Consider the following 142669-nt stretch of genomic DNA (forward strand, 5'->3'; position numbering starts at 1 on the left):
GAACCGTGCCCATTGCTGTTAATTACCTTACTCTAGTGGTAAGTTGTTGCACTATTATTGGGTTCAAAACCTAATTTTCTCCTCTCTATTGCTTCATACACATCTTTTAATTCTCTCTCTATCTTTATCTTAAAAGCACAACTATATTTATTGTATGTAAAATCCAGTTGTTACAACTCTTCTTAGTGTCTTGTATGTATCTATCTTATCCTATGTAGAGAGCGGGACATCTTGTAATACCACTAGAAATTTTGAATATTCATTTAAGGAAATGATCCCCCACATGCTTTAACATCCAAAAAATCCACATAAGAATGCATTTCAATGTCTTCATGTAGGATTTCACCCCATGTCTACCATCAAACATGAAAGCATTACGCATATTCCAATTGTGTTGTAGTCCCCAATATCGTAAAAGTTGGAACAATATCTACATCTCATCAGTTCGACCATTTTGAACATACTGTGAACTAACCCATTGTTGTGGTCTCAAATAACAATGGGTTAAAACTTGTCAAATGTCCGATAAGTACTTGCCAATGCTACATGCTATAGGACATTTAACGAACCTATGTATACTGTCTTCCAACAGAATGGTGAATGTATTATGAGTGGGAGGTCAAAGGTTCGAGTCCTACTTGGACCAGAAGAGATTAAGTGGATAAATGAATGTGATGGTGGACATTTTTCTATCTGTCTCTCTCTCTCTCTCTAAGAAGAAAGGTGGGTAGATATCTCGTCTTTGAAAACATAGGAATTGCATTTTCTCCATCATATTTTAGACATTGTTAACTAGTCCATCATGTCATTTGCAGTTTGCTTCGTGTTGCTCGATCGTCACACCTACGGGGTGCAATTGTCAAGACAAAGGATTGGTTTACAAATGCAAACAGGGACAATTGAAACACAAGAGAAATTGATTTAGGAAACCAACAAGAAAGACGTGGTGAGACATACAAGAAGTCAAGCGAAAGAAAGAAACTTGGCCATGGGACAATATCGGCGTTGGCCAAGAATGCAAGAGAAAATCAATGAAGAAACCTTGCAAAGACCCGATGGTCAGGAAAAGATACGAGCAAGAGAAATTGGAGGATTGGACATGTCCGCCATGGAAAGAGGGAGAGAGAGAGAGAGAGAGAGAGAGAGAGAGAGAGAGAGAGAGTAGATTTGCCCAATGGAGACCAGTGGGTTCAACCCCTACATTCCACAATGGCATCTAGTGAAATAGAGGTATATATGAAGTATATAATAAAGAGGTGAAGAAATTGGGTTTAGAACCCAAGACACAATGTTTGTAATGTTATAGACTTACCACTAGGGTAAGCTAATTACAATAAAAAGAAAGAGAGAGAGAGTAGATTTCCATTATTATGAGATATATGTCAACAAGATAAACCATGGATATCTATGATGCAATATTTTATTGAGCATGAAGGATTGGTGCACAAGAAAACAAAGATTCAAGCATCCTGGTGGTCATTATTCAATGGAAGTATTTCTCTAAAGATTCGACATTCTGTATGTGGACAACGTTTTGTAAGATCATGGCAAGATGCATTATCTCTTTTTGAATATGGACCATTAAGTGATCAAGAATAGACTTGTAATTCATTACAAAATGAATTGCTTGTTTCTTCTCGAGTGTTGTTTTGACATGGGAAAGAGAAGTTGAGATCTCAATTCAATTGTTTATTTTGATTGGGGATTTTTTACATTTGGAAGATGTGGTTAATAATGAATCTCAAAGGTTGTCGAAATTTGAAGATGCCAAGTGATGGTTATTTATTCCCCGAATTTATGGATTTATTTGGGAGACATTACAAGATATATCATTGTTGCAAGGATCTTGGCAATTGAAAACAAATATTCCACCTTGGGTGGATTGGCAGTTACAAGATGGTACACACTTGTTACATGTCACTACAAATATATTGTATCATCATGTAATGGCATCATTAACTTGGCTATCTCCTAAAGCAGCGAAGTTGTGGAATGTATGTAAGTCATATGCAAGGTGGTGGAAAATATTACAACGTGGTTGGCATTCCCATCTACCATTTCGTGCAAAAGGTATCCATATGGAGAGTCATGATTCATGGGTTCCCATTAGGTTCCACCTTAAAGAGACGAGGACTAGGGTTTGACACTTGTTTCTTTTGCACCGTTCTATTGGGCAATAGTACACATAGGTTCATTAAATGTCCTATAACATGTACCGTTTGGAAGTACTTATTGGACATTTGGCAAGTTTTAACTCGTCGTTGTTTGAGACCTCAGCAATGGGTTTTTTCTCAATATGTTCAAAATGGTTCAAATGATGAGATGGAGATATTGTTCCAATTTTTACGTTATTGGGGATTACAACACAATTGGAATATGTGTAATGCTTGACAATAGACATGGAGTGAAAAGCCTATATAAAGAAGTTGAAAGGTGGATTTTTTGGATGTTAGAGCATGTGGGGATCATTTCCTTAAATGCATATTCAAGTTTTTTAATGGCATTACATGACGTCCCTCTCCATACATAGGCATATGATTAACAATCGGCAACGGTTCAGTTCGGTTCGAGAGGGTCAAAACTGAACCGTTTAAAATTTTAAAAACCTGAATCGAACCGAACCGAACCACGAAACCGTTAAACCGAACCATTAAAACATTTTCAATCTGTTAAGCCATCAAACCAATAAAACCACGGTTTCGGTTTTCAGCTTAGGTCAAAATTTTGAAAATTTATAATATTTCATGATTTAAAATTTCAAAATTTTAAAGATTTTCTTAAAATGTGAGAATAAGGCATGAAAATGAAAAGATTGTTTAAAAATAAAAATAATTTTTTTTTAAAATAATAAAAAAACAAAAAAAACCGCGGTTTCTAACTATTGAAACCAAATAGAAACCGAACCGAACTGTTAAAACAAATCTAAAACCGAACTTGAACCGAACTGTTTAAACCATTAAGCCACTGTTTCGCGATTCCCGTTGCCGATTGTTAGATATGATATGGTTATGATATGGTAGAGGAGACTAAGAAGTGTTGTAACCATAAATTGACATATTCGCATTCGTGGGGCCTACCCCACGAATTAATACGAATAGGAATACGAATGCATGTAAATGTATTCGTTTTCTTTTCTTTTTTTGAATTTTTTATAAAAAATAAAAAACTATTTTTTCTCTAAGAGTGAGTGAACGAACATCAAGTAGCGAGCGAGGAAGCCTCACCCTACTCCCTGTGCGTGTTGCCCTCGCTTCCCTCTGCATCTTGTTCTCAGCCAAGAAATTAGGGTTTCAGCCGAAAACCCTAATTTCTATCATAATCCTAATTTCGACAATATTTCTTTCTTTTGAGCCAGCATCTTTGACTCCCGCTCATGCTCTATTCTAATCCTCATCTTGTTCTCTGCTACAAACTCAGGCTTTCATTGAAACCCTAAGTTTAACATAAACCCTAATTAATTAATTATTAATTAAGTAACTAATATTTTTCAATTAATTAATTAAATTTTTGATGAATTAAGATATGTATTAGTAAATTAATTAATGTATAGTGAATCAATTAATGTTTAAGTGAATTAATTAATTATTATATTGGTGAGTTAATTAATTATTGATGTATGTGTGTATATACATATATGAGTGATATATGTGTGTGTATATGTATATATCATAAACTTGTAACTAAGTGGATTTTACATATAATTAATATAACGGAAAAGTACCAGGATACCCTGGAAGTTCGTCTATTTACCAGAATGCTCTTGGAAGTTCCAAATTTACCAAACTATCCCTATGTGCAAAATATTACACTTTATAAAGTAATTATACATTCAAATCTTTGGTAAATAGGGCTAGTTCGGGTCCATTTCTTCCATACCAGAATGCTCTTGGAAGTTCCAAATTTACCAAACTATCCCTATGTGCAAAATATTACACTTTATAAAGTAGTTATACACTCAAATCTTTGGTAAATAGGGCTAGTTCGGGTCCATTTCTTCCATATTTGGTCAATAGGGCTTGTAGATTTGAGTGTATAATTACTTTATAAAGTGCAATTTTTTGGATATAGGGGTAGTTTGGTAAATTTGGAACTTCCAGGGGCATTCTGGTGAATAGACGAATTTCAAGGGGTATCCTGGTACTTTTCCCTTGATATAATTGTGTGCTTTTAAAAAAAATAAAAGAGAGAGAGAGAGAGACAGAGAGAAGAGAAAGAAGCAGGCAATGATATGATTGATTAGTTAGTAGTAAGTAGTGGATTCAGTGAATGCAGGGAGACCATGGAATTGATTTCTGCATATATATATATATATATGTATGTATGTATGGGGGGTGGAGCTTTGGCCACGATGCCTCCTAACTTTCCCATCACAAGATCCTCCCATTGTAACAATTTCCATGGAGCTTTACCTCCCCTGCTTCTTCTTCTTCTTCTTCTTCTTCTGACCTCCAAGTTCTTGTGGCCATGGCTTGTAGTGAGTGTTCTCTCCTCCTTCAAGCCATGTCTGCTCCAGGGTCTCCCTGCTACACTCGCACTTCTCTTGCCCATTCCTTCAACAACAACAAAACATCCACATCCCCTCTGCTCCGTTGTCCTCCTCCTCCTCCTCGCTCTGCGGCCACTCGTCTATTGTCATCGTCGTCATCGCTGCCGTCGGCCATAGTGTCCGAAGCTTCGAGCATAACCTTGAAGCCTGAAGGAGAGAAGGTATCTCTTGGAGGTTCTGATGTGAAGGTTACTAATCTTGGCATTGGAGCTTGGTCTTGGGGTGATACTTTCTTCTGGAATGATGGCTCTTGGGATGGTATGCTTTCCCTTCTTCTTTACTACATTCCATGTCTTTGATTTTGTAGCTTGCTCTCATAATGTCTCATGCTATATGTAGCTTTTGTGAGCTCTTCTAGAATGCTAAATTTTTGAATGTGATAAACGTGATAATTGGTGAGTTTTTTTTTTTAATTCTTTTTTTTCGCAACTATGGTTTATATTATGTTTAAAGCGATATAATGAAATTTCAGCATTGATATCACATCCCTCTATAACACAGCAATTGTCCTCACTTGGAAGTAATGTATCGGGTTATGAATTACGACAACTTATGACACAGCCATATATATCAGCTTCCAAAAAAGAATGATCGTCAAAAGTTTGGAAGAAAAACGTAACCAATACAAAATCCATAGTCATTCTCATAAGGAAATCACAATCACTACAATTCAAACAAGTAGTTGATTGAGAATTGCAATACATATTGTGTCAAACCATGATGAGTGAATTTGTGATAAGAGTGTAGAGGAAATATTCTCCTCTTGGCCACCAAGCAATACAATGAAACCTCTTGCAAGATTGAAAATTTCTAAAGCTTTATTTGCAGTTGTTTGTACTAGGAGATGAATATAATTCACTTCACAACATTGCAATCAGCTCATATAGTGAAGCTTCAATCCAGAGCTTCTTATACCACAGAATGCAACGTATGTAAATATATGGCCCATATGATACAAATATCTTGTGGATCTCCCAAGATACATAGAAAAACAATGTTAATCTACTTCCTAAACTCCATACCAAACCCCCTCATTGCCCTGTTTTGATATGTGGCAATGACAACCATGTATGTATAATCTATGTCAAAACCACATGCACTCTGAAATTTACCATGTAGATTGTTTAGTCAAGAAGCGTGTACTAGGTTGTTCCATTGTCTTGTTAGTGACATGCCCACAACATGTGCTCTGGAGTTGAGAAACATACTTTACCTGAATTTACTCTAGATTCTAGGTATGATTTATATTTCTTGTCTTGTAGCATGCCTGACAAATATGCATACCATGTATCACACACCACAAACTTTGTAATTGACTATCATATGTCCAAAAGAGCAAGCTATCCATGATCAGAAGCATTAGGCACTTGTCCACATAGCAACATATTTGAACATTAAGCAAGGAACATTGACAGCATCCACAGCAATATCCTCAGGATTCATGATTCAACTTTGCAGTTAACCATCATACCTCCAAAAGAGCAACCCATCCATGATCAAAAGCATTACCTGCTTGTTGCATAGCCACATATTTGAACACCAAGTAAGGATCATTTCAGCATTCTTGGAAATATTCTCATGTTCCATGGGTTGCGGCAAAATCAGCCCTTAACAAATATTATCTCCAGGGAGAAGAGCATGTAACAACCGCTCAATCTTTCTCATAATGTATATGTCAATGCACCTAATATAGGTCTAAACATAACTTTTTCTTTTTTTCCTAAATGGTTACCTTGTCTTTAAGGCTTCATTAAAATCTATAGTTGAGAATGTTGCGGTATGCTATATTGTCTAGACAATATAAGCAAGGTCGTGATGCAAAATTTTCATATTCTTCCAAGTCCTTAGTAGTAAAAATGTCACTATTGAAATGATAACTTGCAGAATGTTGCTGTAGATTCATTTCATCGAGGAACTAGTCTAGAAAGAGTGGGATTTAGGGTTCATTGAGCGTCAATGAGAGTGAACTTCAATATTCTTTAGGCTATCAGATAAGATTGGAAAAAAGGAAATTCAAAATTAATGTCTCTGCGAAACCTAAAAATGGCAAATAAGGGAATTTACGTTTCGGCGCGTAACAAAATTTATGCACTTAGCTGCATTTTGTTTTCTGCCAAAATGCAACAGAAGATGGCTTTGTTTGGAGATGGAGCTGTCTATTAAAGAAAGGGCCATGATTAAATCCCAATTTATCTTCATATGTATTTTTATGTCAATATTCATCACCCAAGCCAAAAGATGTTCATGTAATCTGCACTCTTCTTCCTTGATATTTCATGGTGATTTCATTCCCTATGTGAATGTTTTTTATTTAGGGCCCCTAGTTTTCTGACTCAAGTTAGTTTCTCTTTTTGGATGAAGATAGGAAATTGGAAGATGCTAGGGCTGCCTTCAACGCAAGTGTAGATGCAGGCATAACATTTTTTGATACTGCTGGTAAAATTTACATTTTGGTTTATTTACTTCCTGTTCCTTAATGCTGTAATATCTTTTCTTATGTATATGATTGTTTTTTTTTTCTTTTCCTTTTTCCGGTACAGAGGTCTATGGGTCAAAGGTAATTTCTTATCGTGAACTCTTTGTTTTCTTTGTTTATAATATTAAGTTCCGAAGGAAAACATAGCTTCAAATTTCATTCCTACTATGTTGTGATTGTTAGAATCTTTTTGTAGTAGGTATGTTGAAACTTTTTATATACCATTGCTTGAGTTAGTATGCAAGAGCTCGATATCATAAGGAGAGGACTAAGAAAATAAAAGTGCAATATCCTAAGCCTAAAGATGGATGGATTGTAAACCTCAAAATCCATGCTCCAACTAGAAGCAAAATCAAACAAGTGATATATGCACATATGTATATTGATAAATGGCCATACATATACAGGCAACTAACAACACACAGCTATCGACATTATATATATGTAATATATATAGCTTTTACATGTTGCACTGTCAATATATATTAAAGAAGAAGTCTTTACCTAAAGGATGGAAAAGTTTGAGTACCTGATGTCCATTTCTTCATTGACATTGAAGAAAATCTATTTGATTTTATTGGTCACTTCTGTTAAATCCATGGTTGATCACTTGTAAAATTCCTTTGTATAAAACTGTGATGTGATTACTCACCATCTAAACTCATAATCATATTTAGCAAAACTGCACAATGTTTCCCATTTTTTTATTGTTTTTTCCCTTCAGGGGTTTTGTTTACTTAATCATTCATGCTAAGATGACAGGCAGAAATTCCTAGTTTGAGCTTAGAATAAAGGTATCTATGTATGTTTGATATTATTTATCAAGCTTCAAATGAAGGTCTCTGTGTACATTTTATATAATTTGTCAAGCTTCTTGTATTTCAGGTGGCCTGAGCTTATAGATTGAACCCTTAGGGAAGCTCTAGGAAATTCCCCACAACTAAGACTCCCGTTTGAGTTTTATTTTTTAGTTCAAATGATATAAGATGACAATTTGTCTGAAATTAATTTGTAAAACTAATTTCTCTGTACTATTTTGTTTATTTCAAGAAAATGATGGTATTAATTATGGCATTTGGGTTTCCTAGGCATTTGGTGGTGGAGAAGATTCTGAAAGCTTATTGGGCAGGTGCTTAATGGATATCATGGCAGATGTTTCTATGTTTTGAATGGTCACCATGGTTTCTGTTGCCATCATGGAAGTATATACTTCTGGCCATGATTTAGTAAATAATAAGTGACTTTGGCCATGCTACTGAAATCCATTCATAAATATCGCCAGAAAAGGAAAGTCTAACTTAACTACCATCTTAATGGATTGTCAAAAGATATATACATTATATAATCAACTTTAGGAACTCTGTAGACCAGAGAAAAATGATCAAAGTAGACAAATTAAATGATATCATGTGTCGAAAAGTATGTATTGTGAAACACAGTTTTATCATATTATTGGTAACCGTTTTCCTTAAACTTAACACAGGTTCATTAAAGAGAGAAGAAAGGTTGACGACAAGGAAATCATTGTAGCCACCAAATTTGCTGCTCTGCCATGGCGGTTTGGCAGTCAGAGTGTTATATGTACCTTAAAGGACTCATTGAGACGACTTGGTCTTTCTTCTGTGGATCTATACCAACTTCATTGGTCTAATTTCGTAACCTATTCTTCTGCAGTTTCATTTTTGTATATTTTCAATATCTGATTTAGTGTTTATTTTTGCAGGCCTGGGCTTTGGGGAAATGAAGGTGTGTTACCAGGATCTTTTAACGAAAATTTAAGTTAATTTAATGTTCTATTTATTCTTGGATTTAAATGAGAAGAATAATATGATATAAATGGAAAGCCTTGAACAACATGGAAGGAAATATGTGAAATACAGTAAGAAAATGGTGATGTTGGCCCTATCTCAGAGATCCTGTGTGCACATACTGCTAGGATGGCAATCCACATGTGTAGTACGCTTCGTCTGTCTCATCATGGGGTGTGCAATCAGTACACATTGAGGTGTAAAAACTCAGGAAAATAAATTAGTCTGTATCAGACAGTTTTTTCAGAACGTGACCACCTGTCATGATATTTTATTGTGAAATCACGAGCCATAGAAAGTGTCCCTAAGAATTATCATTGTGAATAGCATGTACCCTTGCATGTAACATTTTGTTTGCTAGAGTTGACAGAATTGTTCTATTGTAAGAATTTGAATGTTTTCTGCAGATTATATAGATGGATTGGCTGATGCTGTTCAACAAGGCCTTGTTAAAGCAGTTGGCGTGTCAAATTATAGTGGTGTGTCTCGCTTTCTTTATTATTTAAATTTCTAATTACATCCATAGAATAGAATCCATAAGAATGAAGGTTATGTCTTGATGGTGGTTAATTGGTGTTGGGGTGTTCTCTAAGCTTGTATCACTTATCATGATACAAGGAGAAGCTTGAGGAGAAGCTTGAAACAAGAAGTGAACCAGGGGATTTGTACAGTAAACAAGCAAGAGTAGCCTTCCAATTCCTCATGAGGAAGAAGACGATATTATATTTAGCTAAAATTGAAACAGAGGGCAAGAAAGTAAAGAAGTGCGGAAAATGTTTAATAAGAGACAATCAAGCACTCAATTGACCTCATCTCGTGCTTGCATGAATATGCAAAAGTACTCTTGCATTTCTGGGCAGCCCCCCTCCCCCACTCATATGGCTCATCCCACTTGAATCCACCTTTGTTTTACTCTACAAGAGGAGAGAAATGTCATTGTAGGTTACAATTTGGAAGGGCTCAAGATAATGCTGGATTGGTGGGCGAGAATTTTATATATGCCCATGACACCTTGCTCTCACTTCTTGCCAACATCTTTAATAGTGCTATGTGTGAAGGCTTCTCTAGTATTTGGGAAGAACATAGGATTGTACCAATACCTAGCAATTATAGAACTAACATGATTGGGCATAGAGAAATGACTGCTGTTCAGCTGGACAGGCAGGTTTCAGAAAGGGGTTTATTTACAACTTTCAATCACATTTAGATCATTCAAACATGGGGAGAAACCATAAAAGGAGACTATTGTTGCTTTGTGGATTTCCAGAAAGCTTTGTGTGTGGATCATGCAGTGAATAGAAGTCCTGGGAGTCCCAGAGAATATGCAATGGAGCATTTATGCACTATCTGAATCAGTGTCAGGAAAAGTGCACTCATACTGGATTGTCGGAGGTTGTGCCTTTCATGATTGGAGTAACGAGGATGCCCCCTCTCACCTACTATCACCCAATCTCTTTAGTCTCTGTAGAATATGATACCTAATTACGTAAAAAGCTTGGGTGGTTCAGGAGCGTGTTTAGCCATACCAATATTACTGTATGCCAATGACATTGTGTTAATATCTGAATCTCCAGAGGGCTTATAAAGACATCGAAATGCTTTAAAGCATTTTGTATAGAGAAAGATTTGATGGTCAATCTTGATCAAACTGAAGAGATGGTGTTTTAACACCACTCAAGCATGAGTAAGAAGATCAGAGGCCAGAATTCTTCTTCAGAGAAGAAAAGGTGGCATGACACACGATCCTACACATATCTAGGAGTAACATCATAGGGGTTCAGTTATTGTTTAAGTACTTGCCGTACACTCACATTCCACAATTTGCATGATGTTGAAATTGCATTGGTTCCAGAGACACAAGTTGCCTTTTTGCAGTTCTTCTTCACTTGAACACCTAATCTAGAGCTCTTCCATTAGGCTCTCTCTCTCTCTCTCTCTCTCTCTCTCCTTATATGGACATACATCTATCCTATGCGCTGCGTAGTGTGATAGGGCAGCTGCAAACTTCATCACATCAGCTACAGATTGAGGTAGGCAGATATACACGACTACCTCTAGAAGAGAGAATTTGCCAATTGTGTCATCAAGAAGTGGAATCTGAAGAACACTATGTTTGTCATTGTTGTGTCTTTTATGAAATCAGAGGGAGATACCATTGCCTCTTTAAACAAGGCGTTGGTCCACTACGCAAGGTAATGGAATATGAGGACCAACGATGCCTAGGACTTTTCTCGCTAGAGCTCAAGAGACATTGGGAAAAGTTGTTGAAGAATACAACCACACAAGCTCATCGACAAAGAACAATCACAACTTTCTTTAGCCCCATCACTCCTACAAGTCAATCACAAGATACACAAATGGGCTCCAAACGAGGACATAACAAAGAGGTTACAATTGATCGGGCAATAGCAATTTGCCATGCACGTAGGCCCCGGCCCCATGGACCATGCCCTCGACACCCTTGCCCTCGACAGATAAAAGACATTATCTCCCGCCATCGTAAGTGCTTCCCTCGCTTCGGAGACATTTCCATTTTGGATCGACCTATGGTAGAGATCTTTCGAAGATAAAAGCTACAATATACCTAACTTGAGAATCTCACATGTGCCAAAAACCAGATTACCTCGTTTCTTTTCTTTTCATCTTATTTACTTTTATATTTACTGTGTAATATTTATTTCATTTTGATTTGTTCTCAAAGATGAGACAAACTTAAGATGCAATCTCTTATTTGGTCTTATAGGCCATATTGGCCTCTTAAAAGACGTTAATATATCTTTCTTTCTTTCTCCCAATGGAATTGAGTACTCAAATACTTAAGTTTTCCATCTTAATTAATGATACTTATTCAAGGAAGCAAGTCGATTTCTTAATGTGAGTTTATTATTTTAACTTAGTCGAAGTGTCCATAATGTCATGTGTTAATTTCTTATTGTGAATTCGTTTTAATTAATTAATCTAAAGTGTTTCTTAATAGTTTTAAGTCACATTCATGTAATTAAATGTGAGTGGACAGTTTAATGAGGAGTTCACCAAAGTGGTTAAAACTTCACTAGTAGCGAAGGAATTGTTGACACCCATCCCTTCCAGCATTGCAGATAATAAAGTAGATATTGACTGAACCCCCCCTAATGCGATGATCCCAGTATAGGAGCTCGAACTCTACTAAGAGATAAGTGTGATAGGAACAATCCTATGCACATCAGCATCTTTGTTATAGACATTTGGCACCTGCCTCAGAAACTTACAAAAAGCTCTAAGGCTTCAAGCACCGACCAAAAGTTCCTGGCAGCACTGCCAACATGTGTAGGATTGCTCCTAACACACTTCTCTCGTAGTAGAGTCTTGCTCTCACACCTAGAGCATTGAATTAGGGGGGTCCATGTTGGCATCTACCCTGCCAGTGGTGATGTAGGAAGCAACAGTGTGAACTGTTCCTTAGCCACTAGCGAAGTGTTAAACACTTTGGCGAACTCCTCATTAAACTCTCCATTCTCATACCTAATTAAATGAATGTGGCTTAACCTATTAGATTTAAATACACTTTAACTAATTAATTAAGAAATCAGCGTGTGATCTGACCTATTAGACTTGACAAGCACTTTGACTAATTTAATTAAAATAATGAAATCACAATAAGAAATCAATCTGTTTACTTTAATAAGTATCATTAAGCAAGAAGCCAAGCGATTGGTATCCAACAAATTTGGGAGCTCCTAGGGGAAAGGTACTCAAGACACTTAGGTCATCAAACCAGTTGGCTGAAAATGGAGACAACCATTGTTGGTATGATGAAATGCAAGAATGGTTCTAGTCACATGGAATAAGTATTCCCTACGCCTATTCTAATATAGCTTGAATGCACACAGGAACATGATTTTAGTGGAAAAGGAAAGAGTGACCCAAACCGATATCATTAAATTGGATCATGAAAGAACATGGATTAGCCCCACAATATCTCTTGGTAGGAAGATGGTTCACTACAAGGTGCTCTTTATACACGTATCTTAGGATGGATTGGTTGTCAAGGCTTCTTATATTGATACACATATAGCTCATGCACGCTGTGATGTGATAGTTGAGGACCTCTTCACATCAGTTAGAAATTGAGATGGGCAAATATGCGTGCAAATCTATGGAAACCAGATTTGCCTACTGTGCCATCAGGGAGGTGGAATCGGAAGAATACTATGTTTGCCATTGCCTTTTCAGACAAGTCTTTCACCCATTGTGCAAGATCTTGGGATATGAAGACCAACAGTGCTTGTGACTGTTCTTAGCCACAACAAGCACAACAGCTCATTAATAGAGAACACACATTTTCTCTAGCCACAAAACTCTTTCTCATGCCACAAGTCAATCAAGGATGACACAAATGGAGTCTTGACCAAGACACTCAAAAGGGGTTTCAATAGATCAGGCCATGAACATTTGGACCATGGCCTTGTCACCTTTGTCACTGACCAATAATGGCCATTATCAACTGGCATTGAAGGTACTTCCTTTGCTTCAGAGATCTCTCCATCTTGGAGCAGCCCATGTTGGAGATTTTTCATATACAAAAGTTTTAGGCTATCTAAGTTTAGTATCTAAAGCTCTAAGATATCTAGATTCTTTAGTACCCTATGTTTAGTTATATTTATTTTCATTTGTTGTTCCCAAGGACAAGAGAACATTGTAAAATGTAATTGCTTTGTTGATCGTTTAGGACATTTTGGCCACTTAAAGATTGTTTAGCTTCTTCAATGGTTCTTCCAGTTTCTGTTGTTGTATTAGAGAGATGGGCTTGTTTCTTATTTCTTTGATCATTTCAGCTTGTTTGGTGTTTAGACCATCATTAAACAGTCAATGGCAGTGAATTCCTGAATGTATTCTTGTTTTTCTCTTCTTTGTTTGCTCAACTGCACTCACTAGTGATATTAAGGCGGCATTTTATTTCAAAATGGAACCAATATTGAGGAAATGCAGAACTTAGCCATGTACAGCTATTTGTGGTTATTTATTTTAGATTTCAAGGTTTCAGTACTGTTCTCACGAAACCTCAGGAATGGACAATCTGAAAAAGATAACTTTGCACAAAGAATGGTTGCACTATTTTTTTTGTTAACACTTTATTTCTACCACATGCATACTAAAGCTTTCAATATAGCTACATGCTTAACTGCATTACCCATTTGTGTTAATCAGTATATATCATCATAACCTGCAACATCTTGAAGATCCAAAAAATTTTAACAGAGAAAAGGCTTCGGAATGCACATGCTCAATTAAAGAAAAGAGGCATCCCGCTGGCATCAAATCAAGTGAATTACAGTCTAATCTACAGGGTTCCAGAGAATAATGGTGTCAAGAAAGCTTGTGAAGAATTAGGTGTAACTCTCATAGCATATTCACCAATTGCACAAGGTATGCAATTCCCTTCAATGCATTAAAGTATAGCAATCAATGGTAGGGTTGCAAGTTTCTTGACTAAGCAGAGTAGATTTTCAAACTAAAGCAGATGCAGAACATCCTCAGTTATTAGTGATCCACCGGAAATTAGTTGATTTGCTTTTGTTCTTCATAAAAAACTATAGGTATTCTTTCTGGAAAGTACAGCCCTGACAAGATACCGTCAGGACCGCGAGGCCAGATTTATAACAAAGAATATCTGAGAAAGGTTTGAAACAAGCTAATTCAAAAACATTCTTCTGTAATATAGATATAACCTAATAGGGTTGGTGAGGCAATTGATCTGCCATTACATTATGCTGTTTCCTTTTCTCAATCAGGCTGCTCCTTTATTGCAAGCACTAGGTGAAATCGGTGAACGTTATGGGAAGACTGCTACTCAAGTAAATCAATTTTCTGATTAAGCCCTATATTCCTGGATGCTTTTAAATTCTTTACTTTGGTTCCTGACCTTTGCTGTGGTTTGCATTAGGTCTCACTAAACTGGTTGCTGGCGCAAGGAGACGTAATTCCTATTCCCGGAGCTAAGACAGCAGCTCAGGTAAGATTCAATGTCATGGGTAATAGTGTAGTTAGCAATTAAACACTGAATGATCAATACTAATATGTAGTAAACGCCCATTGTACTATCTATACCAAAGTAGCAACCACTATTGAACTATATATACAAATGTGTAGCAATAATCCAAATAGACTATCACTAATGTCTTGCAACTACCTGCGACTGTATCTATATACCAGTGTTGCGACCACCATTGAACTATCTATACCTATGTATCAACTACCATTATCAAACCATATATATCACTGTAGCAACTACCCACTGAACAATTTGTTCCAATGTGTAGCAACCACCCACTGCAATATCTATACTGATGTTTAGCAACTACCACTGAGTTATATATGATAATGTGCAGCAATACCCACTGAACTATCTTTACTTAACTATCCACTATAAATCTATAGGGATGTGTAGAGTATCTGTACTAAAAACGTGGAAAAACTAGCTAGTGAGCTAGCTTTACGCTTTTGTAGCAACTGATTTCTCTTGCATAGAAACTCCCTAATTAACTAGCTTAGACTCCTGTGAACTACCTAGTACCAACTACCTAGTGAACTAGCTATTCTGTTGTATTGTATACCAACTACTAATGAACTAGCTATGCCCTGTGTAGCAACTACATACTGAACAATCTATGCGAATGTGTTGCATTATGTGGTCCATACTTATGGGTAGCAAATGCATATTAACTTCTTCTACATTGACTTCTGTAGGCTCAAGAATTTGCGGGAGCACTAGGTTGGACTTTGACACCTGATGAAGTTGAGGAGTTGCGAAAACTAGCCTCAAAAATAGATTCTATTAGAGGATTTCCTCTCGAATCTTTGTAAAATCATCATGAATCATGAATTAAGTCTGTATTTCATGTACATTGTATAGTAAAATATTGTTTTATTCTAATATGAAAATGTTATGAAAAGTGTTGTGAGTGTTCAAAATGACAGATTCGTCAAGTTACATTGAAACGTTTGAGGTGAAAAGGAAGATCTATATGAATTAGAAACTTTGCATTACAACACATTCAATAGAAGATATAAACAACAGTTTTGGGACCAGAAACGACACTTCACTATCATAACATGGAACCACTAAGAATAATGTTTCATCCATTTTTCATTCCTTATGAGTATTGGGAAAAGAAGAACTGCTAAAAATTGAAAAGTCAGGTGGTTAAAACATCAGCAATGATTTCTAGTTAGAGGTATTTGTTTGTGGGAAATTTAGATGTGGTGGATTGTCAAATCTACATGTCATCTAGGTAATTGGGGGATTTTACTAAGTTATGGTTACAGCTATGCTTGTGTCTTTGGTGGCTTTGTGGTTGATCAAATGAAGTTGACTTAGTGCACCTCATTATTAATGAGTGATTGAATTGTGTCACTTAATTGAGCTTGAGCCCCATGATCACGAATGATCTAGATTACATCAATTAGCATGATTGAGGTTGGGGATACTCGATAAGTCTTCAAAATGAAATAATAATAAATTTGTGTTGCAAAGATGTTGTAGTACCAGTTCTTTTTGCGAGGTCAAGATGACATTCTTTCTTTGGTACCTTTTATGTAAAATTTTCAATCATTTCATCGAAAGTTGTGTATCAACAATTTAGGCTTGCTTTTGGGTGGAGTTTGATGAAGCTCAAGGAATATGAAGCTCGAATTTGAGTGAGCGAGAACTTGTTTGTGAGCAAGTGCAACTCAAAGTTGGCGGCCTCAACAAGTCATGCGATCTTAATACCATGATTGTAACTACTATGCTTGAAGAGTCTAATTATAGACAAAGTTAGGCCTAAATAAATAGCAAGCGGAAAATCTTCATCGACATATAATATGGATGGCTAGGATTTCAATATTACAAAGTTGATGTCTCATATGTGTTGTTTCTTCCTCTTCTCTTCTCTAGTGGTCCTAAGGAGTAAGCTAATCTCATTGACGGTGACAAATAAATCGTACCACCCAAATAGACGAAGGCATATAGGTGTGTAGGAGGATAGTTCTTCATTTGGTGTGATGAATCCAGAGATATGGTTGTATGAGAAGCGCATGTTCGGCATTTGTTTTTATGCAGGACATGGAAGGGACACGAACAAGAGCGTTTTTGTTTTTATGCCGGACATGGAAGGGATACAGACAAAGCGTCCAACATTTCTTCATGCTGGACATGGAAGGGACTCAAACAAAGCATCTAACAAATTTTTTTATGTGAAGCATGGAAGGGACACGGACAAAGCGCTTGCGTGTAACAATCGGCAATGGTTCTATGTTTGAACCGAACCAACCAAACCGCGAAACTGCGACTTAACGGTTCGGTTTCACCTGTTAGAAACCACGGTTTAAATGGTTTAACAGTTTTTTATTTTTTATTATTTTTTAAATTTAAAAAAAAAATTGAAATAAAATGTTTTTAAACAATCTTTTCATTTTCATGCCTTATTCTCACATTTTAGGAAAATCTTTAAATTTTTGAAAATTTAAATAATGAAATATTTTAAAATTTTAAAATTTGACCTAAGTTGAAAACCGAAACCAAACCATGAAACTGCGGTTTTACTGGTTTAATGGCTTAATGGTTAGAAAAATTTGTAATGGTTCAATTCAGGTTTCTAATATTTTAAAGGGTTTGGTTTTGACCCTCTCGAACCGAACCGAACCTTTGCTGATTGTTATCTGAGTGGCATTTCTTTGTGCCGGACATGGAAGGGACTCGGACAGAGTGTTCGGGCGGTTGGTTGTCCGCCCCTTGTGGACACGTGTGTGGCACCTATACGCCGAGAAACCAGTTGTGCCTGCCACGTGGGCGCCTACTTGGCAGCCGGCTTCTGCCCACGTGGCAAGGCTTGTCTGGGAAGCAACACAAGCTCCGTGACGTCGGACGGCACGTCAGCTGCTCACGTGGCACTTTCTCCTCCTGAGAGAGAGAGAGAGAGAACAGACAGAGAGACAATATATGTACTGTATACGGAGAGAGAAAGACATGGAGCTTTGATCCGCCATCGCCATGAACTACACAGACGGAATAGCAAGACTTCCCTGAGAGAGACAGACGGGCACAGGCGGAAAAAAGCAAAGACACCTGTGATTGATTCATCGAATATACAGCCCGTTCTGGAGCTTTTGATCCGCCATCGCCATGGACGACACGGATGAAAAAGCAAGCCTCCTCTGAGACAGAGACAGACGTACAGACATGTGATCGATCGGTAATATATATACGCATAGATAGACAGCGATAGAGTGAAAAAAACGTAGACGGAACTTTGATCCGCCATCTCCATGGAAGAAACAGACGAAGAATCAAGACTTCTTTCCATCCTTGGCGTCACTGCTGCCAATCCTGAAGACATTGAGCGTGATGTTATTGCTGCGGTTAGTTTTTTTGTCCTTCCTCACAGACTTTCCTTCTTCAATCTCGTCTGGTAGAAGGAAAGTTTCGTATTTCCTTCTCAACCATTGACTTGTTTCCTGTGTAGGCGGAAGAAGGAAGGAAGAGAAAAGAACACGACAGAAGAAAGAAAGAAGAACAAACCAAGAGAAGGAAGAAAGGCCTTCCAAAGGAAACACTACAGGAAGACGAGGAGGAGGAGATCCATGGGGATGGTGATGAAGGTGAAGGTGAAGATCATAGTCAAAGAGCTTTGCTTCGGAATCGTCTCACTGCACTTGATCAGGAAATACAGGCTGTAGAGTCTGGCTTGCTATACCTTCAAGAAGAAGATGAAGAAGAAGATGAAGATGAAGATGAAGAAGAAGAAGAAGAAAAGAAAGATGAAGGAAAAGAAGGTAGCGATGAACAAGTGGAAGAAAAGAAACCGCAGATAATGAAGGAAACTACCAATGGAGTTGACGGTCTTAATCTGCAACGAGCACTTGGTGAAGAACGATTAGAAAGCTTGAAAAGAAAGAGAGAAAAGCTGTGGCAGAGGTTAGGTACATTGGAAGCCGATCTTCTTTCTCACAGAGATGATGATAAATCTAAAAACCTTGCAGATCAACATACAGAAAGTGTAAACAAGATTGGAATGCATGTGAAATTTTCCAATCACGAAAAAGAAAGTGCTTTTCCTTTGGAAAACGAGGACGAGTTTGACATTGCTATAGATTCCTCATCTGGTTTTGTTGAAACTGTAAGGAACATTCCTTTTCATGAAGATCTTGAAGGATTTCTTTAATAATTTTTGTTTATAAGACTGCAAAGAGTGTCTCTGCTGTTGTAGAGTGTTGCATATTTATGAGTTGAAGCTTAATGAAGAGCATGGTTGTAAGTGAAATGTGTAAGCTCTACAATTCCTTTTCATGGTAGTCTGAGCTGAGGCTTAATGAACATCAATGTAGGAATTGTGATGAGTTTCCCTTTCAGTAGTTTGTATTTTATGAGTTTAGACTTAATGAAGATCACTCTGCAGAAGTGTAATGTGTGCCCCCATGCAGATTTTATTGTGTTCCTCATTATCTTGTACTTATAAGCTGAGGCTTAATGAAGATCACTGGAAGAAGTGTAGCAAGTGTCTCGTTTCGTGTAAATTTCAATGGCCCAGAATGAACCATAGATCTGAATAGTTTTTGTTGCCTTTGTTGAAATGGTTTTTCTGTTCTTTCATATAGGTTTGAAAGTTTTCTTCAGTATTGTGTGTTTGAGTTGAGGCTTAATGATGGTCATTGCAGGAACGTGATTTTCTGATACGCACTGGTGTGGTCACCCCATTTGATTGTTTGAAAGGATTTGAACGCCGAGTGGAGATGTCAACAATCAATGGTAGCTTGCAAGAAAGCTCTATTGCTAATGCTACTGCATCAATGGCTGCTATTGCGAAGGCTAGGCCAGCTACAAAGTTAGTAGATTCGTCTGAGCTTCCTAAGCTTGCTCCTCTGACTCGAGAATTTCGCCGAATTAAGAAAGTACAACATTATAGTGGCCCTGAAGAGAAGCTGGCCAAATCGATTAAAGGGCAGAGAGAAAAAAGAAAGAGGCCGTTGCCAGATTTGAAATGGAGAAAGAGAATGCAAACAGAAAGTGATGTTCAAGTAAACGCGGAAGATGACCAAAGGGAAGGTAGAAATAATCATTAATTAATTTTCCTTAAATCACCTTGAGTGTGCCATCTGTCTTTGCTAATACTTTGTGGATAACTTGGATGTGTTTAAACAGAAGTTGAAGCCACAGAAATGGAACTATCTGAAGGATCCAAGTTTCCAGACCAGGAGGAAACAGAGATGGAAGATGACGTATTACTTGAAGGTGGCCTACGGATACCCTCTCTGATATATGAAAAACTATTTGACTATCAGAAAACAGGAGTCAAATGGTTGTGGGAGCTCCATTGTCAAAAATCTGGTGGAATTATTGCAGATGAAATGGGACTTGGGAAGACTATTCAGGTTGCTGCATTTCTTGCGTCTTTGCACCACAGTGGCCTTTACAAGCCAAGTATTGTAATGTGCCCTGTTACCCTCCTAAGGCAGTGGAAGCGAGAATTACGGAAGTGGTATGATAAATTTGAAGTTGAGATTCTACATGACTCTGCAATGTCTGGCTTGACAAATTCCAAGGGGAAAGCAAAAGATAAGGTATCATCTGATGATGAAGGAGAAGACTCGAGTGATGATTCAGAATATACACCAAAAAAGCATACACCTCTGAAACATAAAGATAGATGGGATAGTCTAATCAAGAGAATTGTGAATCATAAGTCGGGACTTTTAATAACTACATATGAACAGCTTCGGATTTTGAGAGAGAAACTGTTGGATCATGAGTGGGGTTATGCTGTGCTGGATGAAGGGCATAGAATTAGAAACCCAGATGCTGAAGTTACCCTTGTATGCAAGCAACTACAAACAGTTCATCGTATTATCATGACTGGTGCTCCAATTCAGAATAAGCTTACTGAACTATGGTCCCTCTTTGATTTTGTGTTTCCTGGGAAGCTGGGTGTTTTACCTGTATTTCAAGCACAGTTTGCATTACCCATTGGCATAGGTGGCTATGCAAATGCTACACCTTTGCAAGTTTCAACTGCTTATAGATGTGCTGTTGTGCTAAGGGATCTAATCATGCCCTATTTGCTTAGAAGGTTAAAGTCTGATGTGAATGCACACCTCACCAAAAAGACTGAGCACGTTCTTTTCTGCAGCCTAACAGAGGAGCAACGATCTGCTTATCGAGCATTCCTGGCTAGCTCAGAAGTTGAACAAATCTTTGATGGAAACAGAAATTCTTTGTATGGGATTGATGTCCTCAGGAAACTTTGTAATCATGCTGACCTTTTAGAGAGAGAACATAGTGGTAACCATCCAGATTATGGAAACCCTGAAAGAAGCGGAAAATTGAAGGTATTAGCACAGGTGCTGGATGTATGGAAGACTCAAGGACATCGTGTTCTCATCTTCACACAAACCCAGCAGATGTTGGACATTATTGAGAAGTACGTTATCAATAAAGGATTAACCTATCGGAGAATGGATGGGTCTACACCAATTCGGCAACGAATGGCATTGATTGATGAATTCAACGAATCATCTCATGTCTTTGTTTTCATCCTTACCACCAAAGTTGGTGGATTAGGAACGAACCTTATTGGTGCAAACAAAGTCATAATTTTTGATCCAGATTGGAATCCATCAACTGATATGCAGGTAATAAATCCACTGTTCTAGATGTGCTCCATGCATGGTTTTTGCCACTGTGTACCTTCCTTTCCTATGGTTACAGCATTTGATAACATTTCGCAGCACTTAGAGATTTAAAATTTTCAGCTTTGAGTAAAGGATCTCATCAAGATATTGGTTGTACGAATATGGTATGTGTGTTAAAAATTAACGCTAGATTTCTGATCATTCACAGGCAAGAGAGCGGGCGTGGAGAATTGGACAAACTCGGGATGTAACAGTGTATCGTTTGATAACACGAGGAACCATTGAAGAAAAGGTTTACCATCGGCAAATTTACAAACACTTCTTAACAAATAAAATTTTGAGGGACCCCAAGCAAAGGCGTATTTTCAAGGCCAGAGATATGCGGGATCTTTTCACATTAAACGAAGAGACACAGGAGTCAAGAACTGAGACGTCCACATTATTTTCTGAACTCGATAATGTGGAACTGATTACTGAAAAGCAAAAGATGTCTAAATTAACTCATAATTTAAAGCCAGAGAAAGGCAACACTTCTGTAGAGGGTGATGGCCCACATGAAGATGAATCAAAAATTTTAAGGTGTCTTTTTGAGGCAAATGGGATTCATGTAAGTATCTTGGTATATTCCTCATATCACCACATCACACTTTTTGTCAGAATCTCCTTTTAAAGGGTAACACTTTCCTTTGGACTTCATGCATTATGGGAAAAATTTTGATTTCAATGTTGTTAAGCCATTTATAGGAGCCAGTCGCTAGTATGCATGTTCCCAAACTAGATTTTATTAACAATTCCTGAAATGAGAACAACATGAAAAGCATTGCGCTAGACTTAGCGCACTACCTCAATATTGCAAAGCACAAGCTTTATTGTTATACTATCATATTTATATATTTGAACTTCAAAAATAATTTTGATAAGGTGACCCTGTGAACCTGCATACAACAATTTGTGGGAATTTCTAAAGCCTCTTGCATGATGTATAAAGTTAACGTGGGCACGTTGTACTTTAGCCCATAATTTCTTGTTGAAAAGGTCTGGACTCAACTTTATAGGCAATGCGGGCACTTTTACTTTATGGGCTAAAGTATCTGGACTAAACTCTAGAATGTAATGTCTTGTTGAAGGTCTGGGCTAAAGTTTACTTTCCCCTTGCAGTCAGCGCTTAATCATGATGCTATAGAGTCGATGAATGAATTGGAAAAGGTGACAGTGGAGAATGAATCTTCTAGGGTTGCTCAGAGAGCAGCACAAGCAGTGTTGCAGTCTCGTATGCAAAGAAGTGGGGACAGCGTAGCTGTGCCCACTTGGACTGGCAGGTCAGGAGCTGCAGGAGCCCCTGTAGCACTGCGTAGAAGGTTTGGGTCAACTTCGAATTCTAGAATTCTACCATCATCAACTGCAGAAGGAAGCAATTCTAATCAAATTTCCTCTGGGTCTGGGTCTGGCTCTGGTGGCTTAGGCCGAACCGGGGCAGGTATAGCTGGGAGGTCAACTGGGTTAATGAGCTCGAGAGAGGTTCTTGCTCGCCTTAGAGATCGAGCCAGTGTAGATATGGGAATAGAAGTTGCACAAAGGTATGAGAGACCTCAACAAAGAGATATAGAACCTGCTAACCTTGTTAGGCAGCTGCAGATGTTTATTGAGCAGAATGGAGGCAGTGTTTCTTCAACCCATATTGTTTCGAATTTCAAAGATATGATTCCAACAAGTAGGCTTCCATTGTTTCGGCAGCTTTTGAAAGAGATAGCGGTTTTAAAGAAGGAAGGGGTAGAAGCAAAATGGGTACTGAAAGATGCTTATCAACCAACAAATGTTGAGGACGTAGCTTAACTATCCCATTGTTTGTACCAAGAGTGTCAATCAGCCCAGTGGTAAAGAGAACACTGTCCATGTTGAGTGTAATGGAAATTTTGAGATTGACTACCCAAGTATGTGTATGTCTGTCTATGTTTTAGCCAAGGTTTTCCTGTCAACAGTCAAACGACTGAAGGAAGACATGTACCATATTATTAAGCTCCGACCTTGGTAACCATACTTTTTGTTATTTCATACAAGGAGGATTGTCTCCTAAGTTTTGTAAAGTTGTCACAATTTTTTTGCCAGTAATCAAAGATTATTTGCCCTCTAAACAATAAACCTGAATGATCAATTAATAAGTATGAATGTGCGTGTCTCTTTATGTATGCATATCTAATGAGGTGGGTAGGATGGTTAAAACTTAATACCTTGCTGCATTTGGGTTAACCATTGGGTGTCTCCAACAAGTTCTTCACAGGTGATGTAATTTTCAACAATAAAATTACATCAGATGCATATCTAATGAGGTGGGTAAGATGGTTAGTACCTTGCTGCATTTGGGTTAACCATTGGGTGTCTTCAACAAGATCTTCACAGATGATGTAATTTTCATTGGTTATGGTCTTTGATTGGAAGGAGAAAGAAAGAAGGATATATTAACCTCTTTTAAGAGGCCAAAATGGCCTGTCAGACCAAATAAGAGATTACATCTTAAGTGTTGGCTTGTCTTTGAGAACAACAAATCAAAATAAAATGAATGTTCCTATAAAAAAATTTGAGAAACAAAAGGATGAGATTGTGAAGTGGAAATTGGACACACTAATCAACATTTAACAAAATTATTTCCCTTGGAAACATCTTTCGAATTATGGATTTAGTGCCCAACATATTCAAGGTGCCTCTTTATCTTAATCTAGGTTCTTAAACTTTAAAAAACTCCAAACAACTATTCTCATTATGGATTCCTTGAAGTTTGGGAATTGTTGGTCATCCTAATAGGTAAGGAACAATGGTTGCATGGTATTGGGAATTCGATTTCTCAAAGTTTGTATGGGATTTTTGGAGTGTTTTAACAATGGGGAACATTATGGAATGTAAAACCTAGTGCAGTCAAAGAATGAATTATTCTTTTGTACACCAAACAAGCTAGTGAGGCGTTACACTTATCATCTGCCTACAAGCTAGATAGCTCGCTAGAGGCTACATTGTAGAATAAATGGTGCTACCTTTGTATAAGAATTTTCATGCTTTGGCAAATTATTGCTAGTAGCTTGATGTACTCGTTTATTTTTGGGCCACTCCTTTGATTAATAGAATCATCAAAGATGAGGACAAACCTTCCACCTAGTAACCAAAGAATCCATTACTCAAACTTTCTTAGTGTCTTAGCTAGGAAACTACTTTGTGGTTCTCAATGTAATCAATTAGACTCTTCCTAATGTCTTATCTAAACTAGGACCCCAAAATGCATTCCTCAAAACTATTTTGCCAAGACAATACCCTACTAATTTGTACATTCTTTTGAATAGCAAAAAATGGCACAATATTTTTTATTTTATAATCATGCAATTCATTGTGTATCTATTCTTACATGACCAAGAGTTGCAAAGAGAGTATGTTTAGACGATTCACTTGAATGTGTTGGGTAAGTGATGTTAATGATGAGCAAACATTTTAATACATATATTTTTATAAAAGTGTGAGTAGTTTGCTTTGTGTGAGTTTTGATTCAAAGAAAGATACACAAGTAATTGCACAATATTTTGATGTTACTATCCGGATGCCATTACTTCTCAACAATGCCCTTTATTAATTGAATGCGTATAAACCATTGGTTGGGTTTTCTTGATGATTGTTGTTGACTTTACTTTTTATGCTCTTGGGGATGTACCATACGTATCAAAATATCTCTATGTAGGTCAACAAAAAAGTAAAGTTGAATAATTAGTCCCGACATATCATCGTCTTGTAATGTTAAAACGTTTGAGATACGCAAAAATCGTTGGCCTAAAAGTAGATTACAGTATATACGTTTTTGGGCAAGATATATATTGGCATAGTTTGAAAGTAGATGACATAACCATTTTGAACGAAAGGCCCATGGTATGAAGAGACGCAAGTAAAACATCCTATTTGAGCCAACTTTATGAATGAGAAAAAAGAAATATAATGACACCAACAAGATACAAGAAATCACATAACTCAATGAATTCAATCTCTACTTATTTGGAAGTTGTAGTATTATGCATATCACACAAGTTTGCGCGATGATTTTCAGTTTCAAATTCAAGAGAAATTAAATGCTCTTGATTGGCAAAAAGATGCATGTCATGGAGATGTTCTTCTTCTGCTCTTTCCTTCACAAGACTAGACTCGTTTAATGTCAACTAAAAGTTGGTTTGAAATTTTATTATAATCTCAACGAAATGTGTGAAGTAGATCGTCGAATAACATAAACAAAGCGATCAAAAGTCTATCCCACATAAACACCAACCTCTCATTGGATGTCGATCTCACCTCCAAACTTTGGAAATGTGTGGCATTCAGAGTCTACATAGATGTAAATATGACATTTGAGTTCAAGAAATAAATAAAGATATGGTGAATGATCATGACGAATGGATATCATTCCTTCAAATTTTTGCCCGACATAAAAACCCCTTTGACACATGGGGTGGCATTAGGTACAAATGGCCTTGGCAAGCTATATTCATACGCCTACTCTGGTCCTACAAATATATGCTGGTTTATTCAACTTCTGAACCAACACATGCACACACAAAAAGACAGAGGCTCTTTTGGCACCAGCCCAAGGCAATGGAAAGCCCAATGCTGCTCTAGATGCATATAGGAATCAATGATGGCAAATGTAATCTAGGAGCCTACAAAGGCAACAGACCGACCATATGGACAAGGCAATTACCCGATCGAACGGACCATATGGGCACGTGGTGGCTAGATCAAGCCAACCATATGGACATGTGGTTATTAGATCAAGCCAACCATATGGATAGGCGGTTACTCGATCGAGTTGGCCATATGGGCACGTGGTTACTAGATCAAGCCAACCATATGGATGTGCGTTTAACCGATCAAGCCGACCATGTGGGCGGGTGGTTACCCGATCGGGTCAAGCATGTGGACAGGGTTGGTATCGGATCGGGCTACAGTGCAGAAAGGGTTTTGGGTGTGGCGAGAGGCCGATGGATTGACTTGATAAGACCCTTCTCTATTATGTGAATTGAGGAGGAGGCTATTTCTACAATTTCCTTAAACTATAAGGCCAGAAATGATAACAGCTCTTCTGATCAAGATCAATATGAGAGACAGAGACAAACTCCAGAGAGAGAGAGAGAGAGAGGTAGACAGAGAGACAGAGACAGAGACAGACTCCAGAGAGAGAGAGAGAGAGAGAGGTAGACAGACAGACAGACAGAGAGAGAGAGAGTGTGTGTGTGTGTTTATGTTGGGAGAGAGAGAGAGAGAGGTAGACAGAGAGACAGAGACAGAGACAGACTCCAGAGAGAGAGAGAGAGAGAGGTAGACAGACAGACAGAGAAAGAGAGAGAGAGAGTGTGTGTGTGTGTTTATGTTGGGAGAGAGAGAGACAGAGGTAGACAGAGAGACAGAGACAGAGACAGACTCCAGAGAGAGAGAGAGAGAGAGGTAGAGAGGTAGACAGACAGACAGAGAGAGAGAGAGAGAGTGTGTGTGTGTGTTTATGTTGGATCTTAATCATCCCCCCCCCCCCCCCCCCCCCCCCAACAAGTTTGATCAAAATCTTCACAATTTCCCTTCAAATCTCTGGAGATCCTTTCCACGGCCATGTCTGCAGCAATCAGGGCGTCGCGGTGAACCTCACGAGTCTCAGTTGAACCCCTGATGCTTCTGATGACTCAGGGTTAGAGTTATAGCACGAAACAAAAAAGGAAAAAGAGAAAGAACCTCAGCTGTAGATATCTGATAGTTTTCAAGAATTGGTTTGCAGTGCAATGAAGACGAAATCCTGATGAGTATGAAGAATGAGGGTTATAGTAAGAAGCAAACAAGGACCGCAGTTGTCGTCTGGTGAATTAAGGTTAGGGTAAGATTTGATGAAGTAGGGTTAGTAAAAAATGCTAATTTTAGTGGAACCAGAGTAAAAACTGACACTACTGATGCACAGAGATGGAAGGCACAGATCTGTGAATTAAAACAATAAAAAGGCACATATTCCCCCATAGCCATAGTTTCTATGCAGGTAAGCTATATCTGCATATATATAAATACTTATACGTACATATACATACACCATCTCTACACATTTCCATTCTTTTGCGGAGATCATCACCTTAATCCAATCCAACTCAATTATTGGGCTGCGTATGTGTTGTATATGTATACATATTTATAAACTTCCTTCAAATCTTGGAAAATATAGATTTTTTATTTTTGCCGATACAAACATATTTTTGTCCTCACAGATTTCATCTTCGATGAGGGTATCGTCAGGATCAAGCACAATGAGAGGGCGGTCCAACAATGTGGCGCACAATGGATTTATATCTTTTCTCATGCTCATGATCTCATTCATTGCCTGTTTCTACATTGCTGGAAGGTAAATCTTTTCAATCCATCTAATTAAACTGTAGAGGTTAGAGAGGTAATATAAAATATTTTCTGTTCTATTGATTGATTTCTTGTTGGGACCATATGGGGAAAGCTCTGAAATACCCACCTGAGCTTTTCTTTATACCTCTCCCCCCCTCCCACCCAAAGAAAACAAAATACAGACATTCAACTGGGGTAGGGGGGGAGCAAGAGTAGAGATAGGCAATGGAATGGTTGGGCAGCCTTATGGCCACTGATAGCCTTGTTAGCTATAGTGTAGAGACGAACATTGTGACCACCTGCATGTAGCCTTAATAGCTATAGTATATGCAAACATTCTATACAACTCTAGCATTTTTTGTGTTTTTCTTTTGTTTCTCGAGAGGCAGAAGTTACGAGCAAAAGCATGAAAAGACATCTAGTATGTGATTAGGGGTGGAGTCAACCAAGAGTTGAGGTAAGCCGATCAGAAAACTGAAGCATTATGGCCAACTTCATTGTCAGTAGGAAAGTTGTCCATGCAACATATGCATTTTTCTATTATTGAATATGATTTCTTGCTATGAACACACATGTCACATACTAGAAATTTAGTATGCGATTAGGATCCAAATCAAGGTCCACCTTGAGCCTCAATATCTTTGTCTAGACGTGCACATTCTCCCTCCAACATAAACATTGTATGTGCTTTTGAATGATTCATGTTACAAGCATATGCAGAAATGTATCATTAATATGCCAAATTAAGGATAGGGATAGGTCCATTAACATGAATCTGGACACAGCAGTGTCTATCCAGAGTTCCGAGTGTCTAGGGTTATAAAGGGCCAGATCTCTGTGTAAGTCTTTTTCTTCCATTCACTATATCTCTTCCCATATTTCTTAGTGCACTATTCTTCATATGATGCCAGGGACCTCTACCCGTAGATGTGATGACCTCAGTGGAGGGCATTGATTGGGTAGGATGATAATCCTTTAGTCTTTATCTTCTTTAATTTCCTTAATTATGTATTAATGCATGTTAGCTACATGAGTAGGAGGTGTACATGAGATGGTTGTTAAGACTCTCCCTTAATTATTATTTAAACAGATTATGGCAGGATGCTGAGAAGCGGGTCACAATTTAGTCTTTATCTTCTTTAATTTCCTATGAATTAATGCATGTTAGCTACATGAGTAGGAGGTGTACATGAGATGGTTGGTTGTTAAGACTCTCCCTTAATTATTATTTAAGCAGATTATGGCAGGATGCTGAGAAGCGGGTCACAATGATGAATATGTTGGATAAAAGCAAGGGAATGGTAATGAATTTCCATTGTTTCTACAACTGCTCACAATTAGAACTTGCTTCTTTTCAACAGAAATAAGGGTTGTTGTTTCAAATTTTGCCCATTATTTAGATCTGTCTTCTTTTTCAGGGAAATAAGCCTGTTACGGTAGAGGATAAGCTTCAAATCCTGGGATGCAAGTGTGTTGTTGCAGCATGTATTATGTCAATATGATTGTGGATGCGGATAAGAGTATACTTGAATCTTAGCTAGTGTTTGTGCCTGGCCAGAGATGCAGAAAGAAGATTGGCTGAATTGGAGGTAGAATTAGCTTCTGCTAAAAGTCAGGGATTCATGAGGAAATGGATAAGCTTAAGCAACGGCAATAATACATCAAGAAGCCCACTTCTGGCTGTTATTGGCATCAATACAGAGTTTGCAAACCGCCGAAAGAGAGATGTGATTCGGAACAAATGGCTGCCAACAGGTTTAACTCTTTAACTCATTGCACCTCCTTAAAAAAGTCTCTTTCATATGCACGTGCGTAAGCTCAAATTTGAAATTATGGGATGTCATATTTTCCATTGACTATGTAAAACGAACGGAATGTAATTTAAATTCTGGTGGAGCTTGAATTCCTGTAGATAATGGCATCTACAAGAGTCAATCAGTCAGATATCAGTGAAACAGTTTCTTATCTGATCCAGTACATGTGAGTACGAAAAGATTCCCAGACACTGGCTAAGTAATGTCCACCTCATGTTCACGATAAATATAACCTGAGCTAGAGTCTTATATGATTCCACCTTGTATGAGCCATTGGTGAGATTGACACCTCATTGGCCATCCTTTCATCCCTTCATATATTTTCTTACCCCTGATGCATGCCTGTAAGATCCTCTAGCACATTGAATATTCAGCATCCTTGGACAATGTAATGTTATCCCATAGAGAACTTTGACATCTGGATGTGTGGTTGTAGATTTGCTTGGTATAGAGAAGAAGCACTGTTTAAGAAAGATGCCACACCTACATAGGGTATATCTATCGATTATGTAAGATTTAGAGGTTACTCCTGTTTATAGGGGAAATATTATACTCCCTGGGCCTATGTGTATATAGAGTTGCTAGGGTAACCAAGATTTGTCAATGAGCCCTTTTGATATTTTTAGCATTTCGAGACAGTCAAATATTACCACTTCATCAATGATATTTCTATACCTTAAGGGGTAATCATGAATTGCTAGAAAGAAGAAAAGAGGTGATGCTATGGAGACACCATGGTGATCTCTTGGAATGCTTCCATCACACCATGAGACTGGCCTCATGGAACACTAGAGGCCCAAATGGAGCCCATTCTAGGTGAGGTAGACGTATCATTGTATGGGAGCTACAGGGTCAAAGAAGAATGCCAAGAGGTTTGTTTTGGTACCATGTGTGTGATGGTGGATTTTGAGGAGTAACAGGACCCAAAAAATGTTTGTGATGCAGTGAAAACAGAGAAGGAGATGGAAAAGATACACAAAGGTTTTTGGAGCCCCAAAAAGAATATGTTTTAGGGGCAATTGTATATATTTTTAATAGCATATGATTTTAGGCCATTTGAGCCAGTTCACACTTAACTGACCCGAATATGTAGTAGAATCTCATAGTTGAGCAATACTGTGAAAGGGCCTTTGTAAATGTACAAATGCAGAGGTCTTGAACTTTTATACCCAACACAGGGAAGCTCTAGCAAATCTCCAGAGGAACAACACTGGAGGCCTAAATGGTGCCCACTCTAGGAAAATGAGGGGCATTATCATATAGGAGCAATGAAAGTAAAGAGGTGATGCAATGAATACACCATAGTGATCAATTAGAATACTTCCATAACACAATTAGACTTGTGCATGGAACAGAAGAGGCCTAAATGGAGCAAACTTTAGGTGAGGTAGAGCTATCATTGTATAGGAGCTGAGGGAAGCTCTATCAAATCTCCTCATGAACAACATTTATCATAAAAGTCTTGCAGTCCCCAAGTACAGGAAACTGCTGCAAGGATAGTCAGACATTCTGGATTCCTACTATAGATGTTGGGGAGGAATAGTTTGGTGTATATAACATTATTTGTTGCAATTTCAATATCTTCATTATATATGTGGAGAATCTCATAGACTGCAGAATTATTTTGTCTCCAATGTGGGGGCCTATTGGGTTAGCATACACTTAGTTTATGCTCTGAAAAATCCTACTCATAGAGGTACCATTTAGATTGATCTCTTTGATATATGAATCACTAGATTCTGCTATGAGACTTGCACATGTTTTAACTTCACGCCTCATGAGACTGAACAGGCAATTGGATCACAACCACGAAAAACAACAGCAGAAAACTATGGACTATAAAAACTTAGTTTTTATACATGGACAAGACTCTTGGCAAACCCCAAAGTTAGGGAAGTCTCATGGGGATAAGCCACACCAAATATTTGATTAGACTATACTTTTTAGCATATCCTGTGTCTTTTATATTGTAACTGAACCTATGGATTTCCATCAATGTGAACGTATATAAGATCTCTCATTGTAAAGCGCACAAAAAATCTCTTAATGCACGTTTAGCTTTCCAGATTTTTTCTCTTGTATTTCCATATCCTCTCATAGAGTCATGAAGGGCTCAAACACAAATCTTCCATAATTAGCAGCCTTCAGGGTCCCCCAGACTTCAGGTCTCTTAGATTTTCTAGGAGAGATCTATATATTGACTTGAGGGCCTTCTATAGGGTTGTCACATTTTCTAAATGGGAGGATTGACATGGATCATGTGAAGGAGTATTTTCTTTGATCTACTTGCAAGTTGGATTATAGGTATATTTTTGTCTTTTGTACTAAAAAGACGTAACAGGATAACAATGTTTTATGGGTATCATGATATTTGGTATTCTGGGCTTGATGTAAGTTTTGACTTGTGATGTTGTTCTATGAACACTGTATATTGCAGGTGAATCGTTAAAGAAACTTGAGAAAGAGAACGGAATTGTGGTTCGATTTGTGGTGGGAAGGAGGTTAGCTATATGATACTACTAGAACAGCATGAAATAATATATGATATGATTCAGTAATGCAAAAAATTTTAATTTGTAAATTTCTGACTTGTAGTGCAAATAAAGGGGATAGTTCTGATCGGCGAATAGACTCGGAGAATCAGGAAACTAAGGATTTCCTTGTACTTGTAAGTTGTGTCGAATAAATCATTCAAACATCAGTAAGAAAGATTATGTGTTAGTTCAGATTAACTATGCAGCTCATCAAAAATATAATATGAATGCCATTCGATATATCCAACACATAATTTTACATACTACATACATGGAGAGAAACGTATCATGAACTCCAATCCATCAATGACCTCAAGATTTAACAATAAAGTCATGAACTTCAAAGGATTCGAGAAATTGGTCTTTCATGTTGCGTCCTTCATACCCACATATCAATTACATTTACAACACTCTCCACCTCTTTCAAACTTGCCGACTTGTGGCATATTTCAACAGTGATTCATCATGATATTTTCGTCTAAATAAATAAGAGAAGTTAAAGCTAAGAAGTGTGGAAAAAGAAAAACTTTATCCATAGTAATTTGATGTTGTACTGCATGTAGGCGGAAAACACGATGTCTATATTCCCATAAGAAAATGAATAATGTATGTTTGCATATTTTTTAACGTTTATTTATAGGAAGAACATGTTGAGGTACCTGAGGAATTAGCAACCAAAGCAAAAAACTTTTTCAGTGTAGCTGTAGAGACATGGGATGCTGATTTTTACATGAAGGTTGATGATGATGTACTTGTAAATATTGGTATGTCTCAGTCAATCATTTACTTATGATTCAATATCTCACTGCTTGAAATAGAGAAACTAGATTTGAGCTTTCTAGCTTGCTGGCATTGCAGATGAACTTAAGAAGTTACTTACAAGTTATGTGGACAGGCCAAGAATATATGCCGGATGTATGAAGTCAGGAGATGTTATAATAGAGGCGTATGTGGTGTTTTCCTACTTTTGCATTTTTTCTATCCATGGAACTTAATATGATCTTGCAATGGATCAATTTTTATGATGGATAATGCATAATCCTCTGCACATCCTAATGTGACTTCTCTTTTTCCAGAGGCCAGCGGTGGTATGAAAAAGAATGGTGGAAGTTTGGTGATGGCAAATCGTAAGCTATATTTGATTTAGAAACATAAATATATGGTTCAGTTTCTTTTCTCAATGACAAAGTGATTCAAATATGCTTCTTTGTCTCTGCTCCTCTTTTACATATAGATACTTCCGGCATACGAGTGGCCATCTATATATTCTTTCAAGGGCACTTGCTCAGTACATTTACATTAACCGGTAGGCCCTGGCCTAGCAATTTGTATTTCTAGTTTTGACATTTCAAGGCTGCCATCTTTTTCTTATATGTTTTGCTTACTTGTTGATAGAGATTTTCTGCATACCTATGCACATGAAGATGTGTCAGTAGGGTCATGGATGCTTGGATTAGATGTAGAGCATGTTGATGAACGACGAGCATGCTGTACCAGCTCTCCCCAAGGTCTTTTTCGCTCCCTTGTTCCTTGACATATACATTTTATACATAATGTCCTTTTTTCTTTTGTATAACTACATCATGCTGCTTTGTAGTGTTTTCATCAGGTACGATATGCTCCAAATTTTAGCACAACGTAACATCGGTTTTGCAAGTGTTGTTAGAAGAGCAAACTGAGAATATTAAGAACTTCATCCGGGAATTGTAGTTCTTAGTGGCTAATGCTAAAGAAAAAAAACAGTTTGAAAGCAACCAGAGCCCTTGATTGAAAGAGCCTTGTTATAGAACAGCTATAAGCCCCTACAATCTATCATTTTAGAGTTGGTAACAAATTTGTTTGAATGATTAACCACACTATTTGGAAATGAAGTAGCACGCATGATGTCTTGATGTGAGAGTGCTTCAAGTATAATAATAAGAAAGAATCTATTTAATCAGTTAAGTCAATTGAAATGTGACATCTAAAACAATGGTGAGGGCAAAAGAGAAATGATTCGGGAAACATGGACTGGCCAAGAGAAAATGCTGAACCAAACTTATTTATTAGGTTCGTCGAATGTGTCAGACAAAACAAAAATTATTTAAAAGGTATGATAACAAAAAAAAAACAATCCGATAAAACAAAATGTATTGGTGTTGTAATGCCTCAAAAGAAAACTAAGTAGAGGTATACAAATTGTGAGAGCATGGCACGAGAAAGCTGAAGTCGATAATATAGAATGAGATTGAGAAATATCAATATGAGCAAACCATTTGTCAATGTAACAAATGTGGTACAGGTTATCCACCATCATTATGATAATGGAAGCCTTCAATCTTGAATATATCATTATTATCCATGACCTTGCTTGTATTATCATCCATTGATCACTCAACAATTGCTCCACATTCAAAGGTGCCATAATTATTAGCACATTATTTTGAGCAAATTATCTTCATTTTAAATGGAACCATTAATTCTAGGTTACTACAGTGATTGCTAATCAATATTAGAAGCTAATACATAAGGTATAACTTTGGTATTGAGATTTTCTCTCTTATTCACAACATTTCTAAAACAAAGGGATTATTAATCAAAAGCTAATGCATGGTTTAGGGGATTTATGATTTGATGGTGGAGTGATTTAGTTGCATGGTATAGATTAAAAATGGTGCATAGTTGTCAAGTATGGTAGTGTATTAATTAGTACTTCCCTAGCTAAACTTACTTTAACTATGTTTTTGTATTTGTTAAATACTTCGGTCTATTTACTAAAACAAAATTGATGCGTAAATAATTGCAATACAATTGAGTTAACAATGCAAATAATAGGTCACATTATACTCGTCAAAGTTCATTTAAGCTATTTATGCTTCACTTCAACAATGGTATTTAAGACTTGTGATCAAATATCATTTTCTCACAAAAACTAATACCAAATATGGCCTGCCTAATAATAACAAGATCCTCTAATCTCTACAATAATGTCATCAAGTAGCTTCACTTTGGCTCTATAATATAAGTCAATTTGCAACCAACACATTTAGGAATTAAAGAGCAAAGCATTAGCTCCATAACATTTGTAGCTAATACAAACCGTTGAAAGTAAGGCAATGCATCAAATTCTTCAACTCTAACATCAATCAAGAATGCAACAAAGTTGTCAACCAGAAATTTTACATGTTCAACTTCAACTTTAAGTTCAATATTCAACTCCTACTTCTCAAAGCTTAAAACCTATAGGCTATAGCTATAACGTGGAAATCGAATCCAATTGTAAGGACATAAAGAAAGAAAGAAATATTTGTTTACGACGATTTTGTAATCATTTTGAAGTTTACGTATACATGTTGGGCCCTTTTTTAATGTGTATGATATTAATGTTTGGAGTTTTCTTTGCGATGATTATGTACTACACGTATATTTTTGTTGTAATGTGCTAAGTGCGATTACATAGGGAAAAAATGTATAGTACCTAAACATTACATACGTATATGTAAACAACCTTCAATGATGATGTTGAGACACATATAAATGATGGTTCAATTGCACAATAGACAATCGTATGCAAGGAGATCATGCAACTTGTCTTGTTTATAAGATCCGTTAGATGTAGAATCTCTCTCTCTCTCTCTCATAGACTTAACTTGTTGGGATACTATGACAAGATGCACCCAAAAATATATTATTGCTCAATGTCATTTAACACTAGAAAACTACCTAGAGCAAACCATACTTGCACATTGTGCCCTAATGAGGAGATCAAGGATGTGGAGCAATAGTCAGAGTAATTTCAACAATGCTTTACACGATCAATTACGATACAAATTTTGCACGCCATACACACCAACAAAGGAGATTCTCTTATGATGCTATTTTGGCTCCCACAAGTCATGTTTCTAGCCTTTAGAGGACTTAGAAACGTCCTTCTCACCATATATGTGGCTCTCTCTCATTAAATTTTCTAGTCCTAGTTTGACTCTTATAAAAAACAAAATCTAGTATTAGGACATTTGTATTGAGATGTGATAGAAACTAAATCGCAACTTTTAGGGTCACTGTGTGATTAGCAATGCAAATCAAGGCATGAAGACTAATTTAAGGAAACAAGGCATTGCATGCAGAGCACAATTTTTTGCTTCTTATTTCCAAATAAATGAATGAATTGTGAACTAAAATATTGAAGTGCATGGTATATGTATATACATATAAATATACTAGGAAACCTTGGGCTCCTCTTTGATCAATGCTAAGGATTGATTCAGACCCCACCCCACCCCATCAACTTCAAGGGTCCCGTGTATCTTCTCATATAGATGGCACCATTTGTAACAATATGATGAACTTTGGCACCTTGAGAGTTTCATACCTTATATGCCCTATATTCGCGCATGGTGGAAATAAATAATAATAAGATTTCAGAACCAAACAAGTTGAATTTTTTTCTCTCAAAAGTAACCCTAAATTATTTAAAATCAAAAGATAATGCCTAGCCCTTCAATAACTTACCACACCAATGAGAGAGTATCCTTCTAGAGGTTCCATTGGTTCCATTCTTACATGATTTTCCAAATTTTGGTATTCGTTATTTAAATTGGTAAAAATTTCATACTCATTTCGATATCAACCTATGAAATTTATATAGATAGAACCTATCCATGTTCAAGAATGTTGACACTACGATGGTTATAGACTCCTCGCATTCATTGAGCAAGGGTCGCAAAACGAGAAAGTTTCTAAACCGAACAAATCTCATGTTAGCGAAGTTTTGTTTAACACGTCTTAGCATAGTTTCATCAAACGTTAGATGAATTGTTTTCTTTTGCAGGTAAAAGATTTGAGGGACATGGCTATGAACTAGCAACTCGCAATCGGCAACAATTCAGTTCGGTTCGAAAGTATCAAACTCAAACCATTTAAAACCGAACCGTTTAAAAAAACTGAAACTTAAATGGAACCAAACCATTACAAAAAATCCAAGCTCGAACCAAATGGTTTTAGAGACTTTCAAACCTTAAAACTATTAAACCATTAAAACCGCAGTTTTGCGATTCGGTTTTGGTTTTTAAGTTAGGTCAAAATTCAAATTTTCACATTTTAATTTTAAAAATATTGTTTTTTCAAATTTTAAAGATTTTTCTTAAAATATTAAAATTAGGCTTAAAATGCTCAAAAAAATATTTAAGAAAATGATCAAGTGTCAATCATAAACCCTCAAACCATTCAAACCGTTAATAAAGCAAATACTGTTAAACCGATAAAGGCTCAAACCGATCTAGTAAACCTCCAAATTGAACAGAACCGTTTACAAAAACCTGAACTGGAACCAAACTGCATAGAACCGTTTTAATCATTAAGTCATGGGTTCGTAGTTCAGTTTGGTTCAAAACGAACCGTTGCCGATTGTTACCAGTCGCTAGGTTATGTTAAGGGCCTGGTCGTTTTGACAGATCGGCCTAACCGATTTACGATAATAGAGCAAGGAATTTGCAAAATCAATATTTGACCAACGGGTTCAAGATAGTGAACCAGTTTGGAAGGATGGGTAAGCCCAATTATGAAAGGGTTCTTCTATATTTAGTTAGAACATGTTTGTTTGTGTTCTAAGTGGGGGGGGGGGGGCGAGGGCCAATTGTATAAATTCAAGTAATTGTGAGGCCAGTTTTGGAAGTAGGCCAAATATAGAAGAGCTAGAGAATCTCTCTCTCTCTCTCTCTCTCTCTCTCTCTCTATGTCTCTCTCTTTGTCTCCTTCGTCCTCTGCATTTACTTCCTCTTCGATTCATTCTCCTGTCTTCCGCTCTGTGTTTTGCGACACAAACCCACATCAGAAATCAGAAACCCACATCGGGTATACCATCAGAAAGCGAAGAATTTCTTCTTGATTCTCTCTTCCCATCGATCTTTTGCCCTTTCCTGAGATGCCTCCTCCCAAGAATACCAGTCACAGCAAGTCCATGAAACCTTCAGAACATCGCTATCTTGGTAGCAGCAGGAAAGACCCACCAGCTGGCGCAGGTCCAGGAATGGCGGCAGGAAACAACACTCTCGGCCCCACAGGTGCTGCTGCTCAAGGTGTTTCGCATAGCAATGGTCCGGGTGGGACTGCCCCTCTCCCCCCACGTGGTTCCTCCTCCTCCTCCTCCCCGAGATCTCTCCATCCTCGGCTGAATCCTCCTCAGAAAGGATCCGAAAAACTGTCGTCGGATCGATCCAAACTATGGCAATCTCCATCATCATCTCTGAGAGAGAATCAATATAATTCTGCTTTACTTAAAAAACCCTCCCCTGTTCAGAAGGAGACTACCCAACATCAACAAAAAGAGACCCAACAACAAAGAAAAGGCTTTTGGAATTGGAGACCATTCAGGGCTTCCTCACCAGTTCCCACTCCGATGACACCACCACCACCACCACCACCACCACCCAATACTACCCAAAGAATGTGTTTTCATGTGCTTTTTTCTCTCCATGTGAAAGCCATCCATGGTCTCCCTAACTCTATGAATGGCCTTCGCCTTACCATTCATTGGAAGAGAAAAGAAGAAGGCCTCCAGACCATGCCTTCTCGTATTATTCGAGGCTCTGTGGAGTTCGATGAAACGCTTCGTCAAAGATGCATCGTTTTTGGGACACGAGATACGATGCCTGAGTGTGCAAACAGGCTTGACCATGCTGCCATCAAGTATGAATCCAAGCTTTTCACTATCTCAGTCATCGCCCTTGATGTGGATGGGTTAGAGCTAGGTCAACATCATGTTGATTTGAGTAGACTTCTTCCTGAAGAGGATATTGATGATCCGAATGTCCGGCATGGTAGTGGTTGGAGTACAAGCTTTCAGCTCTCAGGTAAAGCGAAGTCTAGCTATTTGGATGTCACTTTTAACTATGATTTGCTCCATTATGAATCCTCGGAGGCCAATGAGGATAATTATGGTGATGGTGATGGTCTTACCAACGATGGTGTTCTTGGCAATGATAGTGTTCTCACTAAGAATTCTGTTCTTATCAATGATGGCTTTCTCACCAATGCCATCAATGATTCTCTTGAGTCTAAACAAAGTTTACCTCAAGATTCAATTACTTCCTTTGAATTATTGGGAGAGAAGAGTGGTAATTCAGGCCTTGAAGAAGAATGCACTCAATCTTCTTTAAAAGACAATGAATTAGATGATTTTACTCTACAAGATGATCAGACTGAAAAGATTGAAAGTGCTTTTAATGAAATCCAAAATACTTCTAGTCATGAAGTTTTAATCATGTGTGGGTATGAAGAATGGACCGAAGAATTAAAAGAGAGTCAAGTTACTGATGTGAAAGTAGTAGGGAGTGGACCAGGTGAGTTTCCTTCATCTAGAGGCCTTCCACAAGATAGTCAAACCGAACAAATTCAGGGTACATTTGCACAAATTGAGCGTACTTTTGCACAAATGGAAAGTACATTTAAGCATGAAGTGCTAGTGAATCATGGAACCGAAGAATGGAATAACGAATCAGAAGAGATTGAAGGAGTAGGAATCGGAGAAGAATGGAATAAGGAAAGAAAGCCAGAACACGAAATGGAGACAGAGTTTGATGATGAAATAGAGTTAGTGGCTGGAGAATTCTTAGACATGTTGGATATTGGGTTTGGGTCAGGTAATTCAAATTCTGAAGGTGAGCCGGACTCTCCCCGAGAAAGATTGCTGAGGCAATGCATAGACCTTTTTGCAAATGAAGATACAACTACTATAAGGCAAGAAAATGATATCATTCCATATGAAAATGAACTTCATGAGAATTGGGAATCCGATGGAGACATGCAATTGGCATCTATTATGGAAGCTGCCGAATTAGAGCTTCAAAAGGCAGCTCAAAGCATGAAGAGCAAATCTCGAGCAAAAGCCTTAGAGGATGAAGAAACACAAGCTTTGATGAGAGAGTGGGGTTTAAGTGAGAAAGCTTTTCAAAACTCTCCTCCAAAGCCAAATAGAAGCAGTTCAATGTTGGGTCCACACTTGCCCATTCCACCTCCCCTTGGAAATGGTCTCGGTCCGGTGTTGAACTTGAAAGATGGTGGATCGTTAAGATCTATGAGCCCTTCTCTTTTTTCTAAGAATAAAACCAGTGGTGGTGGCTCATTGGTAATGCAAGCTTCCAAACCGGTTGTTGTGCCTTCTACAATGGGCACCACTACTGTAGAAATTTTGAGGCATTTGGCTTCATTTGGTATGGAAACCCTTGGAAAACAAGCTATGGCTGCCATGCCTCTACAGGATATAACTGGTATGTTAACAAATGAAACTATTGCAATGAACATCCTTGAGGATCACGTGGATCAAAGTCGTCTTCAACATGGAAATAGGTGAAGAAAAAAGTATTCGTTTTCATTAATTCCTAAATGCCTTTCCATATATAGTTCTTTGAGAAGACAAAGAAATATAAATGGAACAGACAATTTCTTTTTGAACAGTCATCGAGGCAGTATACTAATAGCAGTTTGGATCTGAATGATTTTTTTGTCACAGGAATCAGAATTCATCCTTTATGGGGATCCAAAGTGAAATGGGAGTTGATAGGGCTGGATCAAGAAAAACTCCCTCAAACAATCAGTCAAAGGACAAGTTAGTTGGAGGTTATGATGACTATGTGTCGCTTGAAGATCTAGCACCGCTTGCGATGGAAAATATTGAATCGCTTGCTATTGATGGATTAAAAATACAAGCTGATATGCCCGAAGAGGATGCACCTTCCTATTTAGATGCAGCTGCTTGGGGCATTCTCGATGACACAAAGAGAAGAGAAGACAAAGATAGCATCAGTTTGTCCGATGGTGTGGCTGGCTTGCATTTCAAAAGCTTGCAAAGAGGGGATGATTTATCTTTGGAAACAAAGAATAGTGGTCCACTTTCTATGGCAATAACTTTAGACGAATGGGCAAAGCTAGATAAAGGAGTATTGGAAGGTGATAACGACACAAAAGAAAAGAGTTTGGCCATTTTAGCTGCTCATAATGCATTTCAACGAGACTGGGATGGGAACGATGGTAAAAGAGCTTATGCGAAGAAGGGAGGTATAATGGGGAACACTCTTATGATTGCCATGCTTGTTCAACTGAGAGATCCTCTTCGTAACTTTGAACCTGTGGGAGCACCCATGATGGCACTTATTCAAGCCGAAAGAGTTATGGTACCCCCTAAACCGCGAATTGGAAGAAGAGTATCAGTGAAGGGTAATAATGAACAAGAAGATGGTGATGGTGGTGATGGTGATGGTGATGGTGATGATGAAGTGAAAGGGAAAGCAAAAGGTTCGTTTATGAAAGAAGATATGCCACAATTTAAACTCATGGGCGTTCACATGTCTGGGTTGAAATCAATAGAAGGTGATGATAATGAGGTGAAGGCTGGGAAAGGAAGTGAGATTCAAAAGAAAAGCTGGGGTAGTCAAAAGCAAATTCAATCGGGATCTCGTTGGTTGCTTGCACAAGGGATGACAAAATCATCTTCAAAACAACATTCACTTCTAAAGTCTAAAGGTGGTACTGCGCCAGCACAAACTAAAGTAAAACCTGGTGAGACACTTTGGAGTATATCAGCACGAGTGAATGGATCTGGGCAAAAGTGGCGGGATCTGGCAGCTTTGAACCCTCATATAAGGAATCCAGATGTCATCTTTAGCAATGAAACAATAAGAACGAGGTAGAGCACGTTCATTCGTTCATTATTGTGTTTCCTAAAGAGCAAGTGTATAAGGAAAGGCCACTCCGAAAAAGCAATTTCACGTTAATTCGGGTTCTTTATGGGCTTTGCACCTTCACTTTTTACCTATATATTACAATATTACTGTGGGCCTCCTGATTGGTTGTCATCATCATTTGTACACACCTTAATAGTCTGCTTTTGGTATTCAGACCAAAAATATATAATGATTTTTCGAGGCCGGTATGATAAACAAAAGAAATCGTATGTAAAAAAGAAGTTAGAACTGGTTTGATTTTTACGACTCCACTATTTTGGGCATACAATTTCTAATAAAAAGGGTGACAAAGTGTTCTGATGGTTTGGGGCTTCTTGTCACTTCTCCCATTTAAGTTCCATATTAACATATCCTGTCTGAGTTTTTAAACTCATATTGCTGATATTTTTAGTGGATTTTGTTCTGGAGAAAACATGGAGCAAAGATTCAATATTGTCTATGTATTCGGAATCATTAGGCAACCAATAAGATAGATTAAGCTTCCCATAAAGATAAGGACATGTATATTTTCCATTAGAAACTCAGCAAGTGGCTTGTGGCATAAAATCAGCAAAAATGGCCACATCACATATTTAGCTTGTAAGATATGCGTATTCCTTTTGAAGCAAACAACTTAAGCTTAGTGGGATTCATATGTAATGAGAAAAACCACCAAATCACAAATGAACTTTGTTAGCTTGGAGGAAGTGTCAAAATGAAGAATCAATTGGTTTCCTATTGTGATGAGTAATGCATATGGAATCCATTACTTCACTATAATGATATTAATGACCAATAAGATTGTGCTCATCTATCTTGGAATGTAGATGTAGTTTCTTCAACCTACAACTAGTTTGATTGTAATGACCAAATTCGGAGCAACGTTTATGAATATGCTATAAAGAGTGTTTTCAAGTAGTCATACAATGATTAAAACAGAGCGCGTACAATGCGCTCTTTATTCTCTCTTATTTTGTAGAGAGATTGTACATATCGATTTTCTTCCTTGTATAGAATATCATTTGGTACATATGCATTTGCAAATTTATGTGACGTACAATATCCTAGAAATGTTTGCGTTATTGTGTCATGGCTACTTTCAAGGTTCTTTTATTCAAAATTCATATGTTCTTGAATGCAAACTAACATTAAATGTGATGATGTAATTTCAAAGTAATGTACATTCGTTGGGTTTTCACATTCCTTGTATGTTGAGCATGCATGTCTTATTTGAGCATACGTAAAGAATATAAAGTGTGGAGTGAACTCATCAATGGCACTTCCAAAAGGGTAACAATGACAAGTTTTTGAAATTGTCGCTTTGCTATTCAATTAATACGTTCGTTGACCATTCAATTTGCACCAATACACCTTTTCCCTTTGTTTATGTTGTATGTGCATGTGCCCTTTAGCCACCCATGTTTTCATATTTGTATTCCATGCATAGTCACTTGTCAACCATGATTCTATGTTATTGTAGTTCCCATGTTCGTGTGCTCTTTGGGCACCAACAAATACCTCATTGACAATAGTCCTATTGGAAATTTGTATCTCTGGAAAATGAGCTATTTCTTTGCCTCTCGAGAACCATGTGAAAATTACCTCTTTATGTAAGAGTCTTGAGCATGCTTGTATTTTACCCATGGCCATGAAAACATAAACTATAGTTGACATGGAGTTAAAAGCATATCTATGAAAGTGGATGGGAGTATTAATGTTGTGTTTTTGTTTATTGGAACAAGTCGAAATTCTTTCCTCAGTAAAGTGTTCATCTTGCCTACTAAGGGTTCAAAATGTCCTGTTACCCATGTGGCGACCACACCACTTAGTTGTGGTTCCAATATTGTAGCGTTTTTACACACATTTATTTATTACTATATGGTGTGATTTCACATGCACGCACACACACACACATGTCTATCATAAATTGAGCGAATTTAGAGTTTGGTAATTGGTGAAGGTATTGAATGTAGGACACATTACCCAAAGTATGAGAGGGCACTATGTAATGAAGGACCCATATGACGATCTCATCTTCCTTTGGTGGGTAATGCCGGTGGCTTTAACACATTTCGAATGATACATTTTTTTACATATAATGATAGAGGAGGATACCCAATTGCAAAAGCCATTTGGTTTAGTTGTCAAGACAACTTTGGCCCATCATATTTATGTGGGAAAATATTGTTATCCTTTTTTTTTCACTGGTTTTTTTTTTGGTTCAAGGAGCCAAAGGTTTAAACTTTATCCTCCCCATAATAAGCTAAGGTTGTCTTTTTTACTATACCTTAAGTATGAGAGAAATGGGCTCACCCTAGTGGGTTCTATTCCCAATTTTCTCATCTCTCTCTCTCTCTCTTTGGTGAAAACACACAATTATATTAATAAATGTGGGTAAAAAACACTACTTACAATGGGTGTGACCATAATAAAGTATGGTCACCCACTAACTACACTACACTACATGGGTAATGGAACATGTTGAATTGCCAATAGACAAGACGAACATTCCACTGAGGAAAGGATTTCCACTTGCTCCAATAAAGAAAATTGTCATATTAGTACTCCCTTCAACTTTCGTAGATATGTTTTCACTCCATGCCTATGATTGAATACAAAAGCGTTGCGCATATTATTCCAATTATAACGCAATCCCCAATATCTCAAAAATAAAATAAAATCTCCATCTCTAACTTTGGCAAATTGTACAAACACCCTGATAAAACTTACCAAATTTGAGAAATGTAACTCGAGAGAAGCAATAGGGTATTGTACAAATCTGTTCTCTCTCTCTCTGCATTTTCTTGTTCTTCAATCCTTATACTTAAATTAAATCTTCACCTCTCTGCCATCGGCCATGGCGACGCTCAGCTCCTACCTCGCAGATCTCTCCCACCGTTGCCCGCTTCTTGCCTCACCTTCATGGTCCGCTGTAAGTCTTCATCTCTCTCTCTCTCTGTCTTTTAATTCTTGAATTTCAGTGTTCTTCTCTCTCTCTCTCTCTCTCTGTTTGTCTTTTGATTCACGACCTCAATGTCCTCTCTGTCTGTCTGTCTTTTGATTCATGACTTTCAATGTGCTCTCTCTCTATGTTTTTTTATTCTTGAATTTCCATGTTTTCTCTCTCTCTCTCTCTCTCTCTCTCTCTCTCTCTCTCTTGATTCACTGGTTTCAATCTGGTCTCTCTATGTCTTTTGATTCATGACTTTAAATGTTCTCTGTCACTCTCCGTCTTTTGATTCATTACTTTTAATGTTCTCCCCCCCCCCCCCCGTTTCTGCACAATACCAGGCTTTTATTCTTCTCTGCTACTTTTTTGTCCTTGCGCTTCTGGATCGTCTTCTTCCTGGACAAATCATTCCAGGATCTATTCTTGTAGATAAGAGCAGAAAATATTACAAGTGCAATGGTTAGTGCTTCTTTTTCTTTCCTTTTTTCTTCATACATTTTTCTTTTCCATGGTGTAAGTGTGAAAATCATCGGATTATCTATCTATTAACATCAAAGATAACGGAAATGGAAGGTACATTGTGATGTTTTACGCAGAAACATGGAGGATAGTGTATTTTTTAGGTTGATTAACCAGAATTCTTTAATAAATCAGAATTCCCTATCTATGTTTCTATGCATAAAACCAGATGTTTTTCTAGATACTAAAAACTAGAATTAAAAATAATTAAATTATATACACCAGGTCACATCCAAAAAATTACTCCCAAAGATCTTGACTAGTAGGTATTTGATTAGTTGCAACATAATGTTTTTCATAAACCTGTTTTTATAACGTTTTTCAAAGCCTTCTTCATGCTGATTTCATTTGAATCCTTTAGTACATATTAATGATCGGTACACTTGGTATTACCTCAATATTTCAAGTCATTACACGTATAGTAATATTTAAGTTAAATTCAGATACCTATACAAGTCAGTGTTTTCCTTCCTGTTCCTTGTATATTTGATAATTGACAGGCTTATCATCGCTCTTGCTGCTGCTGCTCGCATTTATATTAGGTGCAAACATGCAATATTTCAACCCAGCGGTAAGAGGCATGAGCGAGATAGACGAACAAAACTTTTTGTGGACTTTCTCGATTTTTTCCTGCTTGGCATTTCTAATTTGTAAATTTGGATGCCGCTGCTTTTGAAAGACCAAAGCTTATTCGTTAAGGAATCTAAGATTAAATGGAAGTATGCCACTATTTTCAGAAATGCTGATTGAAAACACCATCCCATTGCATAGGTGCATTAGTGAAGGTCTGAAGACAGCTTTTTGTTTAGAAGAAAGGATATTTAATTAGTGCACAAATCAAATAATGAAGGGAAAACTGTGATCACAATCATTTGGCCCAATTTGGAAAATTTTAAATTAAACTAAAGTTATGTTTTTAAAAGCATATTCTCATAGCTTTTCATGTACTAATTCAGGTCTTCACTACAGGTTATAGCAGATAAAGGTGGAGAGCTTTTATCCACTATACTCACCCTTTCTTTCTTGGTAAGCATATCACCTGTAAGCGTGAGTCCACCTATTTTGCATTCATGCATTTGCATCCTTGCCTGAAGGTTATTCCTCCTTGTTCTGCATAAATTTGTTATTACAATATTCTGCACATTGTACTTGATTCCTTAGTATGTGGTTGTATCATCTTGTCTGCTGCTGTAGTTCTGTCTTGCCAATGTTTGGAATTCTTTTTGTCACTTGGATGATCGCATTTATTGAAGAGAACCACTGGACAACACTGAGCAGTCAAGCTATTGGTTTGGTATCATTGCAGCTCTGCGATGAGTAGATTGTTTCATTACATCCTGGTGAATATTTGCTACTAGGTAGACTTTGAGAAGAGCACCTAGGCATGAAGGATTTGCTGGTCGGTGGTGATAAAGTTGCTCACTTGTATTATTTGTGTACAATAAGTGTCAGACTTCTGAGAAGAAAAGATGAAGTTATTGATTGTAGTCACTGATAGTATAGGATATTGAAAATCAAGAGCACTGAGCATACATGATTTGTTAGTCATCCAATGCAATGCTAGACGTTCAAGCCTCTAGGAAGATAGTGGTAATTCTGGTAACATGTTTTTGCGACAAACCATGATGCTTCATGGACGGTGGCCACAAAATGTTGCCAACAGCCTTTCAACTCCTGTTCATAAAGTAGCATAAAACAAAAAATATGTTGAAGAATATGCACTGGTGATTAGATAGATAGAGATTATGTTGTCTATTAATGTTGAGCTCTCTATACTGCATGACAGAACTGGAACTTTTGCAAACATAGCAACAACTCAGAAGTTGGCGCTTGTCCAAACCCAATAATCTACTGTCTGTGTTGATGTGAGCTGGGTCTGAGTATTACTGTGGTTGGCAACTTTCCTTTATAATACAATAATAACTAAGAGAAGTATTAATGTGTCTTGAGATGAGCTGTGCTGTGAAAATTCTTGTAGTAGCCGTTACCATTGAGGCAATGAAGATGCTTGAGAAGTTTGAATTGGATACTACTGTATCTAGTTATCCTAAATGCAACTGTTGATAACTGATCTTAATATTTATTACCATGATATCTGGAACTTTTTTTCATTTCAGGCATCTTTGCTGATATTCATTGCCGGTAGTGTATCCCGAAGCAAAAGTGCATCATTAAGACCTCATTTGACTGGAAACGTCATTCATGACTGGTGAGCATGCTTTTATTTGTGAATTAGAATTAATATTTAATGGATTTAATCTATGTAAGCATCTCTTTTAAGAAGAAAGATGGTAACATGTACCCCACGAAGACACCATGTTCTCCTTTTTTTGAATTACAGAGAAAAGTTCATATAATCTTAGGGTAGTATTTAGGATAATAGTTATATTTCATATAATCTTACCCATTAGATAAGTTTTTCAAGTGGGATTATGCTTTGATTTGTCTTTACAGACAAAACTACAAATCAGCATTAAAATGCATACCATTTAGGATAGTAATATGTTTACTAAAATCTGATGCATTTGACAATAGAAATTAGAACTACTGTCAATGGCGAAGTCTGATATCTGCCTCAATTGTTGTCGGATCAGAGGGTGGGAAAATTCAAATAAGAGATGGATAAGAGAGGCAGAATCTGGGTTTGTGTCAGTGCTGTTCTAAAATCTAGAGATGCATTGTAATTGAGGAGTCAATTATATACACGATGTTGTGTACATTGGATAGATTTTCAAATGTTCTTGTACATTTCAGCATTCTTTTAAATATTTCTTCAAACTAGTCCTTGCCTCCAAAACGTACTCTTATTGTTTTGCAGGTGGTTCGGCGTGCAGTTGAACCCAACCTTTTTGACCATTGACTTGAAGTTAGTTCAAACATTCCATTCTGTATTAATGTCTTTTATTTACGTGACATGCTTCAAAAGAAATAATATCAATTGTCAAAAGTTTTTTAATGTGATGTGTTTATCTGTCTTATTATCCACAAAATGTTGAATCAATTTTATTAGTAAGGACACAGAGATCATGCTCAATGATGCCCTGTCACTTTGCTCGACATGTTAAACGCACAAAACTTGGCCAAAGCCACGAGCACGAGAGCGTGGAAGTTATTTTAAAATTTCTAATGCATTTTATCTAGATAACAAACTTTTCTAGAAATAATAGCTGTTGCTAAAAGTTTTTGTTTGAAAAGAATGTATCTTTGATGTGTGTTTACCTTACCTGTCTTACTATCCATAAAATGTAAAATGATTTATTGAAGATATAGATCGTGCTCAAGTTTGCCCTGTCATCTTGATATTGCTAGACATTTTGAACAAAAAAAACACCTTGGTCAAAGCCATGACCATGAGACCAGGTGATCTTGGTCGAGAGTCATTTGGGGATAATTATAAATCAGATTGAGAAGTTTGGGTAACCATATCCATTCAGAAGATTGTTAGATAATGGGAAAGTAAAGGATAGTGAGGGAGCTGAGGCTTATATATTGGACTGATGGCTATTGATGATTGATGGTGAATCTGGATGAAAAACTAGCTTACCTACATGAATGAATTCACATTTCTATTCTTATTGGAATGTCAGGAACTCTTTTGATAGCTTCCATGGCTACTATGAACTAGTCATATTTGTAAGTTTTTTTCAGGATTTCAAAGATCTCCACAATCATGAAATATCTTGGATGTCATGCTGAATGTAGAAATATTTTTGGAGGCTAGTTAGGTGCTATCAGCTACACTCTACAGTCTATAGCCCAATCTATATAGTTGTATCTTAAATGCAGATCATCCCTGTGCATAATAATGGTGGTTTTAAGTTTTTTCTGGCAGGAAAAGGTTCCCAACCAAGCAAATGATATTGCTTATAAACAAGATCTTTCAGGGTCTTTACTCCATGTTGGTCAATCGTTGATGGTCTTTTTTTGGTTTTTATCAATTTCAGATGTTTATAATCAGGAGCTTGAAATATTTCCTCAGCTTGTTTCTGCCATTATTCTTGAGTTGAAGATTATGCACATGATATGTGTTATTACTTGGAATATAATGAGCCCCCTTAACATCATAGGAAATATTTTGCCTCAGACTCCTTAATTTCCATTTTTTTTTGGGATAACTGGTAGCAGTTCCATTGATTGTGTCATCTAATCTTTACAGTGACCTTGTCATTCACTTCTTGCTAATGTGTCTGTGGAGTAAGCTGTGACAGAGATGACATAAATTTCATAGATGCTTGAGGACAGTTATCTGTTTCTTATTTATTCAAGTATTTAAAGTAGGTCTGGTGCCGATAATGACGTGTGAAACACAGCCTTAAATAGGGATTACATGAATGACATTTATAGATCATCTATTATTTGTGAATGCAGATCCATCTGCCTCTGGAAGTATATATACTTCAATGTTATACTATAATGTCATATATATGTTGTGGGGATACCAAAACTGATCAAGTTACAAATCTGAAAAGTTTAGAGAACTTTGCATCCTAAAGGGTTTACTGCTTTTAAGAGTACAGGAAACCCATCTTTAAGAATAAGTAAACTTTTTGAGAAACCTATAGTTAACAGAACGGTTTTCCCAACTGGAAAATGAAACAAAGATCCTACAGTTATGGAAACTCATGTTAATGATGATTTACCCTATAATTATGGATGCTCATGCCAATGATGATTTTCGCAGGTTTTTTGCCATTAAGTCAGGTATGATGGGGTGGTTTTTCTTAAATCTATCAGTTGCAGCAAAACAACATCAAATTGAAGGAACACTTAGTCTACCAATGATACTTTACCAGTGTTTCTCGATGGTATTTACAAGTACAAATTTGATATTTATGTCAAAGATCTTTATTATTGCAATGCTTAACTTTTCTTTCTTTGGCAGATCTATCTGCTGGACTATTTCTGGTTTGAAGAGTTCATGACATCCACGTATGTAACAGAACAAAACATTACCTTCAAATTGTGTACGCTCTGAGTCAACTTGTGAACTGTTAGATCGTTCCTACAGGGAATGACATGTGAAATTTTGGAGATGGTTTATGTGGTTGACTGATGGTAGATTGCTTTGATAGTACCCTGGCTCATACTTCGTTCGCTCTTGCTTATCATTGGTAGAAAGCCTTATAGGGGTATACCTGCATGATGGATTTTATTTCCCGTTATGCCTTGATGAATCTTGTTTCCTCCATAATATGATCTTCTGGAGATTATTCTCCTTAGCAACTGTAATTGAAATTGGTTAATTTACATTTTGTTTTATTGCAGTTTTCTCCCTTGTTATTCTTTATTCATAACTTTGTTTCGATGCAGCTGGGATATCATTGCAGAAAACTTTGGGTTCATGTTGATATTTGGAGATTTAGTCTGGATACCGTTCACTTTTAGTATCCAGGTTTGTCATGATTATGGTAAAATAAGTTTAACATTAAATTTATTGTATTGAAACTAAAATATTAGCTACCAATGAAGGGCTGGTGGCTATTGCGACACAAGCCGGAATTGACTGCTATTGCAGCTGCACTGAATGTTGTAATTTTTATATTGGGGTATGTGGTCTTTCACACATTCGAACAGTATTATAGCTAATTTTGACATATCATTCAGATGTCTAACTGTTTTGTCTTTACATAGGTTTGCAATCTTCCGGGGAGCAAATATGCAGAAACATATTTTTAAAAAGGATTCAAATGCCTTAATATGGGGCCAACCACCAAAAACTATTGGGGGAAAGCTCCTTGTTTCGGGCTTTTGGTAGAGCACATGCCTTCATTCAATGTGATATTTCGTATAAATGAAAATATATAAAACGCTTTGAAAATATATTAACTATAAAGTAAAATATTTTGAATTCCTAGATTTATGTAGATGATTATTACATAGCCCAGATCTAAGCTGCTAAGACAATTGCATGAGCACTTAGAAAATTTAAATTCAAATGAGAAGAAAACAGGAAGCACTCCCCATCATATCTTTTCATCCGATATGGGATACTCCTACTTAGTGATAGAAGCTGTTTATCTATAGCTTTAGGTAATGAAATCAAACAAATGTGAACTTGAATGAGGTCACAATGTTCCTAGAATCTAAACCCGCATCAATTGATGCATTGCAAAATGTGAAAATACATTGACATTATTGTAGCAAAATTGCAAAAGCCTAAAACATGTTTTGTCTATAACCGTACATTAAAACTTCAAGCTCAAAATCTTGTTTTGGTATGCTACATGTGATGTTATCCTGAACTTGGATTTAATTCCGGCACATTCTTTTTCCATTATTTACAGAGAGGTCAAAAAATTAAAATAACTGTAATAGTGTGGCAGACAAAGTCAGGTTAGGGGCTTTACCCCTTGAAATTCTTCTAAGAAATGTCATTGCCGATGTTTGAAAATACCATGTGTTGTTCAGACACCGGCCAGGTTGGACGTAGGACCAATTGAAGGTAAACCAGAAGAACACAGTCATCGGCTCCAAACCTCTAATGCTATCATCTGCATTAAAGTGTTTCTAATATATAAACTAGAACAATGTTGGTGAAGACAATATGAGGACATCCACATTAAAGTGTTTCTAATATATAAACTAAAACAATGTTTGTGAAGACAATATGAGGACAAAAATTCAGTCTTGTTTGACAGTATTATGGCTAACTAAACAGCTTGAATCTGCAGGGGGATTTCAAGGCACTGCAACTATCTTGGAGACATTGTTATTGCCTTTTCCTTTAGTCTACCTTGTGGGGCAAGGTAAATACATGATGGTTCAAAATAATCTGAAAAGTTCTGGCTTTCTTTTAGATAATGATTATCTGTTGAATATTTGCAGATCCATTATCCCCTACTTCTATCCAATTTATCTCTTTACTTTGCTTATTTGGAGAGAACGGAGAGATGAAGCTAGATGCAATGAAAAATACCAGGACTTGTGGAAGCAGTATTGCAAAGTTGTGCCTTGGAGAATTTTCCCTTATTTATATTAGTGCTACATTGGCTATGCATAAATAAATGTAAGATTCTCAAGGATATAGGAGGTGCATTTGAACTGTTGTGTTATCTTTTTGGACACCTAATTGAATGCATCATTTTTATTCTTTATTCAGTTATTATTTTTCTTACATAATTCCAGTTTTTGTTGAATCTTCATTGCTGATACAATTTGTTTTAAAAGTTCCTACCTCATGTATGATTCCTGTAACTTGTAATTGATACAATATTGCATATGGAACTAAATGCTTGATTGGGCCAAATTTTTAATGATCAAAGTAACATTAGACTTTAAATGGATCAATGGAAATCAATATGGGTTTATCCATCATATTAGATGAAACGTCGAAAAAGTATTATTCTCTCATTTTTATCATAGTTTGCCCTAGTGGTAAGTTGTTACACTACTAGCACAATGTCTTGGGTTCAAAACCTAGTTTACTCAATTCTCTATTACCTTGTACATCTCTTAATTACTAGATGCCATTGTGGAATGTAGAGTTGAGCCCATGACCTTTTGATCTCCATCTACTCTCTCTCTTTCTCTAGTGAACACATAAATATACTCACCATTGCATGGATAATGGAACATGTTGAATTTCTAGTAGGCAATAAAATCTCTCTTGGTGAATGGACATTGGAATCTAATCATAGGGCTTTATATATTGACCTCAAATGTATGCATAGGTTTGATTGTGAGAAGGCCATTAAAGATTATAAACAATTGCACTTGACCATGAACCTTAAGCGAACACCCATGTATTCCAAGATGGTTGAGGATATATTACAAATGACAAAGATATAACATGATGCAACACTAGAATGCAAATGGGAAGCTTTTAAGAAAATCAATCTCTCATGTACAAACAAATGTTTTTCGACCAACCACACATCTTGGAAATGCACCAAGAAATGTAGTTCAAAGAAAAAATGGTGTGATAAAGAATGTCGTGAAGCTCGAGAGTGCCTTATGGTTTTGGATGTAGTTAAGGATAAAGAAAATCACCAAAAGCATTTGCATGAGTATAAAAGGCTTATTCAAAGAAAAAGAAGAACATGGGAAGTTACTCAACAATTTTTCCAAACGCAAGAGAAAGCACATGCATGTGCTAAATTTTGGGGAAATCTAAAGGGAAACATGTTGAGAGTTATAGTGACTTAACTCTTCACGAATTGTCTATGCATTGTAAGAATTTATATGAGCTATCTCTTGCTGGAAAGATGATTTGTTATGGTTCTCTTTCACATATGTCTCCCTTCTTTACAATTGAAGATATATGCATAGGACTTAAAAAATTGGCCTCTCGAAAAGCAAACGATCTTTAATGTATAAAGGCTAAAATGCTCAAATGGACGGGAAAGGAAGCACATGTATGGATAAACAATATGTTTAATGATGCATTGCAACATGGTCTGCCGTACGATTGGACAACAAATTGGATCAAACCTTTACATTAAGGTGGAGATATAAATAATGTAAACAATTATCAAACCATCATGGTTGGTCGTTAATGGCAAAACTATTTGAATGTACTATGGATAAGCTGGTTTTCAAAAACACCATAACATCATTGATCACCTTGTCACCCTTCAAGTATTAATGGAGGAAAGTCGCCTTAGAGGTCATGGTTTATATTGTTGCTTTGTAGACTTCAAGAAAGCTTTTGATATGGTACCTCGTCGGCATCTTTGAAGGCGAATGGAAGAACTCGTGGTGCCAATTGAATATATACTTGCAATTTCCCAAATATATGAGAAGGTTATACGTTGTGTGTGTATGAGAGTTGACTTTCAGATTTTTTCAATAGCACTATTGGTGTTAAGCAAGGACACCCACTCTGACAAACACTATTTGGTCTATGGAAGAAATGGTTGCCAAGTTTGTAAAGGAAGAACATGTTGAAGAAGTTGTGATTGGGAATGTTGTCATTATGTTTTTGCTATATGCGGATGATATAGTGTTTTTTGCAAATACTTTAGGAGATACACAAAAGCTTATGGAGGCATTGGAAAAAATTTGCATGCATACTAAATTAAGTGTCAATAGATCTAAAACAAAGATTATGCTTGTGAAGAGCCAAAAAAGAGATAAACCATTCATTATGTACAATAATAAGTACATCACAAGCATTGAAATTATCTTTTGACAAGCATTACATCCATGCATACAAGTGGTGGAATAGAATGTTGAGGCCATCAAAGACATGTATATCTTACTTGAGTTCTCATAAACTCGTATCTTATTTATGTAACCTCAAACCTTTATAGGCTAGTGGCTTTGATCCTCCATGTTAGCTCGGGAGAGCGCAATTAGGCGACGGTAGAGTACACATGTTACCTTGATGATATCCTTAATGGTGTCTAGGTTAACTTGGAGTTCGGTTGTAAAGTTTGTTGGTGGGCTTTGGGGTGTTGTGGTCCCACTTAACTTTAGTTGGGGGAGTGACTCGGTCATGGTAGCAACTCAAGTGCGAGACTCCATGATGTGGTATCTTTCTAGGCCTCCTTTTTAACTCTTCCTCCAACGAGTCGTATGTGTCTTCACGTATTTGGGCCTTGGGTGTTAGAGTGATTTTAAGTTATGGAACCGAATGAGGTGCTAGTGTGCCTTGTGTGCCTTTGGGTTGTCCTTGTGTCAAGCTTAAGTTGTCATCCTCTAGGAGTACTAGTTCGCGTGGTGTATGTCATGTTGTGGTGTCCGTCGACAAGGTGTGGTGTTCCCATTCTTGTGCGAGGAGCAGTTGCGTTGGGGTTGTTCCCATGGGCTAGCACCTTTGTTGTTATGCTCATAGGGAGCACTCTGATGCGTAGTTTATAGAAGCAGGGGGGATGCAACGGGACATGGCTTGTTGGCAAGGCCTTGTTAGTTGTTCATCATTCCCCGTTGGCCTCCATGGACTTGTTGAACGAGTTCTTTTTCAAGAATTCACAACACTAGCATTTTGCCATCGTCAAGTTTCACCCATAGTGCATGTGTACTCTCTTGGCTGGTGCAGTGTCACTGATTTGTGAGATGGCTTGACATGTATAGTGCATGTTCTTGGGAACCTCCATGAGGCCCCAATCATCGTTGCCTTGTATTTGCTCAATTGGGCCGTGATTATTTTTAGCGTGACTTCACAGGTCTTCATCATCAAATATGAACATTGTAACCTCCCCAATCCTTGGGTCATAACCCCCTTAACCATAACCATTACAGACTCACCCTACTTCTTCCACCTTCACCACATACAAGGTTGAGAAGGTCATCCAGAATCTTCGACATGTACCTTCATTCGCAACTACAAGGCAGTAAACCCAATGTAGCAGATCACCCATTAAACACAAGATCATGTGTTGAATTGTGAGCACCACCTTATAATGATGGTATTTATTATGCAGATGCATCCAAGGCATTTTTATGCTATAAAAAAATTTGAACAGTGCTATAGAATGTCTGAGTGAAATTAAACTTCAGACTGATTGGAAGGGTATACATTTGAAATTACCCTTCAGGCTCTTAGACCAGGTTGTTTGCTAACGTTATTGAACTTCCAAGTTTATCATTGCATGTAGTTATAATTCATTTACCGTTGTTGATCAGTTGGAACAACCGATATAATGTGCCACTGTAAAAAACACTAGAACTAACGTGATTAGACTAAGGAAGCATGTACAAGTTGTCTGGACATATATTATCTTATCATTATCCAAACAGAGCTATTGATATATGAGGAGATTGTACATAGAGGCATGAATAATCTTCAGTGTGCAAATAGAGGTATGGATATATCCAGCTTTTTTTATAAATTAAACTTCTTCATCAGCCATTAAAGCCGGTCGCATAACAAGGTAGAGAGCTGGACCTACAACTGGGATAAAAGCAAGGAATGTTGCCCAACTTCCCTCCTTTGACCTGCAAAAATGTGACACAGGAAACATATTTAATCCAAAATTTCACATTTGCCTTGCACAAATGCTTTGTTTCACTTCCAATGATATCATGTCAGGTATGGTATATGTCCCTTCTTTCTCTTTTGAACTAATAATATTTGTGAAGGTCTAATAGGGAAAGCCCTCCATGTATGTAGCTTCTGCATTAGATCATAACTAGTTTATTATATTGTTGCCACATACCACTTTCGAACGTCAATGTCATTGAAGACCCAAAATGGTATCAATGAGTTTAATGCCAGAAAGTCCAGAGACATAACGTGGATCTGGAAATAAAGAACACCAAAAGAACTTAACATTAATAGTCCTTGTCAATTTGTGGTGCAAACTAATAGTAGGATTTCTTAGTGTATTTATCCTTGAGATGTTCCAAACAATTCAAGTTCATTCCTTTGGATGCAGCATTATTCTCAAATAATGCATCCATGAAAACTAAGATTTTTAAGGAAATTTCCTTACAAATCTGCTTGATCGGAAATACTTCAGAAACTCTGCCCACGATTCTTGGCCGGCAAAAGCTGCTGTACCTACTAAAAATGCTCCCACCAAAGCCACAGCCTGAAACAGATTCTATACATTATATTTATATTATAAAACCCAAGAACCCATGCACTGAAGATTTTTTAGTTCAAAAAACATAGTTCATATGTAGCAGATTCTACACATTACATTTGTATTATACAATCCCAAGCATGTAATGTGACGTTTTTTGGTTGAAAAAACAGCATATATAAAATAATCGATACAGAATATTTATTTTATACAGTCCTTATGATCCATGCAATGTAGACTTTTGAGACGAATTTTTTGTAATGCATACAGATAATTATCGATGGGCACAGGAACTATCTCAAAAAAAAAGTATACATACACCAGCAAGTATCTTCGAGTCCAATATCTTCAATGGCCACCCTTCTATTTCTTCTTTTGAAACTTTGGGTGGTGGTGGTTCCCATAATCCAAAGTAAGGCAAAAGTGCAAAAGCACCAAAAAAAACTGAGAGGCTTGTAAATGGCCAGATAGGTAACTTACTTCTTGCACTGTAGAAAAACAAGGAATCACCTATGTTAATGATAATTTTGACACAAAATGCTTGTTTGAGTATATCATATTGCAAATGTTGAAACATTTTATATGAAGCTGGAAATTGGCAATTAGTGTGCAGCTCAATTCATACACAAGGAGAACAAGTGTCTTATATTCATAGTTCCTAATATCGCATATGTCCCATCTGGTAGACATATACGAACGTTTGTATATATTCGCATATAATACGCGATATTCGTTTTCTTTTTTAGTTTTAGGAATGAGTTACGACTCTTGACCATTGTCTATAAAAATGTTGTTTATTTTTTATTTTTCATATTTAAAAAAAATAGAATAATAAAAACAATAATAAATATAAATATAGACGAATAAATTTCAATCATACTTGGAGCCATTTCATGTATGAGTATGGCACGAATGGGAAGTATGGCTAGAATTATGATTATATTGGGCACAAATATTCAAGACTGAAACTGCCTGTGAAAATGAGCATAGTATTGCATCACAACATGGCAAAAACTGTTGGCAAAAGTGTACACATTTTATATAATTACCAGTATAATATGAAAAAATAGGAAATTTTCCTATATCTTTTCTCAAAAAATTATCTCAGTAGATCCCCTACCCATCTTCTCCTGTTATGGATTTGTCAGCGAATCAAAATCAATGTGGTAAATCTCTAAAGATTGATTGGGCACTCTCTATTGTTACTGTAATACCACTAGATTCGTGGTATGGCTGATCTACTTCCGTCGAAACATTATGTATGCTTAACCAAACCAAAACAAATTTATAAGATTATATAATACAATAGTGAAGAATTTCAAAATCTTCAGCAAAATTCAAATGAATTTTAACCATACCTTCTTCCAGTGGGGATGAGCAACATACAATAGATGGCAGGCATAACTCCCATCAAATTCCATAAGCTGACTAAGACTTGATTCAGTTCAAAACCATCATTACCCTTCAAGTAGAGGAGTTTCTCCAAGTAATACCTATCTGTCATCTTTCATACATATCATTCAACCGTAGAGAAAACAAAAAAAATTAATCCTTGTTCTCAGCAAATGGTTTTTTTAAATTCCTGAAAATGCCTCTCAGAAAATATGACAAATGCTTAGTCATCCTTGAAATTTCTTCAAAAAAGTGCTAAAACAGACTTTGGAATTTCATAAAAATAATTTGGAAAAAATCTTAAAATCTTAAAAACTCAGTAAATTTGGAAAAAAAACTTTGAAAATTCTTGTAAATCTAGGGCAAGTTGATCACAATCCCGAAAAACAACAGTATGAAAAAATTCTATTGATAAACAAAACATATTGTTAGGGTTTAAGGTTTAGGGTTTCCAGTTTACAATAGGCATTGTTATGGCAATGTTGTATAATATATACATACTGGAGTTTGGTTTGGCGCGTAGAATGCACTGTAGCCCAAGAAAGCAGCCCAAAAACCAAAAATGAACACAGATGAGATTCGATCCATGGACCCACCGCTTCCATTACCGTCGCCATCATCATCACCATCTCCACCACCTCCTCGTCCTTTTCCATCAAAAGGGCTAATCACTTCTCTCCCTTCCACTTCTTCTTCTTCTTCTTCTTCTTCTTTCTTCTTCTCGGTCTCTTGAATCAATCTCGCACTGAAAGCAAGAAAGTTGGATCGTCCCGTAGATAATGTGGTACATGGGAAGCTTCTGAAGAGTCTGTTTCTGAACTCGACTCGGATTCTGCTTTTCCTCTGTTTTAGGGTTGAAACATGGTGGCTTGTCTTGGAGTGGGAGGAGCAGAGAGAGAGCAGTGATGACGTGGACGCCACGGTGGCCATGGGAGCTCTCCTGCGGAGGGATCGCTCATTTCCTGTGCCAGAGAAAACTAATCTCCAGAAATAGCCCAAATCTATTTCCGATTTTTACATAATTAGGCCTCTGTTTTTCCAGAATCCAAAAATGAGAGAGTGCCTCTAATATCTACATAATTAGGCCTCTACTTTTGCTTGATTAGGCCTCATTAATCTACATAATTAGGCCTCACATTCTCTTGAATTTTCTCAATTACACCGAGTGATGGCTATGAGGTGTTGTGTCTACAAACATGTCATGACCTTCACTCTTTTGACATTCCCGATATGAAAGTGGGCGAGAGTTAAAGCTATAGTTCTCTCTCTCTAACGCTAACTTTAGTGGTGTCGATCCCTAAATGCTCGTAATTGTTAATTGTGGAATCTAGTGTCTTCGGACAACTTTGATATATCAACCGGATTAATGCTTCCATTCAACTCAAGCCCAAATATCCCTTACTTTAGTGGTGTCGATCCCCAAATGCACATAAGTGTTAATTGTGGTCCGTGGAATCTAGTGTCTTCGGACAACTCTGATATATCGACCGGTTTAATGCTTCCATTCGACTCAAGCCTAGATATCCCTAACTTTAGTGGTGTCGATCCCTAAATGCACACCAAGTGTTAATTGTGGAATGTAGTGTCTTCGAACAACTCTGATGTATCATACGGTGTAATGCTTCCATTCAACTCAAGCCCAGATATTTGCAAGTCTCGCCCTATTGCCACCACTTGTAAGATACCAACCAAAGCACATCTCTCTCCTTGTATTGCATAACAATGGGACTCTTAAGACTCTCCCTTCTTCCATATAGAACACATCTACGTTTTGGCAAATGTAACTAACCGAGCAACTCAATGTCTACATCCTAAGTTTTGTCATGCCTCTGCTTGTCAAGCTATGTTTATCAAAATTTATGCACAATTCTCAACTCTCTAAAGTTGAGAAACGTTTTCATTGGAGTTCTCACTATCATCACATGCTATGAGTTCTTGAAAGGTTTCCCTTGTTCCCCATTTCATGATACACTTAAGCGTCTTCATTCGAAAACATGGAGAAAAGAACCTTCGTTAGTTGATTTCTAGACCAACATGTCTTACTATACTCGAATGTTGTTTAAACATTCTTCCACAGTTCAAGTTCTTTATTAAACACAAATTTCAATCCTCGGGAACAAACACTAGGGTTCACCAATACATCTATGACATATCAAAGATGAAACAATTAAAACACTCTTGGTTTTCCATACCACCAATTTTAGATTTCTTACCCCATTATTAAAGGCCACTTAACCATTTACAAGACATCACAATTGAAGTATTGCGAGAACCACAATGGTCATAGAGTAACCTTGAATCACATAATCTCCATCACACATTGACCTCCATTTGTGGAATTAACCAAGTTCTCAAAACACTTGTCCATAGTTCACAAATATGAGGAGATTGTTTTCTCATACAAGGGGTGAAATAAATGAACTTCTCCATTTTTCTTTTGATATTCATTCAACCATGTTCAGTGAGTTGACCGGCTAAAGGAACTCCTCATCAACATTACAAAATGAATATTCGTAACCAGTAACAGTATTTCCATACCTTTCTCATGTGGGTGCTGCAATCTTGAAAAGTTAGTGGAGAATTTAATGCAACACTTAAAAGAAAGCAATAATCATCATCATGAGATGTCAAGAGCGCTTTTTTACAAGTATACTGGTCCTGTATATTCCTTGCCAGTTGAAAATGTTACAAAATAAATATTGCCATTTGCCTTGAGAGCCCAAAACTCGTCGAAGAGCCATTTACATCGGCAATATGGATGCATTATATAAGCAAAGTTCACAACCTTATTTCACTCAAAGAGCTACAAAATCTCCACAGCCATTAGATAGCAAGGATCTCGAAGTTGGTAAAATATCGATTTGGCCTTAAAAAGGATGAATTTTCCCATCCAATGAATAAAGCTAGCAGCTTTATGTAGCAAATGTTACAATGTTAAAACAATCCATTGTAGTCTAGTTAAGCTTGTAGGAAGCTTACACATCAAAGGGGCAAAGCCTCGAATTTGACTTCAGCAATTTCGAACTTCAGAAATGCAGCTGAACCCAAAATTGATGCAAGAAGTATGTGCAAGCAAATACACGTCAAGTCACATCACAGTACCCGTAATTCAGCAAGAAATGAAGCGCAAAGATCCATAAAAAGGAACTGAGGACCTTGAATTCTTTGAAGATCTAATAAATACTTGTCCTCCTTGGTTTTGTATAACTGCAAATCACCACAAAAGCATTGGTTAGCCAAAATTAGGAGCCCATTAAAAAGGCCACACGTCAATCTTCTAGAATTTAGGCATTGCATGATTGAAAATTGGACAAAAGTTAAGAGTAAAGCATACCATCGTTAAAATTAAATGATTGGACACTTGAACCATAATGGTACGAAAGTTTAGAATAAAACATGGCCATCTTTAATGCTGTATGTTTAGAAGCTTGAACCATAATGAAACAAAAATTTGGATACAAAAACATGCCCATCTTAGAAAATGCATGATTTGAAGTGGTAAAAGTAGCAAAACATTGATTATCCAAAATTAACAGCAGCTTATTAAAAGATCACCTACCAATCTTCTAGAACCTAAATTTACATGACTGAAGATAGAATGAAAGTTTAGAATAAAACATGGACATTTTTAAAGTTGCATGACTGGAAGCTTGAAACATAATGGAACAAAAATTTGGAATAGATAATGGCTATATTCCGAAAATCTACAAGTTGCATGATTGGAAGCTTGAACTCTAATTTCAAATAGAAAGATTACTGTCTTCCAAAACTTTATTGTTGAACGATTGTGAGCTTGAACTATAATAGAATGAAAGGTTCAAATAATACACACCAATCAAACTTAATAGCTACATGTAAAAGGAAGCTTGAACAATATACCTGTATCTCAAACTTAACGGCATCACGTCCATCTGTTGTTCCATGGTCCATACCATCATTTTGAAATGATCCTTCTTGCATGGACAAACCCAAGCTTGGGGATGTGAACTGTTCCTGTTTGTCCATTGGTATCGGTGGCAGCCACCGGCACTTCATGTTATAATGCCCAATTTTCTTCCAGCATACAGTGAGCTCTTGCAAGGCTTTCAAGACTTCTCCCATAATTTCTCTTGGATGGGCACGTGACTGTCAGTAATGTGACATTGAGAAAGCGTAAAGTTCTGTTCTCGGACTGATACTCATATAGATAATCACAGTTCCCTGATACTGAAGTAGCAAAACTAAAACAATTAAGTAGCAAAATTAAAAGACTAAAAGGTGAGGCTTGACCTGAAGTCCCAAAGCCCATTTTCTCTCTGTGTAAGGCACTGTACTTGCAGGTCCTATACTGTCACTGATTCGTGAAACAGGGGTGACTTGCATTTCGGACCTGAATTGTGGCCTATCGACCTGTCAAAAAACAATGTTCACTTGAATATTAAATCAATTGGGTCAGGTCTATCATACCTATATACCTGGGGAAGGAATTTACCACATTTTCATTCAGGTCACCTCCCAAATACCCATTTGAAATGCGCCTCGAGTTGTCGAGAATCAGATAGTATGTCACTGTTGACTATATAGTTGCACATAGGACTTAAGATGAGAACCTAATAGGGCGCTGATGAAGTTCTATCAGAGATGAGGAAACGAAAACAATATACCTGATTTTGCACTCTGTTCTGCAATGATTCTATAAGCAGCGTTCTGTCAAACCCTAAATTCACAACTTCCTTTACAATATCTTCATCTACCTGCAAATGAACGACATCAAAAAGATCAGATATAAAAGCTTGTCCATGCATTGGGCATTTGACCATGTCCAAAAGAAAGTTATATAAACAATTCTAAGAGGCCAAAATGGCCTATGACATCCAACAACAATTACTTCTTCCAAATAATTGCATAACTGCATTAGAAATTCCATTGGTTAACATGAGATGGGAACCAAATATGAAATAAAAGCATTAATCACCCTTTTTGCTTGTTGTGCAGTGTCTAAAGGTGGGACAGCGAGATAGCGTTGAAGACGAGACTGAAACCATGGGTGCTGCTTTATTTCTGGAATTGTTACTCGTTTCAAAGGATCTACAAGAAGCATCCGTGGAATCAAATCCCTTGCACCTGAAGATAAATGGCTCGGCAGGGTGTATATACCCCCCTTCAGCAGAATATCCATAAAAATAAGAAACCACAATGAATGTTTGAAAACTGCAAGAAAAGAATTAGCAAAAGAAATTCAGGACTACTTTGATTTTCTTGAAAAGGTTGGGAATATTTTCATCATCAAACGGCAAGCTTCCACAGAGGAGGGCATATAAAATGACACCACAACTCCACACATCCACTTCTGGGCCAGCATATAATTTTCCAGATATGACCTGCAAGTTTTTAGAATAAATCATTAACTTCTGTATTTCAGAAACTTCAAATAATTTCCTCGGCAAATTACATATTTAGAAGAAGGAATATCACCTCAGGAGCCGCATAATTTGGACTGCCACAGCTAGTCTTTAAGAAATGGCCATCACGCATGACATTACTCAGACCAAAATCTGCAATTTTCACGTTGTATTTGGAATCTAACAAAAGGTTTTCTGGTTTCAGATCCCTGTGAACGACCATGTTCCTGTGACAATATTCTACCCCAGAGATGATCTGCAAATCAAAGACATGAAGAAGAGTTTTAGACAACATTATCATGTTTGTAAGCACACATGTTGTCTGTACGGTATCACTGAATGGATGCTCTATGGATCATTTCAGAAATTACATTTAACTTCAGATTTTTTTGTCAACGGTCAAATTCCATAAGGTTCTAAAACAAAAACACTTAATCAGTCAAGCCTTAACGTTATAAATCCTTCCTGATAGTTGAGAATCGAGATAGTGCTGCTTTCAATTTCCATATATTTCCATAGCATTAACATATAAACCCCTCGTCTACTTGGAGTCTCGACATATTTTGAATAAACGTCCAGTTCTAGGATAGAGATTATCCATTTATTTATTTTGAGGACTCAAGTCCACATTTACTAGATAGTATCACAGAAACTCCTAGTTGCAGAATGATTATAAAGCAAGGCAGATACCATCAGTAACTAAATCAACTCATTCCTTGGTGAGTAAACTTTACCTGCTGGAAAAAACGGCGAGCTTCATCTTCGCTCAAGCGACCCTTCTCAACTATGTAGTCGAATAGCTCTCCAGATTTAACATACTCCATCAAGAGGTAAATATCAGTTTGTGTCTCTATAACTTCATACAGCCGAATTATATGTGGATGCATAAACAGCCTAAGGATCTTTATCTCTCGACGCACTGTTTTAGCAAACAGCAAAGAAAGCACAAAGATTAATGATTATAATCTGGAGCTTAGCAAAGCAAGGCAAGCTATATTTCAAGAATAAAACCACTACTAAACCTTTCTCTTCCATGTCCGTCATTCTAATTTTTCTTTTGCTTAGAACTTTGATTGCCACTTTATAACCTGTGGCCATATGCTCAGCAACTCTCACTTTTCCAAAAGAGCCAATCCCAAGCACCTTCCCCATGCGGTAATTGGATAAGAATGCATCTGAACCGCCATGAGCAGGGTTTCCACCACGATTTGAGTTCTCCATTCTGCCTTCAAGTTGTGTTTTCTTACTATGTGAATTTAATTTGACGGTATAAAACCCTTGCCTATTCACAAAATAAGGAGGATATAATTGAAAGCATTGAAGATGGCCATGTGTTCATGGGAAAGGAGAGGCCTCTGGTACTGTGGCAGAAACTGACAAGACTATATTCCAGTGGCTCCTTCAGACATAGCAACCAGTGTCAGGATCATACCAAGACCCTGCAAAATAAGAGAACCATATTATAAAACATGTCACAAGGACAAACAACCATATAATAAAAACATACCGCAAGGACAAACACCACTATGATCAGGCAATTAGGAATTCATCACCATGTCTAGAATCTATGGATTAGTCATCTAAATGAAATGAATGTCCCCTCAATTGGATCCCCAATAGTCAACATACAGTTGGCACAGTTTCCAGTCAATACTGGCTGTCCAAAACTTCAACCTCCATCGACACTTCTTACATTACCAATACTCTCAAACAAACTAAAATTGACTTCCTTTCTGTAGATATGAAATAGAAGCTGTTAGTTTTTAAAGTATCAGAACTTTTATTCTAATGAAAGGCTATAAATACAATTAAAATACTTAGTATCAACCTATGCATTTGACATTTGCAAACAGAAGTCAAACATTTGTAAATAGCATATTGTTGATACTAGTCTTATTTTCTTAGCCAATATCTTAGGCTACTATGTTCATAAAGCACATTGTAGCCCAGTTGTTGGAAGTTCATAAACTTGTAGCAAAGACATCAACTCAATTAGTCATCCAACTAATGGACCCTATTTTTAATCAAGTATACAATAGATTTAGTGAAATGATCCATTCAGTAAACTGAAGTACACCACCCAGTGAGGATTTAAGTGTAACGCACAAAAGCAAAATAATACGGGCTTGCACTTGGACATTGCAATCATCATAGACCTACACACTATAATGATCGCATGACCCATTGCATTGGTTATGAAATTGAGCTCTTTTCTTGTGTATGTCTTGTTTTTCTATTAATTAGTTATATTTATTTTGGTTTGTTGTTTTCAAAGATGAGACAACATTAATCTCTAATTTGGTGTCACAGATATTTTACCTCTTAACGGATGTTAATTTATCTTTCTCTCCCTCTCTCTCTCTCTAGGTGCTCAGCCTATCACAGGATTCAATGGCATCATTACTGTATTCTTAGAGAGGGTTTTGAACCCTTATTAACAAATCCTGGATTCTTATGATTCAGGACTCTATCTACAAAAAAAGCATAAGAGTACAGATTCCTACACTGAGAGATCGAACCACCCCCAAGGTATTATCCAACTACAGATCACTGACTTTTTCAAAGGACCACCGGTGAAGACTCATGGTCAACAGTACACTTGGCGGCACCTCAATGACACCCTTTTTGCGAGATCCAAGTTGATCCAATCATCCAGCTAGATCATTTTTGACAATCTCAAATGCACGGCTCTGCACACCCTATACGGAAACTGCATCAATGGATCCGGAGCCTCATTCTGAACTATCAAGCAGGCCCATCTAGGCATCTTACTATGGAGGTTGTTGATATCATTCTAGGAAACCCATTGTGGATCTCACTAAATGAATTCCCCTCCTTGTTGTATGAGTAGTAGTATCACTGTCAGCTTCATGCTACCTTTGTTTGATATGTTATCCTATCCATTTGCATTCTTTTTACCATAGGTAGAGTTCTTTTCTCCTTTTAGTTTTCAGAGTTATCGGACATTATATCACCTGGTTGTTTGGCCATTCAAAGATATTACTATACGATTATATCCTCTCCATGTTATTGGTCTTATTCCATAGGATCATCATGGAAATTCAAAGTTTCTATCTCCCCAATCGTGTGTGTGTGTGTGTATATATATATATACTTGTGAAAACCTAAGGCTGAATTGAAAGATCTGCTTTTAACTGAGAAATCCTAAGTCTGAATTAAAAATTATTCGTCTTATTGTGAAACACTGTGAATTGGATTCTTATTCTTCCATAAATATGATCTCTTTCTTTGCTCTGCCATAAATATGAAACCTTTTTCTTCTTCATCCATGAATAGAACGTGTTTCTTCTTCGTCATTGTCCATAGATATGACATGTTTCTTCCTCTTCTACTATAAAAATACTCTTTTTCTTTGTCTTTGTCTTTGTCTCTCTGTATGAAAACCTCGTTCAGAATTAAGCACAACTACAGACAATTCTAACATATACAGTATCCAGATGTTCCATTCTCTCCAAGCCAGAGAGTAGACCGTTTCTACTTAGAATACACAACAAGAGCAACAAGAGCAAAAAAGAGCACAAACAAAACTAAATACTTACCCTAAATTCAGATCATTTCAGAGCAGAAGCCAGAGACAGATACACAACAATAAATACAAACCCAAACAACCATTTATTCGGAATTCAGATCATTTCAGAGAAGATACAGATAGAAACCAAATATATATGTACACATATGCAGACATAAAACAACAAAATCAAACAAAAGAGGGGGGGAAACAGTTACTCTAAATTCAGATCATCTCAGAGCGGATACAGAGACAAATACATAGCAACAACAACAACAAAAAAACAAAAACCCAAAGAAAGCAGACCCCTTTGTTCTGAATTCAGATCATTTCAGAGCAGAGACGGATACAGAGTGGTGGTATACCTGGGAAACAGAGAGAATATCTCTCTGATGTGGGAGGGGGGGGGGCACAGAGCAGAGTTGGGAGGAGACCAGATCAGAGAGAGACAGAGAAACAGAGACTAGGAGAGAGAGAGAAGGAGCCCTTCCTTTTCACACTACTAGCGCCCACTTGACCCACCAAAACAAACAGAATCAAACACTACTTACTGCTCATATAGATTATCACCATCATTATTAGTTCACCATTTTGTGTATCTTATAGACACACACATCCTCTCTGTATGTATCAATTCATGTCCGTAACCACGTATCATCCCGTCGGCTATTATTATGTGAGAGCCACATTAGTGATGTTACAGACTACTCTCGGCTCCGCTGATTCGAACTGATTTGTTGCGAAGGAGAGGTGGCCCCGGGAATGCTCAATAAACATTCGTTTGTTTTTGTCGTTGGCTCAGATTCCCTCGATCCCGATTTATTGTATCTGCACGTGAAACATGATGGGTATGGGCTATGAGTCAGTAATCACGTTGAACATCGTTAGAGAACTCATATAGTGGACTGTGTCTCGGTGTGAAGGCCGACTGAACAAACAATAAATATATACCACACCACAACATGGTAGTTCAAAATTTATTGCTCTTGATTATCATCTCGTCCTTTAGAGCGAGTGCCGTCGGATTTGTTCTATCTATCCCCAATTTGAAAAACAGTACATCAACTACATGTATATGGAGTCATGGATGCATAAGTGCTTCATCGAAAAATTTCTTGTAGTTTAGTACTATGGCATGTCACAATGCCAATATCATATCTCGTGTCCAATTCAAATTGTCATTTGATCCAAAATATATATATAATGTAGTGCAAAATCCCAAGAGGTTAGTTAAAATAGTTCTAATAGTGTGCCATTTAAGAAAAAGTGTTCATACAGTCAGTTCAATTTTCCATTCAAACAAAAATAACCCCATAAAGTGGATGCTTTAGTGTTTGCTTGAAAAAGTTAACGTGGTCCATTGGGCTTAATTAATTATGTGATGTTTTGTGGTATAAACTTATGTCATCAATTGATTTGTGCCCCACATCATCGATTGATGTATTTCTCTGAAATCAATGTAAGCATGGCATCAACATGTTATATAATTTGCCTGTCAAAAAATATTCGTGATAGATTAGTTCGCATGTAGTGACTAATTAGTTCATGTCATATGAATGTGGATGTGTGTTTGAGCATGCACTATAAACATAGCCTTAACTCTCTGTCAACTCTGGTTGTTGGTTATATTTTGTGTGGAGCGCACAACCCCCTGTGGACATGAAACCCATCAAGAGGCAAAAGTGTCATTCTAGTATTGTTGGTAATACAATACTTAAATTTCAATAGATGTATCTTTCTTGTCATTAAATTTGAATATAAAGGCATGTGGTTGTAGAGTAAACATGGAAACTATGAATGTTTTGAATAGAAATTATGGCCTATTGATATAGTTTATGCTTTATAACCTCTATGTTTATGCCCTATTACATCAATCACGAATGGACATTTTCACATGAATGGTTCATGATCAATCGGAAGTTTTCCCAATACAAACACTTGATCCATCTACCAAGGGCCACTAGGTGTATAGAGAGTCGAGACCGTGGAATATTTGTGTTACACAATTTGTTTCAAAAATGGCCAAGGGTAAATTCCGTAGTTGAATGAACTCCTCCAATTTGGTGGGAAATTTTCATTTGCTTTGTATGTGGTTGCATTATGGATGTGGAATGTAACAACTCTTTGCTTAGAGATATTAGTTTCAAACTTCATGCACAAGCCAAAGTTAGGTTGCAAGATAAACATCTAACTTTTATGCACCTCTAGTTGAGCAAGTAATTAGCACAAAGAGTTACAGTAAATATTTTGGCCGTACATGGTGGAATAGTCCAAAAAGGTAACAGAGACGTCCGTCTCTTTAGTGCACACCCTTTGTATATGTGTATGTATTGGGGGTGAAGAATGAACAATAAATTATATGTGTTCAATGTATATGATAATTTAAAGTATTTGTACATGCATGATGTGGGCCATATACTTATGACATGAAAGAGATATATCGATTTGGTGTCTTCTATGACGTTGGATGTAATGCATAGGTGAATCACATGTCCTAGATTCGCAATGCATACATTTCCAGAACCAATGAAAGTCTTTGACTTTGGGGGTGTATGAAGCCATGTTATCATTTCTTGTGTGTTGGACAAGTTACGAAATTTAAGAGCATGGAATAAAGAATATGTTTGTTGTCTGAATGAAGTAAATTATATGTGAATCAATATATTGATTACATATTTGAAAATGGAGATATCGATAAGTGATTTGGTGTGAATTATTACAATGTCTGATTTAATTTTGAATGTCAACGAATAATTTCATGAAGAAGAAGAATAAAAACCAAGAGGACATTCATGAGCAACAATTGATGACGAATGGTAGAATAGGTGATTGTTCTTGCATTTAAAAGTCTAAGGATGAAGCCAACCTTTTGATGCCACATTTGAATGGACAATAACAAGCTTGAAATTGGGTGTGTTACATCGCCTCTTTCATGTAACCGTCTTGTGCTATAAAATGGCCATTAGCATGGAAGTATTTGTCCATCTCTAGAAAGAAACTTTAGACAACATTACAAATGTTCAAGTTGATGTCATATCCACCAACATAAATGAATGCATGCTATAAAAAACATGTTATTACATGTTTATGGAACTAGTTTGACGATGCACACATGCAAAGTAATGTTTCTTGGCAACTAGACATTTCCATCTGTGGGTCATGTCAAGGACCATGTTAATTAATGGAGTTTCTAATCATGATAACCATCTAGGTGAAACCCGATAGTTATAAAGGGTGATGTGGTTTGAAGCACATTGTATGATTTATAGTTAAGGATACTATGCTATTATGACATGCTTGACTTGAGGTTCTAATTGGCATAATTAAATTGAAGTTATTAGACTTCCTATTTGGTGAAAGCCCAAATTCTAATTAGAAATGTAATCATCAAATTAAGCTTTTGATTCTTGATTGACACGTTTGCTTTCCACGTAAATTAAGTTTTTTTATTTGAGTAACTATGATATACCCGCTTTCAAATTACAAAGAAAATATGTACTTAAAATTTTAACACTTTTTTTTTCCATAAAAATTATGCCCGCTATGATATACCCGCTTTCAAATTACAAAGAAAATATGTACTTAAAATTTTAACACTTTTTTTTTCCATAAAAATTATGCTCCATTGGTATTAAAATTAAAAAGGCAAGAGGCACTATACAAATAGAATATAATATTTTCCATCTCTACAAGTATATATCATCAAAGAAAGGATCAAATATAAGTGATGACATTTGGCAAGATAAGGATAATTATAATCTATGAAAACAAATCTCTTGGCAATAACACCTTTGCTATATACCACATATAAGCAGATCTCCCCATAACCATACTCAACATATAAACAAATTCCCGCAGTCCAAGAGAATACATTTCTTGTTGGTAGTCATGCTCAACACACTCTGGTTGTCCACCATGTTTGTTGGTAGTCCTGCTCAACATATATACCTTGTTTGTCCACAAGATATTGCTTTTGGCAAATTTTTGTACATCAAGGCCTTCTTCATCTGTTGCAGTTGAAGACACCAAAACAGTCCATGATGCACATGCCGCTTGAGGTAAAACATGATTGGCCGCCTTGGACAGCCCCCATCTATCCTCTCCTATGTTGAACCAAACTTATTCCTAATCGTGGGTTAACACATAATTAATCTTAATATTCATGTGATTGAAAGCCTTCTCTTCGGTTGAAGAACATATAGGTAATTTAGTAAGCTAACTTTTTGTGCTTTTTTGAGGCATATAAGTATCTTTGGGTAGCTTTCCTATACACATATATAAGTACACAAGTGCAAATCCATACAAACACATATTAGAAACCAACAAACATACTCTCATTTTTTGTGAAACTCTTGCTATTATCCATTGTATTTTTGTAACCCTCCCTCCTTCATCTATGTATGTATAGGAATCCCATCAAGCTATTTCTCTTTCTGTCAATTGTAGAGAGAAGGAGAGAATATTGACAAGTTTTCTCCGTGTCTTTGTAGAGAGAGAGAGAGAGAATCTCAACATATAATCTCTCGCCCTCTCTTGAAATTCTAGATGTGTACTTTGACAAAGTTAAGAATGCTTGGGAATTTTATTGGTGGTTTACACCGTAGACGGTAGTATCAAAGTCATAAAATTGAGAGAACCCAAGTTTGATCCCTTGTCATGGGCTTGGCCCCATCATAAAGATCGCAATCAGTCTCTTGTGGACATTAAAAGGAAATTCATTCATCTCTCATAGATCACAATCAGTCATATTAAAAAAAAAATATCTCTCTTGTAAAAGTAGTGCGTGAACTAACTAATATGACCCTACCAAAAATTATTGTGGCCCCTAGTACAACATTGAGGATCTTATGGCAAGGTGAACCCTCTAACATAGTGTAAGATTAAAGAATAAAAAGGTAAATCCCTCCAAGACAAAGTGCACATAGAGTTTAGTTGCTAAAAGAAACATAGAGTTTAATCTTGCATTCACAACCATTTGACAAAGTTTCCCACAAATCAAGCATGCATGCTTCAACGTCCAACTTCTCAAAGTTAGACACGCCAACCCATACCCCCTTAATGGGTAGGAGTGAGTTAAATTCTTGATGTATACTTCCCCTCCCATGCATTTCTCATGATATCTCATTGGTTCGTGCCTAAAGGACAATTCTTGAGGTAGAGGTGAAATGGAAGAGAGACGATATCTCCATGCTTGTTATATTACTACCAACCATGTTTAATGCAAAAGGTGACTCAAGTGCTTAAGGTCTAAGATCGTCTTTAATATAAGGACTAAGGATTAATGGATAGTAGTGCCTTGAGCACCTCATGTATGTTACGCTTCACTCCCAATGCATTTCCCATTGATATCACATTGCATTGGTACCAAATGAACAAGTCTAGAGGCAAAGAAAAGGGGGCAAAGAGACAAAGACTTATTAGCTATTATAGTGTAAAAGAGCTTACTTTAATGCTCTTTTGAACTTTAGCTTTACTTTGTGGTTTTTTAGCTTTCTTATCCTCAGTTAAAATGTCAAACCCTAAGTTTCTATCCGAAGGACGTGAGCTCCACATTGTATTGAGTATGATTGTCTTGAATAGCAAATAAGAGTAGGTTGCTATATAGACTTTGTGTCATCATTAACAAATTAAGTAATTAATTAGTTTTGAAAACTTACTTAAATCTTTTACTTGTTCATGTTTAATTATCTATGCATGGGGTCAAAGGAAGTGCAAGAGGGTGGTTTGTCGAGTGATGTTAGCTCACTGTGTTGATATGCTCGAGAGTGGTTCACACAATGTTTCGTTTGTCTCACTAGCAGTAGGGTGTTACCCCACTTGACCCCGATAAGAATGAATTGACAAGTTAAAATCCCATTGTATGTGAAGCAAATTATATAAACAATAAACGTAACTGCACCTCGTGACTAAGGTAGGAATCAATTAATGTCTCAATACTATTAGTGGAAGAAGCCATTTACACATTTTGAATTTATGGTTAAGTGTGATGTTTTTGTTTAGTTTACTATTGCCCTTAACACTCTTATTTTATCTGTTAATATGTTAGTATATTTCCTTTAAGTGCTTACTTTTCTATTTTATTAGTGTTAGTGTTTTCATTAACTTTTGGGGGATCTAGAGAGATGCAATTAGACAATGGGGACAATGAGATGCAATTGGACACATTTTGTCATTTTCACCTTATATTGGGGCCAACATCAAGGGTTTAACATTCTCCCTGTAATATTCCAAATTTGACATTTTAGCATCTTGCCACTGCATCCTTCATGCCTTTAGTAATTTATTCTCAATGGTCACATACTTCATAACATCAATCCGAGAGCTCCAATGGATCTTTTACCTTCATCTCTTAAACCATTTCAAAATTTCAAGCTCCAATAGAAGAGACGACCATAGACATTTCCACAAAAATAGTTGTGAGTTCAAATGTACACATGAACCACCATAGATGTCCTTATGCCATTACGACCCACCTGATTGGTTGGGTTTAGGTTTTAATGTGTCGTCAATATTGTTGAGCTTAGGATCTGGACCAACGTATAACCTAATGGTAGCGAATCAAGCAAGGGGTGGTTGTTGACCACCCTTGAGCTAATAGCTTTATTTAACCTTAGTATTTAGTACTTACACTTACACACTTACACACAGACACACACTCTCTCTCTCACTTTATTCTCTCTTGCAATAGAAATAGACATATAGACAAAAGAAATGAATACACCGCTTCTTATTATCAAAGAGGTTTAGCACCATACAAAGAGTAGAGAGATTAGGGTTTCACATAACTAGCTCTCTTAATCCTAATCACTCTTATCTCTAATAGAAGATTAGGGAGATAGAGTGAAAGGAAAGGAGAAAACCTACAAAAGACACCAAGGGTGTTAAGTTTTGATAGCTTTTTACAAGCTTGTTGAGTTGCATTCACACTAGTTTGCCCATTGGCTACAATGCTTCCTATTTAGGTTCACTCCATCCCCTGTTTCCTTAATGGTTCCTTGAGCTCGGGGTCTCTTTTGTTGGTGCCTTGGTCTCCACAAGTGGCGTCTCGGGGCGCTAGATACTTAACACGAAAACCCAATGGAAATGTGTGTGCTATCAGGGGCACACTAGTTAAAAAGTGGATTGATGCATGGATATATACATAGATTGAGATATTCGCATTCATGGCGCCTCCCCCACGAATACCAACGAATACGTATAAGAATATTTCTTCCAATATTCGTTAACTTTTTTTTTTCCCTTTTTTTTTTGAAAAAATGCATTCGATGAGTAGCGAATAGAGAAGAGCTCTGTAGGGAATAGCAATCAACAATCAATAGGGAACAACATCAAACATCGGTTCCTCGAAATTTAGGGTTCGACTGCGTCCTTTCCTCCTCCTTCGTAAGACATACACTTGGGCAAAACGGTACAAAGCAATAAGAGATATCAATCAAACTAGGGTAAAACAAATATGATCCAAGATAGAGATCACTCAAATTAGGTTAATCAGAAGGAATCCATAAAAGATACCACTAAGCTTGGGTAGCAAAAGAAAGAAAGGAAAAACAAAAAGAAACAGAAAGAAACCCATCAAATGTAAAGAGTCAATGAGGTTCAAAGTAGAAGAGAAAGAAGAATCTCATCAAAGGTATCATTTCACATAAATATAGGTTAAGACAGGAGGAGAGAAACAAGGGGGGGGGGGGGGTAAGTTATAAAATTTTTCCATGATTTGTTTACCTTGAGATCACAGGAGGGGATGTCTTGGCAGGGGTGGGCAACAACAACAATCCACAGGTTGTTGTCAAGGATACCATGGGCAAAAGGCCAAAAGCAAAAGAAGCAACAATGGCTATAAGCTTGAGGCACTCAATGGGTTCCACTAGTGGTTTTGATTTTTGAAGACCTTCCATTTTTCGATTAATTGGTGATTTTTCCTTTTTTTTTTTTAAATAAGTGAATTGAATAATTTTTATTATGTAAATTTATTTTCCATAAACGAATGGTTTTATAATATTCTTGGAGCAATTTTATATTCTCGAATACTACGAATATTGCGGATGTCGAATACCACGCATATCACGCATGGGGTCAATCTATGGATATATATATATATAGGAAATTTGTGTGCTAGCAGATGGGCGTGCAAGGAGTTGGAGTGGCTAGCAAGGGCACACTTTTCCTATATAGGAAAAGCATGTCGGGTGCGAAGACGTGCGTGACAACGTTTCGAAGGTAAAAAGCCTAGGGGGTGGACCATCTACATGTCCTGCCTGCCCTGTCCGGGCGGGTTGTCCGCCCGCAGCCCGCCCAAGAATCTCCCAAATGTCCACCCTCCCCCCTCACTTGTGTTAGTTGTAAATTGTGTTTTGTGTTTATATTGGGAAGCTGCAAATCTTGTCTGATTGATTTCTGAGGCCATAACCATAGCCATAGCTATAGCCATAGCCATCGCCATCGCCATCGCCATCGCCATCGCCATCCTCATATCATGGCTTCCCCCCCAAAGCTCCAAGACGCGGTTCTGGAATGGAAAGGAAGCATCTTCTCTGCGATCCTCTCCTGGCCCGCGCCGTTCCATTGCGACGGACCTCCTCTCTCCAATTTCCTCCATAGCCTCAAACACTGCATCAAGATTCGTCCTCAAGCTGTCGAGGAGGAGGAGGAGGAGGAGGAGGAGGTGGACTACGAAGAAGAAGTTGGCCATATCCGATCATTTCCTCTTCTTCCTCTTCATGGAACTTTCTTCGGACTTCGTAAGAATAACAGAAAGAGTTTCTTTCGCAGGCCCAATCGGTGGTTTGTTGAAACCCTAAAAGGTTCAGATTTTAGTTCAGATGATGGATCGTTGCTTGAACCTGAATACATCAGTAGATATGGATGTGAAAAAGACGTGGAATCTCTACAAAGAGGTATTATGAGTAGATACGGAGGTAAAGGAGTCATGGAAGCTGTACAAAATGGTATTATTAGTAGACTTGGAGTTATGGAAGACATTGAATCTCTACAAAAAAATACTATCAGTGAAAGAAATAGAGGCTTACAAGCTGTGCAAAGAGATATTATCAATAGGTATGGAGGTAAAGAAGACATTGAATATTTGCAAAAGCTCGGTGATCTACATCGTGTCAAGGATCGTGTCGATATTCGGGACTCAAATGATCTATCCATGGTAAAATGTTTCCTTTTGTGTTCTTCATCCATGTTTTCCGTAATTTCATGCATACTTTTTCTTATAGAATTCTGAAGTGAGAGTTAAGTTTTTTCTGTTTCTTTTTCATTTTACAACCATATATTTTATATAGATAAGTAGTAATGGACGTAAAGGCAATATAGATACTCTACAAAAGCTTGATAATCTCCATAGCAACAAAAATCATACTGATCTTCAAGCCTCCATAGCCAATCAATCGGTGGTAAGATTATCTTTTTCTCTTTATGTTTATCTTTATTTAGAGTTCTGAAAGAGAATTTGTTGATGGTTTAAGAATTTATTTTCGTTTTTCTATGTCCATGTGTTCTTTTATAGAGTTCTGAATGAGACTTTGATCATGCATAAATATGTAGGGTTTGTCATCATCCGAACCCGTGTCAAAGGAACAGATAGGTCACGCTACTTGGATTTTCCTTCATACACTTGCAGCTCAGGTACTAGAGATTATTATCTTTATTGTCAATACTGATGCATAGGCAATCCACACACCAAACATATAGATATATTTGTTATGTTGTCAGCATAGCAATGACTTGCAATAGAACAAGTGCGGAGAATACTAGTTAATCTTAGTGGGAACATCATCCATTTTGAATCCAATGGCTTGTCCATTGACATCTTAGAGCCATGACACACCAGGATTTAATTACACTTTGTCAGAAAAAGTACAAGTGCTTTTAAGTTCCAATGTCACATACCTTAGATTTAGGGAAATGAGAGGATACAGAAATATGAAACTGTAATTTTTATCTAAAAAAAGGGCAAAATTTTCAAGTTCTTAAGGATGTAGTAGCTACAGAGAAAAAAATGCCACGAAATTCATTTAAAGAGATAAGCAATGTGGAAAATGTTTCAATAGAATTAGCAAATTTAAGATAAAGCTATGTAATATTACTGAGAGATGGCTCTTAACATGCATTTGTCTGGGTTGGATGTGCCAACGGTTAGGTAATACTTATTACTAAGCTGGCATATTGTTTTGCTGTTATATAACTGAGGATGAAAACTATATTTGAGGTATGTCACCCCTGGTGACTTTAGGACAGTGGCTTTTTTTAAGGGCGATAATTCTGCTAGATCTATTGATGTTTAATGAATTTGATGCCTTCACAAATTGGATGTGCGTTGAATACATAGTCAGGCACTCTGGCCCAGAGACATCCATATTTCGTCAGCCGTCGTATCACACATACTCTTTCTTCATACGAAATTTCACTGTATTCTGTATGACTGCTGACAATAGTTGGTAGGTTATAGGAGATTATCTCCTTTGCTTTCTTTTGCTGGGTGCCCTCATAAAGTCATTATATGCAATATTTTTGGGGTTTTCTTGTTAACTTAAGTTATTTTACATGCCATTAAGCAATACTAGTCACAAAAATGTAAAAGAGTGCGGAGTTCTTATTCTGTTTACTTCCAGTTTCCAGATAAGCCAACAAGGCAGCAACGAAGGGATGCAAAAGAGTTGGTAAGCTTATTAAATGCATTATTATTATTGTTTTCTGTTTGTTAAAATACTAAGAAATGTTCATATATTCAGACATGAATCTGTAGATGGCAATAATTTCACGGCTTTATCCATGCAAAGAATGTGCAGATCATTTCAAGGAAATCCTGAAGTGAGTGCTATGTCTACATAGTTTTGTGGTACACATATTATTGGCAAATTTCTAACATTCCATGCTTATTATATAGAGCCAATCCTGTAGAAGCCGGTTCTGGCGTGGAGCTTGCACAATGGATGTGCAAGGTGCACAACATAGTCAATAGAAGGTTTGTTAATCCTCTTATGTGTAAGGGCTCAGATATACTTTCCTATGGCATTCGTGTAATGTTACTGTTTTGACTCGCTTTCAGCTTGCAAAAACCAACTTTTCCATGCCATCGTGTTGATGCAAGATGGGGCGCATTGCATTGCAATAATGATGCATGTAACTTGCAAGGAAGGATGCGATAAAAACGAGGTAGTGATTATGAATTCAGCAATGAAGACATTGCAGTTGCCAATTGAAAGACAACTTCGGACATCAGTGATGATTGTCATAAGTCATGTAAATGGAGAAAAGAATGAACCACACCTGATAGAAACATATTTCTATTGCATGCAAAATTGCTAAATCCATCTATTCCATTGCATTTTCATGTTTGGTTGCAAATTAAAGCACATTAAGGATATGCATCATCCTTGACGGCCTCATTGCTTTCTCATGCCACCAAATTCCAAAATCATTATTTCATTAATAGTCTTGATTAATTTAGATAAGTGGAGTTTGAGAAAAAGTAATTGGAATTGATTGTGCCTTGATCTCAGCGAAATAAGAAATCTATTGAATAAGACTATCATAGTTCATTAGAGAGACAAAAGCTTAAGATAAATGACATTGTGTGGGGTTTTTGATGTGGTCATTCATTGTAGATTTAGCATAAAATTAATCATTTTGTTTACTAAGTTTTGATTCCTTATGGTATTCTACTTTGGTGGTGAGAGTAATTGACCATGCACACTTTGCCCCAAACAAATTCGGTAGTCTCAGGATCGCACTTTGATACAACGCTCTACCTTCCATCACATTTGATTATGCATTCCATAGATCTTTGAGCAAACCCAATATCTTTGGCAAACTTCTCCCACAGCCACACAGTGGACTCTTAATTGCAAGTTGTTGAGAGTTTCTACTCTTTTTCATGTGTTATGTGAAAATGTAATATTTTGTCTCATAGGTCATATTTGATCTCTTGAGAGGATAATAAAATATATTATTTTTATTTGCCTATTTATCTATATCTACACATCCTCACCTATACTCACTTGATAAATACTCATGCAAAAAACACATAGGTTGTTAGTGATACTTAAGGGTCAAAATATGCATATGCTTAGAGATGTGTATGAATTTATGTTAGTCCATTGAGTTTGCATGCTTACTAGTGATTGCATGTTTTGTAATGTGATGGTAGAAAATACGGATGAATATTTATGCACTATAATAAAACATTAATGATAGTTGATATCAATGTAAACAAAGGTTTGATCAATGTAGACGATATTAGCATTTTCAAATGAGATATACAATTTGATGTACTTAATGTTGGAGACTATTGAATATGGTGTAGAAGCCTAGTCAACCCTTGGGCCACACAATCCGCAAGCAACATACCAAATTTATGGAATCCAAGAATCATTGTATACCCTTATGCCTCCTTACACACCCTTCCAGTGCTTCCTTATGGAACAAAAAATTGGGTCATGTAAAAGTTCATAACAAGTCATTTTGCATTTTACTTCTAAATCTATGAGTGAAATCCTTTTGTCTCCAAATAGCATGGACAATTAATTGTTATGAAACTTTATGAAAGAGCAAAAACAACAACACTACATCTTTCAATAAGCCTTGAATGGAAAGAGATTTTCTTCTAACAAGTCTAATGAAATATTTCTCATTATATTATTTAAACTAATGATCCACATTTTCCTTCTCAAGCTCTGTTATCATTTTCATGTTTTCTGACTAGGATGATATATTCTCCATGTTTGCTACAATCTATATGATCATTACATTGATTGTAATAGCATCTGGGCACTGCTCTATATGCCACCAATATATTATAAAGCATCATTTTCTTGAGAAACTAACTTTCACGTTATGGAAAATGAACCTACCTTAATAGATAAATCATATGTCTAGAAAAAGTTACAATCAATACAAAAAAAATACAGCGATTCACATTCCATTTGTTTCAAAAAAATGGATAAGATATTCATGCTTATCCATAAGCAAAATGAGTGCAATTGAAGTCACGCATGTATGCATATTCATTTGTATATAACTGTTTTAAATCTCATAGAGCTCACATGGTCTGAGAGTGGAGCCATTTTATTAGATAGATCTCACTTCACCCTAAATAGCACTCATGTAACTGTTCTTCTGTATTTTATTTGACTACCCATGATCTTGGTGTCTACGCATGATCTTGCAGTCTCAAGGTCACAGCCCGCTTATGTGCATCGAGCCCTTCAACTTCAGCCATTTTTGCTACAGAGGGACCAAGGGCTTGTAGCCCCTCCAAAGTCAAAGATTGCACAGTCATATGCTTCATAAACGAGTCAAGTGAAACACCCCCATACATGCGAGCATAGCCATATGTTGGTAGAACATGATTAGTGCCACTAGCATAATCACCAACGCTTTCAGGTGTCCATTTTCCTAAGAAAACTGAGCCTGAATTCCAAACACCATTCATTAATAACCAAATTTCACAGTTGTTGCCATTAAAATATACAATTAATAGATTAACTAACAATTTAGCCATTGTTCCCTATAGATAATGCCAATCATCCATTAGATTAGCTAATCAAAGTTAGCTTTTGTTACTCAATAAACTATCCCTTAGTATACTAACCAAACAAATTTAGTCATTTCCAACACATAAATAGGTTGATCACAGCCAAATCTTACCAGCATTTTCAATGTGACCCAGCCAATCCTCTGCATCATCGACATTGATAATCAAATGCTCTGGGGCATATGCGTTGGAAAAGGCACAAGCCTAAATCCAAAACCAGCTTGATTAATTACTTGTAGGCATCAACAATAAGTTTATATCAAGTACAGATAATTTTGTACCTCTTCCATGTTAGGGACGAGAAGAGTATAGCTATGAGCTAGGGCTTTCATGGCTATATCACGCCGTGGCAGCTCATCACACTGTCTCTTTAGCTCATGTTCAATCGATTTTAAGTCGATTTCTCCAACCCCAACAAGTACTACTTGACTGTCAGGCCCATGCTCAGCCTAAAGAAACAGTAGTATAATATCATCCAAACTCATGGAAAAAATTCACACTGTCAAGCTCTTCCAGGGTTCTATACCTGTGAAAGTAGATCAGCTGCCACATGGCGTGCGCTCGAAGATTTATTAGCTATAACTAGAACTTCTGAAGGACCAGCAGGCATATCTATTGAAATCATGGCCTCACTATTCTGTTCAAAAAAGCCAAACCAATTCAGCGGAGGAAATGGGCTGCAAATGGTTGAAGACAGCACTGGAAAAAGAGGAGTTTCAAGCCACACTTCTGTCAGATGTGAAACAAGAAAGAATGATAATAAGAGAAGGAATATACACTGACTAATGAAATACTTCTATGTATAGATGTCATTCATATTGTGTTCTTTGAAACGTGAGTCTGCACCTCCTATGCAGGTTTGAAATGAGACTCAATTTCTTGGATGAGGTGTCCATACATGATTTTTATATGGGTTTGAATTGCACATATTTCTTAGGAATATACACTGAGTAAAGCAATACTTCTATGTATAAATGTCATTCGTATTGTGTTCTTTGAAACATGAATCTACACCTTCTATGCAGGATGGAAATGGACCCAATTTCTTTGATGAGGTGTCCATACATGATCTTTATATGGGTTTGAATTGCCCATATTTATTATTGTGCTCTTTCAAACATGCATCTGCTCTCTTATGTAGGATGTAAATGAAACTCAACCTCTTTGATGAGGTGTCCATACATGATCCTATATGGGTTTGCGTTGCTCATATTTCTTAATGCATGATTAAACACCCACATCCTACACCCAAAATAATTATTTAAGCATTGCAATTAATTACTCCTTTCAGTATTCTAAAGATTTTTAACATATCCTAGAGTATTGATGTCAAGATTTTAGTTAACTACATGTCCAACAATAGTTGAACCTGGTCCATCCACAATGTAAAATGGAATTCATATGAACACATAAAGACTTTTAATTACTTATTTCAGTATTCTAAAGATTTTTAACATATCCTAGAATATTGATGTCAAGATTTTAGTTAACTACACGTCCAACAATAGTTGAACCTGGTTCACCCACAATGTAAAACAGAATTCATATAAACACATAAATGTAGCATTAGCTACTTCATCATACAACATTAGCTACTTCATCACTAATGTTGACATCAGTAGCGCCCCCACTTTTAATTTCCTCTTTGATTCATGAAACATCGAGATGCTCTTCTCAACTGGACTTATCTTGTCTCGAAGAGATGATCACAATTGCTATGAATGGAAAATTCACCCCACAATCTAGTTTCAACTTACTGATAAACAGACGCAACTAATAAGAATTGAAAAGACAGGTGGCATCCACACATAATACATTAGTGCGTGTGAGTGTCAGGCTAGGGAACAACTACCTGGTTTCATGTTGCCGCATGGGAATGTAATAGAGAGGCTTAGGTTTTCTATATTTAAACTCATCGAAGCAGGCTTAGACATTAGAAAACACTGACAATACCCTATAATATTACCAAGAAATATGGTTCTTCATATGAACTGGTCAATACTAATTACACATTGAATTATGCAGACCTGTAATAGCATCTTTGCAGCTGTCACATACTGATTTCCTGGCCCAAAAATCTTGTCAACCTATCAATAAGCCAATAACATAAATCAAAGTAATATTATCAGTTAGTCGGTATGCCAATGTAAACAGATACCATCCAAACTACATAAATGACATGAAACCTTAGGGCAGCTTGCAGTTCCCCATGCCATTGCAGCAACAGCCTGGATAGTTAATCAGAAGAATAAAGATTTAAACTAAATGACAATCATGGAAGTTAATGCTGCTCTCATATAGACTAAAACTTGCCTGTGCACCTCCTGCTTTCAAAATAAATGTGACACCTGCTTTCTTTGCACAATATAAAACTTCCTGAAAATGATTTGATTTTACAACCTTGTGCCTGAAAGTGTAAAGAGTCAAGCAAAATAGTGTACAAATCACACAAAATGTCACTCAAAACTTACAGGACAGATAGACCCATCTTTTCTTGGAGGTGTTGCAACGACGACTGTTTTACAACCAGCAATCTGGGCAGGCTACATAAGTATAGAGAGTTCAAGGCATCTCTCAACTATTCTTAAACATCCTCGTTATCAATTAAGAAGTGGCAGATCAAGACAAGGTTGGCGTAAATATCCTTCTTATCTCAATCGATAATTAGCACTTACTACTGCAAGCATCAAGGCAGTTGATGGTAAAATTGCTGTTCCACCAGGTACATATAGACCTACAGCATTGATTGCTCGTGCAACTCTTCTACATTTCACTCCCTACTTAAAAGAAAATGGAGACATTAATTTGTAGACATCTAATGAATGATGTATGAATCAGCTTCACTTCGAGTAATATCAAACTAGATAAAGAAAAAAGAGACATACTGGCATGTTTTCAACTTCAAGTTCATATTTCTTTTGCGCCGCATGGAATGCATATATGTTTCCATAAGCAATATCGAATGCTGCTTTCACATCTGAATTGAGCTTTTCAGATGTATTTGATCAAGAAATTTGTTAGAAAAAGAAACTAACATTGCGTAAAATCAAGCTCAAACGATGACTGCATCTGGTTGAGTCTTTTGAGGACACAATCAAAAAACTTGCTAGAAATTGAATGGAAATCTTATTAGCATGTTTGAAACAATAATACACCTTCATTAAGTTTTTCAAAGGCACAATCAAGAATTTTGGGAATAAGCAGTGATACCTCTGGGTCTGGTAGATCGTCCACTCTTTCAAGCACGGTCTCTAGATTAACTCCATCGAATTTTGTGGTATAGCTGTCAGGAATACCTGGTAAAGTTAATTCCTTTGCTTTGTGCTGCTAGATCAAACATTATACATCATGCACACCACCTCTACCTCTACTGTCATCAGAACAATCAGGATGAACAAGAATATCTACACACTCTATTCAGTGATTTCATTAATAAACATCATAGACATCCCCTTGGCATTTGCAGATGCAATGTACATATATTATGGACACAATAAGGATGATACTTACTCTATCACTGCTGAATCACCACGACTGCGAACATCCTCCAGAATAGGTCCTACCTGAACAAGAAGTCACAGAAATACGAAAAATATAGAGGCAAAACAAGTAATTGCATGAAACAAATGAGGAAAAAATAGCAAAAATTAACTGTTTTGAATATTGAAGAGAAATCAATTCGAGGGCGATCACGCAGGCTTTTCAGTTGGCTATCAGATAGATCAGATAGTTTATAGGTCTTCAAAACATCAACCGAGCAGACTGCATTGACTATAGTAATAGAAATATTTCAGAGGAAAGAATGGAGAAAGTAACATAAAAATGAGGTGCATAGAATTAAACAAGAACGCACACAGGTAGAGGGTGCAATAAAAACAAGAAATTAAAGGGTGGAATTACATGCACTATATTATTTAGCAATGCATTAAGCAAGAAAGAGATATAGAGGAAGACGAAGAAGAGAATTTTGATTTACCTGCGAGAGACATGCTTGGAGAGTGGACAGAGACGAAAGAATGGAGAGAGACGAAATGGGTTTTGCTCGAATTAAGTTCTTGGCGCCGCAAAACCTCGCGAAACGAAACTCTGCCTCCTCCACTGAAGAGAAGAGTATCCATTCCTCTGTTTCTCAAATTTCTCTCTGCTTTTTATCTCTCCAAACCTCCGTTTTAGGACAGAGGGGAAGAGTACATAAAAATAAATAAAAATAGAACTAAAACAAAAAACTAGAGGCTCTTCTTCCTTATCGGAAAATCTAAACAAACATTAAGACTTTTTCCGGCACCAGAAAGAAGTTTTGGTAGGAACCCCCTACAAAAAGAACCAAAACACATATCGCGATTCTCCTGGTTTTGCATGTGCTGGAAGGAATCTCCGCCTCTTCTTGTCGGTGGAAGGATGGAGTGTGCCGGAAAGTTCCTCCTCCTCTCCATATGAAATTATGTTTTAGGTTAGATTTATGTGATTTTAGGGTTAGGGTTAGGGTTTCTATGATTTTCTTGTGTGATGATGATAATGATGATGATGATGATGATGATGATACATGTATATGGTTTGAATGCCTATGCATGGTTTGTGTCTATTTCGAGCCAAATATTAAATAGGCATGGTGAGGGCATCAATGCCATGGACGGTGCAAGGAGCGCTTCGATAATGCCGTGAAATCTGCACCCTTTAAATCATTATCCTAGAATAATTTGTGCCCATTTCTAACCCGCCTTTGTCCTTGCATCTGCCATTTCTAACCTAGGTCTATTCTTGCCTCTGTCACTTCTCACTTGGCCCAATGTTTCTAACCTGACTGACTATTTTTTCCAACCTGCCCCCCTGCCTGGTTCAATTTTCCAATTGGTCTACCTATGTCTAACCTGACCGAAGTTTGTAACCCCATTACTTGCATGTAACCTGGCCAATTTTTTTAAAAGACTAGAAAATTCAAAGATCACAAAAGTTTAGCCATCAAAAATTTCAAATATCACTATTGAGAATCAAACTCAACTTACTTTAGGGCGTGAACACACCTTAAGAATAGGCAAGTGTGTGCACACACCACCACTCTATAATAGTAACTAATGTGTCATAGAATGCAACTCCTATGACACAATTATTGAGGTAGTTAAGGTTTTCCCCTTCCCGAGATCCTAGAAAGAGAGAGAGGGCATTATAGTGAGAAAATATACGGAGAAGGTGACTTTACATATAAAGGACCCTTCTCTCTCTTTTGTAACGGTTGGTTGTCATTCTTTCTTGTGAAAATACAATTTTCTATTTTCTGTCTATCTTGTGTCTATTCTCTCTTCTCTCATACACACACATACCACTAATCTATTTCCGCAATACATAATCACATACTTGATTATTTACATGGTATCAGAGAGATTTGGTAGTGTGATCTAGCCCATCTGCAAGTGTTGTCTCCTACACCATCATTCAAGTGGAACCAGTTGATCGCTATCGTAGTACCACTACATAGTTCGTATTTAAGAGAGAAGAAGAAGAAGAAGAAGAAGAAGAAGAAGAAGAAGAAGAAGGAACCCCATTTAGACCATCATGAATACTCAGATGGGAAGCTCACTTCCTAGTGAAAAGTTGGATCGAAACAATTGTGCATCTTTGTCGAGTGTTGTACTGCTTGGTGTCATGTGTTCACGATCACATGCTTGGCTACATTCGAGAAGCCAAAATGTTGAAAGAAGCTTGGGAGAGCCTCAAGAAGATATTTGCAGCTAATACGATTGCATGAAAGCTTCAACTCCGTCAAGAGTTGAACAATGTCCAACAAAAGGACATGTTGATCATAAGCTACACCTTGAAGATCAAGGAGTTATGTGACTCACATGGCTCGATCAACGTCAATGTTGATGAGGATGAAATGGTGCAAATATGCCTTGGTGGCCTCGCACCATGAGAACCGCCGTTCTAACAAGGGAGAATCCACCTTCCTTCGTCAACCTTCAGTCAATGCTATTGGTGGAAGAAAACCACATCCAAATGTCAAGGATCATCGCCTCGGAAGGACACATGCTCTATTCACACTCGAAGGGTGGTAGAGGACGCAGTCACGAAAGAAGAGGTCGATTTGGCCAAGGAAGAAACGGACGAGGTCCATCTCATGAGGGCACTTTCGGCTAGAAAGTGGGAACAATTGTGGAATGCTTGAAAGAAGGGGGAGCTTCCATGCCAGACCAAACAAGCAAACAGACCAAACATGCAATGTCTCATTCAACAAAGAATCAAAACCTTTATTAAGAATGTCCTGCATGTTCAGAGCCCAGACAATAACAAAAAACTTGATCTCGATCGACAAAATTGTGGAGCAAAGCATGCAAATCCGATTCACCCATGGAGGATGTTTCATCGAAAAGGAGGGCTGACTCATCGTAGAGGACGAAAGGAAGGCCGAATGTTTAGTCTCGATTCAAACAAGGTAAAATCGGCCACGTTTGCGAAGGGTCATAAAGCTGCCATTGACATAGAGTTGTGGCACAAGAGAATCAACCACATCAACCTCCAAAAACTCAAGGGATGCAAACAAAAGGAGTTGTTATCATATTTCCAACCTTCAAAGAGAAGGGAATCAAAGGAATTTGTGAGGCATTCCAATTCGACAAACAACATCAACACCCATTTCCAAAAGAAAGAAATGTGAGTAAAGGCATCTTGGATGTAATCCACTAAGATGTTTGGGGACACAAACAACAACATTCGATGGATGTTGTTACTATGTCACTTTCATCGATGACTACTACAGGCACACTTGGATCTTTCCAATGCGCCAGAAGAATGAAGTGTTTTCACACTTCCAAAATTTCAAGAACGGAGTTGAAAAGGAAATGGGCCGACATGTTCGGTGCCTTTGATCGGATGGAGGAAAAGAGTACTTCTTTGACACCGTCACAACATTTCTCCAAAAAGAAGGAATCTATTGAGAATTTATGTGCTGACACATGCCACAACAAAACAGAGCAGGCGAAAGGAAGAATCGACACATCCTCGAGGTAGCAAGGGCCATGATGAATGAGAAGAACTTACCAAACTCATATTGGGAAAAAGCGGCATGTATGATCATGTACTTGAGGAATCGATGTACAACATCTAACATACATGACGTCACATGTCACGAGAAATAATTTGGAAGGAAGCAAGATCTATCTCACATAAAATATTCGATTCCATTGCATTTGTGCATATTCCCGATGAGAAAAGGTAAAAGCTCGATTTGATATAAAAAAAATGTATTCTTGTGGAGTATTCTCTTGAGCAAAAGGGGTACAAGTGCTTCAACACTTCTACCCAAAAGGTTCGAGTGAGTTGGGAGTTGGGATGTTGTATTTGACGAATTGGGGTCATGGTATGAACCCGACACATCTACACCCAAACTGATAGAGGAGGAATTGGAATTCAACTCGGAGGCTGACATTCGACATAGTCTGATACCAAGGGAAAGCCCAATCGCAACCATGTTGAGTGGACCGCAAGAGCCGCTAAGCAATCAAAACACGACTCAATAAGGTGTTGCATCGGATAAAGGAAAAAGTGAGATGCTTGAATATGAAGTCGACCACTTTGACGGAAAGATTTGGACGTGTCAGCTCACTCACTGGATAGTGAGTTTGGTGTGCCTATTATGCGAATGCCCGAAGTAAAGCTCTTGCAGCAACAAACGAGAAACTCTGACGCTCGACCAGAGAAAAGAATGTCGTCACCCGGTTCGACGACAATGACTACATGCTACGTTCTGCTAAAAAATTGCCAGTTCTCTATCATCAGTAACAACTGGTTCAGTCTAGTTCAAGAGATGGGGAAGGAGGCCCCCTCACGTAATTACTAAGGAACGATTCAGACTGTACTAGCTTTAATTGCAACAAAAGGGTTTCATCTCCATCAAATGGACGTAAAGAATGTGTTCCTCCAAGGTGAGATAGAAGAGGAGGTGTACATGGTACAACCACCTGGCTTCAAAACGAGATCACATCCGAATGTTGTATGCCGACTTAAGAAGCCTCTCTATGGCCTCAAGCAAGCGTCTAGAGCATGGCACTCAAAGATAACATAGTTCCTTCACCAAATTGGCTTTCGGATGTCCAATTCTGACAATTCCCTATTCATTCAAAGCGACCCAAGTGGTTAGATATTCATTATCATATATGGCGATGGCGTGGTGATTGGAGGAGAATACATAGCCGATAACAACAACATCAAGATGCTCCTCTCTGGAAAATTCAAGATGAAGGACATGAAAGAGCTCCACTATTCCTAGGCATTGATGTAATTCAGACTCCAAAGAGCATCATGATCTCCCAACAACACTACATCCTAAACTTACTATTCAAGTTCGGGATGACTGAATGTAAGCATGTGTCTACTCCTCTTGATCAAAACATGAAGTTAGACGCCGATTCCGGCACTATAGATTGTGAGTTGACACACTATCGACAATTGGTAGGAAGCCTAATCTACCTCACTATCACTCGACCCGACCTCTGCTATCTAGTTGACTTCCTTAGCCAATTCATGCAAACACCATGCGATATTCATCTAGATTGTGCTAAGAGAGTGTTACAATACGTGAGCGGCATGATGGATTATGACATTCTCTACAAGTTAGCAATGCCAATTCGACTCAAAGGGCACACAGATGCCGATTGGGTCGGCTACAAAGCCGACCGACGCTCAATCTCAGGGTTTTTTTTCTCCATCGAAAGTGGTGCCATATCCTGGAGAAGCAAAACGAAGCTGACGATCGCATTGTCGAGCATAGAGGCCGAATACAGGGGTGCGGTCGTAGCTGCATGTGAAGCGGTATGGCTCAAGAGGATTTTAAAAGATTTGGACATCTCCATCAACAATGCAATCTTGATCTACTACGATAACCTCAAAGTATTCATCTTGCTCGGAACTTGGTCTTCCATGCTTGATGTTACGGGCATGACCATATAATATCCCGTGGTGAGAATGTATTGTAGTATTCTATACACGTGGATAAAGTGTGAGGGTTAAACGAGAGTGTAAAGAAGGGGAGGAATACTTTTAATCCTCGGGATTGAGACAACCCATTAGGCCAAGTGTGAACTTGCCTGGGGGCCTTGGGTCTGGCTATAAATATGAGGCCTAACTACCCTCATTTCATCATCTGTTGACTACGTCGAGACTCTGTCATTGTGGTGGGTCAACTCTTGTAGCGAGCGTGCTAGCACCAGGTATGACTCAATGCCACAACGATGGTATGGGACGCTGATCAAGGCTCGAGTCCGTCTCGATCCCTTCGCTCGGGGGTGCTTGAGTGGATCGACACCCTTCTTTCTCTCTCTCCTTTCTTATAAACTATCTTCGTTATCCTTATCATATGCTTAGTTTAGATCTAAGCTCTAACAGTTGGTATCAGAGCCATGTTTCTAATGTTTTGTTTGTTGATTGTTTTCTTTTGATGGATGACAATCGATCGGTGTGCGGTCGACAATGATTCAGAAAGGCATTAACAAGCGAAATTCGGTAACTCATTCTGATTTTTTTTCTCTATTCTTTCTTCTCCCAATCTAATCATGTATAGTCAATATGTATTTTTTAAATTTGATTCAATGATGTTGTAGTGGTAATGGATTGGTTGTATAAAATGTATACTTATGTGCATGTCAAGATGAATACCATTTGACATATATTTGATATGTGATTCGCGTCGTATACGTACAAGGTTAATACCTCAATTGCGTATTACATTCACATACATATGTTATGTATGCATATGAGGTGAATACCTCGATTTCTATGTAAATGATATGTGATTGGTGTCGTATGCATAAGAGGTCAATACCTCAATTGTGTATTACGTTCACCCTTATTTTTGGATGTTTCGTGTGCATAAAGGCTATATGCCTCGATTACGTGTCTCGATTTCATCATTTGTTGGCTATTTTATGTTACGATTTTTTTAAATATATGCATATGTGGTCACATATATACGTATTTGATCGTATACATGTGATAAACATACATATGTGTATATTAATTATTATCATATTTTGTATATCGAATGTGGTCCTTTTCGGGGAAAGGATCTTGGTGGCCGTCATCACATTTTTGTGAGAATGGAGTAGTCACCATCCATTTTTCAACAATTTTTTTGTTGTCATCCCCGTTGGTCACTTAGATTTTGCTACGTGTTATAACAAAACAATCATAGGGACAATGATGTTGAGTGCGTGGGGCTTGACCCACTTCATGTGAGGTCGCTCCAATGACACACACATCCAACATCCCTCCCTCGTTACATGGATACGATGCCACCATGAGATCATCATTATAGAAGGCATTCGTAATGATGTAACCATGTGATGGGCCACGTAGGCCTACTATGAAAAGAAGGCTCAGTTGGCTTAACCATTAGGTTGCACTTTGGTGTATGCCATCGTAATTATGAGACTTCAGGTTAGGTAACGTACCAACATAATTTTGTAGTAAACGAGGGGGAAATAAGGACTCTCGACATATATGTTTTCTTTTAAAAAACATGTATGGGCAAATGCCTTTGCATATCTCTTATACGCATTTATAAAACATTAAACACTCAAAATGAGCAAACCGATTGGTTAGCTCAAGTGTTTAATGCATTTGTTCTCGAGGTCTTGAGTTCAAATATGACCAAGACCATACAACATCGTTGATACATATGACTATAACACATGTTTAGACTTTAGGTCTAAGTGCACTTCAGGGTCCTCGTAACAGGACTTAAAGAGCCGAAACCACATGCGTGGGCACAAAGACATTATAGTTTATTGTTAACATTTTTCCATGTTTAAACTGTTCATGACGCAAACATACATGGTTGAGCCTCGGGGAGCCGCCATGAAAAAATCGATACAGAGATTAGGGAAAGACATTCATTTGTCACCCCCATGGTTTTTAAAACACCTTTATGTTACCATAGTAACCTGATCCTGAACCTCATCTCATACGTCTAGAGGGGTATTGACGTGAGATCATGATATCGATTAATGTTTGCCCATGATGAGTTTACATCATGACATAATGTTATGACTATTTGTTTGACCTTATCCTATTTCTTTGCCAGAATTATCATTCAATGGCTCATAATAACGACCCGATGGCATCCGCACAAGTGGAAGGAAATCAAGGAAATCCTCCTGAGCCAATCCCCATTGAGTCGTATTTTTTACAAATATAAAATTTCTTTAATTCAACCTTGCATCAGATGACCGAACTTCGGGAATCTCATAGTGCTCACGAGGCACGTGTCATTAGTTTACAACGTGATACTAATAGATAGTCTCGATGAACATCAAGGTGAACCATCATTTGTCGTAAAGCCATTTACGGTAGAAAAAAGGAAAGAACCGAAGAAGCAATCTGCACGTGGTTGGGCTGATGGGAGTCTCATTTTGAGCTCTTTCCCAAGCCAGATAGTACGAAAATTGCATATGTTGGTCGAGAACTAAGGGGTAAGGCCTCCGCTTGGTGGCGTGGGCTTCGCACTTTGGGGAAATTGCTCGATACCTAGACAGAATTAGTCACAGTTTTCAAGGGCAAATTTTTGCAATATCCATCTCAAACCGAGGCAACACAAGCTTTAATGAACCTCTCTAGCAGGAAGTTTTCCGCGTTAGAAGACCATGTTCACCATGCTAGAACCCAAATCCAAAAATCGGGTCTAGAAGGGGACAACTGGTTAATAACGTGTTTTGTCAATGGCATTCCCAATTCAGACTATCACTAGATAGTGCATGATAAGGATCCCAAATCCTTCGAAGAGGCTGTTGAAATAGTTCTTCGCTATCAACGCACTTCGAAGAAGGACCATAACAAACCCAACGAAGTGCTGGGGACTAAGTAGTTGCGATTTGATGTGAAACTCAAGACACCCAACGAATTCATGGATCACGATTGTAAGCGACAACATCCTTTTTGTGTATTCTGCAAAAAGAAGGGTCATACAAAAGAGCAATGTCGAAAGCTCCAACGGAAAGAGCACGACAACAAAACAAAAGTTGCAGACCATAAAGGTTAGATTCCTAACGTTCTTCAAGTCTATACACATCATTCAGTTATTGTAAATGTTCTTTCCTTCACTATGTATTGGAACCCAATGATTTACTTCGTGCAAACGAGTATATCAATGGATCTCCCGTACAATTTTTATTTGATTCGAGAAGCTCACACAACTTTGTGAATGATCGTTTGGTTCATATATGGGGAATCCAACCCACCGTAAGTGATCACACCGTAAGGTGCACTTGGCTGATGGAAGAGTACAATAAATCAACAGGGCGATTCATTCGTTAGGAATTTCCATTGATACTTATATAGAGGAAGCAGACTTCCATGTAATGAATCTTTGTACCACTGATGTAATACTGGGTTATCCTTGGTTTTATAATAAAAAATCTTCCTTGTCTATTGATTGGTTTCGCCATTCCATTTCCTTTGTATTGAACGATTGTATTCATTTTATTCAATGCGTAAATAAAAAATCTCTTTCGATTGTTTCCTCTCCATCAATATCCGAGTTGTGATGTTCTTCTTTATTTTATTGTGTACTTGATCCGAACATTCACGTTTATAATATCGATAATGTCTCGGGTCAATTATCATATTTTGAACAACAACTCGATGAAATCTTAAATGATTTTCATGATGATTTTCCGAGTGAACTACCACATGGGTTACCTCCTAAACATAATATAGAGCATCGTATAGATATTGTACCTGGTGTTGCACCAATAACTATACCTCCTTATTGCTTAAGTCGATCCGAAGGGGATGAGGTATCTAAGCAACTCAAGGACTATTTACGAATGAGTTATATACGTTAGAGTAAATCTCCATGGGGTGCACCTGTTCTCTTGGTAAAGAAGAAAGAGGGCACATGGCGTATGTGTATTAATTGCCGACGCTTGAATAAAGTGACGAACAAGAATTCATATCCATTGCCCCGGGTTGATGATCTAATTGACCGTCTCTAGGGAGCTTGGTATTTTATGAAACTTGATCTTCGTATAGGCTATCATCAAATTCGTATAAGTGAGGAAGATGTTCCTAAAACGACATTTCGTACGTGCTATGGCCATAACGAGTTTTTGGTTATGCCTTTCGATTTGACCAATGCTCCGGCTACATTTCAACAAGAAATGAATGACATTTTCTGAGAACAACTTGGCAAATTTGTCGTTATTTTCTTGGATGATATTCTAGTTTATAGCTGTACATTAGAAGAACATGCTAAACATGTCCGCTTTGTTTTACAAATATTGTGCGACAAATATTTTTACGGGAAGATCTCAAAATGCGTGTTCTTCAAGAAATCAATTACTTATCTTGCACATCTCATAACCGAACGAGGAGTTGAAATTGATCCATCTCTCATCGAGAAAGTCAAACTTTGGCCCACTCTTCGGAATATTTGAGAAGTTCGATCATTCCTTGGTTTTGTTGGGTTTTTGCGAAAATCTCTTTGTAATTACTCCAAATTGACACCGTTTATTGAACATCTCAAAGGTCAAACGTGTACGTTTACAAAACCTATTGTGTGCAATGCTACACTAGACCTCGCCTTTAAGGAACTCAAGGACCTGGTGTGCAAGGCTCCTTCACTTCTTTTACCTGATCCTTCAAAACCTTTTCAGGTTGAAACCAATGCAAGTGATTATGCTATAGGTATCGTCCTATATTAAGATGGTAAACCTATAGCATTTGAGAGTAAGAAACTGGATTTTGCTCAGTGTCGGTATATCGTGCAAGGAAAGGAATTATTTGCAGTTATTCATGCGCTCAAGACATGGCGCCATTATCTTTATGGAAATCATTTTGTGGTAACTATGGACCACGAGTCCTGAAAGGTCGTAAGGCACGATGGGCAGATCTCATCCAGGACTTTGATTTTTCCATACGATATTGTAAAGGTTCCATGAACACTGTGGTTGATGCACTAAGTCGCATTCGTGAAGTTAACATGCTTAGCTTCACTGAAATAACATCAAATCTTTATGATCACTTTCGAGGAAAGTATCCTAATGACAATTTTTTTGCGAAATACTGGGCAAGAGTGGAGTCTGGAATAGAAACCACCACATCCTTGAGGGAATACTTCCACATTGCTAACAGTCTATTGTATCGTAATGGGAAGGTGTGTGTTTCAAATTTGCCCGAGGTAAAAAGGAGAATTTTTTTTTAATGCCATGATGCACCCTCAACAGGGCACCTTGGAATATATCGTACACTCGTTCTCATCTCCACTCAATTCTATTGGCCTAAGATGCGTCTTGACATGCATAGTTATGTGAGTAAATGTCACCAGTGTAAGGTTAACAAAGTTGAGCGACTTAAAACCGCAAGACTTTTACATCCCTTGGACATTCCCAATAATAAGTGGGAAAGTATATTCATGGATTTTATTGTTAGCCTTCCTCGCACCCAAAAAGGTCATGATGCCATCTGGGTTGTGGTTGATAGACTAACTAAAATGGCCAGGTTCATTGCCACAAAAACCACGGTAAGATCTCCTGAATTGGCTTACCAATTTGTTGATGAGTTAATTCGTTTTTATGGGTTACCGATGGATATCGTTAGTGAACGAGATCCAAAGTTTACTAGCGACTTTTGGACGCAAGTCTTTAAGAAGTTAGAAACTACATTGAGCACGAGCTCCACGAATCATCCTCAATGCGATGGAAAAACAGAACGAGTAAATCAAATTATTGAGGACATGCTCCACAAAACCAACAAAATGGGAACATTATCTCCCAATTTTAAAGTTTGCTTATAACAACTCCAAACATACATCGACGAGATATAGTCCTTTTATGTTGATGTATGGTTTTCAGCCACGAGCCCCGATTGATGTTAATATACATCATGATGAGTTGTGAAGTACGTAAAACTTTCTTTGGGATATGCAAGATATGTTGCATATTGCACGAGATAATATAAAAACAGCTCAAGATAGAGCATGTTTTTATGTCGATAATAATAGGCAACCTCGTGTATTCAACCCCGAACAAAAGGTATTTTTACATGTACCTCACAATTCTAAGACATTGTCTACGGGTAAGTGCCCTAAGTTAGCCCCACGGTTTTGTGGACCTTTTACAGTCCTCAAACGCATTGGTTCATCAACCTATCATTTCGTTCTTACTGATGACGTTGAAAGCCATCCAGTTTTTCATGTAAGTTGTGTAGAAGAACTTCTTGGTTTTGGGGATAATACATGGACAACTAAAACTCTGGTTACTTCTGAAGAATTATCTTCTAAACCACATGTACCAAAAAGAATTCTTGATATTAAAACAAAAAATTTACGTTCTAAAATAATCCGAGAATTTTAAATTAAATGGATGGATAAGTCTATAAAAGATGCCACATGGGAACGCGAAAATACTCTTAGAACCAACTTCCCTAATAATTCATTGCAAGAGTGCAATGTTTTAAAGAGGGGGAGTATGTTACGAGCATGACCATATAATATCCCGTGGTGAGAATGTATCGTAGTATTCTATACACGTGGATAAAGTGTTTAAATGAGAGTGTAAAGAAGGGGATGATTGATTTTAATCCTTGGGATTTAGACAACCCATTAGGCCAAGTGTGAACTTGCCTGGGGGTCTTGGGTCTGGATATAAATAGGAGGCCCTGCTACCCTCATTTCATCATCTCTTGACTATGTCGGGACTCCATTCTTGTGGTGGGTCAACTCTTGTAGCGAGCGCGCCATCACCAGGTACGACTCAACGCCACAACGATGGTATGGGACGCCGATCGAGGCTCAAGTCTATCTCGATTCCTTCGCTTGGGGGTCGGGTGGATCATCACCCTTCCTTCTCTCTCTCCTTTCGTATTAATCTATCTTTGTTATCCTTATCATGTGCTTACTTTAGAACATAACTCTAACAGTTTGTATCGGAGTCATGTTATAGTTACAATAGAGTTACAAGTGAAACTTTGGTTACTTCTAAATAATTATCTTCTAAACCACATGTACTAGAAAAAATTCTCGATGTTAAAACAAAAAATTTGCGTTCTAAAATAATCCAAGAATTTAAAATTAAATGGATGGATAAATCTTTCAAAGATGCCACATGGGAACACGAGATTACGCTTAGAACTAACTTCCCTAACTTTTCATTGCAAGAGTGCAATGTTGTAAAGAGGGGGAGTATGTTACGGGCATGACCATATAATATCCCGTGGTGAGAATGTACCGTAGTATTCTATCCACGTGGATAAAGTGTGAGGGTTAAACGAGAGTGTAAAGAAGGGGAGGATTACTTTTAATCCTCGGGATTGAGACAACCCATTAGGCCAAGTGTGAACTTGCCTGGGGGTCTTGGGCCTGGCTATAAATATGAGGCCTTGTTACCCTCATTTCATCATCTCTTGACTATGTCGAGACTCCGTCATTGTGGTGGGTCAACTCTTGTAGTGAGCACGCCAGCACCAAGTACGACTCGACGCCACGACGGTGGTATGGGACACTGATCGAGGCTCAAGTCTATCTCGATCCCCTCGCTCGAGGGTGGTCAGGTGAATCGACACCCTTCTTTGTCTCTCTCCTTTCTTATAATCTATCTTTGTTATCCTTATCATATGCTTACTTTAGATCTAAGCTCTAACACTCGGACTAAGCACATTGAGGTGCACTACCACTTCATCTGAGAATGTGTCACAAACCTAGGATGCCACTATGGAATGCGGGTTTCTAATGAACCCATGACCTCATTGTACACACTATGACCTCATTGTTGAATGCAGGTCTCTAATGAACGTATTCACATTGTCTCCCTTTGTACACACTAGGTTTAGGCTATTTATGTAAATAGTGAGAAGGGTAGTTTCCCTAAGTTAGTCAGTATATAAACAGACTTTGTAACCTAGCTTTCTGTTGGTTGCAAATATAGTTCATCTTGTGCCTAACGTCTCTTTCTCTTGCGTTCTTGTTGATCTTCCTTCTTGATTTTGTTTCTAGTTGCCATCAATCTTCTTCATTGCATCTATTAACGATCTCCTCACAAAAGAGTGTTGAGATTGTTTCGCACCTAGACGATCGCGTTCTCAACACTCATGGTCTCCATTGGGCAACCTTTCCAACTAAGCTATATCCATCTGGGCATCCTTGTATAAAATCCAACATATATTGTAGATTGAACACTAGAACTTTCTAGAAACTTCTAGAGAATGCATCCTCATGCATTCTCTAGAAGTTTCCTAGCTTGCATGCATCCTCATGCGTTCTCTAGAATATTTCTAGCTTGCATCAAGACCTCTGCCTTCTTATACAAATACTTAGGTGCACCTTGATTCTAATCAAGGTGAACAACACAAGTTACAGAAGCATAAGTTGAGTTCTTGTTCTCTTTCTCTTGTCTCTTCTCTCTCTTAATATTTAGTCTCGTCTTGGTTTTGCTCTGTTATACTCGTCCGTGACAGAACGTGTCCTTGTGGGGGATGTCAACCTTCAACATATTAGCACAAAGCTTTAGAAAGTCGACATCTTTACAAAAGCCCTAGGGGCTGACAAGCTTCAATAATTCTCGATAGAGCTTGGACTTTCGACCTTTGACTTGCCAAGCTTGAGGTGGAGTAAAGTCCAAAACATAGACCTAGACATCAAACCCAACACGAAGCCGGATACCAACCAAAGCCAAAAGCTTGAACCGGACATCGCCGAAACTGAACATAACAAAATTGGAAGTCAACTGCCCAACTTACTCTAGGGTGTGTTGAGAGTCAAACTCAACTTACTCTAGGGTGTGAACACACCTTAAGAATAGGCAAGAGTGTGAGCACAACACCACTCTGTAACAGTAACTAATGTGTCATAGAATGTAACTAATGTAACTCATATACAAAAGTAGTGGTGACTTTTGACCTTTGAGTATTCACACACTAAACTAGGTTGAGCTTGATTCTCAACATGCCCCCTCAAGCTCAAATGAGGTTGGTTCCTTTCAGTTGATGTCCGCGTTCGTTGGTATCAGGTTCTCTCTTGTTTGTTGTCCGCTTCTAGTGGTACCTGGTTCAGACGGTATCTGGTTCTCTCTTGTACTCCCCCTCAAGCTTGGCAAGTCAAGGATCGTCAATGCGAGGTTTGACATGAATTGCTGAAGCTTGTCGGCTCCTAGGGCTTTGGTGAAGATGTCGATTGTTTGAAGCTTAATGTTGATATGTTGAAGGTCGACATCTCCAATCTGAACATGCTCTCGGATGAAGTGATAGTGCACCTCGATATGCTTCATGCACGCGTGGAACACTAGGGTCTGAGCTAGATAAATATTGATCATGTTGTCACAGTAAAGGGGAGACAGATCCTTGATGGGAACACCTAGATCCTTCAAAATCGTCTTGAGCCATACGGCTTTGCATGTAGCCACAATTGTGCACCTGTATTCGGCCTCTGTGCTCAAAAGTGCAACAATCGGATGCTTCTTGCTACTCTAGGATATTGCTCCATTGCCGAGGGAGAAAACAAATTTGGAGGTCGATCGTCGATCGGCTCTGTAACCAACCCAGTCGGCATCTGAGTACCCTTTGAGTCGAATTGGCATTGCCGACTTGTAGAGGATGCCACAATCCATTGTGCTACTCATGTATCGTAATACTCGCTTAACGCAATCCAAGTGAATGTCACGTGGTTTTTGCATGAATTGGCTAAGGAGACCGACCGCGTAGCTAAGCTCAGGACGAGTGATTATTAGATAGATGAGGCTCCTGATCAGTTGTCGATACTGAGTTGGCTAACACGCATATGTGCCGGAGTTGGCATCCAGTTTGAGGTTTCGATAGAGAGGGGTTGCCACAGATTTTCACTAAGTCATATCGAACTTGTGTAACAAGTTAAGGATGTAGTGTCTTTGAGAGATCATAATGGCGGCTGGAGTCTGAATTACCTCAATGCCAAGGAAGTAATGGAGCTCCTTCATGTCCGTCATCTTGAATTTGCTAGAGGGGAGGGACTTGACCTTGTTGATGTTGACTAGACTTTTACACCCAATGACTAGATCATCCACGTATTGGATGATGACAATCAGACTTTCGGAATCGCTTCTTACATAGAGAGAGTTGTTGGATTTTGACATTCGAAAGCCGAATCGATGAAGATATTGTATTATCTTCGAATGCCAAGCACACGGTGCTTTCTTTAGTCAGCAGACTGCTTTTTGATGGGTGCGCGATTCGAAGCCGGGTGGTTGTCGCAAGTAAAGCTCTTCTAATTCTCCTTGAAGAAAGGCGTTCTTGACGTCCATTTGATGGAGGTGCCACCCTTTCGCCGTTGCAAGTGCAATCACGGTCCGCACAGTCCTCATCTTTGCCACTGGGACAAAGGTCTCTTCATAGTTGACTCCATGTGTTTGTGCGTATCCTTTTGCTACGAGTCGGGCTTTGTAGTGGTTGACGGAGCCGTAAACATTATACTTCACTTTGTAAATCTATCTACAACTGATCGCCTTCTCGTGAGGTGCGTGGGGAACGAGATCCCATGTCTCGTTCTTGCATAATGCTTGCATCTCCTCTTTTATTGCTTCGACCCATCGTGGATCCTTGGCTACTTCGGAAAAATTTCCCGGTTCACGAACTATCACCACCTTCATCATAAAGGCATAATGGTATGTCATATAGTCATTATCGCCGAATCGGCTAACCAGATTCTTCTCTTGGGTGGAGCGAAAGAGTTTCTCATTTGCCGATGCGAGTACTTTCTTACTCCAGGTGACCTCATAAGAGGCACATCAAAGCCACCATACTCACTGTCGAATGAGTGAGTCCATTCGTTGCCGTCAAATTGATCGTTTTCATATTCCAACATTTTAGTCTTGCCTTTGTCCATCTTCGAACTTGGCCGAGATGTGCTCTGGTCGCTCGGGGGTTCTTGTGGCCCACTAAGCCTGGTCGTGATCGAACTTTCTTTGAACATATGCCTCAGTTGATCTTTGTCTTAGTTGGCCAAGTTTAGGTCGACTGGAAATGATTTGGGAGGAGTCAGCTCCAGTTCGTACCATGATGCCGATTCGTCAAAGACGATATCCCGACTTACATGAACCTTCTGATTAGAGGGGTTGAAGCACTTGTACCCCCTTTGATCTAATGAGTACCCTACGAGAATACACTTCTTCGACTTGGGATCTAGCTTTTCCCATATTTCGTCGGGAATATGCACGTATGCGATTGAGCCAAATATCCTTACATGGGATATAATCAACTTCTTTCCATAATACTTCTCATGAGGAGTGACCTCGTGCACTCCAGATGTTGTGCACCGGTTTATGAGGTAGACGACAATATTTGTAGCTTCTGCCCAATATGACTTGAGCATATGCTTCTTGTTCAGCATGGCCCGTGCTATTTGGAGGATGTATCGATTCTTGCGTTCGGCTACACCGTTATGTTGCGGTGTGTGTCGGCAAGTGAATTCTCGTCGAATTCCTTCTTGGCGAAGGTATGCCGTGAACGCATGAGAGAAGTATTCCTTTCCTCTGTTTGACCGAAGACATCGTACATGGCAGCCAGTTGTCTTTTTGACTTCGCTTTTGAATTTTTGGAAGGTAACATAGTACTGACATCCTCCGAATGTGGTTGTTTGTGTCGGTCCCCACACATCCGAGTGGACCGCATATAGGGGGCCTTTGCTCACATTTCTCTTCTTTTGAAATGCGTGCCGATGTTGCTTACCGAATTAGTAAGATCCACATACTCCTTCAATCTCTTTCTCTTTGAACGTCAGAAGTCCAATGACGACTCCTTTCGATTGCATGCCCTTGAGTTTCGTGAGATTGATATGGCCAATTCTTTTGAGCCATAACTCTATGTCTGTGTCGACTTTGAGGCCCTTTGCAAACATGGCCGATTTCACCTCGTTCAGCACGAGGATAAACATTCGACCTTCCCTCGACCTCGAGCGATGTGTCGACCTTCTTTCTTGATGAAGCAACCACCTTGATTGAATCAAACTTGCATGCCCTGCTCAACAATTTGGCTGACCGAGACCAAATTCTTCGTTATGGCCGGTACATGCAAGACATTTTTTATGCAAGTTTGTTCGCCATCTTTCCCGAATGGGACATTGCTGATATACCGAATCAGATGAGTAGTGTCGTCTACGGTTTCGACATAGTCGGGTAAATCCGGCTCTCATAAGTCTCAATGCCATTCTTGATGAGACGTCATATGTTTTGAAGCACCAAAGTCGACAATCCATACATCTACTGGATTGGAGGCACTAGTCGAAGTAGAAGCCGACGTAGAATTTGCTCAATGTCTCATCACGAACATTCCGCCATGGTCATCTGAACGTTCCTTGATTGTTTCCGCTTTCTTGCCGAAAGTGAGAGTTGTTTTCATAGGTCGGACCTCATCCGAATCAGCCTTTTGCTCGGCCACGTCCTCTTCCTCCGTTCGAATGTGTGTAGAGGATGTGGCCTTCCGAGGCATTGCTCCTTGTTCGAACATGGTTTTCTTCAACCAACAACATGAATTGAAGATCAAAGAAAGAGGGAGGATTCTCCCTTGTTAGGATGACGATTCTCATCGTGCCGAACTGTGGTGCAAGGCCGCCGAGGCATATTTGTACCATCTCATCATCCTCCACATTGACACTTATTGAGCCGAGTGAATCACAAAGCTCCTTGATATTCAAGGTGTAATTTGTGATGGACATATCCCAAGTTTGTTGGATATTATTCAATTCTTGGCGGAGTTGAAGCTTTCTTGCGGTTGTGTTGCCCGCGAAAATCTTCCTACGATTCTCCCACGTTGCCTTCGGCGTCTCGACTTCTCGAATGTAGCCAAGCATGTGGTCATGAACACATGTCGCCAAGCAATACATTACTCGATTCACGGCTTGCTCCCATGTTGAGTAATCAATGTCTTTTGGGTCGTGTCGATTAGCTTGTGCTCGTTTGATGTAGCTCTAATATCCTTGACCGACAAGGTATTGATGCATCTTGTACTCCCAAGATGCAAAGTTGTTTCTATCTAACTTCTCGCCAGGGAGAGCGCTCTTTATTTGATTATGTCGATGTAGATTTCTGCCTTCTTCTTCTCTCTTGAATACGAGCTATGTAGCAGCACTACTATAGCAAATCGTCGGCATAGACACAACACAACACACACAGATGGGTTACATCGAGCTACCAAAGCGCTCTGATACCATGTAAAGAATCAATGATGATTTTGTGCAGCAGAATAGGTTAGAGATGTGTTGTGTGTGTGTGTGTGTGTGTGTGTGTGTGTGTGTGTGTGTTTGTTTGTTTGAGGAGAGGAGAGGAGATGAGAGAGACACAAGATAGATCAAATGGAAAATAGAATACTCAAGAAGATGTATATTACAAAGGAGGTTAACCGATACATTACAAAGTAGGAGGAGGGTGCTTTATATAGTCACCCTCTCTCTTCATTAACTACCGAAGCTCATGGGTCATGGGGAATGTGGAAACTCAATAGTTATGTGTCATAGAATATGATTCTATGACACATAGTTAATGCTACAAAAGTAATCGTGACTTTTAAATTTGACCTTTGAGTGTTCATACACTCTCAAGGTGTGTTCAAACACTAAACTAGGTTGAGCTTGATTCTCAATAGAAACCCTAAAATGGAAAAAACCACAGGAGTCCATAGACTTTGAATAGAATCACTATATCAAGAGGAATACAATAAGAGACTCTAAGGGAAGGGAACAACCTTCATCTACAAGCGGTTACAGACTTACAACTCTCTCTCACTCTCTCTCTCACACTAGTTACACTCTAATGCACGCTAATGATTCCACCACATATAATGATTTGCCCTAAGTGTATTTACAATATGGGCTATTTACAAATATAGCCCACCAAGGGAACATTGAGGCTATTTTCAAATATAGCCCCCAGTCAGCTTCAACCGGTTCGACTATTTACGGAATTGATTATTACTCCAATTCGGCCTCAACCGAATCGGGAATTGGTTGATTTTTCGGCCTTGGCCGAGTTGTTGTCAACCGATTCAGCTCATCTCTCCATCCTGAGGAACTAGTTTTCCCAACAATATTTCCGCAGCACATAATCACATACTTGATTATTTACAATCACACATTCAAGAAAACCAAAAATTTCAAAGATCATCAGAGACTAATAATCCAATAATTCAGATTTTCAAATTTCAAAAACCAGTAATCTTGATTTTCACATATAAAAAGTGTAGTTGCCAAAAGTTTCAAAGAGCACACATAATCAAAGACCAAATACTTCAAAGATCGGGTTTTTCTAGAGACCCAAAACTCCAAAGCTCAGACTCAATTAGATTCTCAAATTTTGAGAGACCAAAATCAAGATTGCACTGATGTAAAAAGTTTAGTCATACATATTTAGAGACAAAAAACTTAAGGTTTTAATCTTTAGATATAAAGCTCTAGTCAACAAAAACTTCAAAAATTATTAAAACCAAAAAAACTCAGAGGTCATTCCTCTTGTTTAGTAGATGGCAAAATACGCCCACTTTTTTTACAACAGTCAAGATTAGAGCCCCTTGAAGTCAATGTCAAGCCATCACAATGCAAACATTGAACCTTCTCAATCTCACACATTTGCAGCCACCTCTTAGCATAAGGCTAGAATCTACCACTGTCATATATCTCTTGCCTCTACATGTACATTCTATCACGATCCCTCCAATGTAAGTGGCAGGGACATAGTTCTCGATTACAGTATGCATTAGATAAGTTAACTCTTCTTCTCAAGGTAGTGTACTTGATAAATTGCCAATGTCTCTCCACAAGATTGGTAGTGTCAACATATCCATAGTTGAAGAAAATACCAACTTTAGGCCATAGATTCCTCCAAACATAAGTTAGTCCATCCCATTCTCCTTCTATATACTCACAAGCTCTGTGTTTATCTAAGGATTCTTGCATTACCTCCTCCCAAATAGCATTGAAAGTAGATTTTGTGACGCAATGCATGAGTTGGTTTCTTGCAACAACATTTACTTTGGGCAACAAGTTGTCAACCCATGTTTTTATCGCAATGGAATTGACACAATAAAATATCGCAATATGTTTGTGATCTTTTGTCATTTGCGACAATCCAACTTTGATGGTCTCGAGCAATAACATTATAAATGACATTATATTCTGTCCAAGTTTTATCAATGACTATGGCATTTGGCCTCATAGTTGGCATGATTGCAAATATAACTTTCAAACAAGTTTCCAATGCAATTTGCTCATGATTTGAGTCCTGATTAGAACTATATACCATATACCATATACCAAAGTGGGATCCCCATGCCCATAGCATTTTGTCCAACTATTGCATATAATGGTAACCCGAATTGATTTGTTTTGAAGATGGAGTCAATTGCCAAAGAGTTGTTCACACAACTGCATTTCCAAAATTTCATTGATCTTGAAGTATCAAGATAAATGGTTGTAAGGTTGGAGATCCATCTAGGCCAAGCAAGTATGGTTGGACAATGTGCCACTTTGCCTTAGCTCTTTAAGTGCATAGGCATCTTGCATCATCAAAGACCAATCATCTTCCTATAATGCACTTTTAATTTTTAGCTTGTTCACCATATTATGTGCCTCCTTAGACTAACCTTAGGTGTCCACTTCATGAATTTAATGGACTAACCTTAGACTTGTGAAATGATTCTTTTCGCATGCAACATGCCTTGCACACCCAAAATCAAACATGTCATGCAAGCAATAACTTATTACATTATGATGGATAGGCAAAAATACACATTAAACTTGTTCTTTGGACATGTTCCATATAATAGCCATATATGTAAATGCTCACATCCCATGTTCACCCCTTCATGTAGCCTTAGGTTACATGAAATTTGCAACCACAATGCTTTAACCCCTTCATGTAGCCTTAGGTCACATGTATATTAAATCTGAGGATGACAACGAGTTTGAGGACAATGAGATATTTATCTAGGTAAGTTGTAAGAATCCAATTTATAATATATACATTCAGGTAAGAATTTCGAGTTAGTTGCAAGAATGCAGTTTATACTTTCTCTTTGTTTGAATATTGGCTAGGACATTTCCAACATCCACAACAATCTCAAAATAGTCTCTTGCATACACATTAGCCCATCCAGAACAATAGAATTGGAAAAATCTGTATATATACAAATTGGATACACAATATAAGGAATCTTACTGGGACATTTCCAACATCTACAACAATCTGAACATATGCCCATCCACAATAACTGAATATGAATATGCAACTCACTGAATATACAACATACAACACAATATTCACAAATTGATATATAAAATATCAAACTGAAATTCCAATAGAATATAAACAAATTCAATTTACAGCACGATTCACAATAAAGTGGATCTAAAATGTTGGAAGCTTCATTATCAATTCTTTGAATATACAATACTTTGCAGTGAAGTGATTTACAATATTAGAATTTACAGCCACCTAAAAACCCTATAATGCCAAATTATTGCATTAACGCGTACCAACTCCTCGTGATCATGTTTGAATATTGGTAAGACCCCTGTACAAAAATAAACATAAAAACCCACTATACAAAACTTAAGTCAGAAGACACAAAATTTGGTGATCTCAAACTTGGCAAAAACTCAAATAGCATAAGAATAGACTGCGTCACATAATATCCACAGTCCGTCCCATTGGGTTCAATTAGGATGTCAAGCTCATAATAACAATTCTCCAGTCTGATACAATGGACATCAACAGTGCTTGAGGTTTTTGTTACGCATATTTCTCCGAAACTCTTGAATGCAATTGAGGCCAAATTATTCAATGCATTCATTAACACAATAGGGCTCAACACTATTTTCAAATTCAAACCGAATGGAGCACTCTTCGTCTTTATCCAAAGGATCCAATGCCGAGGATGACGTGTGGCTATAAGGAAACAAATCACACTCTTGAACGTGCCCCAATATATTGTTAACCTTATTGGTTTGATTATACAGTTAAACGCAAAAGTGCATATGTTCAATCCTCATGTTCAGCAAGTTCACGGTCCATGTAGATGCAACATCCCCCTTTGTGCACAATGTCCACAATTCTAACTCTAAGATGTAGCACAACAAATTCAATCTTCTACAAAGTTGGAACCTGATTTGTATATCCAAAATACCAACAGACCCTTAAATTAATGCAACCATGTAAACTAACCACATCACATGCTTACAAAATAAGCTTACCACTTTACATTCTGATTGACCTCATAGGTTTCCCATACACAATCTAAACAGATAACACATTACCAAGTACATCAGCATTATCAGATTGAATCATCACATACAGTCAGGTCCACCTCTTTCCCTAGAAGTTGGATTTTTCCTCTTCTCAAAGTTCTCCCGGTTGAGATGTTCCCATATTTTCAGTGGTTTGCAAACAGTTGGCCCTACACTGCAATTACAATGATTGGAAAGTACATATTGGACTAAAATTTTGGGGAATAAATTTTCAGGGAAACACCATACTTACGTAAGATTCGTATCCTCTCACAATCCTTGCCTGAATCTTCTCCATCCGCTCATCTTTTGAAGTGTCATATATCGCCATCGCGTCATAACAAAACTTTTCTACAAATTCAGACTCCGTGCCGGTTCGGAGTGGTTCAGGGATTGCATTGTATCTATCCAACGCTTTCTTCCGTAACTTTCTCTGAAATGACTGACGAGATCTAGTATATTTCGTTTCAGCATTACAAAAGCGCGTGAATGACCTTTCCCTTTCGTAATTGCTGAAGTATGGGGCACCACGATATTTCCCTTCAAACAGCTGCTTCTCTTTCACTATCTTCAGCCCTCTTGGAAGCAGGGTCTTAATGCCATGTTCCTTTAATAAATGTGCCTCTATGTTTCTTTTCTTGTGAAACCACCGTGGGTTTTGCTGGCATGACTCTGAAGCTATACATATGCGAGATTTGGTCCCCATCGGATCTCGGCCACACTTGACGATAGAAAGTGGGTCAACTCCATCTAATTTGCCTGTGTTGTTAACATCTAATGTGCATTACAATAATAAAAAACTGCATCTATCTGTAACTGGAATACACAGATCTAAACAAAATTACCTGTTGGAGAAGAATCTGAATCTGGTTCTCCCTTTAGCTCATTGAGTGCATTGCATTCATGAACCAGTTCGGTATTTGCATCCTCCAAAGCCTCTGCCTTTGCTGCCTCCATGCTGTTTTGGGCCTCCGTATTACCTGTTGGTGGAAATTCTGAATCTGGTTTTCCTGTTGGCTCATCGAGTGTTTTGCATTCATGAACCGTTTCGGAGTCTGCATTCTTGGAAGTCTCTGCCTTTGGCACCACCATGCAGTTTTGGGCCTCCATATAACCTGTTGAAGGAGAATCCGAATCTGTTTTTCCTTTTGGCTCGTTGAGTGTATTGCATTGATGAACCGGTTTGGTATCTGCATCCTCAGAGGTTTCTGCCTTTGGCGCGTTCATGCTGTTTTGGGCCTCTATATTACCTGTTATAGGAGAATTCGAATCTGGTATTTCTTTAGGCTCATCGAGTGTATAGTATTCATGAACCAGTTTGGGGTTTGCTTCCTCAGAAGTCTCTGCCTTTCGCACCTCCATGCTGTTTTGGGCCTCCATATTTCTTATTGTCTTGGTTATGGTACCCCTTCTTACATAAACCCTCCAACCATTACCAAAGAGAAGCAGTTAGAACACATGCATTATAAGCATAGTCTGTGATACATTGTTGAAATGGAATAAGAAACGTGTGAATAATTACAGTCAAATACCTCACTTCAGTGGAACTTCTTTCACCACGTTCTGGATCACTCTCAAGGACCTCTGCGGACCTGGCAACCATCTATGCAAGCAAGGCAGAAAACAACGCATTACGTGACTTTTATGTGTACCACAATTTAGGCAATACCGAAAACAATGGATCACATGATATGTGGACTTCAGTAGATTATGTGCAATATTCATACATCAAAATCAATAATGAATATGAACAGATTTGGGAAACAAAAATTTCAACAAGAACATATGGTTTGATCAGCCAGCTATCTATATAATCATCCTTTAGATTCTGAATATACACTCTTTTGCATGCACATTATGCCCACTGACAACAATCTGAACATACACTTTCTTGGATACACAGTATGCTCGTCCTTTCCGATCTCAATATACACTCCCTGGCATGCATATTATGCCCATCCACAATAATCTGAATATACACTCTCTTGTATACACAGTATGCCCATCCGTCCCAATCTGAACATACACCCTTGCATGCACATTATGCCCATCCACAATATCTGAACATTAACTCTCTTGCATACACAGTATGTCCATCCTTTCCAATCTTAATATACACTCTCTTGTATGCACATTATGCCCATGCACAATATCTGAACATACACTCTCATGCATATACGGTATGCCCATCCCTTCCAATCTGAATATAAACTTTCTTGCTCCCTATTATGCCCATCAACAACGATCTGAATATACACTCTCTTGCATACACGTTATGCCCATCCACATTGCTCAATACCAAAAACAGTGAATAGACAATCTCTTAAATTTGTTCATGGTCATATAAATTAACGAAACAAGAAACAAAAGAATTAAAAAACATCTCTTTCTCTCTCTGTACCACAAAATCTCTTTCTACCGAGTCCAGCTCTTTCGGTGGCAGTTGGATTTTCGCTCTTCTAACAGTTAGCTGGGAGTTTGACTGTGTGTTCATCTGTCTCACGCTTGAGATGTTCCCATGATTTTCAGTGGTTTGCGAACGATGGGCCCTACACTGAAATCACGAAGATTGGAAACTACATATTGGTTTCAAATTTTGGGGAATCAATTTTCAGAGAAACACCATACTTACGTAAGATTCGTATCCTTTCGCAATCCTTGCCCGAATTTTCTCTATCCGCTCGTCTTTTGAAGTGTCGTATAGAGCCATCACGTCATAACAAAACTTATCTACAAATTCAGGCTCTGTGCCAGTTCGCAGTGGTTCAGGGATTGCATTGTATCTGTCCAATGCTTTCTTCCGTAACTTTCTCTGAAATGACTGACGAGATCTAGTATATTTCGTTTCAGCATTACAAAAGCGCGTGAATGACCTTTCCCTTTCGTAATTGCTGAAGTATGGGGCACCACGATTTCTCCCTTCTAAGAGCTGGTTCTCTTCCACTATCTTCAGCCCTCTTGGAAGCAGCGTCTTAATACCATGTTCCTTCAATAAATGTGCCTCTATGTCTCTTTTCTTGTGAAACCACTGTGGGTTTTGCTGGCATGACTCTGACACTATACATATGCGAGATTTGGTCCCCATCGGATCTCGGCCACACTTGACGATAGAAAGTGGGTCAACTCCATATAATTTTCCTGTGTTGCTAACATCTAATGTGCGTTACAATAATAATAAAAATGCATCTATCTGTAACTGGAATACACGGATCTAAACAAAATTACCTTTTGGGGGACAATCTGAATCTGGTTTGGCATTTGCCTTTGCCACCTCCATGCTGTTTTGGGCCTCTGTATTACCTGTCGGTGGAAATTCTGAATCTGGTTTTCCCGTTGGCTCACCGAGTGTTTTGCATTCATGAACCGTTTTGGAGTCTGCATTCTCAGAAGTCTCTGCCTTTGGCGCCACCATGCAGTTTTGGGCCTCCCCATAACTTGTTGAAGGAGAATCCGAATCTGTTTTTTCTTTTGGCTCATTGAGTGTATTGCATTGATGAACCGGTTTGGTATCTGCATCCTCAGAGATTTCTGCCTTAGGCGCCTGCATGCTGTTTTGGGCCTCTATATTACCTGTTATAGGAGAATCCGAATCTGGTATTTCTTTTGGCTCATCGAGTATATCGTATTCATGAACCAGTTTCGTGTTTGCTTCCTCAGAAGTTTCTGCATTTCGTACCTCCATGCCGTTTTGGGCCTCCATATATCTTGTTTTCTTGGTTATGGTACCCCTTCTTACATAAACCCTCCAACCATTACCAAAGAGAAGCAGTTAGAACACATGCATTAGAAGTATAGTCTGTGATACATTGTTGAAATTGAATAAGAAACATGTGAATAATTACAGTCAAATACCTCACTTCAGTGGGACTTCTTTCACCACGTTCTAGATCACTCTCAAGGACCTCTGCAGACCCGGCAGCCATCTATGCAAGCAAGGAAGAAAACAATGGACTACATGACTTTTATGTGTACCACATTCTAGGGAATACCAAAAATAATGGATTACATGACATGTGGACTTCAGTAGATTATGTGCAATATTCATACATCAAAATCAATGATGAATATGAACAGATTTGGGAAACAAAAATTTCAATTTGAACATATTGTTTGACCTGCCAGCCATCAACATATTCATCCTTTAGAGTCTGACTATACACTCACTCTCTTGCATGCACATTATGCACATAGACAACAATCTGATCATACATTGTCAAGGATACACAGTATGCTCATCCTTTCCGATCTCAATATACACCCCCTGCCATGCACATTATGCCCATCCACAGTAATCTGAATATACACTCTCTTGTATACACAGTATGCCCATACGTCCCAATCTAAATATACACTCTCTTGCATGCACATTATGCCCAATATCTGAACATTAACTCTATTGCATACACAGTATGCCCATCCTTCCCAATCTTAATATACACTCTCTTGTATGCACATTATGCCCATGCACAATATCTGAACATACACTCTCGTGCATATATGGTATGCCCATCCCTTCCAATCTGAATATAAACTCTCTCTGCATGCTCATTATGCCCATCAACAACAATCTGAATATACACTCTCTTGCATACACGTTATGCCCATTCACATTGTTCTCTACCAAAACCAGTGAATAGACAATCTCTTAAATTTGCTCATAATCATATAAATTAACAAAACAAGAAACACAAGAATTAAAAAACATCTCCGTTGCCAAGCAACTATAGGACAATCATGATTGGCCATTACTTGGCTAAACTATATGGCTCAATTCTAGAATCAGAATTGAGTATATGGGCAGATCAGAATGGCTGCCGTTCAGTTGGACAGGCAGGCTTTCGGAAGGGGCTCACAACTTTGGATCACATATTCACCCTCCGGGCCCTTATTGAGGAGGGCAGAGCCCACAATAAGAGGATTTATTGCTGCTTTGTGGATTTCCAAAAAGCCTTTGACACTGTGCCACGTGCGCGGCTTATGCAGCGGCTAGAAGCCCTTGGTGTTCCTGCATATGGAATGGGGAATCTATGCACTCTATGAATCCGTGTCAAGAGAAGTCCGTTCTTCCAAGGGCTTGTGAGAGGCGGTGGCTAGCACAATTGGAGTGAAGCAAGGATGCCCACTATCCCCCACTCTCTTCGGCCTCTAGGGGGTTCCGGAGCACGCCTAGCAGGTATAGCTATACACATATTACTATATGGTGATGACATTGTGCTGATTTCTGACTCTCTGGAGGGACTACAAAGACATCTTAATGCCTTAAAACTATTTTGTACAGACAAAGGTTTATCAATTAACATGGACACAACTAAAGTGATAGTGTTTAACACCACTCAAGCATGGGTAACAAGATCAGAACCAGAATTCTTCTTGGGAGAGGAAAACATTTACAGGACCTAGGTTCTCCTTACAAGAGGCTGGTTGTGCCCGACTTTCTCATGGATATGCAGCCCTTGGTGCTCTCAAGAGACAATGTGCACATTTGCAGTTCCAAGAGCCAAGGACTAAGTTATGGTTATTTGATACACTTGTCACACCAACTCTTCTCTATGGAGTAGAAACATGGGGACCGAGTCTTAACAAGGCAAATCATTGGAAAGATTTAGAGAGACATTTAGTGTCAATGATTGTTCGCATGATAAGGAGCAAAGCATTGGTGCCCCATGATATAATCCGGGCAGAGATGGGAGCAGCACCTATAATAACCTAGGCATTGTTCCGATTAGTGACATTTATCCAACGTCTTTGGGAGCTCCCTAAACGAAGGTACCCAAGCTTGGCACTTATGTCATCAAGACAACTAGCTGAAAATGGAGACACTCATTGTTGGTATTCTAAAATGCAGCAATGGTTCGAGTCACATGGCATGAGTATAAACGCACTACCCCCGTTCCAATATAGCTTGGACTATCCCCATCTAAATATGATCAAAGTGGAAAAGAACAAAGTGATCCAAACTGATATTATTAACTTGAAAAACAAGATAACATGGATCAGACCCAAAATACCACTTGGTACAAAGATGGCCCACTATAAGACACACTTCTTACATACATCAGAGGATGGATTCGTTATCAGGCCACCTTATATGGACATACATCTATCCTATGCGCTGCGTAGTGTGATAGGCCAGCTGCGAACTTCATCACATCAACTAGAGTTGAGGTAGGCAGATATACACGACTACCTCTATAAGAGAGAATTTGCCAATTGTGTCATCAAGGAGTGGAATCTGAGGAACACTATATTTGTCATTGTTGTGTCTTTTATGAAATCAGAGGGAGATACCATTGCCTCTTTAAACAAGGCTTTGGCCCACTACGCAAGGTAATGGAATACGAGGACCAACGATGCCTAGGACTTTTCTTGCTAGAGCTCAAGAGACATCGGGAAAAGTTGTTGAAGAATACAGCCACACAAGCTCATCCACAAAAAACAATCACAACTTTCTTTGGCCCCATCACTCCTAATGCTACAAGTCCATCACGGGATACACAAATTCGACCCGGACCAACACATAACAAATGGGTTACAATTGATCAGGCAATAGCAATTTGCCGTGCACGTAGGCCCTGGCCCCATGGACCATGACCTCGACACCCTTGTTATCGACAAATAAAAGCCATTATCTCCCGCCATTGTAGGTGTTTCCCTCGCTTCGGAGACATTTCCATTTTGGATCGACCTATGGTAGAGATCTTTCGAAGACAAAAGCTACAATATACCTAACTTGAGAATCTCACATGTGCCAAAAACCAGATTCCCTTGTGTAATATTTATTTTATTTTAATTTGTTCTCAAAGACGAGAAAACACTCAAGATGCAATCTCTTATTTGGTCTTATAGGCCATTTTGGCCTCTTAAAAGATGTTAATATATCTTTCTTTCTTTCTCTGCACCACAAAATCGTTCTCTGCCAGGTCCACCTCTTTCCGTAGGAGTTGGATTTTTGCTCTTCTCACAATTAGTTGGGAGTTTGACTGTGGGTTCACCTGCCTCCCGCTTGAGATGTTCCCATGATTTTCGGTGGTTTGCGAATGGTGGGCCCTACACTGCAATCATGAAGAGTATAAACTACGTATTCGACTCAGATTTTGGGTAACCAATTTTCAGAGAAACACCATACTTACGTAAGATTCGTACCCTTTCGCAATCCTTGCCTGAATCTTCTCCATTCGCTCATCTTTTGAAGTGTCGTATAGAGCCATCACGTCATAACAAAACTTATCTACAAATTCAGACTCCGTGCCAGTTCGCAGTGGTTCAGGGATTGCATTGTATCTATCCAACGCTTTCTTCCATAACTTTCTCTGAAATGACTGACGAGATCTAGTATATTTCGTTTCAGCATTACAAAAGCGCGTGAATGACCTTTCCCTTTCGTAATTGCTGAAGTATGGGGCACCACGATTTCTCCCTTCTAACAGCTGGTTCTCTTCCACTATCTTCAGCCCTCTTGGAAGCAGCGTCTTAATGCCATGTTCCTTCAATAAATGTGCCTCTATGTCTCTTTTCTTGTGAAACCACCGTGGGTTTCGCCGGCATGACTCTGACGCCATACATATGCGAGATTTGGTCCCCATCGGATCTCGGCCACACTTGACGATAGAAAGTAGGTCAACTCCATCTAATTTGACTGTGTTGCTAACATCTAATGTGCGTTACAATAAAAAATATATGCATCTATCTGTAACTGGAATACACGGATCTAAACAAAATTACCTGTTGGAGAATCTGAATCTGGTTCTGCCTTTAACTCACCGGGTGCATTGCATTCATGAACCAGTTCGGTGTCTGCATCCTCCAAAGCCTCCGCCTTTACAGCCTTCATGCTGTTTTGGGCCTCTGTATTACCTGTCTTTGGAGAATCTGACTTTGGTTTTCCCATTGGATCACCGAGTGTTTTGCATTCATGAACCGTTTCGGAGTCTGCATTCTCGGAAGTCTCTGCCTTTGGCGCCACCATGCAGTTTTGGGCCTCCGCATAACCTGTTGAAGGAGAACCCAAATCTGTTTTTTCTTTTGGCTCATTGAGTGTATTGCATTCATGAACCGGTTTGGTATCTGCATCCTCAGAGGTTTCTGCCTTTGGCGCGTTCATGCTATTTTGGGCCTCCATATTACCTGTTATAGGAGAATCTGAATCTGGTATTTCTTTTGGCTCATTGAGTGTATTGTATTCATGAACCGGTTTGGGGTTTGCTTCCCCAGAAGTCTCTGGCTTTCGCACGTCCATGCTGTTTTGGGCCTCCATATTTCTTGATTTCTTGGTTATGGTACCCCTTCTTACATAAACACTGCAACCATCACCAAAGAGAAGTAGTTAGAAACACATGCATTAGGATTATAGTCTGTAATAGATTGTTGAAATTGAATAAGAAACGTGTGAATAAATACAGTCAAATACCTAATTTCAGTGGGACTTCTTTCAGCACATTCTGGATCACTCTCGCGGAACTCTGCGGACCTGGACGGCATCTATGGCAAGCAAGGCAGAAAACAATTGATTACATGACTTCTATGTGTACCACATTCTAGGCAATACCAAATACAATGGATTGCATGATGTATGGACTTCAGTAGATTATGTGCAAAAGCAATGATGAATATGAACAGAATTGGGAAAAAACGTCAATATATGGTTTGACCTGCCAGCCATCTATATAATCATCATTTAGAATCTGAATATACACTGTCTAGGATACACAGTATGCCCATGCTTTCTGATCTCAATATACACTCCCTGCCATGCACATTATGCCCATCCACAATAATGTGAATATACACTCTCGTATACACAGTATGCCCATTCCTTCCAATCTGAATATACACTCTCATGGATGCTTATAATGCCCGTCAACAATAATCTGAATATACATTCTCATGCATACACGTTATGCCTATCCTTATTTAGAATCTGAATATATACTGTCTAGGATACACAGTATGCCCATGCTTTCTGATCTCAATATACACTCCCTGCCATGCACATTATGCCCATCCACAATAATGTGAATATACACTCTCGTATACACAGTATGCCCATTCCTTCCAATCTGAATATACACTCTCATGGATGCTTATAATGCCCGTCAACAATAATCTGAATATACATTCTCATGCATACACGTTATGCCTATCCTTATTGCTCTATACCAAAAACAGCGAATAGACAATCTCTTAAATTTGCTTATGATCATATAATTTAACCAAACAAGAAACAACAAAATTAAAAAACTGTCGAAAAGGGGACACATGATCTATTACGCCATTTGATTATGCGAGAGATCAATCTTATCAGAGAGGATATAGAAAGAGCTCTCAAAGAAAAAATGAGAAAGGAGATAGAGAAACAGAGAACACAGTTGTATACCTCTCTGAAGATTGAGTTTTTTGAAGAGATGCAGAAAGACATAACAAGCCATGCCGAGAAAAATCAAACTTAGAGCTTAAAGATGACATGATGCAATACCTTAAGGATGAAATATGCTCACATAAGGTTGAGTTAGTAGCTATAAAAGTCGATTTAGAAAAACAACAAGAAGCAGCGGAAAAATGCATCTCAACAGTTAAAGCCAATCTCACTAAGGAAATGTAAACATGGGTAGACACGGCCAAAGATACCAAAGCTCAAGCTGAGCATGCCCAAAAAAAAATCAAAACAAATGCTCCTTGGATAGAGGTAGTGAAAAAGCAAAAGGACCATCAGTGAATAGGTGGAAATGATGAACGTTACATTAGAAGAAGAGAAGAGGAGCGCTCGTACATTCATGTGGTTGGTTGGGCTGAAAAAGGAAGCCCACAAGAAGATGCCAAGAATCTCGAAACAAAGATCGAGGCATCAGATATTCCATTTGCTTCAGCATGGAGGGTGGGAAGAGATGAGTCTAGAGCTAAAGCCCTTATTATCCGCTTCATGGATATCGACAAGAAAGAAGCTTTCCTATCAAATAAAACAAATATTGTTATGCATACAAAGACCCACCAATGCATGGCTAGCAAACTCCTTGATGTACAAGGATATAGATGGGAGTCGATATGCCGTCCCCAAACTCAGACACCGGGAAGCACTAGAGGCTCAGGAGTGGTTGTGTTATACAAAATGGAGCTCCATGATAGAGTTCATGTCGTGCATAAAAACGTAGATGCACGTTACATGTGGATACAAATCAAAACAGGGGATCTTAGGGAGCTATATATTGAAATTTACTACTTTCCGCATGCCTACTCAAGGTTTGCACCTCGAGGTGAATCACCATATCTACCATTATATGATGATATCATAAAATTTGCTACTATGGGGGACATAATACAATTAGGGAACTTTAATGCACGAACTAAGAATGAACAAACAACTATGTTTGACCCCAACGAGGTTGTTTATGGAGAAGTTATGGTAGAAGAGGTTGGTCTAAAGCGACGAGCTCCAAATATGAGTGCTATAACGGCAAACACTTTCTAACCTTGGGAAGTGCACTTGGATTGGTGTTATATAATGGATTGTCACAATGGCTTGGCTCAGATGCTTTGACATGTGGGAACCCAAACAGAGATGTTCCCATAATTTTCGGTGGTTTGCGAACGGTGGGCCCTACACTGCAATTACGAAGATTGGAAACTACATATTGGTTTCAAATTTTGGGGAAACAATTTTCAGAGAAACACCATACTTACGTAAGATTCGTATCCTTTCACAATCCTTGCCTGAATCTTCTCCATCAGCTCGTCTTTTGAAGTGTTGTATATAGCCATCGCGTCATAACAGAACTTTTCTACAAATTCAGACTCTGTGCCGGCTCGCAGTGGTTCAGGGATTGCATTGTATCTGTCCAATGCTTTCTTCCGTAACTTTCTCTGAAACGACTGACGAGATCTAGTATATTTCGTTTCAGCATTACAAAAGCGTGTGAATGACCTTTCCCTTTCGTAATTGCTGAAGTATGGGGCACCACTATATTTCCCTTCTAAGAGCTGGTTCTCTTCCACTATCTTCAGCCCTCTTGGAAGCAGCGTCTTAATACCATGTTCCTTCAATAAATGTGCCTCTATGTCTCTTTTCTTGTGAAACAACTGTGGGTTTCGCCGGCATGACTCTGAAGCTATACATATGCGAGATTTGGTCCCCATCGGATCTCGGCCACACTTGACGATAGAAAGTGGGTCAACTCCATATAATTTGACTGTGTTGGTAACATCTAATGCGCATTACAATAAAAAAAATATGCATCTATCTGTAACTGGAATACACTGATCTAAACAAAATTACCTGTTGGAGGAGAATCTGAATCTGTTTCTGTCTTTACCTCACCGGGTGCAGTGCATTCATGAACCAATTCGGTGTCTGCATCCTCCGAAGCGTCTGCCTTTGATGCTTCCATGCTGTTTTGGGCCACCATATTACCTGTCGTCAGAGAATCTGAACCTGGTTTTTCTGTTGGATCACCGAGTGTATTGCATTCGTGAACCGGTTTGGTATCTGCATCCTCGCAGGTCTCTGCCTTTGGCGCCTGCACGCTGTTTTGGGCCTCTATATTACCTGTTATAGGAGAATCCGAATCTGGTATTTCTTTTGGCTCATAGAGTGTATCGTATTCATGAACCGGTTTGGGTTTTGCTTCCTCAGAAGTCTCTGTCTTTCGCACCTCCATGCTGTTTTGGGCCTCCATATTTCTTGTTTTCTTGCTTAGGGTACCATTTCTTACCAAAACCCTGCAACCATTACCAAAGAGAAGAAGTTAGAACACGTGCATTAGAAGTATAGTCTGTAATAGATTGTTGAAATTATATTACAGAAAAATACCTCACTTTCGTGGGTCTTCTTTCATCGTAATCTGGATCACTCTCAAGAAACTCTGCCGACCTGGCAGCTATCTAAGGAAGCAAGGCAGAAAACAATTGATTACATTACATGACTTTTATGTGTACCAGATTTTGGGCAATACCAAAAACAGTGGATTACATGATGTGCATATCGACTTTAGTATATTATATGCAATAGTCATACATCCAACATCAATGACGAATATGAACAGATTTGGGAAACAAAAACTTCAGTCTATACATATTGTTTGACTTGCCAGCCATCTATATATTCATCCTTTAGAATCTGAATATACACTCTCTTGCATGCACATTGACAACAATCTGAATATACACTGTCTCAGATACACAGTATGCCCATCCTTTCCAATCTCAATATGCATTCCCTTCGATACACATTATGCTCATCCACAACAATCTGAATATACACCGTCTTTCATACACATCATGCCCATCCTTTCCAATCTGAATATACACTCACTTGCATGCATATTATGCCCATCCAAAAAATCTGAATAACACACTATGCACATCCACATTGGTCTATACTGAAACAGTGAATATATTATCTCTTAAAATTGGTTGATGATAGTTATAACTTATAACTTAATCAAACAAAAAACGAAGTATAAAACATCTGCTTTTCTCAGCACATAAAATAAAATGAAATACATACCTGATCACAAATGCAGGTAGATGACAAGTGCAGATTTTCTTCCTGTTGGTTCCACTCTTGTAAGTCTCATTTTGAATATAATCTATGTTAAAAACTGTTCATTATCCTTGTGTATACAAAGCTTGAAAGTCCTCTGATCTAATTTTTGTATATTCATAAGTATCTGTGTTGAAACCTAGATATAGATACAAGTTGCCTGGTTGGACAGTTTTTTACTCTGTTTTGCGCAAGGATGTTGACACACATAAAGTTCTCCTAATTTAGTGAGTTATAGCTTGTTGGAAATCTTGGGAAGTCTATTTTTAGTTACAAAATTTCGAAGGTTCAGTCCTCTATTACGGAGAGCTATTGGAGTTTTAGTGGAGTATGGTTGCTGTTTTTTCTAGTCAAAGGGTCCATCATACTTGCGTTGTAAAGGAGGTAATATACATCCGTCCAAGGTGTTATTCTTACGATTAACTACAGTAACTTTAGTAAAATCTGATATTCCCAATTTAATAAAGCATATTTTCAACCTATCTTTGCTCTTGAATCATACACTATCTCCATCTCTTACATGTGCTCGTCTCTCTCCTTCCATTTCGTTACAAACCCTCATACATAACCCTGGTGGTTCAACGCACCGATCACAAACTCTACAACCCTGGTTTCAAGGTTTTAACTCTACAACACTGGGGTTGAGTGAGATGTAGATGGCAACCGGGTTAGAATCATTGACCCAGGTTAGAATCACTTGCCCGGGTTAGTAGTGACGAAGGTCGGGTTAGAATCATTGTCCCAAGTTAGCAAAATCATTGGCCAGATTAGAATCATTGGGCCGAGTTAGTAAAGGTAGAGGCCAAATTAGAAACATTGGCCTGGGTTACAAATGCCATAGGCCAGATTCGAAATGTTGGCCTGGGTTAGAAGTGAAAAGGCAGCAGGTTAAAAACATTGTCCAGGGTTAGAAAATTCACTGGCTCAAGTCAAACATGATAAGGGAGACAAAGTCAAGTTAGTTATGGGTGCTTGATCTTTGTGGATAATGTGCAAATTTCACAAGATTATTAAAGCGCTCCTTGCACGTCCAGCAACTACAATTCCCTCATAAGGCCTATTTAATATTTGGTTGCCACTAGAAACGTGGTTGCGCATGTAAATAGGGTTAGTGATAAGGGCTATATGATATTAGGGTTAGTGGCTGGTTGTTAGGAATAAAGGTTTTGGTTGTAGGATGATAGGGATAGTAGTTAGGGTTAGGATTACACCAAGAACGAACATTGAAGAGTATTTCTTGTATATCTAAAATAAGAACTTTGTCTAGACAAAAAAATTGTTCCCACATTTCATTTGCATTCTTTTACAAGGACCAAATGCATCTCAACTCAAAACACCATTGATGTAAGATGAAGATGTAGATGATTATATTGGTCACAACTCCGAAAATAATGAGGACATTGTATCTTTTAACTCTAGCATGAAACTGACCAACAAAATGTTTCTCATCAAACTATTCGTAATTATTCGTTTATGCAAAACATTTTAACTAATATGCATTTGACTCTTTTCAATACTATTCACTCTTGATCTCAACAAAATTCTTTTGGTAAAAAACATAGGCAAGAGTGTTGTGAAACCCACTGAAAACATTTTCGCTTTTCTTTTTTCGGCCAAAAAAGCCAGAACTTTTGACATATTTTCTCTCTTCAAAAATGCCCTAATTTTCAAAGATCAACAAGTTTGACACTCTTGACCATAGAAAAAAAAGTGTCAAAAGTTCCAAACCCTTTTACACATTTTGAATGACAAGAAATTCCAACATAAATTCTTCAATTGAAAAGTGTTGAAAATTTTGACACACTAGAGTTATTTGGACATTCTCACAACATTGCAATTTCCAGCAAAAAGAAGCGTTCGTAAACAAAGGCCCGACCCAAAGAAACACATATTGTCAAGTTTCTAATAGTTGACCAAAAGTGCTGGCGTAAGCATTGGTGACAAATCATTTTGAAGTAGTGCAACAATTACTAACACTCAAAATGCAATTACCAATGAGAGAAGTGGATAGGATGGCAGGCCACTTTAACTTAATAAAGGTCTTAATCACACTTTTGCCAAATCGACAGAGGTTGGCATCAAGGAAGTACTAAAGTTGAACCTGAGGCCTTGGCATGGCATACAAAGCGGGGTAGAGGAGATTTTTTTTCAAGGTATAGAGAACCCATTGTTGCAACATCCCAAGGTAGTGGCGTCATAGATGAACATTCAAGAGTATGCAAACGACATACACACCTTTGGAGCACACTTTGAGAGTGACAATACCAACTAAGAACAGTAAATTGCTCCATCTAGATGCCAAAAGGATTCGTAGTGAATCATACGTTCCAGATGTTTGAAGTAGAATTCTACCTCATATTTCTGGTAACAAGGTCTAGAAATTAGGTGGCCTATGATTGCTTACTAGGCCAACTGTTTTACCGATAGGAACAAAACTCCAATATCTCTTGTGCCACATAGATGGACAACCACCCTTGTTGACCACCGAGGCTATCCTGACAATACTCTCCTATTATAGGTGGGTAGACTTAAATTTCTCAGATTCCCAAGTCAATTTTCCTTCAACGCCTCCAATTGGCATTTGCACAAGTCCACACTTGGATCTTGCGAAATTCACTTGTGATGCAAGCAAACTGTGTTCCACAAAAGACCGTCTTAAATTCAATATACAGGACATTGATCTTGCTACCACATACAACTGTGGTCATATATGATGTTTTCCCCTTTACTCGTTATTCATCGCCCTGAGAATCGAGTCAAGTGAGGGGTTGTGTCTCCTCAAAAATGCATAGCATTCTCCTTGTCCTAGAAAAGAAAAGTTTTGAATCTTTTTAGAGCTATTTCCATTATAAAACATATGGATGAAAATGGCATATAGACATCATCTTGCGCCTTCAAATAAAGAGAACCCCTCAATCTTTTGAACGACTGCTAGTTATACCACAAAAAAGAGGAATGCAACAACTATATAAGCCCTGATATATTTAGAACCCATTTCCATTCCATCCCCGGCAGAGGATAGAGTTAGAAAAACTAATACTGGAAAATGAATATAGCATACTGCATCTGCTACGCCCTCATATTTTACCAAAAAAATAAAAATCCATCGCAAAACTGAGAATTGCGTAAGACACAAACTATGGAGCCTATGAATTCAAAGCTTCAGTAAGATGGATAGAAAACTCTCTGCGCCGCCAAATTCTCAAATGCTGAGGGAACATTCCTGTTCTATTCCATTTTCTCAGCTGTTTCAAGGAGAATGGGCCATGTATCTTACCCTTGAGATCCCTGTAATACAACACAGATGGATCTGTATCAGCAATGTTAAGTTCCCTACAAATTCCAGTTTACATGTGGGAACTATATAAAGGGGACTAGCTACCCCCTTCATTACGCCATCTTGATACACTGTGGAGACTCTATTGCTGAGGCTAAGCTCTCTTATTCAGATCCATTATTCAACAATCAAGGTATAGCATAAGACAATGTTCAATGGTATTGGACACCTATGGTATTCTATGTTTGTCTCATGTCCTTCCCTCGGGGGTGACCAATGTGGTAACCCTTAATCTCTTATCTTTTGTTCATCATTACTTGGATCCATAATAGTATTTTCACGACAACTTGGGTGTTCTGACGCGTTCTTGTAAAAGCATAACCATACTTCATATATATATATATATATATATATATATATATAACACCACACCTTTGATGTGACCAACAATGGGAATCACTCTTTTCTAAAGTTGTATATATGAGTAATATCTTTTGAGATGTGACATTAACTTCCCTCTAAAGTGATATAAACATATGTTTACTATTAATCTCTTTGGAACATTTGAAATCTAGGAGCCACTCCTCTTGAAAGTGATATATATGGCTATCTCTTATGCCATGTTATTGTGCACATGGGAATACAAGAAAAACATAACAATGAAAGATTCTAACCTTTTGGAACAATCTGTCTGATACAAGGTTTATCTTGATTCTCTGCCTCCTATTTACATTCATAACTTCGATTAACACATTTGTTTTCTGCTTTCCAACTTCGTAGTATTCAGATTGCAGCACAGTACCTACATACCCGCATTGCATATTGCAATAGAGGGGGTGCAGGGGGGGATGTAAAGAACTTTCAGGAAGGCTTGTCCAAAACCTAATAAAAACCTTAGAGGAGATGTAAAGGACTGAGCAAAATTGTTCATCTTACCTATTACCTGAACCAGTCTATGGTGAGAATTCCCCTCTTTGTTTATAACTCTTACTCTCACAAAGCCGCCCACAATGGCAGCTGTAAGCTTGAATGGATCATCAAGAAGCTGAAGAAGCTGTGATCGTGAGAAACAGTTTAACTCACGGATTCCATTAACGTGCTCCTTTTGCAATGAATTCGCTAAGACTGGATGAGGATCAGCATTGTTCCCAAGATAAGAACCACTAAAGAAGCTCGGTAGCTTGTACCCACAATTAAGTTTCAGCATAATCCAGTACTCCTTGAATAAAAATTCTACAGTAGTCGAATCCTCGAAATCAATCTCATTCTGCAAATCCATGAATTCAGAATAAAAACCCCGTCACAACTTCGAACTTCACTACTGTAGAATATAAATTACAGTAATAACCAAGCTTTGCGTTATATTTTTCCACAGTAAGCCTTGGACATTTTCCCCAGTCAGTACCACACTGTAGACTATGATATCACATAACGAGGTGTGGATATGATGTGGAGCATGCCTTTTTCACATGTATATTTCTAATGTAATCTATCACTGATGAAGCATATTCATGTTTCTTATTTTGTTTCATTTCCAGACGGAGTTGGAGAATGCCATGATTTTCTCTTAGATAATTTTATGATGCTGCTTCTTAATATAACCATGTACGCAGTCAAAAGCCCTAACTCTGCTTAAGGTTGCCATTCTCATGTGAATCCGGAAAACACCTTACTTGTTACTTTCTTGATTTTATCATCTGTTTTTGCACATAATGGAAGCTGCACAGTCAAAAACATGCTCCACAACATTAATCCCCCTCAGAAGATGCCATTCTTCTGGTTTTTGACAGAATGTTGAATCATACTTTGCACATATGAAATATATCGGACCTCATGATCTACTAGGAAGTTTCTAAACATGATGTTGAATCCTAACTTGGATTTAAATTTCTCAAATTCAGATGCAACATATGCAGCCTCAACGTGCAGTTGAATGTATTAAACTTAGATTTCATCCATAAAATACACGGGAAGATGGGCATGGCCTATGAGGTATCTTGAGACGAATTACTTCAAGGAAGAAAACGTTGTTTTACTCAGTGTTGTAGTAGGAGCTGGGTTCCATATGTCGTAACATCCTACAAGTTCATGGTGCAGGGGTTAACTTGAGGGAAGGCAGGCTCTTCTGGTCACATACACATACCTACTATAAGGATTGAACATGCAGAAAAGAGAACTCTTTCATGCACATACACGCTTGCATATATCATAGTGAATAAGTATTAAAGTGGGCTTTTTCCGTGCACTTACCTAGTATAAGGATTGAACATGAGGAAAAGAAGACACAATCATGCACATGCACACTTGCATAATCATAGGGATTAAATATGAAACCGGGATTTTCCATCACATGCAACATTAATTCATGCACAGTTTAGGAATTATTCATGAGGCAAAGCAGCAGGCTCTTCCTGTCACATATAAAAATAATCATAGGGATTAAAAATTAAAGCGGGATTTTTCCATCACATGCAACGTTAATTCATGCATAGTTTGGGAATTATTCATGAGGCAAAGCAGGCTCTTCCTGTCACATATAAACATGCATAGTAATAAATAGTATAAAGTCTAACCATGAGGGAAAGAAGACTCTTTCCAGCACATAAACACACATATGTAGACTACATATATACATACTTTCATTCATAAATACGAAGAAACACATATACATAACTGCACTGTGTAAAACTTATTGTGTATATGATATATGATTACATACTTACCCCATGCTCGTCTATAGTTTGGTTGAGTTCAATCATCTTGACAATTCGAAGGCAAGCTTTGCAGAGGCCATATTCATCTACACGATGCTCTGATTGTGGTGGTGGTTCTGGTATATAAGTTAATGGAAGAAACTCTTCAACAGAGATATTCATCTCAGGGCGGGGGCGGCATGAAGTGCAGAAGGATGCAGGGCACATTACACAATAGCTTGAAGGCGGCTTCGTGCATATAGTGCAGAAATGCCTTCCTGGTCATATGGTTAAAAAAATCATCGTCAATCTTTAACTAGATGATTAGATGAGCACTAGCGACATTCAAAAGGAATAGTTAACAGAGGCATTCGATTAAGAAGATGGCATTAGCAAACGAAGAAGAGGAGACAAGCAGACATTGTTAAGAATATGAGATCGGCATGACATGGTTAAGAAGAAAGGGAGAGATTAGCAATGCGTGAGTTTCTTCTTAAACAGGATTAATTAGAGTTTCTCAGTACCACAGAGCCACCTTCCTCTCCTGAAGAAAGCAAGCTCTTGGCCCAAGCATTCTGCATGGTAGACCTTACTACATTTCCTGCATTATCCAAATAATGGGGTATATAAGAAGAACGCAGACGTTTGTTTCAGGCGCCATCATTACAAAACCAAAGAACCTCAGAAATTATTACACAGAAGATGATGATGATGATGTTTATTTAACTTTGGTTTATCTCTACTTACTTGTGATCGCATACGACCAGTGTGCCTCCATCTTTACACAGAAAGCAAACGCTATCATCAACCATAGTCTTCACAATAATTGCATACAAAACAATCATCATTCGGTTAGCTCATTAGTGACTCGAATCGATAGAATCATCCATTCCATCGATGGATTGATCATCCATCGACAGGTCGAGGGATCGATGGATTGATTCACTTCCAGTGATCCCTTGACGGATAGAAATGACTGATTGATTGATCGATTACTCACTTGGGATTGATTGTTTGACTGACAAATTTTAGTTGCAAGGGGGTTGGGTGGGTGGGGGATGAAGCTTCTGCAGAGCAGAACGTGAAACCCTAAGCCTGCACTACATAATAAGATCTTTCTGATTTAGGGGGACGTGTTTGAATGATTGCTCGTGTCATTAATCGATTCATGGTACCTCGAACCACTCCATCCCACCTTCTGGTTTCCTCAGGGAATTGATGGCAAAATAAAAAAATGGCCACAGCCCACAATACATAATAGAGACTTGTTTCTGAGATACATATATGTACATACAAAAATGCCCACAAACTAAAGGATGCCCAATTCATTGCATTTTTTGTTAAGACCAAGTTCTCTCACACGCCGTGACCCGACCAACCGCTTCTTCTGTGCCAGAAGAGATAGATAAGACTCTCGGCTCTCTCTGACCTCACCAAAACTATGAACACATTCGGAGCACGTGCCGATCAAAAACTATAACATGTCCCGATTGGGCCACTCGTGTGTTCTCTTCGGCCTCGTCTAGGTCGCTCCCTGCCCATAACTAACACCTTTCCAGGACGTGATACTTCTTCGTCGAGAGATCAAACTATAACATGTCCCAAATTAGGGCCACTCGTGTGTTCTCTTCGGCCCTGTCTAGGTCACTCCCTGCCCAACACTAACACTTTTTCCGAGTCGTGCTTCCTTCCCTGGGCCGTGCTACTTCTTCGTCGAGAGCTCAAACAATAAACATGTTCCAATAGGGCCGCTCATGTGCTCTCTTCGGCCCCGTCTAGGTCACTCCCTCACCATAACTAACACTTTTCCGAGTCATGCTTCCTTCCCTGGGTCCCGCTACTTCTTCATCAAGAGCTCAAACTATAAACATGTCCCAATAGGGCCACTCGTGTGCTCTCTCTAGCCCCGTCTAGGTCACTCCCTCGCAATAACTAACACTTTTCCGAGTCCTATATCCTTCCCTAGGTCCTGCTACTTCTTTGCCGATATGAACTGCAACATTTTGAGAAGTGGGCGTAATGCTTTCTTGGGTAACCGTAGGTTTTATGTTACCCGCTTCATTGACTTCTCCTTCCTTTTCTTTATAGGAGGAGATTTGCCTTGTAATGCATGCTTCTCTGGTATATTACATGCACCCTAGGGTAAAGCTATGCTTCTTGGGTCATAGACCATCTCCTTCCTTTTTTAAGAAGCTTATACTTCCTTGTAATGCTTCTCTAGTATGATATACCCCAAGGTATGTTATGCTTTTTATTAGATGTAAATGGGGAAGCCTTGCACTTGAAATTGAAGCGGGACATTAGACTATATTACATTCTAGTGTGGAGGGTAGGACATGAAACACGTGACTTTTTGGTCTCCAATGAACGATGTTGCCAACTTAGGTACATCCTTTTGGGATCTCTTTTTCTTTGTTTTTAAGCATGGTGTGTTGTTGACCCTTCTTGGGTATGTGTCATGAGTTTTTTTAGTCCTTTGTGCTAACCTATTGATACTTATCCCCCAATCTTGAGACCATTATAGTTTGTCTACCTATAGGTTATACTCGAGCATGGTACATAAAGGAGAGTTGTAACGGCCCCTTAATCATTGTTCTAAGTAAAGTCTATGGTCACACCTCTTATGCATGCTTCCCTACACGTTGCTTACAAGTTACACTTAATCATATCCTTTATATGTAGGAAGTGCAAACTTATGCATATCATGTGTGATCTTAATAGTGGGCATAGACTAACTAACCAATATATTCATACGTAGATTGCCAGCCTCAATGGTCTCACTTGGTTTACAATGCAAATGTCCATGATGAAGAGAACATAGTCCCCATCAAACTAAATTCATGCCCTCTTATATGATGAGAATAGATAAGAATTCGTATAAATGCAAAATAAATACACATCTTCACTTTGTTAGTTGGTTCTTCATAGTTAGGATGGCAAACATATGGACAACAATGTACTTGTGGTTGAAACATCGCATGATTTTTGCGTATTTTGTTTTTGAGAGATGTCGATACTCGTGCACGCAATATCGGCAAATGCACTCACACTCATAAAATTAATGTTAGTGGATGTGTTCATCGTACCATTACAATTCTCGCCCAAGTTATACCTTTTAATAATACATTCTTCGAACATGTGTGCATGTTTCAAGTATATTTCATTACAGGAATGGGCATGCAACGAGGAATTGTATGGGCTGACTAGCAATGTCCAAATGGCAATGGCAAGAAGGTTATAGAGAAACATGGGGTCTTGGGGGCATCATCGACGATCGAGGCCACAATGGTTACAAACAAGGTTCGACAAAATGCCTGCCCTAATTGATGTCTCAATGCTCAACGCTACAGTGAATGTTCTATAGAACAAAACTCAATTGACACGCCACGCCCCGATTGTATATTACAATAGTAATAGCAGCAAGCACCCCATATTGCAAATGGCAAGATATAGTAGCACCAAATTCCTGATCCCCGGAATCATCATCATTGATGACAGCGATCGAGCCGGCTACAAACACTTACATATATACGGGTCGGGGATCACATGTTACAAGCAAAGTGGTGTCATTTGAATCTCTCTCTCTCTCTCTCAGACACACACACACACACACACACACACACGTCATATGTAAATGAATTGAACATAAAAGAGAGAAGAGAAATATGTGTTATGTATTTAGTTTGTTCCCTACACTCTCAAAAGAAGGGTTTCCATTTCCTGTATCAGAATATATGTACATATAACATACATACATAATCATAGTACGTAAGATACTCGAATGCATTGGCAAACATTCTTGTTTTACATACGTTTCCAAACGAATGAATATGTTATCAAAACATTCTTATGTTTCTTTTTTACACTTTTTACCTTAACTTTCTTACATTAAAAGAAAATTTACCTTATAATAAATAGCGAATACAAAAGTATGGTATTTATTATACTTCGAGGGTGTGTTTATCATGATACTCGAATGATTGAAACATTCTCGAATGCGAATGCACGTATGGTTCATAATAGTTATGTATACAGACACTATAATCAATTGAAGCAGAAGACAGAAGAAGAAGAAGAAAGAAGGAGAAGGAGGACAGAAAAGAACATGAATGAAGAAGAAGAAGTCTCGCTGATCAGATAAACCCTAAACCTCCCTTCCGCCCCCCCTTAAACCCTAAACCCTAAAACCGTGGACATGTTGCAGCGGCTTGTTCGCAGGCAGCCATGGCGGCACCGTTATCACCACTTCTCCTCTTCGCCGCCTCTTTACCTGTCTGCACAGCCCCTTCTCCCCTCCTCAGATGGAAGTTTTCTGCCTTCGCCTCGCTCCTTCGTCCATCCGACATATCCGCCTCTCCCCTCCCCTCACGTCTTCAGCAGCCATGGCGTCCTCGCCTCCAACAGGTGTGGGTTTTTATTTTATTCTATAAAGTTAACTTTAAAAATTTCTCTCCTCCCTTTTCTCGACCAAGAAACATGCCCCCACGCCCTCCACAGCAACAAACAGTTTGGCTCCTTGATTGCAGACAGCTGTAATCAAATCATATCCCATTTTTGGGGCTAAGTCCGACTATTTCCTTTCTTTCGACAGGCGTGGAATGCTGAATTATAGCACTGCTGTCTCTGATCAAGCTCTCGATGAAGAAATGCCCCTGGAGAAGCAGCCCAGCGAACCGGTGCTTAGATTGCAGAAAATCATACAAATCTGTGAGATTTTAGAGGCGAAAACATGGGGGATTGCCACATCCAAACGTCTAGAAGCTCTGGACATGTCTTACACGTCTGACATTGTGGCCAGTGTTGTCAGATCGGCTTCCTCCTCTACTGCAGCATTAGGTTTCTTTAACTGGCTTACCTTGAGAGGGTTTGAGCAAGATTCTCATACGTATGGTGCCATTATAGATGTTCTTGGAGAGGTTGGATCCATCGAAGACATGAAATATCTCGCAGATGAGATGAAGAAGTCTGCGCTTGTTGTGGATGCGGAACTTTATGACTCATTGGTCTATTGGTGTGCCAGGCACTCAGATTCTGTCGGCGCCGAATCCTTCGTTGAGCAGATGAATCAAGAAGGAATCTTGCTCTCTCCTTCCACTTACACTAGCTTGTTTGATCTTCGTATAAAGGAAGGAAAGTATGAAGATGCTGTGACCCTTTACTTACAGATGATCGAAGAAGGAGTTATTCCCATGTCACAGACATTTAATTCTCTCATCCGATGCCTTTTAGAGGCTGGTAAGCTAGATTCGGCACATGCTATCTTTACTTCACTTACAAAAGTAAAGGTAAAGCCTCCCATGTCTTCTTTCGCATACTTAATGGCAGCTCATGCTAAGGTTGGAAATCAGGATTTGCTTCGTAGTTTAGGAAAGGAAATGAGGAATTTGTATGGAAGACCTGGTAAGGTGTTTCACATTGCATTCAAATTGTTACTGAAGGAAGGTAAGATGGAAGTGGCAGGAGCTTTTGCCAAGGAGGTTTGGCCAGAGCTTTCTGATGAACAAAGAAGCCTCATTGCTCAAGATGTTGGAGGTGTCTCTCTAACTCTGGACGAGAGCGAGAAAGATGCTTTCAAGGATGATCTTGGGCACTTACTCTCTCCAAAGGTTCGAGTTTCCTTATCAGAGGCAGCAAGGATTCTTGAATCTGAGGGATTCTCAGCTCTTTTACAGTTTAAATTAGATTGGTCGCCTGATGCAGTCTATAAATTTCTGAAATTGCTACAAAAAACGGATCTTGCTTGGGAGTATTTCAAATGGCTAAAGTCTGATTCCAACTTCATTCATGATACAAGTAATGAAATTTATATGCTGAGGCAATTGGTTAAGAGTTCAAATATGCATGCTATGAAGGAACTTCTATGTGAAATGCAATCTAGAAATGCAAGAATTTCTATAGAGGTCTTCAACACTCTCATCAAGGATTGTGCACATGTGAAGGATGCAAGTACAGCTGTGTGGGTTTATAGTAAAATCAAGGATTCAAATTTGCAGCCTAACGAGGAGACTTTTAGTTCGTTAGTTCATGCATTAGCAAGGGGTCGGAATCCAGATAAAGCATCGGATTTGTGCACTGTGATGCAAGATGTGGGAATAAAACCTGATGTAGAAACCTACACAGCAGTCATACATTCATTAGGGCTTGCTGGTAGATCTGATGATGCGTGGTCAGTCTATCAGAAAATGTTAGCATCTGGCCATAAACCAAGCGTTAACACTTATACTGCCCTCTTGAATATGATGAACGTTGTTGGTGATACTGGATTTGCTATTAAACTGTACAAGGAAATGAATGCAAATGGCATAGCTCCAACTGAAGCTACGCAAGGGATAATGGCAAAGATATGGGAAGCTTCAGGTAATGCCGAAGAAGCACAGAAGTTGGAGACACAAAGAAGGTTTTTGTCATCTAAGAGGAGAGAAGATTCCTTACAACAAATTTATGAAGTCTTATTGGAAGGTCTTGTAGAGCAAGAGAGGTCCACTTCTCTCTTATGTCTCTAGTGTGATAAAGTTGCTAGTTAAGAGGATCTGAAAACCAATCCTTTACAGGACCTGCATAGAAACTGGAATACAGTTTGGGGTTACGAGTCAAATCCCAAAGGAGTTGTGAAACAAAAAATATGTATTCATGGATGATGATAGTTAATTCATTCAAAACCATAGCATTGCCCTCCTTGATAATGAAAAAATAAGGGGTGTTTGCTATTATGTGATAGGCCATACATTGCCGCCTCTTCTTAAATTTGGTTTGATTTTTGGAACTGTTATAATACGCTTGTTATTGTTTTTTTTGCAGAGGAGATATCTTAACCTGATTTTGAGTGCATACAAATTGTACTCAGATGAAGAAATTGATCTTAAATTTTGCATATGAAACTATTAACTTTTTGGACATCTGATTATAGGATGCGATCCTTTGTGTTCCTAATGATTGTTTTGCAGTGTAGATTCACTAGGCTATCAAAAAAGCCAATGAAGCCAAATCTATTAACAATAATACTAATGGTAAATCAATTTAAACTTGTTGAATCAAGGATTGATGGGATATTCATTGGCATGACTAATATAGGAAGAGAGCGAAGAGCACTCTATAGGAGATATCTTATCTCACATGAGTCAACACCGAGAAACATAGGCAAGTAAGGGTTGATGCCAAATTCAATGGGAGAAGAGGGTAAAGAGAAAAGATAGAGATGAGGTCTCTACCATATTAAATGGGAGAATTGAGGGTAAAGAGAAAAGATAAAGACGAGATCTCCATTCTATTAGGTGAGCACAAAACTATGGGTGTTATGGGAATTTATGTTTTTATGTGAGGTCTCCCTTCCATAAGTCTCCTTGCTATGGTTTTGTTACTTGCAATAGGTGTATTTATGTTTATGTAACTATACGTAAAATAGCATTGGGTCTCATAATAAACACCCATGCGAATTGCATCGAAGTTCATCAAGGTTGTAAGTTTATGAATTTATAGGTGGTTTACATAACCTCACAATGCATCTTATCATACTTCAAATCTATGCATGGCATAAAACATACTAGAGTTAATACATAATGAACATTTAAAATTTCTCTTTGATTGACAAGGAATAACCTTAAATCGGCAATTATTATGTGTTGGTGATTTTGGATCTAAAGTAGAGGACATCCCAAAGATAAAGTGAATGCCATCGATGGACATAGAAATTGGAGAATGGAGCTTAAAGCAATTTAAGAATAAAGTTCAAAGAGAGTTATGCTTGGGATATGGCTTAGAACATAATTATAATTTGGTGAAGTCTATATATGCAAATTTGGGATAAAGTTTTATTGACAAGATACGGCAAGCCTAAAAGAGGAGGAGAGAGAAACACAATGAAAAAGAGATGACAAGAGTGGAGGGCATTTATCTTGACTCTTGCAACAACATTTCTGGAGGGTTAGTAGGCCTTTAAAGGATTGGGGCTACAGTTTAATGAAGAGGAAGAAAATTTAAGGCATCACACACATTTTTTTGGAGGTCGAATGAGGTTGCAACGTGGAGACAAATTAGAAGTTGTCATTAAAATTGTTTCTTTCCTATGCGAAGCTAGGAGAGTTCATTTTGGATGTTGTTGGTCTTAATCTATCCCTCTTAAGAAGTTCTATTTTTGTTATCTTGTTTTCCTAGCTTTTCTTGAATAATGTTTGGTGAAGACTTGAACTGTAGACCCCCCCCCCCCATCTAAAGGTTCCAAGTCATATAAATTGTAATAAGTCTTATCGAGTCAACTTTAGTAAAACATCTAATTATTCGATTTTGGGTGCTTTGGTTCTCAAGTCAGGTGCAAGGACTATCTTGCCTTTTGAATCCTCACACTATTCTATGCTCTTAGCTATGACACCAATTGAAACCAACACATTATTGATTATATGCAAGTCTACATATTATTGATCAATTATACCCATTATTGATCAATGAATTTGTTAAGCTTAATGGTAGAAACCGTGAATTTCTAAAGTTAATAGTGGTGAAATTTTGAGAAGTTTGGTTTCCTGTTTGTTAAGTGTATTGTAAACATACTTCACATTCTATGTTTGAGATTGCTCCCTTAAAGACATGGCTTTACAATCCATTGAAATGGATTCCCAGCCTGCAGTGAATGGACACAAGTAGCCAGAAGATATTCCATCTGTTGAGATGGGGTGGGATCACATCAGGCAATGCTCTACTACCTCTGGGATTTTGGGGTCTATGGTACAATTGGAGTAAGGGAAATGGGTTGTAGGCTCCAAGGAGTACCATAAACGGAAAGCTTGGACTTAGCAGCAAAAAAACTGCAGTCAAACAGAAGAAGAGAGGTCCAATATGCAGGAATGTGTAGTGAGGCCGTCCTGGAATGGATTGCCTTCTCACAGATCTTGTCAAATCTGGGAAGCCAAGGCTAGCCCTAAACCTTTATCACAAGCAATTTACAAAGAGAACCCCTCCTCTGCACATCCCTTCCTTCCTAGCTTTGCTCAAAGCTTGTACCGAATTGAAGGATTTACAGAGTGGGTGCCACATCCATGCCGACATCGTTCGGAACCGGGTTTTGTCACATGATGGTCGTGATGAGGTGTTCCTTGGAAACAAACTGGTGGACATGTATGCAAAATGTGGTTCTCTTGAAAAATCACAACAAGTGTTTGATATGCTTCTCATCCGGGATGTGGTCTCTTGGAATGCCCTCTTGGCAGCATATACATTGCATGACTGTCATGAGGGGGCGCTGATTTCTCTTGAACTGATGCAACTTGAAGGTATTTGTCTAAATCCTGTAACATTCGTATATATATTGAAAGCTTGCAATGGCCTCGGAGATGTAGAAAAAGGAGGCAAAATACACTCCGAGATTGCGAGAAAAGGGTTATTGGAGAAAGATATTGTCATTGGCAATGCAATCTTAGATATGTATGCCAAATTTGGCTTCCCTATGAAAGCACAAGAAGTGTTTGATGTGCTTCAGATTCGTGATGTTGTGTCTTGGACCGTCGTAATAGCAGGCTATGCCGATTGTAAACAGGGTACAGAAGCATTATACCTTTTCAACCGAATGCAGCTTGAAGGGATCTCTCCAAATGATCATACCTTCGTTTGTAGTCTGAAAGCATGTGCAAGTATTGGTGAGAAGGAGAAAGGCAAAGCAATGCATGCTATGATTGCTAGAGAAGGGAGAGTAGAACAAAACCTTCTTTTGGGAAATGCATTGATCGACATGTATGGGAAGTGTGGATTGCTTGCTAAGGCTCAGGAGGTGTTTGATGGGCTCCCAACAAAAGATGTAATATCTTGGAATGCTTTGATAGTAGGATATGCCAAACATGGGCATGGCGAAGAAGCATTGAGTTGTCTTGGAAAGATGACGCATGAAGGAGTTTCTCCTAATGCATTTACATATGTAAGTAGCCTGAAGGCATGTATCAGTATTGGAGCAATACAAAAGGTAAGGGAGTTGCATGATGAAGTCATAAAGAAAGGCTTGTTGGAACGAGATGTTCTTGTAAGCAATGCTCTTATCGATATGTATGGTAAATCTGGCTCACTTGTTGATGCACGACAAGTTTTTGACACCGTCCCATTTCGAGATGTAGTTTCATGGACTGCATTAATGGATGGCTATACAAGACACTTGTATCCTGAGGAAGCACTGAACTGTTTTGAACATATGAAATTTGAGGGTTTCTCACCAACTGTTGTCACATATATCTGCAGTTTAAATGCTTGTGGTATGGCTCAAGATATTGAAAAGGGGTGTCAAATACATGCTGACATTGAAGAAAAGGGCATTTTGGCGAGTGATATCGAGGTAGGCAATGCGGTAATTGAGATGTATATCAAATGCGGTTTGCTGACCAAAGCAAAGGAGGTACTTTTAAAGTTCCCAGTACGGAATACAATTTCTTGGAATGCTATGATAATAGGATATGTAATACAAAAGGATAATGCCGAAGCATTGGAAAGCTTTGATGAGATGCAACATGATGGAATTGTGCCGAATCCAGTAACGTTTGCATATGTCCTGAAAGCTTGTGGCAGTATTAGAGCCATAGATGAGGGCAGAGAAGTACATGCCATGATTGTGCAAGAAGGCCTCCTGGAAAGCCATCTTATTCTTGGAAATTCACTGGTATACATGTATACAAAATGCGGTTTCTTCAAAGAGGCCCAAGAAGTTGTGAATGAGATTTGTGCTAGAGATGTAGCTTCATGGACTGCTATAATAGCAGGGTATGCGGAGTATGACCAAGCTGAGGAGGCACTTAAATGTTTTGATGTGATGACGGACGATGGGATGTGTCCTAGTGTTATCACATATTCCTGCATCTTGAAAGCTTGTAGTAGCACTGGGAATATCGATAAAGGAATGGAAATACATGCTGAAATTGCAAGAAAATGCATGCTAGAAAAAGATCTCATTATTGGCAATGCATTAGTTGATATGTATTCCAAATGTGGCTCCCTTTCAAAAGCTAAAGAGGCCTTTGACAAGCTTTTAGTTCGAGATGCAATATCGTGGAACATCCTTATTTTTGGATATACGATGCATGATCATGGTAAGGAGGCACTGATGTGCTTCGAACAAATGCAACGAGAGGGGGTCAGTCTGACAACATTCACTTATGTTTCTGTTCTCAAGGCTTGTGGCATCAGTTTAGATACAGAGAAGGGTAAAGAAATACATTCTCAGGTCACTAGGAAAGGATTGTTAGAAACAGATGATCTTGTTGGCAACATGCTTGTTGATATGTATGGAAGATGTGGCTCACTTGCAGAAGCCCAAGTGGTGTTTGATAAACTCCTGGTTCATGATGTTATTTCGTGGACAGCCTTGATCTTAGGATATGTCAAATGTCAGTCTTGTGAGAAAGCTTTGAACTTGTACAAACGGATGCAACTTGAGGGGGTTTGTCCAAATACAGTCACATACATCTGCATTTTGAAAGCTTGCAGTACTAGTAGAACACTTGAAAAAGGCTTAGAAATACATGTGCAGATTGATCCCAACATGCTTCTGAGGGACAATACTATAGGCAATTCACTCATGGATGTATATGCTCGATGTGGTTCATTAGCAAGAGCCCGGCAAATTTTCCACAGGTGTCATATTCGAGATATGGTGTCATGGAACATATTGATGGTAGGATATTCAGACCATGGGTATTATGAAGAAGTACTTAACTGCTACAATCAGATGCAATCAGAGGGAGTGGTCCGAACTTCTGCCTCATTTATTTGTGGCTTAAAAGCCTGCGGAAGTATTCAAGCAATAAACAAGGGCAAAGAGCTGCATGAAGAGATTATAGAAAAACAAATGTTGCAAAGCAATGTTTCTGTTGGCAATGCATTAATTAACATGTATATTCAGTGTGGCTTTCTTTTAGAGGCTTGGAAAACATTTGATAAGCTTCCCGTTCGGAATCGACTCACCTGGATCACATTGATTAGTGGATATGTGAAATACAAATTCCTCGATGGAGCATTAAACCTTTGCCAATACATGCTAATCGAAGAAGCTTCCACCGAAGACAGCAGAGACACATCTAATTGCTTTTCCAGAAGTGAGTTCATAGACAGTGAAGACCTTGTTACTAGCAGCATGTTGGTCAACGTCTATGCAGAATGTGGTTTGCTTGCTGAGGCACAAAAAGTGTTTGATAGGATTCCTGTTCGAGATGTAGTCCTCTGGACTTCGCTCATGGCAGGGTATGTGAAACATGAATGGCTTGAGGAAGCACTAGATTGTTATGAACAAATGCAAATGGAGGGGATATCTCCAGACACCGTTACATTTCTTTGTAGTTTGAAAACATGTGGTAGCATCGGAATTGGGAATAAGGGTAGAGAAATACATGCCGAGATAATCCGACAAGGGATTTCGGACAAAGAACTAATCATTGGCAATGCACTTATTGATATGTATGCAAAATGTGGCTTTGTTTCAAAAGCAGTGGAAGTGTTTGAAAAGCTTCAAGTTCGAGATGTCATTTCGTGGACAACCCTGATTTCAGGATATGTCCAAACGGGAGAGTGTGACAAGGTTTTTAATGCATTTGAGAGGATGAGATGTGATGGTGTGAAACCAGACCTAGTGACATTTGCTAGTGTTCTAACAGCGTGTTGTCGGTTGAACCTGGTAGATAATGGCCATATGTACTTTGAAGCAATGGATCGAGATTTTGGAATAAAACCAAATCTTGAACATTATACTAGTGTTGTTGATCTTCTTGTCCAATCCGGTAACTTTGCCCAAGCAATGTCATTTGTGAAGCAGATGCCCATGTATCCTGATACTTCACTATGGAATACTATGATGAGTGCTTGTCTCAAGTCAGGTAATATTGAGCTCGGAAAGGAGGTTTTTCAGTGTGCGGCATGTGTGCAAGAAGAAAAGCTGGAGTGATATTCTGAAAGCAAAAGAGCTCTGTCGGTTCATTTCCTCCGTCATTTGTATCTTTGTACACTAATATTTTATCTTCTAATTGCGTCAACTTGTTGGAAGAAATGCAAATTTATGTACATAAAGCTTGACCTTGGCAAAATCCTAACATGGTTTGTTAACCTGAGTTGAGGCCAGAAATGATTGTAATGTGAAGCAGATAGAATCAATAAATGAAAACCTTATTTGATCAAGTTACACGACAAATGAACAACAGAAAATAGGGAAACCTCTATCTTGACATTCTTTTATACGTTAAAAACCGTTCACAGCTAGGTAACACACTTCGTATTGACATAGGTAGACAGTGTTTTAAAATATTTGAAGGGAGACATGACGCATTATCCAAAGCTTGCATTGTTTGTTTGTGAGGATTGCATATATGTTGATCTTCTTGACACGTAGACCAACCATCAAGTAGATTGATTAAAGTAATATTAGCAAATTTAATATATACATTGTTTCTTGGAAGAACACATGATAACCTCTAGTGTAGTGGATCAAAATTCAAAGGTTCCTATGAGCACAATCACTTTGAAACTCAATCCCTTTTATTGATTTGATGGTACAATCAACCGTTAAAACTCGTGATGAAGGGGATAGCCATAGAGAAGGCTTGAAGGTGAAGTAGTGGATTGTCATCCATTGTCAAGCTTGAGTTGAAAGATAAAGAAACGCTTAATTATGCGCTCGAAGGCGACTTTGATAAGTAAGACTTCCTATTTTATCCAAGTCTTGAATTATGCATCTGATCACACATCTATTTGAGCATCTATACTCATGCCATGTGAATTTAACTAGTGAAAATTTCAAATCCATTAATTAGAACGCAATGCATTCACATGCAATCTCTAGTCATACACATGTTAGTTTGTATTCTTTGACACATTGTGGACCTTTGTACCCATCTCTTGGTCCATACACACATAACTTTGACACAATTTTGCATGACATCATAAGCTTGTAATCATCACCCATTGAGTTCTTGATAGGGTCACCAAATGTCAAGTAAAAAGAGGTTCGTTGCTACAGAGTTTGGATGGGAAGCAACCTATTCTTGGTCAGTGAGTGAAAGTGGGTGTCAATCACACCCAAGCCTACTAATAGAGTGAACTATTTCACCTATGAATTGTCTTCTCACAGTCACTTGAACACCTTAAATAGTTGACGTGTATTTAATTAAACGACAACCTATGTTCTCAAAACTAATTAAAGAAAGCCACAACAAATTTATATACCAACATCATGCTCTCATTAACCGACAAAACCAAGTGCATTCTATACAAGATGAAGTTCAAATGCCTAAGTCAAACAAGGCACTAGTAAAATGTTAAGGTGATGCTTACACTCACCCATTGGAAGACCAAACATTTCAAAGTTTTTAATATTGTGTTTGCATGGGATAATATTTTTTTACTACTGCCTGGCTATATTTCTTTTCTCATTTCTTTTTAATTGGAGTTTTAGATCAATTATGAGAAATGACTACAATTGCAACTACATTACAATCAAAGTCAATAAGCATAAATAATCAACTAACCCATTGCCTAAATAAAAGTAATATTGTGGTTATACAAGACCATCGAGGTTAAAACAAAAACTTCTTCGACACCATACTTTTTACAAAAAATCCATACAAGTTTTCTCTCAACGATAAGTAGCATTCGTTAAAAAATGATTGTTGTATTCAAACCTAATTAGCATTTACTTTGAGTAATTGCATTTTGAAAACCAATAAAGATTCATGAATAAATAACATTTAAATATTCCTTAATATTGGATAAAGAAATCACACTTTACTACCTCAATTCTTTCTAATATTGTGGTGAAACGAGGGAAGGAGAAACAAATAGTGCCTTCACTATTAAAACAACAAATAAAAAAAGATGAGGTGGGTTTTACAAACATTAAGGTTCAGCTAAGTAATTTCTTGGATCAGAATGATATTCTTACTATTTATGAAAATTACAAATATAAAACTTCCCTTTCGGGAATAATAAAATATGGTACTGTAAGGGTTGAAGCCAGTAGTAGAAACATAAACGGCGGGAAAGAAAGAAAGAATGGTTCCTGGTACAAAGTAACCAAAGGGTGTTCTAATTGTATCACAAAGACTCATGCATGAGTATAAGGTTTTTGCAAACCCTCAATAAAAGTGCTATTATTTTTCTTGTCATGAATATTTCAAATTCTAAGGAAATTTAGAAATTAACAGGATGATATGAATTCTTGGCATTAAACTCGTCAAAACTAAATAATCGTATTTATGGTTGTTTCTCACATACAAACTCCTAGCGAATAAGATTCTCGATCGGGGAAGAGAGAGGAAGGATATCGAAAACCTCATTTAATGAGCTTCTAATGGAGTTAATAAGAATGTCCTAACAATACTTACTACCTTGCACTTAATTGCTTGGTATATTGATGCATGTCTATGGTAAAATAAAATTGATAAGGAAATATGATGAGAGAATACATCACAATTACAAATGTATTGCCTATTGGGTTCATTACAATAGTGGGTAGTAAGCTTTACTTACACATGATTTGATTGTGTAATGCTGGGTGGGCACTGGGAAGTTATTGTGAGGTATGCATAAAGTAATCGTGGAATTATTTTCATGGATGATGAGCAGAAGGTAACAATCGGCAATGGTTTGGTTTGAGAGGGTCCAAACCGAACCATTTAAATTTTTTTAAACCTGAACCAAACCGAACCGTTAAACATTTTTCAAACCGTTAAACCATTAAACCGTGGTTCGGTTTCGGTTTCCAACATAGGTCAAATTTTTAATTTTTTAAAATTTATAATATTTCATTATTTAAAATTATTTAAAATTTTTAAGATGTTCCTAAAATGTGAGAATAAGGTCTAAAAATGAAAAGATTGTTTAAAAACAAATTTTTAACTTTTTACAATTTTTTTAAAAAATAATAAAAAATAAAAAACCGTTTAAACCGCGAAACGGTTCAGTTTAAACCGAACCGTTGCCGATTGTTAGCAGAAGTCAAGCCTTGGAATGTTTTAGGAAGGGTAGAATTATATGACAGGAAGAAGATACATATGTGAAGGTAGTCTTCAAATAAGAATCTCTACATGAGCCTGGAAAATGAACATGACAAACTAAGTAATGGTGATGTATTAGGGATTTTACCATAAGAATTTATTTGCTTGAGTCCATTCACAAAAAATCCTCTAAAGGCAAAATTCGAATGTACAACTTTGAATTTCTATCTTTAAAGGGTCGAAAAACGTTGGTGTAGAAAAAAGGAGACACAAATAGTTTATAAAGGCACAAAACTGATGGTGATTTAATGCATTGGAGAAAGAATGAACAAGCTGAAGCCAACAAAGAATAGGAATCATTATGGGGGAAAGGTTCCCAAGCATTAGTAAGAGAGAATTTACCCAAGGGGGAAAACATAATCAGATAGAAGGAACAAATGAATAAAGGATAGTGACGTTCTCATTCTAATATCGAAATTTGTGCAAGGGCCAAATTTCCCCCCATCAAAATGGTATTCTTTTAAAATTTCCAATAGACATCTCATTTTCTTTCTCGATTTTTAAAAACAAAAGACAATTTATATAACGTGCATGTTCTGTTAGTGTTCACACTGGTCATATTATTTTATATCAATGCTGCAACAATTTTGAGCTTTCATAAGAACTCCAAACTTGAAAAATGATCTAATCCTTCAAATTTGTCACCCTTGGAGTTTTTCATTTGCCTTGTACCTCTTTGCCCCATGGCTAGGATGGTTTGGAGGTGTATTAATCTAGTGCGGGTGTCTCTAACTCGAGTAAGCCTATCTTCCTTCGGTTGGATTTTTGCACATATGGAGAACAATTAACTGATGCTTCATTTCCAAATTATTTTTGAGTTCTTGAGGTATTGGGGGTTATGGTTCAATTGGAATATGCAGAATGCCTGCATTTTTTATTCGCAAGTTGGGGCGAGAAAATATGTTGTAAAGTTAAAACGACTTCTTTTGTGGCAATTGATTGTGTTAGAGAAGTCACAAAATCTCAACCATAAAGAGAGAGAACTTTGCAAGGTCATTGATCATATATTCGACATTTGAATTGGTGTGTAGGATGGGATTGAGTTTGTGGTGGTGTTTTTTCTTTCATAATGAAAGCCATTATTTACAAAGAGAGAAAGAGAGACCAGGTGGATGTAGCTTAGTTGGTAAGGTTGCCCAATGGAGACTAGTGGCCATGGGGTTCAACCCTTACATTCCACAGTGGTATCTACTAAAAATAAGAGATATCTATGGAGTAATAGAGAGGTGAGAAAATTAGGTTTCGAACC

General features: G+C 38.1%; 11 protein-coding genes across 22 annotated transcripts; 7 read left to right on the plus strand and 4 right to left on the minus strand.

Annotated features, from left to right (window-relative positions):
• The first annotated feature begins 4418 nt into the window (after positions 1–4418).
• Positions 4419–15762, plus strand: LOC147864492 (NAD(P)-linked oxidoreductase superfamily protein). 2 transcript variants are annotated; one of them, XM_087320361.1, is made up of 12 exons: positions 4420–4804; positions 6908–6982; positions 7087–7103; positions 8111–8151; positions 8506–8667; positions 8746–8768; positions 9238–9309; positions 14069–14236; positions 14407–14489; positions 14602–14664; positions 14754–14822; positions 15557–15762. In XM_087320361.1, exons 1-12 carry the CDS (start codon positions 4465–4467, stop codon positions 15671–15673), a joined length of 1230 nt encoding a protein of 409 aa, XP_087176487.1. In that variant the 5' UTR covers positions 4420–4464; the 3' UTR covers positions 15674–15762. The 2 variants fall into 2 exon arrangements, with proteins under 2 accessions (XP_087176488.1, XP_087176487.1); XM_087320362.1 differs by lacking the exon at positions 7087–7103 and having other exon boundaries at positions 4419–4804; positions 6908–6999.
• A 2067-nt stretch (positions 15763–17829) lies between these two features.
• CHR8 (chromatin remodeling 8) lies at positions 17830–23614 on the plus strand. The gene is made up of 6 exons (XM_087320363.1): positions 17830–18208; positions 18313–18966; positions 19505–19892; positions 19989–21475; positions 21684–22082; positions 22634–23614. The coding sequence occupies exons 1-6, from the start codon at positions 18116–18118 to the stop codon at positions 23306–23308; spliced, it is 3696 nt and encodes a 1231-aa protein (XP_087176489.1). The 5' UTR covers positions 17830–18115; the 3' UTR covers positions 23309–23614.
• A 3533-nt stretch (positions 23615–27147) lies between these two features.
• On the plus strand, positions 27148–34047 carry LOC147864494 (hydroxyproline O-galactosyltransferase HPGT1-like). 6 transcript variants are annotated; one of them, XM_087320369.1, is made up of 14 exons: positions 27148–27176; positions 27264–27353; positions 27739–27872; positions 29103–29166; positions 29284–29333; positions 29424–29620; positions 32117–32180; positions 32275–32347; positions 32854–32977; positions 33072–33159; positions 33290–33340; positions 33448–33519; positions 33609–33721; positions 33811–34047. In XM_087320369.1, the coding sequence occupies exons 3-14, from the start codon at positions 27751–27753 to the stop codon at positions 33843–33845; spliced, it is 1053 nt and encodes a 350-aa protein (XP_087176495.1). In that variant the 5' UTR covers positions 27148–27176; positions 27264–27353; positions 27739–27750; the 3' UTR covers positions 33846–34047. The 6 variants fall into 6 exon arrangements, with proteins under 6 accessions (XP_087176495.1, XP_087176494.1, XP_087176493.1 ...); XM_087320368.1 differs by lacking the exon at positions 27148–27176 and having other exon boundaries at positions 27185–27359; XM_087320367.1 differs by lacking the exon at positions 27148–27176 and having other exon boundaries at positions 27185–27353.
• A 3885-nt stretch (positions 34048–37932) lies between these two features.
• Positions 37933–42314, plus strand: LOC147864495 (protein PLASTID MOVEMENT IMPAIRED 1-RELATED 1-like). The gene is made up of 2 exons (XM_087320371.1): positions 37933–40538; positions 40702–42314. Exons 1-2 carry the CDS (start codon positions 38116–38118, stop codon positions 41876–41878), a joined length of 3600 nt encoding a protein of 1199 aa, XP_087176497.1. The 5' UTR covers positions 37933–38115; the 3' UTR covers positions 41879–42314.
• A 2395-nt stretch (positions 42315–44709) lies between these two features.
• LOC147864496 (delta(14)-sterol reductase-like) lies at positions 44710–52472 on the plus strand. Its single transcript, XM_087320372.1, has 13 exons — positions 44710–44843; positions 45203–45320; positions 45881–45951; positions 46350–46406; positions 47498–47589; positions 48199–48246; positions 50062–50185; positions 50263–50309; positions 50691–50772; positions 50850–50926; positions 51012–51131; positions 52052–52126; positions 52206–52472. The coding sequence occupies exons 1-13, from the start codon at positions 44769–44771 to the stop codon at positions 52357–52359; spliced, it is 1140 nt and encodes a 379-aa protein (XP_087176498.1). The 5' UTR covers positions 44710–44768; the 3' UTR covers positions 52360–52472.
• Positions 52473–55789: 3317 nt separating this feature from the next.
• On the minus strand, positions 55790–59236 carry LOC147864497 (uncharacterized). Its single transcript, XM_087320373.1, has 6 exons — positions 58742–59236; positions 58207–58352; positions 57168–57336; positions 56756–56854; positions 56480–56562; positions 55790–56258 (listed from the first exon to the last, which is right to left on the minus strand). Exons 1-6 carry the CDS (start codon positions 59168–59170, stop codon positions 56153–56155), a joined length of 1032 nt encoding a protein of 343 aa, XP_087176499.1. The 5' UTR covers positions 59171–59236; the 3' UTR covers positions 55790–56152.
• Positions 59237–60840: 1604 nt separating this feature from the next.
• Positions 60841–67617, minus strand: LOC147864498 (SNF1-related protein kinase catalytic subunit alpha KIN10-like). 2 transcript variants are annotated; one of them, XM_087320375.1, is made up of 11 exons: positions 67516–67617; positions 64644–65060; positions 64356–64540; positions 63695–63877; positions 63469–63600; positions 63195–63380; positions 62884–62973; positions 62715–62795; positions 62510–62629; positions 62120–62365; positions 60841–61447 (listed from the first exon to the last, which is right to left on the minus strand). In XM_087320375.1, exons 2-11 carry the CDS (start codon positions 64840–64842, stop codon positions 61334–61336), a joined length of 1536 nt encoding a protein of 511 aa, XP_087176501.1. In that variant the 5' UTR covers positions 64843–65060; positions 67516–67617; the 3' UTR covers positions 60841–61333. The 2 variants fall into 2 exon arrangements, with proteins under 2 accessions (XP_087176501.1, XP_087176500.1); XM_087320374.1 differs by having other exon boundaries at positions 62712–62795.
• A 7919-nt stretch (positions 67618–75536) lies between these two features.
• ERV1 (Erv1/Alr family protein) lies at positions 75537–78583 on the plus strand. 3 transcript variants are annotated; one of them, XM_087320376.1, is made up of 7 exons: positions 75539–76304; positions 76438–76548; positions 76700–76780; positions 77761–77814; positions 77901–77965; positions 78042–78119; positions 78204–78583. In XM_087320376.1, exons 1-7 carry the CDS (start codon positions 75624–75626, stop codon positions 78301–78303), a joined length of 1170 nt encoding a protein of 389 aa, XP_087176502.1. In that variant the 5' UTR covers positions 75539–75623; the 3' UTR covers positions 78304–78583. The 3 variants fall into 3 exon arrangements, 2 of the variants coding, with proteins under 2 accessions (XP_087176502.1, XP_087176503.1); XM_087320377.1 differs by having other exon boundaries at positions 75540–76304; positions 77767–77814; XR_015529854.1 differs by lacking the exon at positions 78204–78583 and having other exon boundaries at positions 75537–76304; positions 77887–77965.
• A 1720-nt stretch (positions 78584–80303) lies between these two features.
• On the minus strand, positions 80304–84835 carry HDH (histidinol dehydrogenase). The gene is made up of 14 exons (XM_087320378.1): positions 84667–84835; positions 84343–84461; positions 84201–84253; positions 83901–83973; positions 83576–83677; positions 83366–83467; positions 83162–83233; positions 83004–83066; positions 82877–82918; positions 82718–82777; positions 81217–81327; positions 80972–81139; positions 80804–80894; positions 80304–80566 (listed from the first exon to the last, which is right to left on the minus strand). The coding sequence occupies exons 1-14, from the start codon at positions 84806–84808 to the stop codon at positions 80307–80309; spliced, it is 1458 nt and encodes a 485-aa protein (XP_087176504.1). The 5' UTR covers positions 84809–84835; the 3' UTR covers positions 80304–80306.
• A 22041-nt stretch (positions 84836–106876) lies between these two features.
• LOC147864501 (uncharacterized) lies at positions 106877–126232 on the minus strand. Of its 3 annotated transcripts, none has more exons than XM_087320379.1 (13): positions 126161–126232; positions 125938–126014; positions 125444–125691; positions 123657–123987; positions 123395–123522; positions 118712–118782; positions 118178–118620; positions 117586–118091; positions 109313–109465; positions 108444–108514; positions 107757–108334; positions 107165–107670; positions 106877–107086 (listed from the first exon to the last, which is right to left on the minus strand). In XM_087320379.1, the coding sequence occupies exons 1-13, from the start codon at positions 126223–126225 to the stop codon at positions 107024–107026; spliced, it is 3240 nt and encodes a 1079-aa protein (XP_087176505.1). In that variant the 5' UTR covers positions 126226–126232; the 3' UTR covers positions 106877–107023. The 3 variants fall into 3 exon arrangements, with proteins under 3 accessions (XP_087176505.1, XP_087176506.1, XP_087176507.1); XM_087320380.1 differs by lacking the exon at positions 117586–118091 and adding an exon at positions 114042–114547 and having other exon boundaries at positions 106879–107086; XM_087320381.1 differs by lacking the exons at positions 109313–109465; positions 117586–118091 and adding exons at positions 113838–113963; positions 114042–114547 and having other exon boundaries at positions 106881–107086.
• A 3287-nt stretch (positions 126233–129519) lies between these two features.
• LOC147864502 (uncharacterized) lies at positions 129520–138547 on the plus strand. The gene is made up of 6 exons (XM_087319761.1): positions 129520–129817; positions 130005–131915; positions 132079–132192; positions 132321–132420; positions 134095–134155; positions 134263–138547. The coding sequence occupies exons 1-6, from the start codon at positions 129609–129611 to the stop codon at positions 138315–138317; spliced, it is 6450 nt and encodes a 2149-aa protein (XP_087175887.1). The 5' UTR covers positions 129520–129608; the 3' UTR covers positions 138318–138547.
• Positions 138548–142669: the final 4122 nt, after the last annotated feature.

Source organism: Azolla caroliniana, unplaced genomic scaffold (assembly GCF_043228905.1).
Source record: "Azolla caroliniana isolate FFs.n. ecotype wild unplaced genomic scaffold, voAzoCaro1.0.p SCAF_5, whole genome shotgun sequence".
NCBI classification, from domain to species: domain Eukaryota; kingdom Viridiplantae; phylum Streptophyta; class Polypodiopsida; order Salviniales; family Salviniaceae; genus Azolla; species Azolla caroliniana.

Excerpts from the sequence above, each read along its gene's own strand:
- LOC147864494 (XM_087320364.1), top strand. Across the intron at positions 32,181-32,274 it reads CGATTTGTGGTGGGAAGGAG|TGCAAATAAAGGGGATAGTT; the intron begins GTTAGCTATATG and ends TCTGACTTGTAG. Across the intron at positions 33,341-33,447 it reads AAGTTTGGTGATGGCAAATC|ATACTTCCGGCATACGAGTG; the intron begins GTAAGCTATATT and ends TTTTACATATAG.
- ERV1 (XM_087320376.1), top strand. The coding sequence starts at position 75,624 with ATGGCTTCCCCCCCAAAGCTCCAAGACGCGGTTCTGGAATGGAAAGGA. Across the intron at positions 76,781-77,760 it reads TTCATACACTTGCAGCTCAG|TTCCAGTTTCCAGATAAGCC; the intron begins GTACTAGAGATT and ends TATTCTGTTTAC. Across the intron at positions 77,966-78,041 it reads CATTTCAAGGAAATCCTGAA|AGCCAATCCTGTAGAAGCCG; the intron begins GTGAGTGCTATG and ends CTTATTATATAG.
- LOC147864502 (XM_087319761.1), top strand. The coding sequence starts at position 129,609 with ATGTTGCAGCGGCTTGTTCGCAGGCAGCCATGGCGGCACCGTTATCAC. Across the intron at positions 131,916-132,078 it reads ACTTCTCTCTTATGTCTCTA|CATTGCCCTCCTTGATAATG; the intron begins GTGTGATAAAGT and ends TCAAAACCATAG. Across the intron at positions 132,421-134,094 it reads TATTAACAATAATACTAATG|GCAATGCTCTACTACCTCTG; the intron begins GTAAATCAATTT and ends GGATCACATCAG.
- LOC147864492 (XM_087320362.1), top strand. The coding sequence starts at position 4,465 with ATGGCTTGTAGTGAGTGTTCTCTCCTCCTTCAAGCCATGTCTGCTCCA. Across the intron at positions 8,152-8,505 it reads TCTGAAAGCTTATTGGGCAG|GTTCATTAAAGAGAGAAGAA; the intron begins GTGCTTAATGGA and ends AACTTAACACAG. Across the intron at positions 14,490-14,601 it reads ACAAAGAATATCTGAGAAAG|GCTGCTCCTTTATTGCAAGC; the intron begins GTTTGAAACAAG and ends TTTCTCAATCAG.
- LOC147864495 (XM_087320371.1), top strand. The coding sequence starts at position 38,116 with ATGCCTCCTCCCAAGAATACCAGTCACAGCAAGTCCATGAAACCTTCA. Across the intron at positions 40,539-40,701 it reads CGTCTTCAACATGGAAATAG|GAATCAGAATTCATCCTTTA; the intron begins GTGAAGAAAAAA and ends TTTTTGTCACAG.
- HDH (XM_087320378.1), bottom strand. The coding sequence starts at position 84,808 with ATGGATACTCTTCTCTTCAGTGGAGGAGGCAGAGTTTCGTTTCGCGAG. Across the intron at positions 84,462-84,666 it reads TCCAAGCATGTCTCTCGCAG|TCAATGCAGTCTGCTCGGTT; the intron begins GTAAATCAAAAT and ends CTATTACTATAG. Across the intron at positions 83,234-83,365 it reads CTGCCTTGATGCTTGCAGTA|CCTGCCCAGATTGCTGGTTG; the intron begins GTAAGTGCTAAT and ends ATACTTATGTAG.
- LOC147864498 (XM_087320374.1), bottom strand. The coding sequence starts at position 64,842 with ATGGAGAACTCAAATCGTGGTGGAAACCCTGCTCATGGCGGTTCAGAT. Across the intron at positions 63,878-64,355 it reads CTCGCCGTTTTTTCCAGCAG|ATCATCTCTGGGGTAGAATA; the intron begins GTAAAGTTTACT and ends TTTGATTTGCAG. Across the intron at positions 62,630-62,711 it reads GTGACCTGAATGAAAATGTG|GTCGATAGGCCACAATTCAG; the intron begins GTAAATTCCTTC and ends GTTTTTTGACAG.
- CHR8 (XM_087320363.1), top strand. The coding sequence starts at position 18,116 with ATGGAAGAAACAGACGAAGAATCAAGACTTCTTTCCATCCTTGGCGTC. Across the intron at positions 19,893-19,988 it reads GGAAGATGACCAAAGGGAAG|AAGTTGAAGCCACAGAAATG; the intron begins GTAGAAATAATC and ends GTGTTTAAACAG. Across the intron at positions 21,476-21,683 it reads ATCCATCAACTGATATGCAG|GCAAGAGAGCGGGCGTGGAG; the intron begins GTAATAAATCCA and ends GATCATTCACAG.
- LOC147864496 (XM_087320372.1), top strand. The coding sequence starts at position 44,769 with ATGGCGACGCTCAGCTCCTACCTCGCAGATCTCTCCCACCGTTGCCCG. Across the intron at positions 50,310-50,690 it reads GAAGAGTTCATGACATCCAC|CTGGGATATCATTGCAGAAA; the intron begins GTATGTAACAGA and ends GTTTCGATGCAG. Across the intron at positions 50,773-50,849 it reads CGTTCACTTTTAGTATCCAG|GGCTGGTGGCTATTGCGACA; the intron begins GTTTGTCATGAT and ends CTACCAATGAAG.
- LOC147864501 (XM_087320379.1), bottom strand. The coding sequence starts at position 126,225 with ATGGTTGATGATAGCGTTTGCTTTCTGTGTAAAGATGGAGGCACACTG. Across the intron at positions 123,988-125,443 it reads AAACTATAGACGAGCATGGG|AATGAGATTGATTTCGAGGA; the intron begins GTAAGTATGTAA and ends ATGGATTTGCAG. Across the intron at positions 107,671-107,756 it reads TTCAGATTCTTCTCCAACAG|GCAAATTAGATGGAGTTGAC; the intron begins GTAATTTTGTTT and ends TTAACAACACAG.
- LOC147864497 (XM_087320373.1), bottom strand. The coding sequence starts at position 59,170 with ATGGCCACCGTGGCGTCCACGTCATCACTGCTCTCTCTCTGCTCCTCC. Across the intron at positions 58,353-58,741 it reads ACGCGCCAAACCAAACTCCA|ATGACAGATAGGTATTACTT; the intron begins GTATGTATATAT and ends TATGTATGAAAG. Across the intron at positions 56,259-56,479 it reads GACATTGACGTTCGAAAGTG|GTCAAAGGAGGGAAGTTGGG; the intron begins GTATGTGGCAAC and ends ACATTTTTGCAG.